The sequence below is a fragment of the Salmo salar genome, chromosome 01 (genome assembly GCF_965601325.2).
Source record: "Salmo salar chromosome 01, fSalSal1, whole genome shotgun sequence".
NCBI lineage: Eukaryota > Metazoa > Chordata > Actinopteri > Salmoniformes > Salmonidae > Salmo > Salmo salar.
The window spans coordinates 14,433,730-14,577,908 of record NC_138291.1 but is presented as its reverse complement, the minus strand read 5'-3'; the positions used below and the strand labels follow the sequence as shown (position 1 = coordinate 14,577,908).

Sequence of the window (144,179 nt, the reverse complement as noted above, 5' to 3'; positions counted from 1 at the left end):
ATGGGCATGTATATGTGCTTTCTTGAGCAGGGGGACCTTGCGGGCGCTGCAGGATTTCAGTCCTTCACGGCGTAGTGTGTTACCAATTGTTTTCTTGGTGACTATGGTCCCAGCCGCCTTGAGATCATTGACAAGATCCTCCCGTGTAGTTCTGGGCTGATTCCTCACCGTTCTCATGATCATTGCAACTCCACGAGGTGAGATCTTGCATGGAGCCCCAGGCTGAGGGACATTGACAGTTCTTTTGCGTTTCTTCCATTTGCGAATAATCGCACCAACTGTTGTCACCTTCTCACCAAGCTGCTTGGCGATGGTCTTGTAGCCCATTCCAGCCTTGTGTAAGTCTACAATCTTGTCCCTGACATCATTGGAGAGCTCTTTGGTCTTGGCCATGGTGGAGAGTTTGGAATCTGATTGATTGCTTCTGTGGACAGGTGTCTTTTATACAGGTAACTAACTGAGATTAGGAGCACTCCCTTTAAGAGTGTGCTCCTAATCTCAGCTCGTTACCTGTATAAAGACACCTGGGAGCCAGAAATCTTTCTGATTGAGAGGGGGTCAAATAATGATTTCCCTCATTAAAATGCAAATCAATTTGTAACATTTTTGACATACGTTTTTCGGGATTTTTTCGTTTTTATTCTGTCTCTCACTGTTCAAATAAACCTAACATTAAAATTATAGACTGATCATTTCCTTGTCAGTGGGCAAACGTAAAAAATCAGCAGGGGACCAAATACTTTTTTCCCTCACTGTATGTGGGAACTCCTTCAAGACTGTTGGAAAAGCATTCCAAGTGAAGCTGGTTGAGAGAATGCCAAGAATGTACAAACCTGTCATTAAGGCAAAGGGTGGCTATTTGAAGAGTCTAATATTTAAAATATATTTTGATTTGTTTAACACTTTTTTTTATTACTGTATGTTTCCAAATGTGTTATTTCATAGTTTTAATGTCTTCACTATTATTCTACAATGTAGAAAATAGTAAAAAATTAAGAAACACCCTTGAATGAGTTCGTGTGTCCAAACTTTTGACTGGTACTGTAGAAACTCAGCAAAAATAGAAACGTCCCTTTTTCAGGACCCTGTCTTTCAAAGATAATTTGTAAAAATCCAAAGAACTTCATAGATATTCATTGTAAAGGGTTTAAACACTGTTTCCCATGCTTGTTCAATGAACCATAAACAATTAATGAACATGCACCTGTGGAACGGTCATTAAGACACTAACAGCTTACAGACGGTAGGCAATTAAGGTCACAGTTATGAAATCTTAGGCCACTAAAGAGGCCTTTCTATTGACTGAAAACACCAAAAGAAAGATGCCCAGGGTCACTGCTCATCTGCGTGAACGTGCCTTAGGCATGCTGCAAGGAGGCATGAGGACTGCAGATGTGGCCAGGGCAATAAATTGCAATGTCCGTACTGTGAGACACCTAAGACAGCGCTACAGGGAGACAGGGCGAACAGCTGATCGTCCTCGCAGTGGCAGAACACGTGTAACAACACCTGCACAGGATCGGTACATCTGAACATCACACCTGTGGGACAGGTACAGGATGGCAACTGCCCGAGTTACACCAGGAACGCACAATCCCTCCATCAGTGCTCAGACTGTCCGCAATAGGCTGAGAGAGGCTGGACTGAGGGCTTGTAGACATGTTGTAATGCAGGTCCTCACCAGACATTACCGGCAAAAACGTTGCCTATGGGCACAAACCCACCGTCGCTGGACCAGACAGGACTGGCAAAAAGTGCTCTTCACTGATGAGACCCGGTTTTGTCTCAGGGGTCGGATTTCAGGGGTGATGGTCGGATTCGTGTTTATCGTCGAAAGAATGAGCGTTACACCGAGGCCTGTACTCTGGAGCGGGATTGATTTGTAGGTGGAGGGTCCGTCATGGTCTGGGGCGGTGTGTCACAGCATAATCGTGTATTGTTAGATATTACTGCACTGTTGAAGCTAGGAACACAAGCATTTCTCTACACCCACAATAACATCTGCTGAATATTTGTATGCGACCAATAAAATTTGATTTGATATGAAAATAACAGAACATTTTAAACAGCATCACAAACAAAAGCTACTGAGGGAAGAGACCTTGTTTGCTGATTATTTTATCTTTATTTAACTAGGCAAGTCAGTTAAGAACAAATTCTTACTTTCAATGACAGCCTAGGAATAGTTAACTGCCTTGTTCAGGGGCAGAACGACACATTTTTACCTTGTCAGCTCAGAGATTCAATCTTGCAACCTTTCGATTACTAGTCCAACACTCTAATCACTAGGCTACCTGCCGCCCAAACATATACCCAAGTTGGAGACCTGGTATTCTTTACAGAGCATACTGCTGCTTGGTATTCTGCTGAATGTAGTGACTTTGGCCATGTCAGAAAGAGAGGAATCACTAATGGTCGACAGATCTTGGTATTTGATGAACAGGAGCCTGATAATGGACTCTTCACCATTAACACCTACAACAACGGCACCGTAATGATTCAAGGCCCAGAAGCTGCACTTATCCTCTATATACAGTACATGAGTTTACATCACTGAAAGAGCTAGCAGACACCTTGAAAGACAATGGCACCCTAACTGCTCCACTTCAATCAGAGGACAGACCTGATGACTAATCAGTTCATTCCAAAAGTCATCATACATAACCAAGCCACCCTAGCAGACATGGAGAGTGTCAACCTGGCCCAGCTGTCCTAGGCCTTTGGGAGTATCTCCCTACTGGAGGTAGAGGTGAAGGAGCTTGGTGGTGAGGTGACAGTTCTGAGGCAGGATAAGGAGGAGCTGAGAGAGAAACTGGCAGCGGTCACAGTGAACCTCAGGAACTCACACAGACTCAGCACAAGAGGTCAGTAACCAGACCCAGTACAACTCCTCCCACACCAGCACATTCCCCTCATCAGATAGGGCTGACCAGACCACCCCAAGATCCTCACATCCCAGCCCAAGAGCACCAGCGCCAGCAGAGCCATGCTGGGACCCTCAGGAGACAGGAAGTGCACTTACAATATGTTAATCAGTAAAACATCTAATTAGATACATTTCTAGAGGTATGTTAGAGTTGTCAAAGAAGAGTTGCAGTTGTACTTTATCAATTGAGGTTTATTTTTTGCCCGGACAAAAATTTCAAACAAACATTAATTAAAAACCTCTTAAGGATCGAACACTTTTTTTCCATGTTCGCCTAAAACTACATACCCAAATCTAACCGCCTGTAGCTCAGGACCTGAAGCAAGGATATGCATATGCTTGAAACCATTTGAAAGGAAACACTTTGAAGTCTGTGGAAATTTGAAATTAATGTAGGAGAATATAACACATTAGATCTGGTAAAAGGTAATACAAACAAAAAAACATGCGTTTTCTATTTTTTTTTAATCGTCTTTGAAAATGAAGGGAAAGGCCAGAATATAATATTGCAGTTCATGTTTATTTTAGATTTTGGCCACTAGACGACAGCAGTGTGTGTGTGCAAAGTTTCAGATTGATCCAGTGAAGCATTGCAATACTGGACAATATTTTGTGTCAAGTCTGCCCAAATGTACCGAATTGGTCAACATTTAAGTTTACACACTCCCAGGAATGTCATACATGATGGATAATTAGCTTATACACTAACTTTCACACATCTAGTGGGTGTGGAGCCAGAGACAGCAGGGGTTCAAACTGTTGAACCCAGTTCCTACATTTGAATATAAAAATGTATTTTATCAAACAAAACTATGCTACATTTTATCTCTGGGACCCTCAGGACGACAAATCAGAGAAAGCTTACTGAATGTAAGTACATTATTTACCTTCAGAGGTGAATGTATCAAACCAGTTGCCGTGATAAAGGTTTTTTGCTGATGTGCACTCTCCTCAAACAATAGCATGGTATTTTCTCACTGTAATAGCTACTGTAAATTGGACAGTGCAGTTAGATTGACAGAATGTCAACTTTCTGCCCATATAAGACATATCTATGTCCTGGAAAGTTTGCTGTTACTTACAACGTCCTGCTAATCACATTAGCGCATGTTAGCTCAACCGTCCCGGTATAGGGACACCGATCCCATAAGATATCAGCCATTTCTGAGATTCACTTAGACAGCACATTCGATAATACAGCAGTAGGAATACAAGGATATAACATACATAGAAAATACAGGAATGTGTTGCTGAATATATTCAGAGCAGTGGAGGCTCTTCAGAGGAGGAGGGGAGGACCATACTCCTCAGTGAATTTCATAATAATACAAATAGTGAAGCATAAAAAAAGTTATATTTTTTAGATAAAACTGTACTAAATATATAAATATATAGCACCATGGTGTAGCCGGAGGACAGATAGTTTCCAACCTAGGAGGATCATGGTTCTCACCCCCTTCCATAGAAGCTACACTTTCAAACAAAGTCAACAACGCAGCCACTGCTAGCTAGCCTACTTCACCAGCCAGCAGTACTGTATCATCTTAGTCTTTTTAGTCAATAAGATTTTTGCAACGTAAGCTTAACTTTCTGAACATTTGAGACGTGTAGTCCACTTGTCATTCCAATCTCCTTTGCATTAGCGTAGCCTCTTCTGTAGCTTGTCAACTATGTGTCTGTCTATCCCTGTTCTCTCCCCTCTGCACAGGCCATACAAACGCTTCACACCGCGTGGCCGCTGCCACTCTAACCTGGTGGTCCCAGCGCGCACGACCCACGTGGAGTTCCAGGTCTCCGGCAGCCTCTGGAACTGCCGGTCTGCGGCCAACAAGGCAGAGTTCATCTCAGCCTATGCTACCCTCCAGTCCCTCGACTTCTTGGCGCTGACGGAAACATGGATTACCACAGATAACACTGCTACTCCTACTGCTCTCTCCTCGTCTGCCCACGTGTTCTCGCATATCCCGAGAGCATCTGGCCAGCAGGGTGGTGGCACTGGAATCCTCATCTCTCCCAACTGGACATTCTCTCTTTCTCCCCTGACCCATCTGTCTATCGCCTCCTTTGAATTCCATGCTGTCACAGTTACCAGCCCTTTCAAGCTTAACATCCTTATCATTTATCGCCCTCCAGGTTCCCTTGGAGAGTTCATCAATGAGCTTGACGCCTTGATAAGTTCCTTTCCTGAGGATGGCTCACCTCTCACAGTTCTGGGTGACTTTAACCTCCCCACGTCTACCTTTGACTCATTCCTCTCTGCCTCCTTCTTTCCACTCCTCTCCTCTTTTGACCTCACCCTCTCACCTTCCCCCCCTACTCACAAGGCAGGCAATACGCTTGACCTCATCTTTACTAGATGCTGTTCTTCCACTAATCTCATTGCAACTCCCCTCCAAGTCTCCGACCACTACCTTGTATCCTTTTCCCTCTCGCTCTCCTCCAACACTTCTCACTCTGCCCCTACTCGGATGGTATTGCGCCGTCGCAACCTTCGCTCTCTCTCTCCCGCTACTCTCTCCTCTTCCATCCTATCATCTCTTCCCTCTGCTCAAAACTTCTCCAACCTATCTCCTGATTCTGCCTCCTCAACCCTCCTCTCCTCCCTTTCTGCATCCTTTGACTCTCTATGTCCCCTATCCTCCAGGCCGGCTCGGTCCTCCCCTCCTGCTCCGTGGCTCGACGACTCATTGCGAGCTCACAGAACAGGGCTCCGGGCAGCTGAGCGGAAATGGAGGAAAACTGGCCTCCCTGCGGACCTGGCATCCTTTCACTCCCTCCTCTCTACATTTTCCTCTTCTGTTTCTGCTGCTAAAGCCACTTTCTACCACTCTAAATTCCAAGCATCTGCCTCTAACCCTAGGAAGCTCTTTGCCACCTTCTCCTCCCTCCTGAATCCTCCTCCCCCTGGTCCTGCTCACACTGCCCTACCCTGTGCTTTGACCTCTTTCTCCCCCCTCTCTCCAGATGAAATCTCGCGTCTTGTGACGGCCGGCCGCCCAACAACCTGCCCGCTTGACCCTATCCCCTCCTCTCTTCTCCAGACCATTTCCGGAGACCTTCTCCCTTACCACACCTCGCTCATCAACTCATCCTTGACCGCTGGCTACGTACCTTCCGTCTTCAAGAGAGCGAGAGTTGCACCCCTCTGAAAAAACCTACACTCGATCCCTCTGATGTCAACAACTACAGACCAGTATCCCTGCTTTCTTTTCTCTCCAAAACTCTTGAACGTGCCGTCCTTGGCCAGCTCTCTTGCTATCTCTCTCAGAATGACCTTCTTGATCCAAATCAGTCAGGTTTCAAGACTGGTCATTCAACTGAGACTGCTCTTCTCTGTGTCACGGAGGCTCTCCGCACTGCTAAAGCTAACTCTCTCTCCTCTGCTCTCATCCTTCTAGACCTATCTGCTGCCTTTGATACTGTGAACCACCAGATCCTCCTCTCCACCCTCTCCAAGTTGGGCATCTCCGGCGCGGCCCACGCTTGGATTGCGTCCTACCTGACAGGTCGCTCCTACCAGGTGGCGTGGCGAGAATCTGTCTCCGCACCACGTGCTCTCACCACTGGTGTCCCCCAGGGCTCTGTTCTAGGCCCTCTCCTATTCTCGCTATACACCAAGTCACTTGGCTCTGTCATATCCTCACATGGTCTCTCCTATCATTGCTATGCAGACGACACACAATTAATCTTCTCCTTTCCCCCTTCTGATAACCAGGTGGCGAATCGCATCTCTGCATGTCTGGCAGACATATCAGTGTGGATGACGGATCACCACCTCAAGCTGAACCTCGGCAAGACGGAGCTGCTTTTCCTCCCGGGGAAGGACTGCCCGTTCCATGATCTCGTCATCACGGTTGACAACTCCATTGTGTCCTCCTCCCAGAGTGCTAAGAACCCTGGCGTGACCCTGGACAACACCCTGTCGTTCTCCACTAACATCAAGGCGGTGACCCGATCCTGTAGGTTCATGCTCTACAACATTCGCAGAGTACGACCCTGCCTCACACAGGAAGCAGCGCAGGTCCTAATCCAGGCACTTGTCATCTCCCGTCTGGATTACTGCAACTTGCTGTTGGCTGGGCTCCCTGCCTGTGCCATTAAACCCCTACAACTCATCCAGAACGCCGCAGCCTGTCTGGTGTTCAACCTTCCCAAGTTCTCTCACGTCACCCCGCTCCTCCGCTCTCTCCACTGGCTTCCAGTTGAAGCTCGCATCCGCTACAAGACCATGGTGCTTGCCTACGGAGCCGTGAGGGGAACGGCACCTCTGTACCTTCAGGCTCTGATCAGTCCTTACACCCAAACGAGGGCACTGCGCTCATCCACCTCTGGCCTGCTGGCCCGCCTACCTCTGAGGAAGCACAGTTCCCGCTCAGCCCAGTCAAAACTGTTCGCTGCTCTGGCACCCCTATGGTGGAACAAGCTCCCTCACGACGCCAGGACAGCGGAGTCAGTCACCACCTTCCGGAGACACCTGGAACCCCACCTCTTCAAGGAATACCTAGGATAGGATAAAGTAATCCTTCTAACCCCCCCAAAAAAATATTTAGATGCACTATTGTAAAGTGGTTGTTCCACTGGATATCATAAGGTGAATGCACCAATTTGTAAGTTGCTCTGGATAAGAGCGTCTGCTAAATGACTTAAATGTTAAATGTTAAAAAAATGTAACTATGACAACTTCCGGAGAACGTCCTCCAACCTATCAGAGCTCTTGTAGCATGAACTGACATGTTGTCCACTCAATCAAAGGATCAGATAATTAATCTAATACTGAAAGTATAAGCTACAGCTAGCTAACACTCCAGTGCATAAAATATGGTGAGTAGTTGACTCAAAGAGAGAGAAAGACAATAGTTGAACAGTTTTGAACAAATGCATTTATTTAAAACCTCTTAGTGTGGAGATCCCGCTAGCGGGATCAAATTCAACAACATCTGGTGAAATCGGAGCACGCCAAATTCAAAATACAAAATCGTAATATTAAACATTCATGAAAATACAAGTGTCATACATGATTCTTTAGCTTAGAATCTTGGCAATCGAACTGCGTTGTCAGATTTCAAAAAGGCAGATTTCAAAAAAGCATAGCATTCGATTGTCTGAGGACAGCGCCTCACATTAGCATATTTTCCAAACTAGCACAGGCGTCACGAAATAACAAATAGCGATAAAATAAATCACTTACTTTTGAAGATCTTCCTCTGTTTGCAATCCCAAGGGTCCCAGCAACACAATGAATGATCGTTTTGTTCGATAAAGTCCTTCTTTATATCCCAAAAACGCCGTTTAGTTGGCGCCATTGAATTCAATAATCCAGTCCTACAATATGCATTCAAAGGATTCCAAAAAGTTACCAGCAAAGTTCATCCAAACGAGTCAAACAATGGTTTTTATTCATCCTCAGGTTGTCTAATATCTAAAGAAATGATCCTATTTCAGACGGAGATTACTATGTTCAATAGCAAAGGAAAAGAACGAAGAGCGCGCCCACGTTCACGCGCGTAAAAAGACTACTTTTGCACTGGCGCTCAACTTGGAAAGACTACAAATACTTTTTCATTTTTCAGAAAAAACAAGCCTAAAACCTTGTATAAAGACTGTTGACATCTACTGGAAGCCATAGGAACTGCAATCTGGGAGGCGGAAATTAGATCTTTCAATAGCATTGCATTGGAAGTCATTCGGAGCTAAAAAAAAAAAAAATCCGGATCGATTTTCCTGGGATTTTGCCTGCTATATCAGTTCTGTTATACTCACAGACATTAGTTTAACAGTTTTAGAAACGTCAGAGTGTTTTCTATCCAATTCTACCAATTGTATGCATATCCTAGCTTCTGGGCCTAAGTAACAGGCAGTTTACATTGGGCACGCCAGACAGGCAGAAATTCAGGAAACTAGCCTTACTCGCAGAGAGGTTAAAAATGAAGGCAACGCAAGAGAAAGAGAGAGAGAGAGAGAGATAGTGAAAGTTCGTTGTATTTTTTTTCACTTTCACTTAGCTATCAAATGCAGCTAGCTAGTTTAGTCTACTAAACACCAGGCTCAAACAGAGAGGGATGCTACATTAGCTAGCTGTATATGGCTATCCAACATTGGAACTCTTCCAAGTGAATGTAAGCTTTTGGCTTTATTCATTTATTGCCATCGGGGCCCGCCGGTGTAACTGCTAAACTGCTTGCTGACTGTATACTGTGTTGTGTGATTGTAGTGGGTTTACTAACGCGTTACTTTTTGTAGCTATGTTGACTATCACATTAGCTTAAATGATCGTGCCCCAGGTTATATGCAAAAACACATTGATATTGTCACACCCTGATCTGTTTCACCTGTCTTTCTGATTGTCTCCACCCCCCTCTAGGTGTCGCCCATCTTCCCCATTATCCCCTGTGTATTTATACCTGTGTTCTCTGTTTGTCTGTTTCCAGTTCGTCTTGTTTATCAAGCCAACCGGCATTTTTGTGTCAGCTCCTGCTTTTCCCCAGTCTCTCTTTTCTCATCCTCATGGTTTTTGACCCTTGCCTGTCTTGACCCTGTACCCACCCGCCTGACTACTCTGCCTGCCCTTGATCCTGAGCCTGCGTGCCATCCTCTACCTGACCTGACCCTGAGCCTGCCTGCCGTCCTATACCTTTGCCCCTGTTGCTGTAATAAACATTGTTACTTCGACATGGTCTGCATCGGGGTCTTACCTTGATACCTGATAGTACGAACTGGCCATGACTGATCCAACAGACCTGGGCCAGCTGCGCAACGCCATCTCCACCCAGGGAGCCACCATCATTATGCACTAGGAATTGCTTCGTGGCCTTGTGGAGGGGGTCAAACGTTGGCTGAAAGCCATGACCGGGCGGTGGACAGTTTGCTGGAGCAATTCCACGGGTTGTCTGGGAGGCCGCCTACCACGGTGGTAACCCCACAGCTCCTCAGCGACTCAGCTACTAGCAGCGCAGTCTCATCGGTCACTCCACCTTCTCGGGAGCTCCGCTTACCTCCTACGGAACACTTCAATGGAGAGCCGAGCACCTGTCGGGAATTCCTAGCTCAGTGTGCCCTCGTCTTCGAGCTTCAGCACTACTCCTTCCCCTCGGATCGCTCCAAGATAGCCTACCTCATCATGCTGCTGTCCGGGAGGGCTCTCACCTAGGCTGCTGCCGTGTGGGAACAACAGCCGGCAATATGAGCTAGTCTGGATGGGTTCGAGGGAGAAGTGAGGAAGGTCTTTGATGCCCCGTTCTCCGGGCGAGAGGCCGCCCGGAAACTAATCCAGCTTCTGCAGGACTCCCGCGGTGTAGCTGATTATTCGGTGGATTTCCACACGTTGGCAGCGGAGAGTAATTGGAATCAAGAGGCACTGTTTAATATGTTCCTGTACAACATCTCAGAGGAGGTCAAGGACGAGCTTGCAGCCCGGGAGTTACCTACGGAACTCGATTCCCTCATCGCTTTGACCATGCATATCAATGGCCGATTATGGGAACGGCGGAGGGAGAGGAATTTGGATTTCACTCGCACGCCCAGGTATCCCACCTTGCCTCCGAGTCATCCCGGAAGCTCCCGACAGTCTCGCTGCCGAGAGAACCCCAAAGCTTCCCGACCAGTCCCGAAGGCTGCCGAAGATGGCCCGAGTCACCGCTTCCTGAGCCTATGCCACTAGGCAGAGCTGGGCTGTCGCCAGTGGAACGGCAATACAGGATTGACACGCGAAGAGTTGTCTGTACTGCAGGACTCTTGGTCATTTCGTGTCCTCTTGTCCTTTAAAGAAACCAGGCTCACCGGTAGGGGCAAGGACTCTGGTGGGCCATATGGAGAACGTTCCTGCTTCCCCTGCTCGCACCCCTTTTCATGCCATTCTGCTGTGGAGAGACCAGTCCAAATCTCTCCGGGTTCTCATTTACTCTGGAGCCAATGAGAGCTTTTGAACGCTACCCTGGCGTCCGAGCTGAATATCCCCACAACGAACCAGCTGCCTCTAATTGGAGATCATCCAAAATTCAACCTAGAAATAGAAAAACAAGAACAAAACATAGAAACAGAAAACATAGACTGCCCAACAATATCACACCCTGACCTAACTAACCAGAGAAAAAACAGCTCTCATAGCTCAGAGCGTGACACAGGCAGGAAAATGGTTCAACATTCCTAGTCATCCCATCTGCCTCTGACCTGGCGGATTCACTAAACACACATGCTTTGTTTGTAAATTATGTCTGAGTGTTGGAGTGTGCCTCTGGCTATCCGTAAATTAAAAAAATAACAAAACGGTGCCATCTGACTAATGTCCGTTCACGGAGACTAATGTCCGTGAAAACACGTTTAATAGGCACAATCCACAACTGCCAAAAACAGGTGAGGCAGGGCAACAATACAAATAACGTAACGAGCCCGAAAACAGTAGGGGCGCAGCCCAAAACTCGCAGCATTACAACACACAAAGGCACAGGGAAAAAACACCTAACCCCAGCCTAACAAACCAGACGAAAAACAATCACGCACAAACCCAAACCTAAACAGAAAGACTAAATAACCCCCCCACTAATGAACTAACACAATACAGGTGCAAACCTAAACCAGACCTAACCAAAAGAAAATGAACAGAGGATCGGTGGCAGCTAGTAGGCCGGCGACAACGAACACCGAGCACCGCCCGAACGAGGAGAGGCGCCACCTTCAGTCGACGTTGTGACAGATGAAATGCCTATGTATGTTATGTTGTGAATTTGAACATGAATTATGTGCCTATTTAAGATTACTGTGATGTTTTTCGTACGATATTCCCAATGATTAATGAAAACTTGCTATGTCCTCATTGTGGTTTTACAGACGTGTTTATTAATACGTCTTATTTATACACTTCTGTAATATTTATGAAATGCATACTGTTATATTTGGTAGCACTTATTTGTTTTTCCTTTGCCTCCAACCCCTTTCGATGTGTGGAACGGAAGTGGGGGGGGTGGCTAGGTCTACATAAGGGTGCTAATTTCCAAAAATTCACAAAAGCTCTGACGAAGGCTGTGAGGCCGATACATAAGCTTATTAAATATCAGTGATACTATCAAGAGCAGTGTGCGGTTTCCTTTTTCCTTCATCTTGTTCAAATGTTGCCATGCACCTGCAAAAAGATTGCTCAGATGTGCGAGTGCCTTTTGAATTTAGCTTTTTCAAACAGAAATTTGCATCCTGCAGCACTAATTCCAAAAAGTTTTGGGACACTGTAAAGTCCATGGAGAATAAGAGCACCTCCTCCCAGTTGCCCACTGCTCTGAGGCTAGGAAACACTGTCACCACAGATAAATCCACGATTATTGAGAATTTCAATAAGATTTTCTCTACGGCTGGCTTTCCACCTGGCTACCCCAACTCCGGCCAACAGCTCTGCACCCCCCACAGCAACTGGCCCAACTGGTACTGTGCAGCCGTCTTCATTGACCCTGCCCAGGCTTTCGACTCTGTCAATCACCATATTCTTATCGGCAGACTCAACAGCCTTGGTTTCTCTAATGACTGCCTCGCATGGTTCACTAACTACTTCTCAGATAGACTTCAGTGTGTCAAATCGGAGGGGCCTGTTGTCCGACCTCTGGCAGTCTCTATGGGGGTGCCACAGGGTTCAATTCTCGGGCCGACTCTTTTCTCTGTATATATCAATGATGTCGCTCTTGTGCGGGTGATTCTTTGATCCTCCTCTACGCAGACGACACCCTTCTGTATACATCTGGCCCTTCTTTGGACACTGTGTTAACAAACCTCCAAACGAGCTTCAGTGCCATACACTGTGCCTCCAACTGCTCTTAAATGCTAGTAAAACCAAATGCATGCTCTTCAACCGATCGCTGCGAGCAAGCATCACTAATCTAGACAGTTCTGACCTAGAATATGTGGACAACTATAAATATCTAGGTGTTTGGCTAGAAAGTAAACTCTCCTTCCAGAGATATTAAGCATCTCCAATCCAAAATTAAATCTAGAATCGGCTTCCTATTTCACAACAAAGCCTCCTTCACTCATGCTGCCAAACATACCCTCGCAAAACTGACCATCCTACCGATCCTTGACTTCTGCAATGTCATTTACAAAATTGCCTCTAACACTCTACTCAGCAAATTGGATGCAGTCTTTCACAGTGTCATCTGTTTTTGTCACCAAAGCCTGCAACACACACCCGTAGCACGCACTCCAGTAGGTATATTTCACTGATCATCCCCAAAGCCAACTCCTCCTTTGGCCGCCTTTCCTTCAAGTTCTCTGCTGCCAATGATCCGGAACGAATTGCAAAAATCACTGAAGTTGGGGACATATCTCCCTCAGTAACTTTAAGCATCAGCTGTCGGAGCAGCTTACCGATCGCTGCAGCTGTACACAGCCTATCTGTAAATAGCCCATCTAATTACCTACCTCATCCCCGTATTTGTTTTAGTTTTTCTGCTCTTTTGCACACCAGTATTTCTAGTTGAACATCCTCATCTGCACATCTATCACTCCAGTGTTAATTGATAAATTGTAATTACTTTGCCACTATGGCCTATTTATTGCCTTTACTCCTTATTTCATTTGCACACACTGTATACAGATTTTTCTATTGTGTTACTGACTGTACGTTTGTTTATCTCATGTGTAACTCTGTGTTGTTGTTTTGGTCACACTGCTTTGCTTTATCTTGGCCAGGTCACAGTTGTTCTCAACTGGCCTACCTGGTTAAATAAAGGTGAAATAAAATAAAATCAAAAAGCCTTTTTTGTGTGTTTACCTTGTGTGTTTACCTAGTTGGAAAGTAGGCCTTACGGAGAGTGACCCACTTCAGCTGCTGCACTGAACAGAGTAGAATCCCCATGATTTCAGCTATCTGGGCTCACTAAATACATTAGAGCACCGCAGAGGCAGAGCCGTAGCATCCAATCTCAGGCAGGCCATACATTTTTTTTAAACATTTTAAGCAGGCAATAATGTATCCAACATCAAACTCGTGATATCAGTCCCCATACAAACTGAGTGTAAGTGGACTAATGATAATTATTATTTTTATTGGGGATATTACATCTTTATGGGCATGGATTGCTGTATATATTTGCATAATATCGTTGAAAATATATTACTTTCATTTTGTCACTCACATCTCCAGGCAGGGTTTTATATTTGGGATTACTTTTTTTGTTTTGTTACTGACTCACGCACTTATTGGTTCGCACCGAATAAGGAAAAACACACATTCAGACCCCTGGATGTGTGGATATGAGACACCCCTTGGAATACTCGCTGTGGGGAATGGTTTATTCCAACCCCAGTTCATGATGTGAAACACGGAAGATTGGCAAAGCTGAGATGGGTCAGTAATGCCTGGCGTCACGCTACATGGATAACACAATAAACAGGATGCACACAGTTCAGGAAGACAGTGAGAAAGTGGGCTCTATAGCTGACTGGAACTCATTATGGAACTCTGTTTCACCTATGCAGTGTTGACCATGATACCGTGAATGGGCTAAAGAGGAAAGACTGCATGTCATTTCAAGTTCGAACAATCATCTGCTCGTCAAATACTGAACTTGAAGGCATGCAGTATCCAAAAACATTGCAGAGGATCAAATGTAGGCCACACGCTGAGCTTCAGATCCATGTGACTATGATTGAAGTCTCAGTTGTAGGATGACATATGGTGCTGGTTATTCCAGTCAGATCCTTCTCCAAAGCCTCCTGTTAAAAATGTGACAGGAGGGAGAAGGGGACTATTTTCAACTGGTCCCTTTTGAAGTTTCCCAAAACTAATGAAATGACTGGGGAGTTGAAGCTGCCCAGTTTGTCTGCTCTGTCGTTTTATGCAAATCTACATGGTAGGCTAGTACGGTGGCCCTGAGGAGCAAAGTAACTTCTAAGATTTTAAGAGTTCTACTAGCCAGTGTCTGAAGTTCATTTGCACAGCATACAGAGGAAAAGGAAAGAGGACTCCTATTACAGAAGCTCTCCAGGGTAGATTACTCATAATGCCTTACCCAGAATGCATTGGGGGACCATTTACTAAGTGCACTTTCGTGAGCAGTGTTTTATTTCCTGGAATGGAAGGTGTCACAGGAAATGAGATGATGATTGATGATTGGCTGGTATTTATGCAGGGAGGTCATGATGATAATGGTGGTTGAAGTGTCCATTTAGGAGGTGAATGAATGGCGGGTAACTTCCTCGCCACAAAACATCAATGTGCCTCCCTCACTCCATCAGTACTCATTAAGTGTCAGAAGTGGAACTGTTCCACACTTTGTTGAGGATAAAGTGCATGATGATGTATCAAGACATGGGGGTTTACTCTGTTTGGATAATGTGATGATGCCCCAGAGCAGGGGTATCAAACGTATTCCATGGAGGGCCTAGTGTCTGCTGGTTTCTCCCTGTCTTTTCTAGCTCCCTTTTGCCCTTAACTAAGATAAATGCCAACTGACAATGAAAGGAGTTTTTAATGTGATGCCATTATCTGTCTTTTTGAAGCACACACACATTCCCATATTTGATCTGACTTACAGAGAGGTCATGATTTCCTTTCTAATCAAACTAAGATACTCACTGTGATAATGTAGAGACCACAGAGTCTGTCCACTCAGGAGAGGTTATGTTGAGGGTAATATCAAATACATGATAGTCAGTGGGAGGTTAACATATACTAATCTGACCCATATGGAGTGAACCTATAAACTTGCAATACATAACTTTTTGGGCGACCCGACAAAATTCACATAGACAATCACATGGAAAGCAAGTCTAGGAAGCGGTAGATCTGTTCTATGTGTGCTATTTCTATGCTTCACGTTTTTAGGTTTAGTTTTTCCGTCTTTTGCTTTCAGTTTTGTTCACCAGCTTCAAACAGCTGAAAATACAATATTTTTGGTTATGGAAACGATATTTCACAGCGGTCTAGATGCTACAATCATTCTCTACACTATACTTTCTTGTTTTGACACATAAACTGAAATTAGGCAAACTATTAGAATTTTTGCAATCAGGAAATGGCAGAGCAATTTTTGCACAGTGCATCTTTAAGTGTCTTTTAACGGGATAGTCTACTTGACATTAAAAGTTGGCATACCGATATACCAACTTACCAATAGCAACAACAAAGAATTCTGGAACCTATTTCCACGCTATTTGTTTTGTAGATGGTGCCAATCCTTCCCATTTAATCAGATTTTCTTATCAAATCAGCATTGATTTCCATTTGTGTATGAAAGGCTGTGAAGAATTTGTAGTCAATCATATTAATAAATAGTGTCTCATCATTAGAGATCTGTAGCTCCGCACATATTCTAATTCCTCATTCTATAGTTCCAGCCATCCTGTTTTCCCTATTAAGTAGCATTCTTGATGTTTTTATGCTTGTGGACGCAATGAACTACGATAATATCATATGTATTTGTTATGGTAATTAGCTAGGAATTTTTTACCATGAGCAACCGCGCTAGCTAGCAAATGTAGCTAAGCTTGCTAGCTCCATTTCTCCTGTCATTTGATTTAGCTGTAATGCATTAGTGGATACCACAGGTGGCTGCTGAGGGGAGAACAGCACATAATAATGGCCGAAACGGAGCAAATGGAATGGCATCAAACACCTGGAAACCATGTGTTGGATGTATTTGATACCATTCCAGCAATTCCTCTCCAGTCATTACCGCAAGCCTGTCCTACCCAATTAAGGTGCCACCAATCTCTTGTGGTGGATACTCAGATACTCTGCTGGTTTTGACTAGCAGAAGTGACTTTTCGTGGCAGGTTAGGAGAACTTACATAGCAGGTTAGAAGAACTTACGCAGCAGGTTATGAGTATTAACGTGGCAGGTTAGGAGAATTAGGTTAAGGTTACGAAAAGGGTTAAGGTTAGCTAAAGTGCTAAAATTGTCCCCGACGCGCCTCAAACATATCTAGTGTAACCGATGTGAAATGGCTAGTTAGTTAGCGGTGGTGCGCGCTAATAGCGTTTCAATCAGTGACGTCACTCGCTCTGAGACCTGAAGTGGTTGTTCCCCTTGCGTTGCAAGGGCCGCGGCTTTTGTAGCGCGATGGGTAACGATGCTTCGTGGGTGTCAGTTGTTGATGTGTGCAAGGGTCCCTGGTTCGAGCCCAGGTTGGGGCGAAGAGAGGGACGGAACCTACACTGTTACACTAGCTACAACCAGGCCTGCCCTGAGAACAGTCTTGGTTTCATTTCGGACATGTAGGATAGGAATTGTATAGTACAATGTCCTCCAGTGCCTTGTTATATTTCCTGTAATTACATAGCTAGGTAACTTCTGTATAGTTTATGTGGGTATCTTATTGTGAATTGTTTCAGGCAGTTGCGTGAGGATGATGGTGCGGCGGCTAACCAGCACCTGGGAGCGAACACATAAAGGAAAGCCTAAGAATTTACATTTTAGTCATTTAGCAGACACTCTTATCCAGAGCGACTTACAGTAGTGAATGTATACATTTCATAAATGTTTGTTTTTTTCCGTACTGGTCCCCCTTGGGAATCGAACCCACAACCCTGGCGTTGCAAACACCATGCTCTACCAACTGAGCCACACGGGACGACCAAATTCTTCATTACAGTTTGACAGTTATGGCTTCGGGGTCGTTTTCCCACTTTGGGACTGTGCACACCTTTGTAAGGCAATAATAAGCTTTGTTAGGCACTACAAACAAAAAAGTAAAGGAAGTCATTTTATTGAAATCCCTCTGAGTTGAGACTGATTCCAGTGATCTCATTATAGAGAAGTTCTCTGTTTATCTCTGTCAGCTCCTCTGTTGTATTGCAGTGGAAGCTTTGAGTGTTTGGAGTGTTACGTGTCACCACCTGCTGTGCAGTCTTCACATCACATTTCCGCGTCACTTCTAATGAGCCACGGCATCTATAAAGTGATGACAGATGTCATATACAGTATATTTCTGAAACTCTGATGATAAGGATGTGACTGTGTTTAAAGGCAATCCAACTTTATAAGCAATGGCATCAGTTCGGATGGTCCATTTTTAGTGTCTGTATCTATCAGTTGTGATCACAAGGAAAGCCTTGAAAATGTTACTGATGGTACCATTTGAAGTCTGCTATGAAGGACTTGATGAATAAACTGGTAGTGTGCCATCATTCCTTTGGGATCCCCAACTAACCCCAGAGACCAAATAAATAAAAAAATATGTCCCTTATCTCTCAGGATGTGAACTCTGGAGATGCCAATATTACGTCCAGTTAATTTTGTGGTGATCAATGAGAGCGGCACAGACTTTGATATGACTTTAATAACTCTTCAAACGTTCATGTTGAGCCCATCACATTTGTTTGAAACCTACCAGTGAGACATTCCTATTAATTTGTCATTTATTTTGGTCCAATTAATTATATCCAAGATGGCGTAGCAGTCAGACGTCTTTGTCTTTGTCCTGTCGTGTCCCTTATATATATCTTTTTAAAATATTTTCCTAAACCTCAACTTCTAAATACTCTCCTGCAACCCGCCTCACCCAATGTGGCGTGAATCTGTTTTTTTTGTAAAGTATTTCTATTTACTTCGGATCTGGAATCCCTCAACTGAACTATCTACCAGCTATCAGTCAGCAAACCATTGCTAGCGGTCATCAGCTAACCTTTTGCTCGGAAAGCTCTCGCAAGTTCGAACAGCGTGACTCAAACCAGAGCATAACGGACCAATTATTATTTTTTATTTTTTTTAATTACCGCAAATTCTGAACATTTTCATCTGGATCTTCGCAACTAGCTAACCGCAATCTCGGGTGACTACTCCTGGCTAGCGTTTCCATTCCGGAGCAAGCACCAATTAGCCTGAAGCTAGCCCGGCCAGGGCTCCTGTGCTACCACCGAAGCCCACTGCTGGGCTACAATATCCGGACCCCTTCTACTGCCGGTACGGGGCACGGAACCCCGCGGATCCTCTACGACTGGAATACTGACATAATCTGCCCGAGGATTCCAACAGGCTGCTGAAGGCCCATTCTGCTAACCGCGGCCTACTAGCTACCTAGAGCTACTTGGAACCCTACTAATTCCACGACTGGTCTATCGACATCACCGCACGAAGAGGCAAAAACAGACTCACCCCCATCGCTAACTGTCCCCCAAATGCTAACTTGCTAGCACCGGTCTGTTAACTACTAGCTTGCTGGCCCCGGTCAGCTAACTGATAGCTTGCCTGCCCCGGTCTGCTAACTGCTAGCCCCAGTCTGCCAACTGCTTGCTTGCTAACCCAGTCTGCTAACTGCTAGCTTGCCAGCCCGGTCTGCTAACTGCTAGCTTGTTTAGCCCCGGCCTACTAACTTTTTTGCTTGTTAGCATCGGCCTGCTAACTGTCTGAATCGCCGTGTACCCAGTCAGCCCAACCACTCACTGGACCCATATGTTCACTTGGCTACTCATGCCTCTCTCTAATATCAATATGCCTCGTCCATTACTGTCCTGGTTAGTGATTACTGTCTTATTTCACTGTAGAGCCTCTAGCCCTGCTCAATATGCCTTAACCAACCATGTTGTTCCACCTCCTACATATGCGATGACATCACCTGGTTTAAACGTCTCTAGAGACTGCATCTCTCTCATCATTACTCAAAGCCTAGGTTTACCTCCAATGTACTCACATCCTACCTTACCTTTGTCTGTACACTATGCCTTGAATCTATGCTATCGTGCCCAGAAACCTGCTCCTTTTACTCTCTGTTCTGAACGTGCTAGACGGCCAGTTCGTATAGCCTTTAGCCGTACCCTTATCCTACTTCTCCTCTGTTCCTCTGGTGATGTGGATGTTAATCCAGGTCCTGCAGTGCCTAGCTCCACTCCCCAGGTGCTCTCATTTGTTAACGTCTGTAACCGTAAAAGCCTTGGTTTCATGCATGTTAACATTAGAAGCCTACTCCCTACGTTTGTTTTACTCACTGCTTTAGTACACTCTGCCAACCCGGATGTCTTAGCCGTGTCTGAATTCTGGCTTAGGAAAACCACCAAAAACCCTGAAATCTCCATCGCTAACTATAAAATTTTCCGCCAAGATAGAACTGCCAAAGGGGGCGGTGTTGCAATCTACTGCAAGGAGAGCCTGCAGAGTTCTCTATTACTATCCAAGTCTGTACCCAAACAATTTGAGCTTCTACTTCTAAAAATTCACCTTTCCAGAAACAAGTCTCTCACTGTTGCCGCTTGCTATAGACCTCCCTCTGCCCCCAGCTGTGCCCTCGATACCATATGTGAATTGATTGCCCCCATCTATCTTCTGAGCTCGTGCTACTAGGTGACCTAAACTGGGACATGCTTAACACCCCGGCCATCCTACAATCTAAGCTTGATGCCCTCAATCTCACACAAATTATCAATGAACCTACCAGGTACAACCCCAAATCTGTAAACACGGGCACCCTCATAGATGTCATCCTAACTAACTCACCCTCCAAATACACCTCTGCTGTTTTCAATCAAGATCTCAGCAATCACTCCCTCATTGCCTGCATCCATAATGGGTCTGCGACCAAACGACCACCCCTCATCACTGTCAAATGCTCCCTAAAACACTTCTGCGAGCAGGCCTTTCTAATCAACCTGGCCGGGGTATCCTGGAATGACATTGACCTCATCCCGTCAGTAGATGATGCCTGGCTATTCTTTAAAAGTGCCTTCCTCACCATCTTAAATAAGCATGCCCCACTCAAAAAATGTAGAACTAGGAATAGATATAGTCCTTGGTTCACTCCAGACCTGGGACACTGTAAAGTCCATGGAGAATAAGAGCACCTCCTCCCAGCTGCCCACTGCTCTGAGGCTAGGAAACACTGTTACCACCGATAAATCCACTATAATTGAGAATTTCAATAAGCATTTCTCTACGGCTGGCCATGCTTTCCACCTGGCTACCCCAACCCCGGGCAACTGCCCGGCACCCTCCACAGCAACCCACCAATGCCCCCACCATTTCTCCTTCACCCAAATCCAGATAGCTGATGTTCTGAAAGAGCTGCAAAATCTGGACCCATACAAATCAGCCGGGCTAGACAATGTGGACCCTCTCTTTCTAAAATGGTCTGCCGAAATTGTTGCAACCCCTATTACTAGCCTGTTCAACCTCTCTTTCGTATCATCTTAGATTCCCATAGATTGGAAAGCTGCCGCGGTCATCCCCCTCTTCAAAGTGGGTGACCCTCTAGACCCAAACCGCTACAGACCTATATCTATCTTACCCTGTCTTTCTAAGGTCTTCGAAAGCCAAGTTAACAAACAGATTACCGACCATTTCGAATCCCACCGTACCTTCTCCGCTATGCAATCTGGTTTCAGAGCTGGTCATGGGTGCACCTCAGCCATGCTCAAGGTCCTAAACGACATCATAACCGCCATCGATAAGAGACATTACTGTGCAGCCGTATTCATCGACCTGGCCAAGGCTTTCGACTCTGTCAATCACCACATTCTCATTGGCAGACTCGACAGCCTTGGTTTCTCAAATGATTGCCTCGCCTGGTTTACCAACTACTTCTCTGATAGAGTTCAGTGTGTTAAATCGGAGGGCCTGTTGTCCGGACCTCTGGCAGTCTCTATGGGTGTGCCACAGGGTTCAATTCTCGGGCTGACTCTCTTCTCTGTATACATCAATGATGTTGCTCTTGCTGCTGGTGATTATCTGATCCACCTCTAAGCATACAACACCATTCTGTATACTTCTGGCCCCTCTTTGGATACTGTGTTAACTAACCTCCAGACGAGCTTCAATGCCATACAACTCTCCTTCCGTGGCCTCCAACTGCTCTTAAACGCAAGTAAAACTCAATGCATGCTATTCAATCGATCACTGCCCGCACCTGCTCGCCTGTCCAGCATCACTACTCTGGACGGCTCTGACTTAGAATACGTGGACAACTACAAATACCTGGGTGTCTGGGTAGACTGTAAACTCTCCTTCCAGACTCACATTAAGCATCTCCAATCCAAAATTAAATCTAGAATCGTCTTCCTATATCGCAACAAAGCATCCTTCACTCATGCTGCCAAACATACCCTCGTAAAACTGACCATCCTACCGATCCTCGACTTCGGTGATGTCATCTATAAAATAGCCTCCAACACTCTACTCAACAAACTGGATGCAGTCTATCACAGTGCCATCCGTTTTGTCACCAAAGCCCCATACACTACCCACCATTGCGACCTGTACGCTCTCGTTGGTCGGCCCTCGCTTCATACTCATCGCCAAACCCACTGGCTACAGGTTATCTACAAGTCTCTGCTAGGTAAAGCCCCGCCTTATCTCAGCTCACTGGTCACCATAGCAGCACCCACTTGTAGCACGCGCTCCAGCAGGTATATCTCACTGGTCACCCCCAAAGCCAATTCCTCCTTCGGTCATCTTTCCTTCCAGTTCTCTGCTGCCAGTGACTGGAACAAACTGCAAAAATCTCTGAAGCTGGAGACTCATATCTCCCTCACTAGCTTTAAGCACCAGCTGTCAGAGCAGCTCACAGATCACTGCACCTGTACATAGCCCATCTGTAAACAGCCCATCTATCTACCTACCTCATCCCCGTACTATATTTATTTATTTATCTTGCTCCTTTGCACCCCATTATCTCTACTTGCACATTCATCTTCTGCACATCTACCATTCCAGTGTTTAATTGCTATATTGTAATTACTTTGCCACCATGGCCTATTTATTGCCTTAACTTACCTCATTTGCCTACTCACTGTATATAGACTTTTTGTTTTCTTTTGTTCTACTGTATTATTGACTGTATGTTTTCTTAATTCCATGTGTAACTCTGTGTTGTTGTATGTGTCGAATTGCTATGCTTTATCTTGGCCAGGTCGCAGTTGCAAATGAGAACTTGTTCTCAACTAGCCTACCTGGTTAAATAAAGGTGAAATAAATAAAAAATAAAAAAAATTATCTTTTGCTCTTCTTGAAAGTTATTTTTCTACCTTTTGTTTTATGCATTGATCTTGCCACCCCTTGATAAACTTGCAATAGCTTAATGTTGATGTTTTTTACTCTTTAATCAAATGTTCATTTAACTAATTAATCGTAAATGTGCAGGTTTCCCATTGAAGTATCACAGCGTTGTTGTGACACATCACACACACAAGGATATAAATCAAAGGCAAAAAAAAAATGTTGCTGCAGGCAACATGATAGCCAGAAATCCTCAAAAATAGAGTCCATAACAAGAGCCTCCCTAAAGAGATTAAAGGGAACTGAAAATTGCATTGAAATTGATGACGTGAATCAAGATTTCACTGAAAAACATATTTGAAAGGGAGCTGTACTTCATGAAAGGCTTCGGTGGGCTTCAGTTTATCTCCAATATTCACTAGAGGGTACTGTTACATAGTGTTCTTAGTCGGGGAAGTAAATTGAGCCTAGCAGGTTCAATCAAGCAAGGGTAGAATAGAGGTATCTATCTGGTCTGAAGTTCATGTGGTCTGTCACTTTTACAGCCTCACAAATAGAGTGACACATCACCTTTGTAGTACTTTCCTATAACAAATGACAGCAACCCTATTTTCAGAACACCTCCAAGAGTTCCAGGACACCCCCAAGAGTTTCATGACACCCCCAAGAGTCCATGTATTTTGGACCTTGCTACTGGGCAGCATTTCTCATGATGGTGATGTTTACCCTATGACACTGATATGCTGGATCATAGCATACACTGCCGTTCAAAAGTTTGGGGGTCACTTAGAAATGTCCTTTTTTTTTTAAGAAAAGCACATTTTTTGTCCATTAAAATAACATCAAATTGATCAGAAATACAGTGTAGACAATGTTAATGTTGTAAATGACTATTGTAGCTGGAAATGGCAGATTTTCTATGGAATATCTACATAGGCATACAGAGGCCCATTATCAGCAACCATCACTCCTGTGTTCCAATGGCACGTCGTGTTAGCTAATCCAAGTTTATCATTTTAAAAGGCTAATTTAACATTAGGAAACCCTTATGCAATTATGTTAGCACAGCTGAAAACTGTTGTTCTGATTAAAGAAGCAATAAAACTGGCCTTCTTTAGACTAGTTGAGTATCTGGAGCATCAGCATTTGTGGGTTCGATTATGGGCTCAAAATGGCCAGAAACAAAGACCTTTCTTCTGAAACTCGTCAGTCTATTCTTGTTCTGAGAAATGAAGGCTATTCCATGGGAGAAATTGCCAAGAAACTGAAGATCTCGTACAACGCTGTGTACTACTCCCTTCACAGAACAGCGCAAACTGGCTGTAACCAGAATAGAAAGAGGAATGGGAGGCCCCCGTGCACAACTGAGCAAGAGGACAAGTACATTAGAGTGTCTAGTTTGAGAAACAGACGCTTCACAAGTCCTCAACTGGCAGCTTCATTAAATAGTACCTGCAAAACACCAGTCTCAACGTCAACAGTGAAGAGGCAACTCCGGGATGCTGGCCTTCTAGGCAGAGTTGCAAAGAAAAAGCCATATCTCAGACTGGCCAATAAAAAGAAAAGATTAAGATGGGCATAATAACACAGACACTGGACAGAGAAACTCTGCCTAGAAGGCCAGCATCCCGGAGTCGCCTCTTCACTGTTGACGTTGAGACTGGTGTAATGTACATTTTACTTGACACTGAAAACAGAATGCATTGAAGATGTTGCCAATGAAACTGAATAAAGGTTTGCAAATATTCAGCCATATAAATCCAGCGTAGCCACATGGTATTATAGTGAGGCACTGCGTGGAAAACATGAATGGGTATTCATGTGGTCTTAGCTCCTCAACTAAACCTACTATTGTTCTTTGTGGAGAAAATTATAGGGACAGACGACAACGGCAACAACATCCGAGGAGCCAAGTATTTAAACATGTGTTAACACTTAACTACCCAAGTACACGCCTACTAAATTAGTTTAATTTGGAACTGGAGTCTAGGCACAGAGCCTATTGCACAGTACGCGCTTTGACGTGAGTGAAATGGATGTGTGGAGGACTCTGCCTCCGTGCATGCGTTTGGCTTTGCTCTTTTTCTTCATGCATTTTGAAAGTGTGTCAACTTTCGAGCTTACATTGCTACACACCAACGATGCTCACGCTCGGATTGAGGAGAATAGTAGAGAGTCGGGTAAATGTAGTCCAGGTAGTCCTTGTTTCGGTGGAGTGGCCAGGAGGTTCACAAAAATAGCAGACATCCGGAGCAAAGAACGGAATGTGTTATTGCTGGATGCTGGCGATCAGTTTCAGGGTACTGTCTGGTTCAACTACTACAAAGGGGAGGAAGCTGCGTATTTCATGAACAAGCTTGGATATGATGCGATGGTAAGCCATTTCCATCAAACTTGATGAAATTGTGAATTAGGTATAGTACATTTTATCACACTTTATCTTTCTCAGTATCTCTCACACACACGCACACACACACGCGCACACACACGCACGCACGCACACACACACACAGAGAGACAAAGAGCATGATCTGATATAATAATTCACATAATCATGTAGTGAGACAGGTAACAGTTATCTTTCCCTGGCTTTCAGGCATTTGGAAACCATGAGTTTGACAATGGAGTGGAGGGCCTGCTCCGCCCTTTTCTGCAGAAGGTGAACTTCACTGTTCTCAGTGCCAACATCAAGGCAGATGCAACACTCGCCCCAACTATCAATGGTTACTATCAACCCTACACAACATTCACGATGGACTCTGAAATAGTGGCTGTGGTAGGTTACACCTCAGCGGAAACTCCAGTCTTATCCTTACCAGGTAAAATAGATGGTTTGATTGATGGATCATTTGATGGGTGGCTCGCTTAATCACTAGCTTATTCGAGGAATTTCAGGTCAAGTCACTCAGTTGTGTGACTCACGTTAAACTTTTCTATTGTGTACAATCCAGGTCCACACCTGATCTTTGAGGATGAGATCAAAGCCTTGCAGGTCCAGGTGGATAAACTGATCACTCTTGGTTACAATAAGATCATCGCCCTTGGTCACTCTGGATTTGACGTGGATATAGACATCGCCAAGCGAGTGAAAGGTGTGGACCTGGTCATTGGAGGACACACCAACACTTTCCTCTACACAGGTGCCCAATTATTCAGTTGTTACATTGTCATAGCTCTGTGATTACAGCTCTAGATCATAAAAGAAAGTTGAACTATGTGTATGTGTAAACAGGGTCAATGTCCACCATGTCAGCCTTTCACAAGTACCCTCTTGGGTTTTATCATATCAGTCACATTTTGGGAGTTTCTTGTTCAGCAAGGAAATACACTACCGTTCAAAAGTTTGGGGTCACTTAGAAATGTCCTTGTTTTTGAAAGAAATGTACATTTTGGTGGTTGCTGATAATGGGCCTCTGTACACCTATGTAGATCTTCCAATAAAAATTTGCCGTTTCCAGCTACAACAGTCATTTTGTCACAGCTGTCGTGGAAGATAGAATGGGACCAAGGCGCAGCGGGTTGCGTGCTCCACATCTTTATTATAAATATGAGAACACCACGAAAAAACAATAAACAAACTAACGACAGGAACAGCGTAGCAGGCTCAACAAAAGCAGTGCTAACAATAACTACCCACAAGTGACAAACAAAACACACACCTACTTATAGGACTCCCAATCAGACAACTAGAAACACCTGCCTCCAATTGAGAGTCCAGCACCCAACCTACACATAGAAAAACTAACCTAGAACATACCCATAGAAATACAAACATAAACCAGTGACCAACAAACCCCGTAATACATAAATCAACTACCCTCTGCCACGTCCTGACCAAACTACAATAACAAAATATCCGCTATACTGGTCAGAACGTGACACATTTACAACATTAACAATGTCTACGCTGTATTTCTGATCAATTTGATGTCATTTTAATGGACAAAAAATTTGCTTTTCTTTCAAAAACAAGGACATTTCTAAGTGACCCCAAACCTTTGAATGGTAGTGTATGTTACAAACCAAATTGAGATATTGGCATAATTTGATTGAAGCACACACTGTCAAGTGTCAATGTAGCCTGTCAATGTTAAGACACAATGATAAAGTAAAAATGTGAAATAGTCAAGTGGGAGGAAGATAGATAACAGGCCTGTTTGTCATTGTAGGGAGTGTCCCATCTTCAGAGGTGCCGACGGGTCCCTACCCCTTCACGGTGAGGTCTGAGGACGGGAGAGATGTCCCTGTGGTACAGGCTTTTGCCTTTGGGAAGTACCTGGGATACCTCAAGTTGGTCTTCGATAAAGCTGGGAATGTGGTGAAGGCGAATGGAAACCCCATCCTGCTGGACAGCAGCATAGCCCAGGGTAAACTACTGGAAGAGTTGTGACTGACTATCTGGATCTGACTGATAACAATAGACATCAATATGCACTAGCCAACACAGTGGTTGTTTTGGCGGTGTCTGAGGTGGAAATGCGTTATAGCTGTCAAACCAGAAGCAGATCATTGTGTTAACTTATCGCAGACACTGCTATTGGATGCAACAAAACCACATGCGACTTTATATCAGGCAAATCCTATGCAGCCGCATTACAAGTTCGAACACTCGAATGCGTGATGTACTATTGTCTACACATCGATTTGACATATTTATATCATCGCTTGAGCCTACACCTTCTATTGACGTTTTGAACTTTTAACACAGTAGAGATAGTAGGAAGGGAGTATTTTTTGACACTCCCTTCCTATCAGCTCATATTTTTTGACACTCCCTTCCTATCAGCTCCAACACCGCCAAAACATCCACTATGCGGATGTCGGACAACGCAGGCTAACGCTCGATCTGATTGAATCGAGGCCTAACTGCAGTCATTGCTTTCCTCTTACTTTTGTTGAACATTCATTCAAAGCCATGTTTTTACACAAAATAACATGACTCCTGTCTCTGTCTCTCAGATCCAGGTATCCTTGCTGATGTTGACGAGTGGAAGAAGAACTTGGCCCAGTACTCGTCTCAGTACGTGGGGAAAACCCTGGTGTATCTCAATGGAACCTTTAATGAGTGCCGGTTCCGAGAGTGCAACCTGGGGAACCTCATCTGTGACGCAATGGTGAGTACGTGGCAGACGCTTTCACCATGCGGAATATCATTCTCAGCCCAGGTGGAAGTATCTCAGACTTCTGTCCATTACAGGTGGACTTGCCCCAGATTGAGGGCTTTCCCCTATACTGAAGTGTGTGACCATTGTGTTTCCACTGACTCTTCTAGATTCATCACAATATCAAGTATGCAGATGAGATCCAGTGGAATCACGTCAGTTTATGCATCCTGAACAGTGGAGGCATAAGGACAGGAATAGATGAAAGTCACAAAAATGGTGTGTCATAACTCATAATGGGTTCATAAAGTGTTTGAAAGTTCTGCCAACTAATTTAAGAATCCTTATATTACTAACTAAACAGTCATTTTAAAGTGGAAAAAGTAGCCACTTTACAGTGATGCCATACATGACTTCAGAAGTGAAGGTCCTCACTTCTACAGTGTGAGGCTGTCCTAATAAACTTCTACAGTGTGAGGCTGTCCTAATAAACTTCTACAGTGTGAGGCTGTCCTAATAAACTTCTACAGTGTGAGGCTGTCCTAATAAATTTCTACAGTGTGAGGCTGTCCTAATAAACTTCTTCAGTGTGATGCTGTCCTAATAAACTTCTACAGAGTAAGGCTGTCCATATTATGGACACCATACATTTATTCTACATTGCTTTCTCAAGGCACCATCACCATGGAGGAAGTTATAGCAGTCTTACCATTTGGTGGCACTTTTGATCTGGTGCAGTTGAAGGGATCAACCTTGAAAAAGGCATTTGAAAACTCTGTCCGAAGATACGGAAGCAGCAGAGGGGAATTTCTTCAAGTTTCAGGTACCAGTCAATAAGTGATTATTTTGGGCACTGTGGTTGAAAAATATAATTGTAGGATATACTGTACATTATATTTATATTTTACATTCCTTTGAATGAAACACCACTCCTGTAATACACTCACTGTGGTCTTTATAGATTTTACTTAATTCCTTTCTGTACTTTTTGTATACAGTGTATTGACCAATACATTTTATTTTTGGATCCCACTGCTTCCACCAAATGTAAAGATTGATACTGAAACCCTTTCTGGCTGCTTCAACTTCCCAGGAATCCATGTTGAATATGACCTGTCACGGTCGGTGGGGGACCGTGTGACGTCCTTGAGCCTCCGCTGCTCTCGGTGCCGTGTGCCCAGATACGAATCCCTGGATCCAGACAGGCTGTACAAGCTGGTCCTACCATCCTACATCGCAGACGGAGGAGATGGTTTTACCATGATCAAGGAGGAGAAACTGAAACATGACACTGGTGAGCCCATTGGGCAGGGTGAGATGGTTTGAACAGAACAGGGGCCTGTTCAGGAAGGTGCAAAGATACAGAACTTTCACATTGAAATGACCGTCTGTCATGGAGGATAGGGAATTATAAAACAGTTTGTTTGGATCCTAGATGCTGACTCTACAAGCAGTGTTTCAAACTATGCTGTATTGGTGGTCACAGGCACACTATGGCCTCTAACAGTTCCATCTGAAAATGATCACTGCGCCTCATAAGAATATTATGCCCATGTTGCTGTCGCAACATCTCTTGTATTTATCTCAACTTGCACATTATTTCCCTTTGCTTCCAGCCTAGCATTTATTTTGGCACGGCAGTACCAGTACCAGATCAATGTGGAGCTTTATACAGGTATTTACCAGTACCAGATCAATGTGGAGCTATATACAGGTATTACCAGTACCAGATCAATGTGGATCTAGTATATAGTCTAGTGAGTGTAGATATGGTGTGTATAAAGTCTAGTGAGTGTGTATATGGTGTGTATATATAGTCTAGTGAGTGTGTATATGGTGTGTGTATATAGTCTAGTGAGTGTGTATATGGTGTGTGTATATATAGTCTAGTGAATGTGTGTACAGTCAGTGCAAGATAGAGTCAGTGCAGATAGTTTAGGTATTATTACTTGACTATTTAGCAGTCTTATAAGCTGTTTTGGAGCCTGTTGGTCCTAGAGCTGATGCTCCATTTCCGTTTTCCCGAACTGTAGCAGAGTGAACAGTCTATGGCTTGACACGGCCTGATATAGAGGTCCAGGATGAAGGGGAGCTCGGCTCCAGTGATGTACTGGGCTGTCCGCACCACCCTTTTGTAGCGCTTTGCGATCAAGGGCGGTGCAATTGCCATACCAAGCGGTGATGCAGCCAGTCAAGATGCTCTTGATGGTAAAGCTGTAAAACGTTTTGAGAATCTAAGGGCCCATGCCAAATCTTTTCAGCCTCCTGAGGGGGAAGAGGCGCTGCCGTGCCCTCTTCATGACTGTGCGGGTGTGTGTGGACCATGTTAAGTCCTTAGTGATGTGGATGCCAAGGAACTTAAAGCTCTCCACCCGCTCGACAACAACCCCGTCGATGTGGATTGGTTAGGATACGTGATGAAGCCTGTGGCTGTTGTGCTAAACTCCTCAATTTAATTATGGGGCAACATGTCCAAAAGAACTAACAACCAGATTTTTATCCGGACTATATCTTCCTGTGGAACCCTAACAACGCCATTTACCTGTGACTGTATTCATGGTACAGCACTTCCTGGTGTGCCTTATTGCTTAAATTATGTGAGCTCTAATCATTACATTACACCTCACTGAATATACTCGAGAAACAAAATTGTATAAAGTGCATTTGGAAAGTATTCAGACCCCTTGACATCTTCCACATTTTGTTATGTTACAGCCTTACTCTAAAATGGATTCAATAATTTTTTTCTCATTAATCTACACACAACACCCCATAATGACAAAGCACAAAAAGGTTTTAGAAAACCTTGCAAAAAACTAAAATAGAAATACCTTATTTACATAAGTATTCAGACCGTTTGCTGTGAGACTTGAAATTGAGCTCAGATGCATCCTGTTTCCATTGATCATCCTTGAGATGTTTCGACAACTTGATTGGAGTCCACCTGTGGTAAATTCAATTGATTGGACATGATTTGGAAAGGCACATACCTGTCTATATAAGGTCCCACAGTTGACAGTGCACGTCAGAGCAAAAACCAAGCCATGAGGTCGAAGGAATTGTCTGTAGAGCTCCGAGACAGGATTGTGTCGAGGCACAGATCTGGGGAAGGGTACCAAAATATTTCTGCAGCATTGAAGGTCCCCAAGAACCAATTGGCCTCCATCATTCTTAAATTGAAGAAGTTTGGAACCACCAATACTCTTCCTAGAGCTGGCCGCCTGGCCAAACTGAGCAATCGGGGGAGAATGGCCTTGGCCAAGGAGGTGACCAAGAACCTGATGGTCACTCTGACAGAGCTACAGAGTCCCTCTGTGGAGATGGGAGAACCTTCCAGAAGGACAACCATCTCTGCAGCACTCCACCAATCAGGCCTTTTTGGTAGAGTGGCCAGACAGAAGCCACTCCTCAGTAAAAGGCTCATGACAGCTTGCTTGGAGTTTGCCAAAATGCACTTAAATGACTCTCAGACCATGAGAAACAAAATTCTCTGGTCTGATGAAACCAAGATTTAGCTCTTTGGCCTGAATGCCAAGCGTCACGTCTGGAGGAAACCTGGCACCATCCTTACGGTGAAGCATGGTGGTGGCAATATCATGCTGTGGCGATGTTTTTCAGCAGCAGGGACTGGGAAACTAGTCAGGATCGAGGGAAAGATGAATGGAGCAGAGTACAGAGAGATCCTTGATGAAAACCTGCTCCAGAGCACTCAGGACCTCAGACTGGGGCAAAGGTTCACCTTCCAACAGGACAACGACCCTTAGAACACAGCCAAGACAACACAGGATCAGCTTTGGGACAATGTCCTTGAGTGGCCCAGCCAGAGCTCGGACTTGAACCCAATCAAACATTTCTGGAGAGACCTGAAAATAGCTGTTCAGCGACACTCCACATCCAATCTGACAGAGTTTGAGAGGATCTACAGAGAATAATGGGAGAAAGTCCCCATATACAGGTGTGCCAAGCTTGTAGCTCATACCCAAGAAGACTCGAGGCTGTAATCGCTGCCAAAGGTGCTTCAACAAAGTACTGAGTAAAGGGTCTGAATACTTACGTAAATGTGATATTTCAGTTTTTCTTTTTCAGAAATGTGCAAAAATTCCTAAAAAACTGTTTTTGCTTTGTCATTATGGGGTATTGTGTGTAGATTGATGAGGGGGGAAAAACAAGTTAATCCATTTTAGAAAAAGGCTGTATCGTAACAAAATGTGGAAAAAGTCAAGGGGTCTGAATATTTGCCGAATGCACTGTATGTACTGAAGCCCTGTTGGTAGTGAAATTGAATGAAAAATAGGAATAAATAACCCCTGTGCCTCATTATAAATTACAAATAGGCTCATGTAGTAACTATTTTGGAGGACAAATATCCAACTGAAAAGTCTCAAATGAGAAATCAATGTTCTCTGTTTTCTGAAAATGCCTTTGAGTTGTAGTAACCTCAGTTTAATCGGCTGTTGGACGTGGCTGTCTTATCTGGTGAGCATCTGTGTCAAGGTTATGACAAAACACTAGTTTAGGAGACCATGGTGTCATCCTCCTCGATTTGACTAGCAACATCCCAATGAGCAAAAGATGTTGATTTAGTTGAAAATACATATTTTCAACATCTTGTGCTCACTGGGATACAGCTAAGTAAGTCGTTTTCCTTATGAACAACAAGCAACCTTTAAAGTTAGATTCAGTGTTACATTAGAATTGGTTGCCATTCAGTGTTACATTATAATTGGTTGCCATTCAGTGTTACATTAGAATTGGTTGCCATTCAGTGTTACATTAGAATTGATTGCCATTCAGTGTTACATTAGAATTGATTGCCATTCAGTGTTACATTATAATTGGTTGCCATTCAGTGTTACATTAGAATTGGTTGCCATTCAGTGTTACATTAGAAAATGTTCACATACAGGGTCTGGTGTATGTCCGACCAGTGAGTGTCACTCAAGAGTAATAGCAGGTGTTACCATGAATTAGCATTGTGTGAACTCTGGGCCTGTTAAACACTTCAGAGTTGTTTCCCAGACCCAAAGCAAATCTTTGACAGAAGCATATTACTGTACGTACAATCTAAACAACCTTTCCTTAAACATTTTTCATACATGAAAAAATACTTCTGTATTTGTCCTCTAAAAGCTAAAACACTGCACAGATGAAGGCATTGGCTCTGCTGATGTAAGACTGCAATACTGTATATGACATTACATTACAGAGAAGATTAAATAAAAGGCCTTCAACTTCCAGAAAATATCTGTGAAAAAAGTATCCTAGTTATACGAACGCATAAGCACTTGAAGAGACCCATTACTACTTCACGAGTACAGGCTTAAAATACTTGTTGACTTTGCTTATGCATGTCATACAGGCTTAAGAAATATGCCATTACGATGCAGTAAACATCTCACAGCGGGTTCAAATGATCTTGTTAATCAACATGGTTTTAGCTAATATTGGTTGTGGCAACCTTGATGCCTTACCTCAAGCCATACAGTGAGTGAATACCGTAGTGCATGTAAAAACCCTGCTATAGCAACAAAGGATTCAACTAATATTTTCTATACTTTCGCCTATAGGTGATCTGGACATCTCGGTTTTCGCCAACTACATCAAGGAGATGAAGAGGGTGTACCCAACTGTGGAGGGCCGCATCAAGTTCAGAAACTCATCCGTGGCGGCTGGGGCCAACTGTCTGACTTTGTTACTGCTAGGCCTGCTGTGGGCCCTGTCCACAAGCCTATGAGAGATTCTTTCCAGAAGATCACAATATGGCAGGTTTCTGTGGTGATGTGTCACATATTTAAATGTTTCTAAAACGGCTGCTGTTTACGAGAAAGAGTATTATACTATTTCAAGAAATAATGTATTTATATTTGCATTACTACAGTATATGCAGGTACATACAGGCAAGTGGCACAAAAACTGCCAATCACTTTGTTTTGTGACTTTTATAGAGTCATGTATATTTGCATTTTATTGTTGCAATTTAGTCGTATTGATTGAATTGATTGACATGTTTGTGAAAGTTAATGAAAGCTAAATATCTTAGGTTAAAACCTTTTAATACTCTCAGACCCCTCAAAGATTTAGTAGATGAAGTCATGATGTCAAATTTGTATTTTGCATGCAGGATATACAGCAGAGTGCCTTCAGAAAGTATTCATACCCCTTGACTTCTTCCACATTTTGTTGCATTCCAGCCTGAATTTAAAATGAATTAAATAGATTAAGTCAAGGGGTATGAATACTTTCTGAATGCACTGTACAGTAAATCTGACTGTCCTGTGTGTTCGGGGGAGCTGTTGTGTTTCCACTGAAGTGATGACAGTCCGATGAAGGAATCTAAATAATTGTCACCATTTAGCTCTAAGGCAAGCCAAATCAGATTTGGAAAAACCCATGGTATTAAAACATCACTATTTCCAAGTCTTTCCGGGAAGGCAGGACTGCAAGCTGCCAATGACAGCGGCAGAGTGCAGACTAAAATGAGTCATGGCTCTGAACATGTGCATGTTTACTTCATGATAATTATAGGCCTATAAGGGCACAAGGCGAGACCTAAATGCAGACACAGGAGGCAGATGGTAGTGCTCCGATATTTATTAACAAAGGGAGTAGGCAAAGGCAGGTCGGGGACAGGCGAGAGTTCATAAACCGGGTCAGAGTCCAAACAGTACCAGGCGATAGGCAGTCTCAAGGTCAGGCCAGGCAGGGGTCAGAAACCAGATCCGAGTCCAAAACAGTACAAGGGGATAGGAAGGCTGTTGTTCAGAACAGGCAGAGTGGTCAGGCAGGCGGGTTCGGAGTCAGTACAAGCAAGGGTCGAAACCAGGAGGACTAGAAACAAACAGAGAAAAATAAGAGCAAGGAAAACCGCTGGTTGATTTGGCAAACAAGACGAACTGGCACAGAGAGACAGGAAACACAGGGATATATACACCGGGGATAATAAGCGACACTTGGAAGGGGTGGAGACAATAACAAGGACAGGTGAACCAGATCAGGGTGTGACAAGGCCAGACAAGAAACGATGTGGGGAGGTTTACAAAAGCAGCGACCAAGTTTGATTAATCAGTCTTCAGATATTTTTCTTTTATTATCACAATCATGTTCAGTCACATCCCCTTTTTTCAGTATTATTGTTTTCTGAATCAGTAAAAATGATCACAAGTGCAGCGGTATGAGTGGTTTAAGTGCTGTATATACAGTTCCAACAACATGCAGCAGATGAAGCCGAGACTAAAGCCAGACAATCCTCTTGCCAAGTCCATGGAGCCACGTTAGTAGCAGTCTGCTGCTGGTTGAAAAAAAAACATCAAATCCACATGTTCAATGTATGTATAAACACTGAAGGCTGTAAAGCCCAAACATCTCTATATGCTGATGCAGTGAAAATAATTAAAAACGTTGAATAATGAAGTAAGCTTTATGTGACATATTTTTCAGTGTGGACCCATTACACATTTTTGATTGTATTAACAATGATTACTGCTGGAATGATTATATGATGAATGTTCTGCTTTATCAGCCGGTAGTTCCATACATCAGCATTTCAATAAAGTGAATTAAACATTTAAAAGTATTGTCTGGAAAAGTCGTGTGAATCAAATTACATGTTCCAACACACCTACTAGAGACTCCTAGCAGACATGCAGGTGCCACACTTTCAATAAGTTACATTGAAATAATCATAACATAACTCATCAATTTACCTTGTTCAGTTTAGGAAACAGTTCTAAAAGAACCAGGTCCAGTCAACTGAGGAAAATAGATGCAAATGAATACAAACTCTGACACATCCTAATCTGGTCTTTTCATCACTAAACTTAAATGTGTTTACTTCTGTTTAAATCATACAGTACAGTCAAACAGCCCTTAAAAGTTGTTGGTGAATTGTGGTAAACTATGTTGTGCACTGCACTGAATACCCTGGGTGCCATACTTACGAACATTAGAACAAGTTTAAGTCCAAGGTTAAGTTTAAGCATCAGCCAATTAAAATCGTTGACATACATTGTAGCTGGTACCAGCAGATAACCTGGCACACATTAGCCCTATGCTAACCTCACCAGATGGCAGTGATTATTTCCTGTAACAAATTCCTCATCAGTCCCAAAGACCCTCTAGTCCAGGGGTAGGCAACCCTCGTTCTGGGCACTCCATGTTTTTGGTTTAACTGACCTGGAAGACCAGGTGTGTTGAATTTTAGCAATCACTGATCAATTAGCTCAGTTGGTTAGATGTGGTGCCTAGTTGGAACAAAATCCCTGCAGTACCTGCGGCACTCCAGGAACAGGGTTGCCTACCCCTGCTATAGTCCATTGGCATAGCCCTGGAGGACCGATACCGTTTGTTCCATTGTCAATAAGTCCATGAATTCCCTTAACCAAATGTCCATGCTGAAGCACTGCGGTTACGCACTTTGCAATTTATAAGTATTGTACATTTGACTGATAGGAAGGCCAATGCAGTGATGCTTTGTGTATTTCCATATTGCATCCCACTGTGCTGCAGTGTTAGACACACCCAAGTCTTGTTGAAATGTTGCTGTTTGGGAAGGAGGTCAACCAGCTTGTATAAGGTGTAAACCGTTCCTTTTCCATTAGCAGCACCCCTCAGTTTGTTGTCCATCACACACCCTTTGAAGAAATACATTTTTTTTTTAAATCTTTGAGCTGCAAATACAGTAAAAATGTCATATCATTCAGGCCAGACTCTGCTATCAACTCTTTAAATGGAATGATATCTTCGTCCCCACCTGACTGATGTTTTGAAGTTACCTGGTATCATTAGCCAGTGTCTTGCCACCTGCAGTAAACAAGGGGTTGTTCCTTATTGGACAAGAAGGGATGGATGCTCCATTGATAGATAACCTTTTATGCCGTCTGGTTAATGATGAGTGAGAAAGTTAGACGCACAAATATCATACCCCCAAAACATGCTAACCTCTCACCATTACAATAACAGGGGAGGTTAGTATTTTTTTAGGGGGGGTATGATATTGTGCATCTAACTTTTCACATACTGTACATAAAGTAGACCCCTTCCACAGTGATCATCTCCATGAAGTAGTTCTGGGCGTGTTTCTTCTCTGCTCTCTCAGTTCGGTTGGCGTTGTTCTTGAACAGGTCATTGAAGAGCTAGGGAGTTCAAAACAAACATCACTTTAGTGCAGTGGAGAACATTACAACATGAAAGAACACTTCCAGCAATGGCATTATATTTCTAGGCTCGTTTCCCATTTGGCTGAGCGATCAAATGGCTCTAACTAAAAACACTTGTCAGCTGAGGTAGGCAGTTCTCTGCTGCCAATGACTGGGACGAATTGCAAAAAAAAAAAAGAATCACTGAAGCCTGAGACTCATATCTCCCTCACTAACTTTAAGCATCAGCTGTCAGAGCAGCTCACAGATCACTGCACCTGTACATAGCCCATCTGTAAATAGCCCATCCTACTACCTCATCCCCATATTATTGTTATTTATTTGGTCCTTTGCACCCCAGTATCTCTACTTGCACATTCATCTTCTGAACATCTATCACTCCAGTGTTTAATTGCAATTACTTCGCCACTACGACTTATTTATTGCCTTACCTCCATAATCTTACCGCATTTGCACACACTGTATATAGATTTTTTCCTATTGTGTTATTGACTGTATGTTTGTTTATTCCATGTGTAACTCTGTTGTTGTTTGTGTCGCACTGCTTTGCTTTATCTTGACCAGGTCGCAGTTGTAAATGAGAACTTGTTCTCAACTGGCCTACCTGGTTAAATAAAGGTGAAATAAAAATACATTTAAAAAAGGTGTGTGGGAGTCTGTGTGCCAGATACAGGTCGGAAAAGTATTCGTTTCCCTTTCAAATATTTCATGTGAATTTGATTTAACTTCCCCAGTTTAATGGAACCAATGGAAAAGTGCAAAGTCAAAACTTCCAGCCGGGGGGCACAACCTAAAAAAACTGAAAGTAAACAAGTACTATTTAGATCCAGGTGCGGTGTGTGTGACCACCTTCCTGTCATTCTCTGACATGGGACTGAGGATGGTCAGCTCTGGCAGGCTGGGTTTGGGGCTTGGGTAATTCACAAAGGACTGGCGGAATGGCTCCAAATACTGCCCTTTCTGAGATGGTAAAAACACAGAGGAGATTCGTTATATGTCACCAGCCAGTTTATTAGGTTCACCCATCTAGTACCGGGTCGGACCCCCCTTGCCTCCAGAACAGCCTGAATTCTTTGGAGCATTCTACAAGATGTCGGAAACGTTCCACAGGGATGTTGGTCCATGCTGATGTGGTGGCATCACGCAGTTGCTGCAGATTGGACAACGTTACATTCATGCTGCGAAAAGCCCGTTCCATCTCATCCCAAAAATGTTCTATTGGATTGAGGTCTGGGGACTGCGCAGGCCGCTCAAACTGAACTCGCTGTCATGTGTTGGTCGTCTGCTGCAATAGCCCATCTATGACAGAGATTGATGAGTTGTACGTTCCGAAATGCTGTTCTGCACACCACTTTTGTACTGCGCTGTTAATTGTCTGTTTGTGGCCCGCCTGTTAGCTTGCACAATTCTTGCCATTCTCCTTCGACCTCTCTCATCAACAAGCTGTTTTCACGCACAGGACTGCCGTTGACTGGATGTTTTTGTCGCATCATTTTCGGTAAACCCTAGACACTGTCGTGCGTGTCTGTAGGAGCCATCCATTTTTGTGAACGGGGTGGTGTAGCTCATGAACTGAGAAAGTTTGATCTAAAACAGTTACATTTGTTATGTTACATTGGAGACATTGGATCCCTGCTCTTCCTATTCATTTCAACTGGCGAACTATAATAACATAGCTGACATGAGTTATAGGTGAATTCCACAGGCATGTTGGGCTTACATTCTTAAAGGACTATCCCGGAATTTACAGGAGGCTGCTGAGGGGAGGACGGCTCATAATAATGGCTGGAATGGAATCGAACGCATTGAAGCCATTTGTTTGATAACATTCCATTTCTTCCGTTCCAGCCATTACTATGAGCCCGTCCTCCCCAATTAAGGTGCCACCAGCCGCCTGTGCTGGGAATTGTTTTACCATGATGCCCCCACAACATTCTTTCCCCACCAAAGTCGAAAAAGCATGATGTACTTCTTTTATCAGTTTGCTGGGCACTGAGTTGATGATCAAATGAGTTCAACAGGAGAGCAGGTTGTGAGAGATATTATTGACATAGAACCGCACAAGACCGCACAAACAGATCTGGGACCAGGCTACTTGGCCAGTGTTGCATACCTAGATTGACATCAGGCAGCATCTTGTACATAAACTGAGTCTAGACTGAGGCGATGGGAAGGCTGCCAGCAACTGACTGTTGCTCAGCTCTGGGTTCTGGAGCAGTTTCTGGAAGATTGTAAACAAAGTGAATATTGTTGGCTGATTCATAGAGGGCTGACAGAATAGCACTTTGTTATTAATTTAGAACAATGTAACTTGAGAGACTGGAAACAGTGCAGGGTAAACCACAGTAAGCCTATATTTGGGGTTCAGTGGTAGATTTTGACCCCACCAGCCCTGGGATTTGAGCCATCAACCCTTTGGTTTCTAATCCACCTCTCTAACCTCTACACTTACTGCAGCCACTACATAAGCTGGTAGGTATTCATATGGTGACAGACCAGAAAGCTATTTCTGAAGCATGACCTCTGTTGTTTTATTGGTGCAGTGTGAACTTGCCTCTAGAAGCTGATAATTTTCCTTACTAATGGTTAAGGTTATGATTGGGGAGGGGAAGCTGATCCTAGATCTGTACCTAAGGGACACTTCACCCCAGAGCTTGTTTACTCCATAATGACTACCTGGATGTACTCCTGGAACTTCTTCCGCTTGGAGGTCAGGAGCTCAGTTCTTGGTACCAGAACGCATTAAAAAACAATGCTATAATAAGGCATTGCATGCTTTGTATTCACAAAGGATCTCTGAGTAGGAGTGCTGATCTAGGATCAGGTTCCCCCTCTCCATTTAATCTCAATCATTACAATCTGATCCTATATCAGCACGCCTACTCCAACACTATTGTGAATATAGGCCCAGGCTTGTGTGGAACGGCACAGAACTGCAGCAAGGTAAAAGGGGAAATACATTGCAAAGGACCACTGTGATTGAGTGACATATACAGGAAGTACTGTAATAAACTAGTATAGGATCTAAAATAGGATATGTATTCACTGACAGCAGCTCTAGTAGGGGTAAAATACAGCTAGAATGGGAAGTATCTAGTGCGTCAGCTACGGAAGACTCTGGGAGAAGAATAATAAGAGCAACATACTGAGGTTCAAGTCCGCTGAGCAATGCTGTGGGAATGATGAGGATGAAATAGTCAGAGGAAGCAGGGCAGTGGTCTCTGCCAGTGAACCACACATTTGATCACACAACATTACATATTTTCTTAGCAGATACCCTTAAATGATAATCCTGCTTGAAATTAATAACAGCAAACCCAGTAACTTTGACAACTTTGTAAGTTCACTAATGATTTTGAAAGGAGTTAGTCTCAGGGCTCCTTAGAATGGATATTTCTTAATATTTTCCCCATTCACCTTTGTACAAAGAAAGAAACAAATCATGATATTGAATAAGCAAATGCATAGGCCAGTAAATCAACATACATTGTAGAGAACAGATCTTGAATCACTAAATGTACTGTGTGCCTTCCTAACTAATCCTGGATCCACACTGCCACCCAGGGGCCACACACTGTACAACCTACCATGTCGTCCTCTGCCTCCACCAGGCCATAGGAGTGCAACATGGCTCCCTCCATGGTGGTGGGCTAAAACAGGCCGCATATTTTAGTTTTTGCCGTAGCACTACACAGCTGATTCAAATAACCAACTCCTCATCAAGTTTTGATTATTTGAATTAGCTGTCTAGTGCTAGGGTGTGTGTCCTGACCTCGTCGTTGTGGCAGAACATGGGGGTGAAGACGTTGTCCAGCAGGAACAGGAAGTGCTCGTAGGCCTCGAACAGGCAGTGTACGGTCTGCAGCTTCACCACCTGCCTGTTTGGCCCTGTCCGGGGGTATTGTCGGATGGGGCCACAGTGTCTCCCGACCCCTCCTGTCTCAGCCTCCAGCATTTATGCTGCAGTTGTTTATGTGTCGGGGGGCTAGGGACAGTCTGTTATATCTGGAGTATTTCTCCTGTCTTATCTGATGTCCTGTGTGAATTTAAGTATGCTCTCTAATTCTCTCTTCTCTCTCGGAGGACCTGAGCCCTAGGACCATGCCTCAGGACTACCTGGCCCGATGACTCCTTGCTGTCCCCAGTCCACCTGGCCGTGCTGCTGCTCCAGTTTCAACTGTTCTGCCTGCGGCTATGGAACCCTGACCTGTTCACCGGACGTGCTACCTGTCCCAGACCTGCTGTTTTCAACTCTCTAGAGACAGCAGGAGCGGTAGAGATACTCTGAATGATCGGCTATGAAAAGCCAACTGACATTTACTCCTGAGGTGCTGACCTGTTGCACCCTCGACAACCACTGTGATTATTATTATTTGACCCTGCTGGTCATCTATGAACGTTTGAACATCTTGGCCATGTTCTGTTATAATCTCCACCCGGCACAGCCAGGAGAGAACTGGCCACCCCTCATAGCCTGGTTCCTCTCTAGGTTTCTTCTTAGGTTCTGGCCTTTCTAGGGAGTTTTTCCTAGCCAGCGTGCTTCTACACCTGCATTGCTTGCTGTTTGTGGTTTTAGGCTGGGTTTCTGTACAGCACTTTGTGACATCAGCTGATGTAACAAGGGCTTTATAAATACATTTGATTGATTGACCACCCCGGCATGAGGACCTCAGCAAATGGAGAGAGAAACGCATGACTTAACAAACCTGCTGTTTGTAAAAAATGAATATTCTGCTTAGAAAACTGTTGATATGGGGCTCCCGGGTGGCACAGTGGTTTAAGGCACTGCATCTGTGCTAGAGGTGTCACTACAGACCATGGTTCGATTCCAGACTGTATCACAACCAGCCGTGATTGGGAGTCCCATAGGGCGGTGCACAATTGGCCCAGCGTCATCCGGGCTAAGGTTTGGCCAGGGTAGGCCTTCATTGTAAATAAGAATTTGTTCTTAACTGACTTGCCTAGTGAAATAAAGGTTCAATAAAATATAAAATAAATAAACAGGAAGGGATTACCTGTGCTTCAAAACCCCTTCTTTTTTTTGCCGTTGCATAACAGTTTACAATAACATGACCCCAGGCCTTACCTAGCAGACTTGTTGCACCATGTAAACCCTTCAACTTCGCAGACATGTGCTCTCAGTGCCACTTGACACCAATTGACATTTTCATAAGTGTCACTTGGTGATAAGTCACCACAGACAGAGGAAGACAAGAGTGGTGAATGAGAGGGAGGAACTACAACCAGTGCTATAGCTAATTAAGGAATTTGTATACAGTGTGAAATAAATACATCTTTAATTAGCCTATTAGAGGGCTAGGTGAACTCTGTCCCTTATTTCCTGTGTAATGAAGGGCAGAAGGGAGGGGAATCAAGACCTGGACCTGGTCCAGAAACAACCCTTCCCCCTTCGGTAAACAACCCCTTCCCCTTCGGTGATTGCAGATCTTAAGCCTTCCATTTTGACTGGAGAGTTTCTGCCATATTGCTTTCACTTATCCATTTCCTTCAGATTTCTAAACACTGAAAGAATAGAGGCTAGGGGGGTTGTTTCTGGGCCAGGACATAGTTGTCAGTCTATTGTATCTCTATCTGGGATATAGGTGAGTGGCCAAAGCCTACTTACCCACAGTGAGGCAGAACTGGAGCATGTGCACTGCCCCCTCCAGCGTGAGGAAGTTCATGAAGCAGAAGAGCAGGTCCTGCTGCTCCCTGATCTTCTTCAGCTCTAGCTTCAGCACTTGAGAGAGAGAGACTTGCTTTGGTAATGTAAACATATGTTTCCCATGACAATAAAGCCCTTTCAATTCAAATGAATTGAGAGAGGGTTATCAGGCCTAGGAGGAAATGAGTTGTAGGAAGGGCAGTATTTGGGAGAAGAGGGGAAAGAGGGAGGTGTTACTAGGCTACTTACAGAGGGCTTCTTGTTGCAAACGTCACAGTACTTGTGCAGGAAGGGAACCAAGGTTGAGCTAGGCTCTATGGCGGCCTCGGGCAGAGAGTTGTCTATGAATATGAGAAGCAAATGGTTCACAGTGTCCTAAAATGGGAATGAGCATTGATTTACAATTGTCCATTTTGGCTTATTTATGTCCTGGGAGAGACAGCAAATCAAGCCTGAAAACAACATTTTTCTATGTGAATCAGAATATAAATAATATTTGATGTGTCAATGAAACAAGTTACATGTTAAATATTATTAAGGTAAAAAAAAATCTGATTACTAGAATAGTCTAAAGCCTGTTTTATCTTTTGAGTTCGGTGTACAAGCACAGCAGCAATGAAATGCAGTCTCTCAGCTCATCCTCAAACGCCTCATCTGAAATATCCCTTCACTGGTGAAAACCAGGTCATATATCTATGCATACATATGTCAGAACATATATTTAATGCAACATGAAGCACTACTTGCGAAGAATACAGTAACACACCTGAGGTGTGTTCAACAAGGTAAATAGTTATCTAACATATTCCATTTGTTTTGTGTTAGCCGTTAACAGTCTGAAGGGCATAGAAGATAGTGTGCGGCAAACAATGGTGTTATTCATAAATTCACTCTGGATTGTCAGATTAAGCTCAGAGTGTGCTCTGGGCGTTTGTAAATTCACTGCGTTGTCAGATTGTCTGTTCATAAATTCAAAGGTTTTGGCTCTTGGAGTGTTTTCCGAACGCGCACTGGACCCTCTAGCCGAGGAGTAGGGTTGATCCGAGCATTCTGACCTCACAACGGCAGTCAAGCACCCAATATAACCGGCTAAAGTTAACTAGCTTGCTAGCTACTTCCAGACAGAAGAGAGAACACCTCACTCTGGCCATTTTTCTCACCGTAGCAAAGCTGGTTAGGCTGTTTTCATGTTATCTAAAGCGTTGGTGACTGTAACTGTGCTGCTGCAAACGGAAGCCTTGTTTAACTCACCAGTGATCCTCTGTACCAGGGATACACAACTTTTTGTAGAACCAGTTCCAGAACCTTGAAACAGAGCAAAGAAATATCACATCTTAGAACAGAACCACTTTTAAGAATGAAAAAAATCTCCTTATTTAGTGCAATGTCCCATACCTCTGAAAGAGAGGCATCAACTTGAGGGAACTTTCAAGTCCAGCCATGGTTGATAGTTCTCTAGTAGGTTGGCCTGTCAATATATTATTATTAAGATAAATAATGCCAATTAACTCTGCTTTCTGTTTTTTTAAAGTCTGTTAAATATTGATAAAACCATTAGTCCATCCTTTTGTCACATATTGCCAAATTAATAAAAGTGCTCAAGTGGGACCCTTTCAATTCCATGATGTGCACCAGTATATTATTTGGCCATTGGGAGGCAGTAAAACATAAGACTGGTGGTACTTTATTTATTACTGTATTGCGAGAAGCTAATAAAATGAACCGTAAACTCAGAGGCCTAACAGTAGGAACAGTACATTCTTCATTCTCAAACTCACAGAAATACAATACCACCAACATCCTAATAGACATTCAGTCACACACATCTTTTGTAGCAGTGGTCTCACCTGTGTCTTTTATATCTTATTTTCTCTCAGACTGCACAGCTATGACCCAAGGGAAACAACTCCTGCTGGTTCTGCTGTAAAGACAAACAGAAAACCACACTCAATCAACCTGGACTATAAGCATATACAGTTGAAGTCGGAAGTTTACATACACTTAGGTTGGAGTCATTAAAACTCGTTTTTTAACCACTCCACAAATTTCTTGTTAACAAACTATAGTTTTGGCAAGACGGTTAGGACATCTACTTTGTGCATGACACAAGTACATTTTCCAACAATTGTTTACAGAAATATTATTTCACTTATAATTCAGTGTATCACAATTCCAGTGGGTCAGAAGTTTACATACACTAAGTTGACTGTGCCTTTAAAAAGCTTGGAAAATTCCAGAAAACGATGTCATGGCTTTAGAAGCTTCTGATAGGCTAATTGACATCATTTGAGTCAACTGAAGGTGTACCTGTGGATGTATTTCAAGGCCTACCTTCAAACTCAGTGCCTCTTTGCTTGACATCATGGGAAAATCAAAAGAAATCAGCCAAGACCTCAGAAAAGAAATTGTAGAACTCCACAAGTCTGGTTCATCCTTGGGAGCAATATCCAAATGCCTGAAGGTACCACGTTCATCTGTACAAACAATAGTACGCAAGTATAAACACCATGGGACCAGGCAGCCGTCATACCACTCAAGATGGAGACGCGTTCTGTCTCCTAGAGATGAACGTACTTTTGTGCGAAATGTGTAAATCAATCCCAGAACAGCAAAGGACCTTGTGAAGATGCTGGAGGAAACAGGTACAAAAGTATCTATATCCACAGTAAAACGAGTCCTATATCGACATAAGCTGAAAGGCCGCTCAGCAAGGAAGAAGCCACTGCTCCAAAACCGCCATAAAAAAAGCCAGACTACACTTTGCAACTGCACATGGGGACAAAGATCATACTTTTTGGAGAAAAGTCCTATCGTTTGATGAAACAAAAATAGAACTGTTTGGCCACAATGACCATTATTATATTTGGAGGAAAAAGGGGGACGCTTGCAAGCCGAAGAACACCATCCCAACCGTGAAGAACAGGGGTGGCAGCATCATGTTGTGGGGGTGCTTTGCTGCAGGAGGGACTGGTGCACTTCACAAAATAGATGGCATCATGTGGTAGGAAAATGATGTGGATATATTGAAGTAACATCAGTCAGGAAGTTAAAGCTTGGTCGCAAATGGGTCTTCCAAATGGACAATGACCCCAAGCATACTTCCAAAGTTGTGGCAAAATGGCTTAAGGACAACAAAGTCAAGGTATTGGAGTGGCCATCACAAAGCCCTGACCTCAATCCCATAGAAAATGTGTGGGCAGAACTGAAAAAGCGTGTGCGAGCAAGGAGGCCTACAAACCTGACCCAGTTACACCAGCTCTGTCAGGAGGAATGGGCCAAAATTCCCCCAACTTATTGTGGGAAGCTTGTGGAAGGCTACCCAAAACGTTTGACCCAAGTTAAACAATTTAAAGGCAATGCTACCAAATACTAATTAAGTGTATATAAACTTCTGACCCACTGGGAATGTGATGAAAGAAATAAAACCTCTTTACTATTATTCTGACATTTCACATTCTTAAAATATAGTGGTGATCCTAACTGACCTAATACAGGACATTTTTACTAGGATTAAATGTCAGGGATTTTGAAAAACTGAGTTTAAATGTATTTGGCTAAGGTGTATGTAAACCTCCGACTTCAACTGTAGCTACACTAAAGGTCTTTGGCTTTAACTTCTTTGGGATAGGGGGCAGTATTTTCAAGGCCGTATAAAAAACGTACCCGATTTAATCTGGTTACTACTCCTGCCCAGAAACGAGAATATGCATATAATTAGTAGATTTGGATGGAAAACCCTCTAAAGTTTCTAAAACTGTTTGAATGGTGTCTGTGAGTATAACAGAACTCATATGGCAGGCCAAAACCTGAGAAGAGTCCATACAGGAAGTGCCCTGTCTGACAATTTGTTGTCCTTCTGTTGCATCTCTATCAAAAACACAGCATCTGTGATGTAACATGACATTTTCTAAGGCTTCCATTGGCTCTCTAAAGCCGCCAGAAAGTGGAATGGGGTGTCTGCTGTCTCTGGGCAAAGAACAGCAGCAGAATTTGTTAGTGGTCAGCCTGGGGACAGTGAGATGCGCGTTCACGAGACTACTCGTTTCCCGGTTGGAATATTATCACTATTTTACGAGAAAAATCGCATAAAAATTGATTTTAAACAGCGTTTGACATGCTTCGAAGTACGGAAATGGAATATTTTGAAAAAATTTTGTCACGAAATGTGCTTGCGCGTCACCCTTCGGGTAGTGACCTGAACACACGAACAAAACGGAGCTATTTGAATATAATTATGGATTATTTGGAACCAAAACAACATTTGTTGTTGAAGTAGAAGTCCTGGGAGTGCATTCTGACGAAGAACAGCAAACGTAATCCAATTTTTCTTATAGTAATTCTGAGTTTAGGTTGTCCCAAACTTGGTGGGTGTCAAATTAGCTAGCCGTGATGGCCGAGCTATGTACTCAGAATATTGCAAAATGTGCTTTCGCCGAAAAGCTATTTTAAAATCAGACACCACGATTGCATAAAGGAGTTCTGTATCTATAATTCTTAAAATAATTGTTATGTATTTTGTGATCGTTTATCGTGAGTAATTTAGTAAATTCACCGGAAGTTTTCGGTGGGTATGCTAGTTCTGAACGTCACATGCTAATGTAAAAAGCTGTTTTTTGATATAAATATGAACTTGATTGAACAAAACATGCATGTATTGTATAACATAATGTCCTAGGAGTGTCATCTGATGAAGATCATCAAAGGTTAGTGCTGCATTTAGCTGTGATTTTGGTTTTTGTGACATTATATGTTAGCTTGAAAAATGGGTGTGTGATTATTTCTGGCTGGGTACTCTCCTGACATAATCTAATGTTTTGCTTTTGTTGTAGAGCCTTTTTGAAATCAGACAATGTGGTTAGATAAAGGAGAGTCTTGTCTTTAAAATGGTGTAAAAGAGTCATATGTTTGAAAAATGGAAGTTTTGGGATTTCTGAGGTGTTTGTATTTCGCGCCACGCCCTATCATTGGATATTGGAGCGGTGTTCTGCTAGCGGAACATCTAGATGTAAGAGGTTAAATTTGGCGCTCTGATTTGTCACTGGCTTTTGAATAGTGTGGAACGATTTCGTCCCACCTCCCCTAGAGAGGTTAAAGACTGTTTCTTTACTGAGTTTCTGTGCCTAAATAGTAGTAGGAAGTAACAACTCCTGCCAGGAACAACCAGAAAACCTTAATCATGTGCAGATATCTGTGGATTCAATAAAAATGGGACATGTCAAGATATACGCTTACATTGTGTAACAATATATGTCCCATATGTCCCAACCCCCCAATCATTACAGAACAAGTCCTGGTGTCAAGACTATGATGGCCAGTCTTCAAACAAAGAGCATAAGGACAGACTTGGGCAGGAGTCAGAAGAGCGCCACGGGAAACATGCAACATCCATCCTTCACGGAGCTAAAGACAACCCGAAGAGTGGATCTGCTGCCTCAGCATTCAACAGTTCGACTGCCGGCAAGAAGAAAGGCAAGGTGAAGCCATAGTGTCCTTATTGCAACAACCCTGAGCACTATCTCAACCAGTGCTCACAGCCATCCAGAAGCTCACCAAGGAGCCAGTGGCACAGTGGATCAAGACCAACAAGAAGTGTTGGCATTGTGGAAGGAACCATCAGGCGTCCCAGTGCACCCTCAAGAAACCCTGCGGTCTCTGCAAGGGAACGCATCTACAAGTCCTTCGTGAGGTCAATGCCAGAACCCTCAAAGATATACCAAAAGAGGAGAGCTGCCTGATAAGCACAGCCACAGAGGTGCTTTACCCAGAATGACCAGCTGACTGTAATCGCGTCCTGCTGAAGATGATCAGGTTGCTCCTACACTATGGAGACTGTACCCTCGACACCTATGCTATTCTGGACGATGGGTCCGAGCGCACCATGCTCCTTCCAGATGCTGCACAGAAGCTTGGGATACAAGCGACCCCAGAACAAATAGGCCTCAGAATCATTTGGCTGGACATTCAGACCCTCCGTGATGCATCAGTGACCTTCTGCATCTCTCCTGCCTCGCAACCCAAGACCAGCTTCCAGATCAAAGGGGCCTTCACCACAACTCGCCTTGGACTAGCAGACCATTCATATCCAGTGACCAGCCTTCAGAAAAGCTACAAGCACTTGGTTGGTCTCTCCCTACGGCCATTCATCAACGCCAAGCCTCTAGTCCTCATTGGTGCAGATCATCCTCATTTGATCACCCCCATCGAACCATTGAAGTTGGGTCCTCCGGGCAGGCCAGCAGCCGTCCAGACCAGACTTGGATGGATGCTTCAGGGTCCGGCAAGGTTGGTGGAGCAACACCTCCGGCCACAGCACTGTTTAGTGACATCCATCATCCCCCCCAACGTATGAGTTGTTCAGGAACATTGAGAAGCTCAGGTATGTTGACACCCTATCGTTCAGAAATGAGAAAGAGGTGACCCGGTCGAGGCAGGACCAGGAAGTCGTTGACCTGCTCGAGGCATAGAGGTAGACAGCGTGTTTTACTACACCACCCCACTGCTGCGCAAGAGAGACACTCCCCACTTCCAAGCCCCTAAGGAAGCGGTAATGCAAAGCCTTAGAAGCACGTAGAGACAGCTTGCTAAGGATCCAAAGAGAACTGCAGCCTACAGTGCTGAGATACAGAAGCTGATGCAGGCAGGCTCAGTTAAGAAGTTAACCTCCGACATGCTCACTCAAGAAGGAGAAACATGGTACATCACCCACCACATGGTGAGTCACAACGGCAAGAATCACATCGTATTCAACTGCTCCTACCAGTTGCAGGGTCTCAACCTGAATGAGTCCCTGCTGCCAGGACCTAACTTGGGTGAGTCACACCTGGGAGCATATGCTGCTCAATCTTTGCCCTCCAGAGGCATGTCACAGAAAACAGCAAGCCTGGCGAAGATATTTTGGTCTCCGTAGAGAGGTGCTTCTAAGTTGACAACTTCCTCCGGAGCGTGTCAACACCAGCAGAAGCCAGACAGCTAGTGGACAAGCTACGAGAGCTCCTGGCATCTGGCGGGTTCTAGCTACGCCAGTGGGCTAGCAACATGCCAAGAATCAATCCCCCTACCGAAGGAGGCCAGATCAACAACCTCGAGCATTGGTTTGCCCAAGAGAAAGAAGGTTCACCTAAGACTACCCTAGGCCTCAGCTGGCACTGCCAGTCGGACGGATACCTTGGGTTAAAAGCATCGAGCCGTGGACTATGGAGTGCTGACCATGCAGAATGTGTACAAGGTTCTTGTCAGCCAGTATGACCCCACTTGGTTCTTTCTACCATACACCACCCAAGCCAAAGTGTTGGTCCAGCAGATCTGGGATTAACATGGGGACTGGGATGACCCTCTTCTCCCTCAAGATATACTCCAGGCTTGGAACAATTTGGAAGGAGAGCTACAGATCTGCCACGCATCACCCTGCCTAGGTGCTACGTACCTGCAGATGTCTACCAGTCGAGTGTCACCAGAGAGATCTATGTGTTCTGCGACACGTCAGAGAAGGCATACAGGTCTGTTGCATACCTGGAGACAGTCACAACAAGACATACCTGTCATTCCTGAAGGCCAGGTCCAGAGTTGCTCCTAAGCGACTACATTCCATGCCAAGACTGGAGCTATGTGTAGCCGTCACTGGAGCCCAGCTTGCTAAGCTGCGAGAGAAAGAGCTGACCTTGAAGATTGATCAGACCACCCTGTGGACAACCGTGCTGTTGTGGCTGCGATTCGAATCCTGCTGCTTCAAAAATGTTGTAGGCACCCAGGTGGCAGAGAGTCAAGATCTTACAGACCTCCGTGCATATGTAGAGTCGGCAATGACATCACGAAAGGCAAGACCCTGAAAGACCTTGCGGTACCCAACAGATTGAGCCAAGGACCATCGTTTCTCCTTCAAATTCCAGACGAGTGGCTAGCTTAGCCAAACACTCATCCTGAATAGTACACATCTTAGCTCCAGAAGCCCACCTTCTACGGTGTCACTCCACTTGCTGGTCTCCAAGATCCAGATGTGAGCCAGTGTACCACCTGGACGGAGCTTCTAGTAGTCACTACGCAAGTGCAACACGGGGCGGCAGGTCAGAGTGGTGAACCTACTGCCAAAGACTACCAGAAAGCATTGATCTTCATCTACAAGAGAGCCCAGTAAGAGAGTTTTGCAGATGAGCTCCGTCTCCTGAAAGCTGATAAGCCTGTCCCGTCCAGCAGTAGCCTACTTACTTTGTCACCTAAGCTTGACGAGTCTAGAGAACTCATCCAAGTTGGTGGTAGACTACATTGTGCAGAAGATCTAGAACATGCTACAGTTCATCCCATCATCCTCCATCCTGGTCATCCACCCACTAGACTTCTGATCCAAGATTACGACAGCCGTCTGTGCCATCCCGGCCCTGAAAGGGTGTTTGCAGAGATCTGCCTCACCATGAAGGGTGTATACTTGGACCTCCTGACCAACATCGATGCCGATTCCTTTCTGATGGCCCTTAGAAGATTCATTGCCCGCCGAGGGATGCCGGATGAGCTGTTCTCTGACCAGGGAACAAACTTCCGGGGAGGCGAGAAGGAGCTGCGCGAGACCTTTGCTGCTTTGTCTCCCAACCTGCAAGAGCAGCTTGCAAAACAGAAGATTGCCTTCCACTTCAACCCCCCTGCAGCACCACACTTCGGAGGAGTTTAGTAGAGAGAGAGATTCGCTCTGTTTAGACCACCCTCTGCACTACAGCGGGTGCCCAGTCAGTGAATGAAGAAGTGCTCAGAACTGTCCTAATTGAAGTGGAGGGTATCCTGAATTCAAAGCCCTTGGGCTACGTGTTCTCCAGTATCGCAGACCTGGACCCCGTGACCCTTAACCTCCTGTTGATGGGGCAGCCAGGCGGATCCCTGCCGCAAGTGGTGTACCCGGAGATGGAGCTCCTCAGCAGACGTCGATGGAGACACTGCCAGATCCTGACGGATCACTTCTGGTCCGGCTACATGAGGCACTATCTACCCAGCCTGCAATCCAGCCAGAAGCGGCATGCCATCCCTGCCGACCTCAAAAGGGATATGGTGGTTATGTTGGTGGACACCCAGCTTCCGAGAGACCTCTGGCTCATCAGATGTGTCATTAAAGTTCACCCAAGCGCAGATGGTCATGTGAGGTCTGCCGATGTCAAGATCAAGGACAGAACATACACCCGTCGTGTTGCCCGGTTGGTGGTCCTCCCAGCTCTCCCAGACAGAGAAGATGACGACAGTACGCCTGCCGTAACCCCTCCCAAAAGCCCTTAGCCTTTCTCAGGAGAAAATTGATGTCACAATTGGAGGCAGCTGTACAAAAGACTATTGAGAGTAAATATTAGTTCATCAGAAGAGAGCTGTAGCTCCGCCCAACATGATGTGGAGCAGAGCATGCTGGGCGATCTTTAACTGAGGAGAAGGAAGTAACTAGAGAAGGTACACAAGCCAAGTGATAAATTCCAGCCATCACCTGTGATTACCTTTAGTTAGATTTTTTTGTGTTAGGCAAGGCCAGTGTGTGTCCTACAGAAATGTTCATATTTCTTACTATTCATGTGTTTTGGACGCACTCTTTTGTTGAGCTAATTAGTGTTTTACCGCGAGCTAGCAACTGTAAGCTTGCTAACCCTGTTGTTTCTGTCATCTCATTTCAGACATTTAGCATTTCAATGTCTAGTCTTATATGCCCTGTAGTTTTATGGATCTATACTGTTTAGATTGTGGGTATTTTGTTAGCAATGAGCCTTGTGGATGTAGATTCAAGTTCATGCAGTTGTGTGAGGATGCTGCTCAGTAGTGCTGTGTAGTTGCACTTTTCTGATCATTCATTAGTGAAGTCACAGCCCTGTTGTTAGATTGTATTGCCCTGTGCAGCAGATAACCTATTGTAGACATTTTATTTATAGTTTATGTAATTGGAGGTTGCATTAAGCTTATACCTGCCATTTACTATTGTATTTAATTTCCCCCTTTTCAGAACCACACCCACTCTTGATTAACACAATTGTCAAGCCATACGTTGTGCTGTGCTGCGCCGTTACTGCTCTATGTGAATCAACGTCATTAAACTACCTCAACTGGAATCCTACCAGTCTGTCATCTGTGCCCTTACAAGCACCTGGAAGAAAACACATAGTGCTAAGAAAATATACAGTCCAACAGGTCCTCTACTACACAACTACTTAGCATGTTAGCTAACACTTCCCCTAACCCTACCCTAACCCCTAACCTTAACCCTAACCCTTAACCCCTTAGCCTTGCTAATGTTAGCCACCTAGCTAGAATTCGTAACATATCATACATTTTTCTAATTCGTAACATACAGTTGAAGTTGGATGTTTACATACACCTTAGCCAAATACATTTAAACTCAGTTTTTCACAATTTCTGACATGTAATCCTAATAAAAATTCCCTGTCTTAGGTCAGTTAGGATCACCACTATATTTTAAGAATGTTAAATGTCAGAATAATAGTAAAGAGAATGATTTATTTCAGGATTTATTTATTATTTATTTATTTATTATACACTCAATTAGTATTTGGTAGCATTGCCTTTAAATTGTTTAACTTGAGTCAAACATTTTGGGTAGCCTTCCACAAGCTTCCCACAATAAGTTGGGTGAATTTTGACCAACTCCTCCTGACAGAGCTGGTGTAACTGAGTCAGGTTTGTAGGCTTCCTTGCTCGCACACGCTTTTTCAGTTCTGCCCACACATTTTCTATGGGATTGAGGTCAGGGCTTTGTGATGGCCACTCCAATACCTTGACATCGTTGTCCTTAAGCCATTTTGCCACAACTTTAGAAGTATGCTTGGGGTCATTGTCCATTTGGAAGACCCATTTGCGACCAAGCTTTAACTTCCTGACTGATGTCTTGAGATATTGCTTCAATATATCCACATAATTTTCCAACCTCATGATGCCATCTATTTTATGAAATGCACCAGTCCCTCCTGCACCAATGCACCCCCACAACATGATGCTGCTACTCCCTGGCTTCACGGTTTGGATGGAGTTCTTCAGCTTGCAAGCATCCCCCTTTTTCCTCCAAACATAACGATGGTCATTACGGCCAAACAGTTCTATTTTCGTTTCATCAGACCAGAGGACATTTCTCCAAAAAGTCCAATCTTTGTCCCCATGTGCAGCTGCAAACCGTAGTCTGGATTTTTTATGGCGGTTTTGGAGCAGTGGCTTCTTCCTTGCTGAGCGGCCTTTCAGGTTATGTCGATATAGGTCTTGTTTTACTGTGGATATAGATACCTTTGTACCTGATTCCTCCAGCATCTTCACAAGGTCCTTTGCTGTTGTTCTGGGATTGATTTGCACATTTCGCACCAAAGTACGTTCATCTCTAGGAGACAAAACACGTCTCCATCTTGAGCGGTATAACGGCTGCGTGGTCCCATGGTGTTTATACTTGCGTACTATTGTTTGTACAGATAAATGTGGTACCTTCAGGCTTTGGTTTAGGTAGTACCTTCAGGCGTTGGAAATTGTAGACTTTGTGGAGGTCAACAATTTTTTTCTGAGGTCTTGGTTGATTTCTTTTGGTTTATCTTGGCAAAGACATGCTTACTAGTAGGGATGTAAACAAATGTGTGCACAACATTTTACAGAAATAAGCTTTTTGTGCATATGGAACATTTCTGAGATCGTTTATTTCAGCACATGAAATATGGGACCAACACTTTACATGTTTTGTTTATGTTTTTGTTCAGTATACAATTACATAGATATTACAAAGAGGAAAAAATGCTCAACCTCCAGATGAGTATGAGGTTGGAGTTTAAGTACTATTCTTACAAGCTTGTTTGTCTGTTAGCTTATTCTTTAGATGTTTGGGGCTGCTGTGCAGGCATAATCAAAGTGACACTGGACTAGCGCACTTGCCAGAGTCTTTAGGGTGTCTAAGTTCCCATCCAATTGACGACAGATTTTCATGTGAATATTCTGAAACTATATATCATTTCAGTTTCTTTAAGAAAAATTTGGCACCGGACATGACAAGGAAGATTTTAATTTACCAGACATTTAAGAAATTTTACAGACATCCATACGCATTCAGAGCCAACCTGGCACAGCCAGCACCATCAATAAACACAGGATGTTGGCCAAATGAGCCACATTTACGTGTCCTTAAAAACAGCATATAACAACTTACAAAAATACTCACTGTTCCTTGTGTTTCAGTGTAGCATATGTAAAACTTTATAACCTATTTGGGGGGGGGGGGCTTTAGGCTACTTTTCTAATGACCTATAGGCTTAGGTGTCCACTGTATGATTGTCACAAACTGGCTCGTAGTCTGTAACAAAAAGGGAGACAACGCAGAGATCAAGGAATAACAAAAATATATTTATTAACTAAAGTAAACAATATACAATTAACAATGGTGTGTGTAGTCAGTAATCAGTAGGGTAGATGAGTGGTTGTGTGCATAGTGATAATGAGGGGTGTTGAGAGGGACCAAAACAAACAAGCCACAACCAAAAATGCAGTGTGTCTGCATGGATAGTCTCCTCAATGAATGGGGGAAAGGTGTATTTATCCCCGGGACACACCCGAGCCCAGGTATCCCATTTCGCTGACGACCCTCCTGGCTCCGCCCACTGACATCCTATTAAGGAAAAGAGCGAAGAGAAAGAATTCAGCAGACAGAGTGGGAGGGTTGTCACCCCCCCACATAAAATCGGGGACCACCAAGGACCCTACACCAACCAAACATAAACACAAACAAAATACTGCCCTGGTTAACACTACCCCATGGCCCAGCCAACCTCGTCCTCCCCAGACTTCAGCAACCTTTGCGCACAGGAAGCAACCTTTTAATTAAGAGGAAAGAAGAAAACAAGGAAAGCAGCAAATAGAAAGCAGGAGCTATAGGACAAAACAAAATAAACAGTGGCCAGTCACGTGACTCTTCTAAGGGATGTCACCGTTGTGCATTGATTAGATCGGAGCGGGGCACAGATAACGGGATCACAGGAAAAATTCTGACAGATTTCTTTGTAACATCGTTAGCCGGTGCAGCGGCCAGGTCGCCACAGCTCATGGAACGCGTCACCGCGCATGCAGAGAACACCTCTGGGAAACTGCGCGCGCTCATCTGTTCAAATGACAGCTAAGCGGAAACCACTAGATGTGGAGACAATAGGCCAAGTTATTCCCCGATTCAGTCTCAGCAGAGAAGGGTAACACAGACTAACACAAATGACTCAGAGGTACCTGTGTCCCTCAGGATCGTCACTTCTTAACAGAGACAGAAAACCCTCTGTAACGAAAGGTAAACGATCTGGGTCAATTGGGACTTTCACTGCTGGTGAAACGGAGCGATAGGAGTGAACGGATGTGGGACCGGTGCTGCTAATGCTGTAGGCTTAGGTTTAACGTTAGCGCAAGTACTGAATTTACCCTTAGCCCTGAGAACAGGACATTTGTTTTTCCAATGACCTGAACAATGACAGTAGTGACACTTGACTGAAGTAAGCTTTACCACAGGAGCCAGGCTCAACCCTAGATGAATGAAGCTCTGCCCGTAAACCAGAGGGTCTCAGTGGGCCAGGCCCAAATCTCTGAACGTCCCCACTCACTCCGAATACAGGGCTCTACAAAGCCACTTGTTTGTCAAAACATGCTCATCCGCCAAAACCGCAGCTTCAGAGACAGTCAACATTTTTCGATCTTTAATGTACGTGGCTATACGATCAGGGATTGTGACCTTAAATTGCTCTAGCGTAATCAGATCACACAGCCACTGGAAAGTCATAACCGCAGAGGTGGAACACCAGCATTTAAACTGAAGATAACTCTCCCGCAAACTCAACATGTCTGTTTATCAGACTTTTTTATAGTTCTAAATCGTTGACGTAAGCCTCAGGAACCAATTCATAAATCTGTTACAGCCATTTTAACCTTATCATAGCTGACACTGTCAGATATCAAGGAATAACAAAAATATATTTATAAACTAAAGTAAACTATATACATAGTTTGCATAGATGGTGCCAAAACAAACAAACCACAAAATTCCACAAACAAATATACAATGTCTGCATGGAACGTCCTCAAAGAATGGGGGAAATGTGTATTTATCCCCGGGACACGCACGGGCCCAGGTGTGTCCCATTTCGCTGACGACCCTCCCGGCTCCGCCCACCGACATCCTATTAAGAAAAACAAGAGCAAAGAGAAATAATTAGGCAGACAGAGTGGTAGGGTCGTCACAATGATATTATTTTAATTTATATATATAAGGAAGATAAACTTAAGCCTAACCCCAGACAGAAAGATGCCGGTGGCATGCTATGACACCGAGATGCATTTCTTGTCAGATGGCTACTGCGTCTGCTATACAGACAGACTTACAGGAGGGTAATTCGTTAACTTTCAATCAAAATATTTGTACAGGAGTAACTCTGTCAGGTCTGAAAGAGTCTTCCTCACCTCAGGTTCAACTGTCGGAGTCAGTTGGAGAGCCAGGGCGCACTGCCTTCCTATCATAGGCCTGCAGTAACTAAAGCTTAATAGCCACACCATACCAAACCTTCACAAAAGTTTTAAAATGTATTATGGTAATATCAAAAGTCAAGCTATTTTTTATAGGTAAAGTATGAGCAGAAGAGTGAATTTAAACCAGAGAAAAAAAACACTACCCTCCCCTGTGCTGCCCCCAAAAAAGACAACCCTCCCCAAAGCAAAAATAAATAAACAAGACACAACCCACCCCTATTTTGGAACACCCATCCCCCTTCATTAAATTTCGAGCTGTCCCTTAGCGGAAGACTTGCTTGTGTCAACAATGGCTTCCCCATGCAGTCACTGTCTTTATATTTATGAATATCAATCATACACCCAACATGTGTTTTCGTCATTAGAATAACAGCAGTCATCTTTGCTTGTCACCTCCGGTTCATTATGGGATCACGCTACATTGTTGGCCGTTATTTTTTATAGCCTATATGTAGATATCACCTGCTATCATAACGATGAAGATACACTATTCTAAAAGCAAAGCATATTTTAATCTCTACAACGCTCATTTCATGTTGCAGTAGGCTGACGACAAAACCGATGTGAGTCACTGCCAAGTACTGATGAATGTAATGATTCTATTGAAATCACAGGACAGTACACATGTGCCTCTGGTTGAAGAATCCCTGGGATTGAGAAAGTAGTGCTTACTTTGTGGTGTGAATCAGAAAGGATATGTTACAATTCTATGCTATAATCAGTGCATAACTTTGAGATGGTTCAACAGGAAGTCATAAGACACAGATAGAAATCAAAAACTTTATTACAAAAATAAGTTACACTCACCTCCATTTTACAGTATAAAACAATTTATTTGCAGGAATGCAAAAAACGTTGTTGGCCACCAACAATGGTTTAAAACTGCTAACATCTTTTCAAAAGGTGGTTGTAATGATTTTATTGAGAGGGAGTTAACTGTGTACAAAACCGGATGAATAGCTCGGTATCCTTTTTGCTATACATGGAATACAAATCATAGCTGCAGTATCCCTTTGACCACTATGACAACGATCCCCCACCCCCCTGAAAAAGCTACAGGCACACATGCTCACTTTCAGGGCATTATGGAAATTCATTTCAATCAAGTGGCTTGACTAAATAGTAGCTGGCTTAGAGTTAGAGGGGGACCGTTCAAGATTTCACATGATTGGGACATTTCTTTTACACTAAATGGGGGTGGGGGGGTACTGAACATAATTATGTTCTATTGTTTTTTATCCATTGGAGTGGCAAAGGGACACTGCAGGGCTTTTTCAAAGGCAGTTGATGCCTTTGTTGATGTTCAAGCCTTTACAAAAGTAACATTTTCCAAACTATACAACCAGTAACTACAATAATCTGAATAAGCAAGGCAGCTAATTCAGTTGAAAATAGGATAAAAGCAGGGCTTGTTCAGGCTCATCATATGCAATTATTTTGCATGGCCAGTTTGACTGCTTGCAGTGTCAGAACTGCAACAAATTTACTATATTACATTAAGTACTTTCAGTTGTTCTGCTGCTCTTGTGCATATTTTGTAGGAAACAAGCCCTGCTTTCATCAATATAGTTTCCCTATTTACAGTACAGGCAGGGTAGTTTAATCCTCTGTACTGAGGTAGTTAACCAACCCATTAAAAGACAAGTTCTGAAAAGAACCACTTTCCTGGAATGCCTGACTTATCCATGCCTGGTGGTTACACCCAAAACCTGCAGATGTTCTCTTCAAACATCCAAATCAAACGATTAAGATTAACATGGATATTCCGACAATAAAAATTCCGATTAGCACAAAAATATACAATAGCATCAAGCTCCTTTGAGCCACTTCAAACTAAAACTTAAAAAGTGCAAATTCTTCAATAATTATCTAAAATGGCATTGGGGGGGGGGGGGGGGGGTGTGTGTGTGTATCTAAATAATCTGGTGATTGTTTAGGTGGCAGTTTGGGGGAGATGCTTCTGTAAGGCTGGAATATTGGACCATTTTGCTGACTTATCCATCCGTATCCGTTGCCGCTTCTGGTGTAACCCAACACAGTAGGTCAGTCTTCATAGTGACAGGTCAGGATCGGCCTCGAGCCCTTTTCCCTGTTGGCCAAGCAACAGAGACAGAATATAAACATCACTAATGACATTCAATCATCTAACATGATATAATACTAGTTTAGGGTAATCCTAATATATATATGCGGATCTAAATCAACATATATGCTAATCTAAATATGCAGAAGAACAGACCTTTCAGAGTTGGTGCTCTGAAAGGTGCCATCAGTCAAGGCAGTTGCCTTCAAATGTTGAGAATAAGCATACTTGCCCATCAATGGACACAAATCTGAGGAAGTCTTCTAGTCATGTATATAATAACCTAAAATGTCCAAAGTGTCCAATCAGATCTTAGCGGTAAACTATCAGCGTAACCAGAGTTACTCCAGGATAGAATATAAGTATTTCATCATTTGGACATAAAGCTAAATACATTTGCATACATAACATTTTTCCAATTTAATTTGAGGGACATCTAGCCCAGCTTTCAAAAGTAAAAATTAGTCCATCTGTATGACTGATTCCTTACTTTCTATATATAAAAAAGGATGCAGGACTGGGTCAATTTATGCCAAATAAGGAAGACAAATGCAGGTAAAAAAAAATATATATTTGTTTAAAAAGGTAATTCAAGTCCTGTCCAAATAGTATGTTTGCATTTAACGTATAGCTGATAGCAAAGATTTGCTTTGACCATTAACACAGCTAGTCCCCATTTACCCAGTGCCCCTTTGGTCCCCTGCACACCTCTGCTTGATCCAGGGCCGCTTCCTCCTCGCTGGGAGAAACCCCCTAGTCTGCCCCTGGGCGTGACGGCTCCACGGCCCCGGGAGGATAGGGCACCACCACCACGGGCTCCGCCTCGGGATCGTCCTCGGCCGGGAGATTGGAAGTCCTCATAGCCGTAGTAGGGGTCTTCATAGCCGCCCCGGTAGTTGTGGTAGTCGTAGCCATAGTAATCGTAATAATCGTCATAGCCGTAGTAGTCAGGGGGGTAGGAATAGCCACCACGGCCGCCGCCTCGTCCTCTGCCTCTTGTGGGAGGTGGCATCTGGGGTGGGCCGTAGTAATAGTAATCGTCATACCTGTGAAGAATGGGTAGGCGAGAGGATATGCACTTGTTTAGTAACCATACAGGACACAAGATAATTTTATCTAGTTAGATCATGTTTTAAACTTCTCTGTTCAATCACTCAAGAGAACTCAATGATGAAAGGCCACCCAACAATGTAACTATAATGAAGGTCTCGAATAACTGCAAATCAATGGTTTGCTTACATTTGTGTTTTAGCCGCTTGCCTTTGGGCTTTGCGTTCTTTCCTCTTCTGATCAGGTGGCTTGGCGAAGACTATTTCAATGTGCTCTCCCTCCAGGTCTTTCCCATTCAGGTCGGCCAAGGCCTGTCAAGATGCAAGTTTAATAACTATTCAAAATGTGCAATTTTTACCACAATTTCGTGATACTCGTCGTTAGAGAAATATAAAGACTCCAGCCTGTACCTTGACTGCTCCGTCTCTCTCCTCAAAGTGGATAAAGGCATAGTCTTTCAGCTTCTTCACCCGCTCTAACTTGCCAAACTGACTGAAGGCCTTTTCAAGTATTTCCTCCGTTACAGTACTCGCAAGGTTCCGGACAAACAGCACTTTCACCTGGGAGGGGAAAAGTAGTGGCGGGTTATCAATCCCGTAAATCTGTTTCTGGCTCTCTCAGACACGGGTGGTTACCTCTATTCTTACTCCTTGGTCAACAGCCTCCAACACAAATCAGTGTTATTCTACAAGTTTATCGATAGACAGAACAAAGAACAAATCACAATTTATTCACAGGCAAAATCAGCCATGTTATCTTTGCTCCCCATACCTTGGCCATGACTTCAGGATCAGGGTCTTCTATGGGGTCGGCCCACTCCACAGTCACCACATTCCCCCACACCTTGACCTTGCCACTCATCAGCCTGCGGCGGGCCTGAGCGGCAGTTTTGTGGTCTTCGTATTCCAAGAAGCAAAAGCCTCTGTTCTTTTTCTTGTCATCTGGCTGATGGTACAGTATGACATCATTAAGACCCTCTGTTGAAAGAGGGGCAGAAGGGGAAAGGCATAAAGGGTATCCTATCTGAACAGTGACCAGTTCACCAGACAGCTCGCTCTAGCTCCATATGCAATGCCAAGTACTCTGAGTACCTTACTGAAATACATACAACAGTTGGCACCAGAACAGAATATTTCACATTCAAGACTTTATGCAATCAAGGAATGTTCCCTTCGGTTTACTCAAAACATTTAGTGTCTCCTTTATTTGACACAGCTGTTCTCTTTGGACATCAGTCTCGAGAGACCGTTGATTTGTGCCCAGTTAAGTGTCCAGTCAGATCTTAGCGGTAAACTATCAGCGTAACCAGAGTTACTCCAGGGTAGAATATATGCATTTCATCATTTGGACACAGAACCATCACATTGGGAATTAACTATTAAATGACCAAATATAGCCCAGCTTTACATAGCATACCTCACAACCCTCAACAGACAAAATTCAATCTAACACACTACAGCAGGCATGGCAATCCTGGAGGGCCAAAGCACTGTTTTTCATCCTCTTCTAATCAGGGACAGATTCAGACCTGGAACACCAGGGGAGTGCAATTAACTGCCAGGTAGAAACAAAAAACAGAGGTGTTTTGGCCCTCCAGGACCAGGATTAGGCAGCCCTGCTCTAGTGCATTCAGTAATCGTAAGGCAACGTCTACAGACGGTTGTCAAAGTTACTGCCAAGGAAACGATCACTTTTGCAAAGACAACATGACGGGCCCATCAAAATGTCCAGAGGATCATTCAACCTTACCTGTGACTTTAGCAAACTCTTCCACAATCTGATCTTTTGTTTTACTCTTGGGGATGGAACCAACGAACAGTCTATTATTGGCCACGGAGATGCACACGCCAATATGTTTGCCGGGTCGAATTTCATTGTTGTTACACTGTGGGGAAAGGGTAAGAGAGTTCATGACATGTCATGGTTAGGCGGGCTTAAATTCTCCATTCCTACTGTTCTGTTAGGAGAGAAGTTTACCACAAGTGTTTCATACCAGCTTGACAGCCTCCTGCGCCGCCTCTTTAGTGCAGAAAGTGACAAAGGCGTAACCTCTGTTGAGGCCACTGAGTGGATCCATCATCAGACGCAGGTCCCAAATGGGCCCGGCTTTCTCAAACAGAGGTACCAGCTCATCCTCAAATAGATCTCTGGGGATCTTGCCAACAAAAATCTGAGATGAAAGCAAATTGGAGGTTATCTTGGTGTGAAAGGATCATTGTTAAAATAAATCTCCAAAATACAGAATTAATGTGTGTCCAGTCAGATCTTAGCGGTAAACCATCAGTGCAACCAAAGTCACTCCAGGAAAAAGTACATGATTTCATCATTTGGACAAAGAATGCGGAAACACCATCCACACTAACGACAATTATTACACACTAATCAAACACTATTTAATTATTGTAGAGACATACCTCTGTACCGATCGTGGGCTGTGCCCCTGAGTGATCCGACTCCGGAGGGGGGCCTCCATACTTCCGCTGACCTGTTGTCACGTCAAGAGTGTAGCCAGTTCTCTCCAGCAAGGCCTGTTCATTTAAATAACATAATTCAGGTCAAACACCTTTCAGAGAACAACTGCACATCATAAAACAATGGTAACTTTATAAAATCTCTATGATCGCTTATATCAAGAATGTTTGTTAAAACCGTACTTTGATTTTGGCCTCATCTGGTCCTTTGCTGGAGTCTGAGACTTTGGTCCCCTGTTTCTCCCTCTGTCTGTATGTCTTCATAACTCCACAAAGAAAGGCACTTTTGTTCTGTTGGGTACATTTTTTAAAAATAATAATCAATACATATACTTAATAGCAGTGTTGCCCAACCCTGGTCCTCAAGTACCCACAACAGTACACATTTTCATTGTAGCCCCGGACAAACACACCTCATTTAGCTCATTCAGGGCTTGATGATTCGTTGAGAAGTTGAATCAGGTGTGCTACTTCAGGGTTACAATAAAAATGTGTACTGTTGGGGGTACTCAAGGACCAGGGTTGGGAAACACTGCTTTAGAAGGTGAAATGGTAGCATTTAATTTAAAGACGCACAGTGCAGTCTAATCATTTACATTTGAGTCATTTAGCAGACGATCTTATCCAGAGCGACACAGTAGTGAGCATATATCTTCATACTAATCATGCAGCTGACCTAACTTCTACTACGCCGTCCCCCTCCATACATACCTGGACATGTGAGAGGTCGCTGTCCTTGAACTGCAACAGAACTTGCAGAGCACCTTCTTCGTTGAACTCTTTCAGAGCCTCGATCGCTCTATCATCTAAGTCACTGTGAGATACTAAACCTGAGGAGAAACACCAGAAAACATCCGTTACTAGCAGGAACAGAACTACGGGATATCTTCTCAAAACGGATCTAGCCACAACGCATGTTTGGAGGTATCAAAGTTCTTATTTTTGTGGCAATACCTTCGTTGGGGATCTCTTAAATTTCAATAATGCAGTCATACTTCAGATATTGTCCGAATTTTTTTTGACAAAGTGCATCGAGTAACAGCGCCTTCAACCTTTGCAGAACTAATCACAACAGATGTGATATAACAGTCCTCTGCACTGTGCGCTCCTAATGAGCTTGTCCACATTCTGCTCTTGGAAGACCCATCACCTGTCCCAGCCACCGACAGCTGCTGCCATTGTTCCTGCATGCGCCCATCTGGCTGAATTCTCTGCCTGAGACTGTACAGAGAGACCTCCGCCGAACAGTGGCCTAACTCGCCGCTCATCTGTGCTGATATACTTGAATTCTTAAACACAACACTGGCCGTGTCGCCAGTGGTCTCTGCCCAGATGCACCTCTAAGACAATGGAAATGTAGACATGACATTTATTTCACACCGATATTGGTGGTGTCTAAATTCTCTTTTTTCATAACACTGCAGTACCCATTTTGGTAGGAAACCACAAAAAGTTGCTTGAGGATCCCAATTCCCACATTCAAAATGTAATGTAATACATGACAGCACATGCAATAGCAAAAATAAAAATTATGTATACAAATATGCTGGGTATTCAATGTGCCTTACCTGCTATGTAAATTTCATCTAGTTTTTCAGCAACTTTCTGTGGTAAACCAGCTTCTAATAAAGTCTGGAAGTGTTCAGAATGGGTAACTGCAGCAGTGGTATCCATTGGTTCTTCTGGACCATTTCCATTAATATGTTCTGTGGCCATGTCTCCAGAAATCTGTGCAAATGTAATGAGCCAAATTAATGCTGGGTCAAGTGCAAGGCTGTTGAGAGCTTTTGGGGGATGTCATGTGCAACAGGCACACGTGGGTCCATGTGGTCCCTTACAGTGTAATCAGGTCACATTTTAATTACAATATTTGATTTTGCATGTCTATCAAATTTGATAATGCTGACACTTAAAAATCATTGGTATTTATAACTGAATACGTTAATTTAATTTCCATTTGTGAGGACAGCTAGGCTACATGGTCAAATGTGTGTACACGCAATTACATATTTCCCGCCTTTGACTGGGTTTGAAGAACACATTTGCACAACACGCTAGCTAACATTTACAAGGGCTTGGCCTGATTGCTAAATAAGAAATTAGTCTGATTGCTGACTTCAGCACTAGCTAACTAACGTTATAGTTGATACACGTGTTCCTTCCGCAGAGAGTAACTACCACCAGTTTCCGGTAGCTAGCAAGCCGGTCAACAAGCATGTGTACAGGAGTATACTACGTGGTCGACTAACTATTAACAATGGTTATAACAAATGTTTGATACGTTGTCTCAAGCCACTGACACTGTATTAACTAGTAAGCAAACTTAGCGAGCGTAAATGTAAGTCAAATTGAACTCCCGTTATTTCAGTTCATGCCAAGTCTTCATTGCAGCCAATATCTAACTAATCCATTTAGCTGGGTTGCTAAGTAGTTACCTATATCAACCAATAACGCATAGCTAGCATTGTGGCCTAACGGTATCCAAATACTGTATATAGCCCAACAACTTAACGTTAGCTAGCCAACCAACGTTAGCTAAATAATAGCATGCGGTACTAGCTAGCTAATGATAGTCCTCACGCTGTCAACTCGCAATAACACACCTTAGTAGCTATGCATGCCAGTTTGCTACGTTGGCGGGATGATATGAAATGTTTTATTAGCCAACATTGGTTAGTTAAAGAACTAGCTCACGAGTTGCATGAAAACTATGGCAGAAGGCAATCCTCTTGAAGTTTGCACGCTCACGCGTTGCTGATAGCTCCTTGGCTGGCTGGGTTAGCTAACTAGCCCGTGACAATGAACATGTGTCATTCCTGATCTGTCAGAATTAGCTCACTTGGCTAAATTCGCTATCTAGCAACATTAAAACCATGATAGTTTATATGTAACTTGCTGGTTGACATAATTTGCCTCGAATTTCATAGGTTGATGTTACCAGCATATTTGGTTTAACAGAGGCCTTCTTGTAGTATGCTAGCTAGCTTCGTGGTTTGTCAACGTGCCGCCACATAGGGAGAGTCCATTTTCAAAAAGCCGGTCTGTAAAACCCGTCCCAACCACCAGTTTCCACATTGTTTGAAACACCACAAGCCCACAGACTTTAGCTATACATTGTACTATGATCACGTGACCAGTTAGTAGTATTCATCATACCTGCCGATGGATCACCAACTTGTATGGTGTTGATTGTTTCGGAAGGAAAATGTGAGAATTAAAAGAGGAAAAAGTGTTAAACTCCCGGCACTGGTCCGGCTCCACTCATTCACTCTTGAGGATGTAAAATGGCTGCCACGTTCACGCGGTTTCCACTAGTTACCACAGCCACAAAGTAAAAAAAAAAAGGCTTTCGTAAACATGAATTAAAACAAAAAAATATTTTTGGCTTTAATTTAAGGTTAGGGTTAGACATCCGGTTAGCACTGGGTTTAGGTTCAAGATAACATGTTAAGAAGATAAATTATAGAACAAGGCGGGGTTTACGACTTTGTGGCAGTGGTAACTAGTGACGACCCGTTCACGCCGCGAGTTGTCTCATCGATGGGGTTTCTTAGACACCCATGCACGGGCTTGCCTAGTGGAGTGGCAGATGATCAAGGTTTTATATGGAAGGCCATTCCCGCCACGATTTTTTATAACATCGATAGCTACTGTCTAAACATTGACATACTAACTAAAAATGTCGAGATAGTTTCTTCATTTGTAGCATTATGTGGCCATTTCCATCTATCAACACAGCAGGGCTGCCAGCAAACGAGCTGGCATATGCCCCAACACTTTGGATTCAGTTTAATACAAAATATTGACAAACGTTGATTAAAGGGACAAACGACTGTTGAGACTGATTTGCCACATGATTTGTCAACTCGTGCACAATTAATCTGTGTTTCAGTCAACTAGCCTACTGAGAACAATCAAAGCTGCAGGTAGGCATGAAAAGCCTTGGCGCTCCGATAGCCTCTGCCCAGGGTAAACAAAGCGGTAACATATTTACAGCCTGAAATCGGCCCATTTATTTGTGTTAAGAGAAAATGTGAATGTGATGAAATTTGGTTTTGTATTCAAATGTAACAATCCGGGGCCTAGTGTTTAGAGCCTTGGGCCAGTAACCGAAAGGTTGCTGGATCGAATCCCTAAGCTGACAAGGTAAAAATCTGTCGTTCTGCCCCTGAACAAGGCAGTTAACCCACTGTTCCCCGATAGGCCGTCATTGTAAATAAGAATTTTTCTTAACTGACTTGCCTAGTTAAAAGGTTCAATATTTTTTATTTTTTTTTAAATGATTGGAATTAAATAAACACAATAGTGATGACATACTGTGTGAGCAACTTACAGCAACAAAGGCCTACAGGACTGTAACCTGCATAAAGCAAACTCGGCCATGTTAGTTTATTTTCCAATCAGTTGTTGCCAAAAATGTTTTAAACAATATGATCTGGTCAGAAATAATCTGGTCCCATCATAGCCCATATAAAACTGTTTTACAGCTGATTTATTAGGTCACACCCTCCAACTAGGGTCCAGAGTTTTACCTGGTAAACTCCCAGACTCCCAGACGTTTCACAATTTTGTGTTAGATGTTCACCCGATTCACCTAATCAAGGGTTAGCTGACAAGTTGAATCAGGTATGCTAGTTCTGGAATAGATAAAATACATGAACTGGCTGAGGATGCCTGAGGAGAGGTTTGAGAACCACTGTGTTAGCCTACCAGATCAGGAAAAACTCTGGACCCCAGGACCCCCCTGTCTGCACAACACATATTGAAGGAACTATAAAATGTGAGATGACTGTTTATTGAAATACCCCCCTCCCCCACCACATCTTGGACCTGTGGTGCCACCTCTGAAATCACACAATGTTACAAATGAAGAAACATATCCTATAACTATGCTCTACCACCCTCAAATTCAACTCTGGACCTTGAAACCAGTTGTACCCCACTAATTAGGGACTGATTTAGACCTGGGACAACAGGTGGGTGCAATTAATTATCAGGTAAAATAGAAAACCTGCAGGCTCCGGCCCTGGTAGGGTAAGAGTTGAATACCCCTGCTCTACTCTTCCATAGTTCTGTCTAAAAGGGATGCAGCTTTTGTCAAAATTTACTTTTCGTAGCAGGTTTAGGAGAATTTACACAGCAGGTTAGGAGAATTAACGTAGCAGATTTGGTTAGGTAAAGTGTTAGGGTTAGCTAAAAGCCCCCAAAAATCTATTTACGATGTCAATTTGACAACATCTGTACCCCAAATCAAATCCAAATAAAATGTTATTTGTCACATGGTGTAGACAAAAAGTGAAATGCTTACTTACAATTCCTTTTCCAACAATGCAGAGTTAAAGATAAATATAGAAAAAAGTTGAAATAGTGAGACTAGGAATAAATACACAGTAAATAACAAATAACAATAATGAGTAAAAATAACATGGCTACCGAGTCGATGTGCAGGGGGTACGAGGTAATTGAGGTAACTATGTACGTATAGATATGGGTAAAGTGACTTGGCAACAGGATAGATAATACACAGTAGCAGCAGCATATATAGTGTGTGTGTGTGTGTGTGTGTGTGTGTGTGTGTGTGTGTGTGTGTGTGTGTGTGTGTGTGTGTGTGTGTGTGTGTGTGTGTGTGTGTGTGTGTGTGAGTCATCGAGACATGATCGATTATCAACAGTAAATTGACCAATCCCATTACTGAAATGCATGAATTTAAATTGAATTAACCTCAATCCTTTTCAATATCTTTTCAAAACTAGTTGGCTGTGTTTGATACTATTGGGGATGTGCTATTTTCAACTCAATTACAATTTTTTAGACATAGTAACTAGTGTGTGTCAGTCAGGTTTTTAAGCTACACAGTTCAGATCCTATTGAATTTCACTCAATATTTTTTTTTGAAGAATAATCAGACACACTGATTTCTGCAAACCTCTGAGGTGTAGAGGCCGATATTGTTGTCTCAGTCTAACTGTCCTTGTAATGCAGGGTTGTATTCACTAGTGCAAAACTTTTCTAAATGTTTCGCAACAGAAAATAAAAACAATTGATTCTTATTGGACAAGTTCAGGTAGATACCTCCTGGTTTTAGTCTGTTTTCATCTGTTTGGTGCCTAATGAATTACGATCCTGCTTCTAGGGAGGAGTTGAAATCATCCTTGGTTGACAGGAGAGAGAACCGTAGTAAAACACCCTTAAAAATTCCCTTTTCCACCAAAGCATGTCACCCTCTTCATTGGCTTGTTCTCACAAACATCCGATGTAAACAAAGAATTTTAACCAAACAAGCGATCAGGCAAACAGTGTTCATTCCAGAGACTGCCACTCTTATCACGAAATCCTGTATAGTTTGACTGTTTAATTCGATTTGTTGATAAATAACTGTGATAGTCGTTGGCCCTAAAAAAGTTGGAAACAAAAGTTGCTATTCTTCTGACAACAGTCAATCAAGACAACTCGTGGTTTGGTTTTTTAAAGATTGTGCTGCTAAACCGGCACTTGTGAGCACACGTATGTTTTTAAATCCTCTGACTGAGACCTTTTCTCAGTAGGCTAATGGCTGGCTGTATCACATTTTTATCATAGCCCCTATATACTGTCATGATCACATGACATCCTCCACCACAAGCTGATCACAAACCACGATGAGTTTACTTGAATGCCCAGAGAGTTCCATATTTTGCCAGAGCCATTTGAGCATGCCCTTTGCTTATTCATAAGGTGTGGAGCCTGAGCAAAGGGCATGACCAATGTCATTGTGCAGGGCCCTTGTCATTTATGAGCTCTAGGCTCACCATAAGACGGGACCCTAAGAATGATGGGTTTGTAACTAATTAATTCACTTGGCAGACGGAAGCCGGACATGCTGCATTAGTTAAGCAAGCCATCTTTGTAAAATATGGTATTCTTTCTGCATATGTCACCCATGGATGACTCATAATCAATTTGAAGGGGTGGTTGGAAGAAGTTTCTGAACTTCCTAAATATACACATATGGCCACTGTATGTCTCCACATCTCAGTGGTAGATTTATATGCAGGTAAAGCTGACCTTGATAGTGACCTGACTCTACAATCTCCCATTCAAGGGTCTGATTTCCACTGTCCCTCGGGAATAGGGATCCTTGCACGAATGGAGCTAAACATATGTTTGTACTACTTTAGCTATAATGTTTTATACTCTAGTTATTACAAAGTATTGGTACCTATGACCTAGTCATTTGTGTAGAGAAAGTGAGAGATTAACTATTTTAAAGTATTGTAGGATAAGTAGATTTGATTAATATGTTTCCCTCCAAAAATCATGATATTCTGTGTTATTAACTAGCTAGATCATTACTGTCCTTAACTTACAGTTTAGGCTGTGCATTTGTAATTTAAATTAAGATTTGGAAGAAGGGCCCTAGCTAGTTCTTTTGGTTTCTTCTCAAATGCCCTTCGATCTTTTACATTACATTCAAAAACATAGTAGCCTGAAAGTCAAAGAGCTCAGCTCTATTACATTGAATGAATGTGTTAGCTCTGATCAGTGGTGGAAAAAGTGTCCAAACCTCATACTTGAATAAAGGTAAATATACCTTAATTGAAAATGACTCAAGTAAAAGTGAAAGTCGCCCAGTAAAATACTAGTTGAGTAAAAGTCTAAAAGTATTTGGTTTTAAATATACTTAAGCATCAAAAGTTAAAATATAAATAATTAGAAATTGCTTATATTTAGCCAACCAGACGGCACAATTTTTATTTATTTTTTATTTACAGATAGCCAGGGCCACACTCCAACACTCAGACATAATTAACAAACTAAACATTTGTGTTTAGTGAGTCCGCGAGATAAGAGGCAGTAGGGAAGACCAGGGATATTCTCTTGATAAGTGTGTTAATTGGACCATTTTCTTGTATGTAATGTCAAGGTAATCCACAGAAATTGTATCCATGTGCATATTACTCAAAAAAGCTGTCTCCTGCAGAGAGGAACAATGATGTTGGCGATCGGGAGCTCCTGGCGGTGAAGTTGGCATTAGAGTGGAGACACTGGCTGGAGGGTGCCCAGGACCCATTTCCCAACCTCAATGACCATCGGAACTGGAGTACATACGGACAGCAAGGTGAATGAACCCGCGCCAAGTCAGGTGGGCCCTTTTCTTCACCAGATTCGATTTCACACTGACATATCACTCAGGTTAAAAAAAAAACATAAAAACCGATGCCCTGTCCCGTCTCTACAATTCGGGAGAGATTCCTGTCTTGAGTGCACCCATAATCCCGCCCTCTCGAGTTGTAGCCCCCGTGCTCTGGGATGTAGATATCGACATTCGCCAGGCCCTGGAGAGGGAATCCGCCCCTGCCACTTGTCCTCCTGAGCGCACCTATGTTCCCACAGGGATAAGGGATCGGCCATTGACCTGGGCGCACACAGCTGTCATCGCTGGACATCCAGGTATTACCCTCACCATTCAGTCCATGTCTGGAAAGTACCGGTGGCCCACCTTGGTGCAGGACATCACTTGATATGTCAACTCCTGTTCTGTTCTCCCAATCTCCCCGGAACGCTCCAGCAGGGAAACTCCTTCCCCTTCCTGTGCCTCAGCATCCCTGGTCTCATCTGTCCATTGACTTTGTCACTGATCTCCCCTCTTCCAATGGTTTTACCACCATTTTGGTGATAGTGGACAGATTCTCTAAATCATTTTGTTTCATCCTTCTCTCTGGTCTCCCTACTGCTCTCCAGGTCGCTGAGGCACTGTTCCAGCAGGTCTTCCGGCACTATGGCCTTCCTGAGGATATCGTCTCTGATCGTGGCCCCCAATTCACATCACATGTATGGAAGGCTTTCATGGAGAAGCTGAGGGTCATGGTCAGCCTCACTTCTGGGCACCGGCCCCAGTTTAACGGGCAGGTGGAGAGGATGAACCAGGAGCTGGGGAGGTTCCTGAGGAGCCACTGCCAGGACCGGCAGGGGGACTGGGCCCGATTCCTTCCTTGGGCTGAATACGCCCAGAATTCATTGTAACACTCCTCCACCGGGCTGACTCCCGTGCAGTGTTTTCTGGGTTACCAGCCAGCCCTGACTATGTGGACTCCGAGCCAAACTGAAGCTCCTGCGGTGGATGATTGGTTCAGGCTCACAGAAGAGGTATGGAATGATACCCATGCGAGACTCCAGCGCGCCGTCCGCCGTCAGAAAGAGCAGGTGGATTGCCACTGCAGTGAGGCTCCCGTGTTTCATCCTGGTGATTGCATCTGGCTCTCCACCAGGAACCTCCCTCTCCGCCTGCCTTGTAAGAAGCTGAGTCCCCGGTTTGTGGGGCCGTTCAAAGTCCTCCGGAGGGTCAGTGAGGTAATTTACAGATTACAACTCCCCACTAACTACCGGATCTTTCATGTTTCCCTCCTCAGGCCGGTGGTTCCTCATCCCCGACGACACCCCCTCACCTCCCTTGGACATCAAGGGGATCCCCACCTATGCCATCAGATCACACCTGGACTCCCAACGTTGTGGGGGTTGGCTCCAGTACCTGGTGGAATGGGAGGGGTACGGTCCAGAGGAGCGGTGTTGGGTTCTGGTGGACAACATTCTAGATCCCAACATCATCCAAGATTTCCACCTTTGCCGCTCCTCGCTCTCGGGCCCGTCCTCCTAGCCAGTGTTGTCCTGCGCCTGGAGCCGCGTGTCTGGGGGGGTGATGTGACGCACACCTGCGTCACATCATCAGTCACACCTGGTCTTCATTATTCCCTTGTTTACCTACCCTTTATATAGCACTCTTTTGGTATCAATCATCACCTAGTATTGTTTGTTTCCATGTCAGATGCAATAGGCCAATATTGAGAAGTTAAAAGCCTGGCTGATAAAACATAATTGAGTCATGAGTTAATTTGGCCAGGGAAGGGGAACCCATTTTGGGAGTGTAAGATTATAATATGGAATATATTTGGAATAGAAATTGATCAACCAGTCGAAGAAAAAAATTATGTCTGGAGCAAAATAATAATCACATGCAATTATGGGGAGAGTGCATCTAGGATTTTGCATAATGACAACATAGCCACGGGTGGACTGGCCATCTAGCATTTCGGGCAAATGCTAGATGGGCTGGTCCATTTTAAGCCGAGTGAGCCTGTCTAACTTGGGTTTTTGAGCCAAATTATAATGGTGGTCTCAAGGAAATAAATGGGCTGTGTGGGGGCCTCAAGGGAAAAAAATTGCCAGTGTAGGGCCAATTTTTTGTCAGTTCACCCCTGAACATAGCCCATTGAATGTGTTTTGGACCAGATACAAAGCAGTTGTATGAATCACCAACCCCAGCAGGATTTATCTAAGGTTAAAGAACCCTGGATCATGGTCAATGATGCAAAGAACACCTCTTAAAAGAAGAGCTCTAACAGCGATCGAAGACATCAGGGTTTAGTTCCAGCAATTCCAAAAGCTCTGCCTACTGCTGGGCATTTTAAGTTGAGGGATGACAGAGCCTGTCCTGCTTCATACTGGCAGTACCTCACTGATCAAAGAAAGTCTTTGGAAGTCTGGGAGCCAGAGGCAGTGCTGTTGTCTCCATGTCAGGACCAGACATTTACCCTTGCTGATGGCCAGTCCCAGGGGGGGCACTTGTGTAATCACAGGTGACCTTTGAATTTCTTCCCAGGTGACCTTCGAATCAAAGCTCCTGGTACTTTGATGTCGATGTAATGGCCAACTGCCGTCCACTATTAAATGGCACCTGGCTTTACAGGTACGAACACAACTCAAACTAGATTTCATCAGGAACAGGCTGTTCCTGGCAAGGGAAGCGTATTCTCTTCTTTATCTAAAGAGGCTCTCCATGTGCTGGCAGAATGATAGGCCACTTCATAACTCTATACTGTGTCTCCTCCACCAGTACTCAGACATACTGGATAACATTTTGGATGTAGGGACCCATGTATTCAACAGAACGAAGCCAAACCAGATCTATTCATCTAGCATTACTTTCACACCTCTGATATCCCTGTGAGTTGGGCTGTCTTTGTATCCTTCTCCAAGCACAACATTAGCAAGCAACAAAGTTGAAGCATACCTTGTTTAGGCGATGAAAGCCTTTTTAAGATACAAGATGCGTGGTCGCGCTAACGTCCACTTCACAGTTATAGGATATAGAGAATTTGTTTTTTCCATGACTTTCGCAAAAATACCAATAATCCATACATGTAATTACTAATTTCATTCAGACCCAATGAGGTGAAACATGAGTAGACACTATCATTGAGCTTAGTGAAAGCTGTGATGTAGGGGAAAAAAGCTTCCCTTAATTGAATTAATCACAACTCTACTTATCATCTAAAAGGACGTGTATGGAATTTGAGGCAAAGGTTGTTGAAACAGTTTGATGAATGAGATTTCGCATTTGAGTCCTCCACTTTCTGGCTGGAGGTGATGTAAAATTAGAGAGGGTAGCTATTTTCCCCTTACACTGACAGCCTCAATCAAGCATGGACAAGTACATGGACACGCTATGCAGCCAAAGCCTTGGAGACCTACAGATGTAGGATCTTCATTTGATTACTATTTTGTTTCTGAGAATTTTCCTCTACAGCAGGAAATGGAGACCTGTAGTGTATATGAGCTTTAAAACATTTTCTAAAGTTTGTCATTTCCACTTTGAAATTTCAAACTTGATTTGAAATTGAATTGAAAAATGTATCAACCCCTACAAAAATGTCCGTTAATTATAATCCACATAATCATTCAAATTTCCTGTTGCTGCAGGATTATTTTCCTACTGTCACAAAATATCTCAAATTAAGATCCTACATATAAAGCCAATGAATGAGGCCTTGGGAGAAGATCTTCGGGAGGGGCAGGAGTAACCACAACATGATGATGCAGAGAGACAGGGTTTTGTAATGTTCATCATCACAATTAACCTCATAGTAGGTGTTTATGACATGAAAGCAGACAGCTTTGAAAGTTCTCTATTTAGTCTGTTTGTTGATACTATTTATTTTCATTGAGAGGTTTATAGAACTGGGTCATTCTACAAATAGAGTACATTTTTGGTAGCCTAGTGTAAAAAATCGACATCATAATACCGTAAGCCTCTCAGCTGCGGCAGGATCGATTTTCTTCATTTTAGGTTCAAAAGAAGCGCGTCGTCCTCTCACATGGTACTGGCAACTTTACATTCCACTGTGTTTTGTATAATTTTTTGTTTTTTGTGTTTTGGAATGTTCGGTATCCTTGGGATACCATGCTGTCACAAAGTAACTGATGTAAAACACATCTGTAGAATGACTTCATTACACCCATAATGCTCATTGACTGGACCTTCCAAGTAACCTTAGGAATTATGCATCACAATCAGTGGAGGCTGCTGAGGGGAGGATGGCTCACAATAATGGCTGGAACAGAGCAAATGGATTAGCATCAAACACATGGAAACCATGTGTTTGTTGTATTTTATACCATTCCACCTATTCTACTCCAATCAATCAAATTTCAATCAAATGTATTTATGAAGCCCTATTTACATCAGCTAATGTCACAAAGTGCTATACAGAAACCCAGCCTAAAACCCCAAACAGCAAGCAATGCAGATGTGGACTGCATGGCCAAACACACCTCCAACACCATCATTAAGTTTGCTGACGACACAACAGTGGTAGGCCTGATCACCGACAACGATGAGACGGCCTATAGGGAGGAGGTCAGAGAACTGACAGTGTGGTGCCAGGACAACAGCCTCTCCCTCAATGTGAGCAAGACAAAAGAGCTTATTGTAGACTACAGGAAAAGGCGGGCCGAACAGGCCCCTATTAACATTAACGGGGCTGTAGTGGAGCGGGTCGAGAGTTTCAAGTTTCTTGGTGTCCACATCACCAACGAACTATCATGGTCGGAACATACCAAGACAGTCGGTATGAGGGCACAACAAAATCTTTTCCCCCTCATGAGACTGAAAAGATTAGGCATGGGTCCCCAGCTCCTCAAAAGGTTCTACAGCTGCACCATCGAGAGCATCCTGACCGGTTGTATTACCGCCTGGTATGGCAACTGCTCGGCATCTGACCGTAAGGCGCTACAGAGAGTAGTGCGAACAGCCCAGTACATCACTGGGGCCAAGCTTCCTGCCATCCAGGACTTATATAATAGGCAGTGTCAGAGGAAAGCCCATAAAATTGTCAGAGACTCCAGTCACCCAAGTTATAGACAGTTTTCTCTGCTACCGCACGGCAAGCGGTACCGGAGCACCAAGTCTAGGACCAAAAGGCTCCTCAACAGCTTCTACCCCCAAGCCATGAGACTGCTGAACAACAACATAAAATCGCCACCGGACAATTTACTTTGACCCCCCCCCCTTTGTACACTGCTGCTACTCGCTGTTTGTTTGTTACCTATGCGTAGTCACTTCGCCCCCACCTACATGTACAGATTACCTCAACTAGCCTGTACCCCCGCACACTGACTCAGTACCAGTGCCCCCTGTATATAGCCTCATTATTGTTATACTTATTGTGTTACTTTTTATTATTACTTTTTATTTGAGTAAATATTTTCTTCTTGTATTGCACTGTTGGTTAAGGGCTTGTAAGTAAGCATTTCATGGTAAAGTCTACACTTGTTGTATTCGGCGCAAGTGACAAATAAAGTTTGATTTGATTTGATGTAGAAGCACGGTGGCTAGGAAAAACTCCCTAGAAAGGCAGGAACCTAGGAAGAAACCTAGAGAGGAACCAGGCTCTGAGGGGTGGCCAGTCCTCTTCTGCCTGTGCCGGGTGGAGATTATAACAGTACATGGCCAAGATGTTCAAACGTTCATAGATGACCAGCAGGGTCAAATAATAATAATCCCTCCAGCCATTACCACAAACCCATCCTCCCCAATTAAGGTGTCACCAACCTCCTGTGATCACAATATATAAAATTGCAACATGCAGCAATCCACGGTATCCAAGGCACAGTCATAGAAATATAATGATTATATTTCTATGGGCAGAGTAATATCCTCTCATCTGCCTTATAGCAGCCTATAGGCAGATCTCACGATCCGCTGCCGTGTTAACCCCAACTCTTAAACTAACCCTTACATCCTTTCAAATAATGCTCTCTGCATCACAGTAGTAATTATATTTCTATTGTAGGCTACTTTTTTATTTATTTGTTATAGATATGGAAAACATGGGTTCATGGTAGGTCTATCAAAATATGTGCCACCAATACAGGCTGCAGCAAGTGGGCATATCGCACATATCGATTAAGTTCTGGGTCCATATATGTTAAGAGAAGAGATCAGAACCGGAACGAAGAGCTCCACTCTCTCTCTTTGCAAGTTACGGGCAAGTCTATGGGTCAAATGTCTCCTCCCCTTTTGAAATATGCTAACACCTGCGAAATTGTGATTTGTCCAATGCACCAGAACTAATGCTGCTTGTTATTTCACGCATCCTGATATATCATGACAGATCTATGGTACCATTTATGTTTATGTAGTCTGTCCATGAGATATTACACATCTCGCTAACCTTAGTAACAGTCCAGAAACTCCCATGATCCCATAGGAAATATGGCATTTTTTTAAATGCTGCAGAGTTTAAGTTAAGAACGTTGGTAGCCTATCCAGAGACCAGAAAGCTGAACAGATAAACACATATTTGATTCGCAGGAGGGGGGGAATTACATTTAATCAAATAATACATTTCCAATGATTTACCACACGTAAGGGCGAGGTGCCGCTAATAATTATTTATTTCACTTAATTAACATTCTGTCATAAAGAGCACATGTTCAACATAACAACAAACATATTTCCCCATCTCAAGTGGTTAAATTACAAAAAATGACTATAAAAGTGACAATAAAGTGACAGGGTTGACCGTAAAAGGGTTGACTGTAACAGGGTTGATGATTCATCTTATATCAGCCGTTACTCCCCTTGTGACAAGGGGACTGGAAGCTTGTTGTGTGCAACAGGTAGGGGAAATTGAATGCAAGCTTAACAACAATATTTGAACCATATTAAAATGAGAGTTCAGTTCCGGTAACAGTGTTGACCTTAAACCTGAGGGGACAAATGTAAATAAATCACTGATCACATTAAACCAATATGAATCTTCAGAAAAAAACTTTTTCAAAGCAACAACATTTCTAGGGCTTTACAATGATGGTGAAAACTTAAACTAGGTTAAGTGTGGGTTAAAATCATCCAATAAGTTTACATGTCAAAATGGGGATCTTCTGAGAAAACAACTCATTTATTTGAAGTAAAACACATTACTTTTGGAATTGTATCATGGTTTAGTAAGATCGTAGATGTATGTGATCTAACTGTTAAATGTAACGTTTTATCAAAATGTACACCCAATGTCAGAGGGACATGATTGTCACTCTATTTCTGGAACAACCCAACTGTAGGCTTACAACAGGATTTTCACTGACAATCAAATCAAATCTTATTTGTTACATGCGCCGAATACAACAAGTGTAGACCTTACAGTGTAATGCTTACTTACAAGCCCTTAACCAACAATGCAGTTTTAACTTGTTTTTCTTAAGTAAAAAATAGATAACAAAAAAATTGAAAAGAAAAGTAACAAATAATTCAACAGCAGCAGTAAAATAAGGTAATTGTGGTAATATGTACATGTAGGTAGAGTTAAAGTGACTATGCAAAGATAATAAACAGAGAGTAGCAGCAGTATAAAAGAGGGGCCTGGATAGCTCTTTGATTACCTGATCAGGAGTCTTATGGGTTGAGGGTAGAAGCTGTTAAGCCTTTTGGACCTAGACTTGGCGGTCTGGTACTGCTTGCCATGTGGTAGCTGAGAGAACAGTCTATGACACCGCCCGGTATAGAGGTCCAGGATGCCAGGAAGCTTGGCCCCAGTGGTGTACTGGGCTGTACGCACTACCCTCTGTAGTGCAGTGATGCAACCAGTCAGGATGCTCTTGATGGTGCAGCTGTAGAACCTTTTGACGATCCGAGGACCGATGCCAAATCTTTTCCGTCTCCTGAGGGGGAATAGGCTTTGTCGTGCCCTCTTCACGACTGTCTTAGTGTGTTTGGACCATGATAGTTTGTTGGTGATGTGAACACCAAGGAACTTGAAGCTCTCAACCTGCTCCACTACTGCCCTGTCAATGAGACCATATGTACCAAAGTGTGAAAGACTGGGAGCTGTAGACTGGCACAGTAAACAAGTACATTTTAGTACAATAGTTGGGTTGTTCCACCAATTAGGTCCCTTTTGAGTAGGGGGAAAACAACATTTTAACATTCTGCGCATGTTCAATTTAATAAAAAATTTATAAAATAAAAACTTTTTCCACATCTCAAGAGGTTAAATAAAAAAATTACTATAGTAAGTGCCTATTAAGTGCCAAATAAAGTAACAGAGTTGACCCTAACACTTTATCTTAAATCAGCCATAAATCCTCTCATGACAGAGGGAATGGAAGCTGGTCATGTGCAAGAGGGAGGGACAATTGAATGCTAGCTTCATAAACAATGTTTTATTGTTAAAACAATTCTAGCCTGTCGATCTATAGGTAATAGGGTTGACGTGTTATGCTCAACCTGCTCAGTTTTCCACAACAAAACACCAGAAAATTGCCAAAAAGTGTAGAACAGGCTCACCTAAGCATTTCTCTATGACTGGCCATGCCTTCCTCCTGGCTACTCCAACCCCACTAACAGCTCCGCCCCCCCTGCAGCTACTCACCCGAGCATCCTCAGCTTCTCCTTCACCCAAATCCAGATAGCAGATGTTCTGATAGAGCTGCAAAACCCGGACCCGTACCAATCACCTGGGCTAGACAATCTGGACCCTCTCTTTCTAAAACTATCCGCCGCCATTGTTGCAACCCCTATTACCAGCCTGTTCAACCTCTCTTTCGTATCGTCTGAGATCCCTAAAGATTGGAAAGCTGCGGCGTTCAAAGGGGGTGACATTCTAGACCCAAACTGCTATAGACCTATATCTATCCTGCCCTGCCTCTCTAAAGTCTTCGAAAGCCAAGTTAATAAACAGATCACTGACCATTTCGAATCCCACTGTACCTTCACCGCTGTGCAATCCGGTTTCCGAGCCGGTCACGGGTGCACCTCAGCCACGCTCAAGGTATTAAACAATATCACAACCCCCATTGATAAAAGACAGTACTGTGCAACCGTCTTCATCGACCTTGCCAAGGCTTTCAACTCTGTCAATCACCGTATTCTTATCGGCAGACTCAATAGCATTGGTTTCTCTAATGACTGCCTCGCCTGGTTCACCAACTACTTTGCAGACAGAGTTCAGTGTGTCAAATCGGAGGGCCTGTTGTCCGGACCTCTGGCAGTCTCTATGGGGGTACCACGGGGTTAAATTCTCGGGCTGACTCTTTTGTCTGTATATATCAATGATGTCGCTCTTGCTGCGGGTGATTCCCTGATCCACCTCTAAGCAGACGGCACCAATTCTGTATACTTCTGGCCCTTCCTTGGACACTGTGCTAACTAACCTCCAAACGAGCTTCAATGCCATACAACACTCCTTCCGTGGCCTCCAACTGCTCTTAAATGCTAGTAAAACCAAATGCATGCTTTTCAACCGATCGATGCCCGCCTTCGCCTGTCCGACTATCATCACCACCCTGGACGGTTCTGACCTAGAATATGTGGACAACTAATAATACCTAGGTGTCTGGCTAGATTGTAAACTCTCCTTCCAGACTCATATTAAGCATCTTCAATCCAAAATCAAATCTAGAATCGGCTTTCTATTTCGCAACAAAGCCTCCTTCACTCATGCCGCCAAACTTACCCTAGTAAAACTGACTATTCTACCGATCCTCGACTTAGGTGATGTCATCTACAAAATAGCTTCCAATACTCTACTCAGCAAACTGGATGCAGTCTATCACAGTGCCATCCGTTTTGTTACCAAATCACCTTATACCACCCACCACTGCGACCTGTATGCTCTAGTCAGCTGGCCTTCGCTACATATTCGTCGCCAGACCCACTGGCTCCAGGTCATCGATAAGTCTATGCTAGGTAAAGTTCCGCCTTATCTCAGCTCACTGGTCACGATAACAACACCCACCCGTAGCACATGTTCCAGCAGGTATATCTCACTGATCATCCTCAAAGCCAACACCTCATTTGGTCGCCTTTCCTTCCAGTTCTCTGCTGCCAGTGACTGGAACGAATTGCAAAAATCGCTGAAGCTGGAGACTATATTTCCCTCACAAACTTTAAACATCGTGTCACGTCCTGACCAGTAAAGGGGTCATTTTGTTATTGTAGTTGGTCAGGACGTGGCAGGGTGTGTTTGTTTTGTGTTGTTGGGTTTTTGGGGTACTGTTCTATGTCATCTATTTCTATGTGGTTATCTAGTTGTTCTATTTCTATGTTCAGGGTTTTGGTTTGGCCTTCAATTGGAGGCAGCTGTTCTTCGTTGTCTCTAATTGGAGGCCATATTTAAGTAGGGGTTTTCAGCTTGTGTTTTGTGGGTGGTTGTCTCCGTGTATAGTCAGTGTACCTTACAGGACTGTTTTCGGCGGTCTTTTGTTCAGTGTTCATTTTCTTTCAATAAAACAAGAAGATGATTCACATACCCGCTGCAGTTTGGTTCACTCCATACGACGAATGTGACGCATCGACTGTCTGAGCAGCTAACCAATCGCTGCAGCTGTACATAGTCCATCTGTAAATAGCCCACCCAATCTACCTACCACATCTCCATACTGTTTTTATTTACTTTTCTGCTCTTTTGCACACCAGTATCTCTACTTGCACATTATCATCTGCTCATTTATCACTCCAGTGTTAATCTGCTAAATTGTAATTCTTCGCTACTATGGCCTACTTATTGCATACAGTGGGGCAAAAAAGTATTTAGTCAGACACCAATTGTGCAAGTTCCCCCACTTAAAAAGATGAGAGAGGCCTGTAATTTTCATCATAGGTACACTTCAACTATGACAGACAACATGGGAGAAAAAAAATCCAGAAAATCACATTGTAGGATTTTTTATGAATTTATTTGCAAATTATGAAAAAGAACATAGAAAAAGAACATAGAACGCCCACCCAATGTAACACCCTGGCCTAACCAAAATAAAGAACAAAAAACCCCTCTCTCTGGCCAGGGCGTTACAGTACCCCCCCCCCCCCCCCAAGGTGCGGACTCTGGCCGCAAAACCTGACACTGAAGGGGAGGGTCTGGGTGGGCCTTCTTACGGCGGCGGCTCAGGTGCGGGATGTGGCCTCTGCCCCACCCTTGGCGTCGCCCTCTTAGGTGGTGCACCTGGCCGCGCCGAAGGTCTGGTGGGCGACCCTGACTTCGCCCGGCTGGCGGGCGGTGATGGCAGATCCGGACAGGCGGGCCACTCTGGCAGATCCGGACCAGCGGGCCACTCTGGCAGCTCCGGACCGGCGGGCCACTCTGGCAGCTCCGGACAGGCGGGCCACTCTGGCAGCTCCGGACAGGCGGGCCACTCTGGCAGCTCCGGATAGGCGGGCCACTCTGGCAGCTCCGGACAGGCGGGCCACTCTGGCAGCTCCGGACAGGCGGGCCACTCCGGACAGGCGGCCACTCCGGACAGGCGGGCCACTCTGGCAGCTCCGGACAGGCGGGCCACTCTGGAGGCCTAGTCCTGGGAGGTGGCACAGGACGGACCAGGATGGGGAGACCCACTGGAGGCCTGGTCCGAAGAGGAGGCACAGGCTTAACCAGGATGGGGAGACCCACTGGAGGCCTGGTCCGTGGAGCAGGCACAGGACAGACCAGGATGGGGAGACCCACTGGAGGCCTGGTCCGAGGAGGAGGCATAGGCTTAACCAGGATGGGGAGACCCACTGGAGGCCTGGTCCGTGGAGCAGGCACAGGACAGACCAGGATGGGGAGACCCACTGGTGGCCTGGTCCTAGGAGGAGGCACAGGACTGACCAGGATGGGAAGACTTGCAGGAGGCCTGGTTCTGGGCGTAGGCACAGGACGTGCAGGGCTGGGAAGACATGCGGGAGGCCTGTTTCTGGGCGTAGGCACAGGACATGCAGGGCTGGGAAGACATGCAGGAGGCCTGTTTCTGGGCGCAGGCACAGTCTTCAACAGACGGCCAGCACGCACCTCAGGACGAGTATGGAGAACTGACTCAGGTGACATCAATTCACTGACACGCTCCGTAGGGCGAATGCCGTGCCTTATGCACCAAACCAGCAGGTCTCTCATCTCTCTCTCCTCCAATCTCCCCATCAACTCCTTCACTGTCTCTGCTTTCCACCCTTCGCTCACCTCCAACGTAAACCCGACTGGCTCTGGTTCCGACCTCGGCACCGCCGACTGTCCCGTGTGCCCCCCCCAAAAAAAATATTGGGGCTGCCTCTCGTGCCTGTTGCGCTCTCTCTCCTCATACCATCGCTTCTCCGCTCTCGCCGCTTCGATCTCCCACTGCGGGAGGCGATACTCCCCAGCCTGAGTCCATGGTCCCTCTCCGTCCAGTATTTGTTCCCACGTCCATGAGTCCATCATTCTGCTCTCCTGGTGCTGCTCCTTCCTCCGCTGATTGGTCCTTTTGTGGTGGGTAATTCTGTAACGACTGTCATGAGAGAGAGTGGACCAAAACGCAGCGGAGTTAGTGTTCATCATATTTAATTAAGCAAGAACACTATACAAAAACAAAACAAGGAAACTGACAGCCAAACAGTCCTGTCAGGTGAAACACAGTGACAGAAACAATTACCCACAAAACCCCAACGGAAAAACATGCACTTATGTGTGACAACAACGAACTTCAGCTGTGCCTGATTGGGAGCCACACATGGCCCAAAACAAAGAAATACAAAAACATAGAAAAATAACATAGAACGCCCACCCAATGTAACACCCTGGCCTAACCAAAATAAAGAACAAAAAACCCCTCTCTATGGCCAGGGCGTTACACAATGTCACAATGAAATTAAATGCCATTCTTGCAAGCTCTAACCCCAACAATGACAGAATGTTAAAACGTTGTTTTCAATAACAGTGTAATACTAAAAATAACAAGGTAGAACAAAAACACACAAGATATAAAAATAATAAATAAGAAGAACACGATAAAGTAAGTAAGCATACTATATACAGGGTCAGTCAGTTTCAGTACCATATTTACAATGTTCAGGAATACTAGAGTGATAAAGATAGATACACTATATATACAAAAGTATGTGGACACCCCTTCAAATGAGTGGATTCGGCTATTTTAGCCACACCCGTTGCTGACAGGTGTATAAAATCGAGCAATGACATTCTAGACGATTCTGTGCTTCCAACTTTGTGGCAACAGTTTTGTGAAGGCCCTTTCCTGTTTTAACATGGCAATGCCACCGTGCACAAAGCGAGGTCCATACAGAAATGGTTTGTCGAGATCGGTGTGGAAGAACTTGACTGGCCTGCACAGAGCCCTGACCTCAACCCCATCAAATACCTTTGGCATGAATTGGAACGCCAACTGCAAGCCAAGCCTAATCACCCAACATCAGTGCCAGACCTCCCTAATGCTCGTGGCTTAATGGGGGACCAACCGACGAGCAGGTGTCCACATACATTTGGTCATGAAGTGTATGTCACTTTATATTTTATGATGACTTTTTTGGGTGGCGGTACCCCCTAAACCCACTGGGCGCTGTACAGGGCACAAAACAACCACTCAGAGTTTAACAGGTTAAGAAGAGATGCTGGACTGTTCTGGAGTGGCCATCGAAGAGTCTAGGTCTGAATCACATCCATAACCTATGGCGAGATCTGAAAACAGCATTTGGGGTAGGGAACCCCTAAAATATTGAAGAGCAGTTTGTGGCTGAAAAGTGGGTCAAATTGTCAGTAGAAAGATGCAGCAAGGTCATTGGTGGCTGTTTGTCTGCAGGTCTCTTGGCTAAAGGCTGTGCAACCAAGTACTAGCTCTGGGGTGCCAATAATTTTGTCCATGCAATTTGTCTTAAAAATGTAAACTCAGTTTAGACATTTTTTATTGGTTCTGAATTTTTTTTTCTTTTTCTAATTATTTAAGAAGAAATGGGGAAACTTTATTCATCAAATATCCTCAGAAAACCCACATAGCAAAGAATCCCACACAAGTAGGCTACTCATCCAGGGACAATTTATATCTCATTAGTGGTCGCCATATTCATTTATACAGTAGGATCACTTACTGAGGCAATTCAGACTAAGTACCTTAGCTCAAGGATACCATCTGGGAATGGAACCGCTATATCCTCTTCAACACTCCGATGTTCTGCTAAGGTGGAAATGTTTTGGAAACGGACTTTCCAGTGATAATGTATCCAATCATGTCTCCGAGCTATTGGGGAACATTAAGCATCCAGGAAGAGTGATAGCACGCATGAATTTGATGGCAAGCATGAATTCAGTGATGGCAGTTATGTCATACAGAGGCAGAGGTCAAAAAAGCAAAATGTTTTGTTGCTTACTGGACTCAGATATAGCGACCTCACACAGCAACATTATTTGGGGCATTGCAAAAGTACGATAATGTAGGCACTCACTATGGTAAGTGGCTCTGGATAAGATCATCTGCTAAATTACAAGAATGTAAAAATGTAAATGACGGTGACCTGAAGGGAGAAGTGTGCAATTGTGGCACGCAATTCGGGGTGCTCCTGCATGTGGGCATTACTGCATATGCAGGAACCCCTTTTTATACTTCGTCCCTGCCTGTTTGGCACTGTTAAGGACGGCAAGGGCAGGTGTTCATGAAAGAACCAATGGGATGTTCGAGGGGGGGGGGGGGGGGGGGGGAATAAGTATTTGGATACTTTCAAAAGATGAGACGAAATGTGTTGTGATGGATAAATGATGATTGAACCATTCAGAAGGTGTGTGCCCACATTTATAGCCTGATATATGTTGGTTGCCCTTTCATTATTTTTGGTAGCATACCATAGGCTATAACCTATTTTTATGTGTTTTTTTAAGGATAGTTTCATTTTATCATACCGAGGCTATGATAGGCTGTCATATTATCAAATAACATGTTGGTCATTAATAGGGACCAGCTTCCATTTTAATGCTTTTGTTTTGCTTCTTCATCTTCTTCATCTAATCTTTGAATGCATTATGGCATTGCAAGAGGAACATTTTAAATAATAACCTCTACAAAAGTAGCTTCTTGAGTTTAATGAGAGATATCAGGACACCAGGTACAGGTGCTGCAGGTGTTGCAAAGTCTATAATTGAAAAACAAGGGATGCATGCCCCAAACATAAACTTTAAGACTATAACAAGTCAAAACAACAGTATGTTCAATATGTGCAAATGAAAAATAGTTGAGGAAAGGTCAAATAACACCCAGCACAAAGATTTCATATTTATCAATGGGAGTGAGTGAGCAGTAGAATAACGGACAACAGGATGAAGGGTGATGGCCTTGTATGACTGATCCCTTTAGCACAGGAATGGCTGAGTCACATGCCAGTCACTTATGGACACAATGCTCCACAGAGTATGTGGCACAATATTACCATTATTGTTATCCCACAGACAGGTTTTGATTGATTTCCAAACTGAAACTATTTTGGTGTATAACTCAGCTCAGCCGCTACCTTGACAAAGCGATAGTTTAAGCCACAGTATGTGATGACAGCACAGGTAGGCTATTTCTAGTCAGCTGGGTGGTTAAACTTGAAGAGCCAGTAGTTGAAATGACAAAGTTATAGAAAGACACCATTAAATTATTTGAAGAACCACTGATTGCATGTGACGGATATAAATACTTAATTTGAAAAGGAAATTGCTGAACATGAAACTATTTGAATATTGTTCATATTAGGCTTCCTTCTCTCAATGGAAGCACACACATCAGGCTAGACATTAACATTAGAGATATTTACATTTAGAAATGCTTATAATTGCCTTTCCAATGAAAAACTGTGACAGAGCCGTCCCTGTGTTGTGGTTTGAGCAGGGATGCCCATGGAAGTAATGAAAAGAATGCTTTTTGTATTTCATCCCATATACATTGTATGTCTATTGTTCAAGCATGACAAAGCCATAATACCATTTGCATAAGTAATGTGATCTGCAGCCATTTAAATAAGCCAGACTCTAGATATGTTTGTCAATTGAATTTTCTTTTCATCATTTTTTTTGTATCAACAGCTGTTTGGAAGTGTCACAGACTGAAATCGGTCCTTTTTATCATGGCCTCAATGAAACCCCAATTTGCCTCCGTATGCAAAACATCCAGCTACTCCCTAGTAGGCAATAATAAAGTCTTGAATGTTCCCTATGCCCCTAAATTGAATTTAGGGGCAAAAGGATTACATTTAGAGCTTCATTGACTTGACATTGATGTCATGGGGCTGCAATGACACAGTTAGAATACTATGCTGAGCATAACAGCCTCCAATATGACCGTGAATCACTGATTCCCTGATCACTTCTGCCACCATGTGGAGAAGTGATCTACTCTTCGAGAAAATTTGTAATTTTGAATACAAATAACGAAAACCTGTATCATGTTATAATATACTCTAATCCATTTTTTGTCACACAAAAATAATAAACCAAAAATTATGTTTTTTTCCCCCTTCGCAGTGTCCCCAAATATAAGGGAAAGCACAGTAGGGAAAGCATGGTAGGGAAAGTATGGAAGGGAAAGCATGGTAGTAAGAGAGAGAAAAGGATCTGGATTAGGGACACAGACAACCGTAATGGAGAACGAGGAGTATGGTAGATAGTTTTGGAGCCTAAGAGTTGAAATCAACTGCATGTCAGGATCAGAAGGCTCCTTCAAAATGGAACCAGAGACTGATATGGTGTTGGTAGTGATCTTTCTCAGCATTGTCACCCTGATCACTGCCTTAATGAACAGTGCAGTCATATTGACAATCATTAACACAAAAAAACTCCACCTGCCGCCAACTACCTGATTTGCTCTCTGGCTGTCACTGATTTCCTGGTGGCCATCTTGGTGATGCCCATAGCGTCCTCTACATCGCCACAAAGAAGTGGCTGCTGGGATGTGTCATCTGTGAGGCATGGCTGAGCGTGGACATGACCTGCTGCACCGGCTCCATCCTGCATCTGTGTGCCATCGCACTGGACCGCCACTGGGCCATCACCAACGCCCAGGAGTACGCCTGCAAGAGAACCCCGCGCCACGTCGCCATCATGGTTACCATCGCGTGGACCATCTCTGTCCTCATTTCAGTGCCGCCTCTGTTACGGAGGCACAGCAGGGATGACAACTTCGGCAATTATACCAAGTGTCTCATCGACAATGACCACATCGGCTACACCATCTACTCCACCTTCGGGGCCTTCTACATCCCAATGGCCATCATCCTCATCCTCTACTACCGGATCTTCATCGCAGCCCGGACCTTGTACCACAAACGGAGCTCCTCGGGAGCCCAATGTAAGAGGAGAGCCAGCAGCCACAACTGCCTCAGTAGCTGCCGTGTCACACCAACGTCTCTCTGTGTGTCTGAGCAGTCTGCCTCGGACCCCGTGCTAAACACAGAGCTAAATATACTCAACGGCCCCAACCTGCATAAGTCAGACAGTGGGGGACTGGGGGGGACCTGTGATGAGAGGACCCAGATCTGTGCCTCCAGAGAGAGGAAGGCTGCCCATACACTGGGCCTCATCCCGTGGGCTTTTATCCTATGCTGGCTGGCTTTCTTTGTTAAGGAGTTACTGGTGGGCCTCCGGGTGTTTCATGCCTCAGCACAGGTATCAGACTTTCTCACGTGGCTGGGATATGTTAACTCACTCATCAACCCCCTGCTCTACACCAGCTTCAATGAGGACTTCAAGCAGGCCTTTAAGAAATGTATGTAACGAGTGCAAATAGGACTGCTTTCTTGGATATGTCTGGGTTGATTGTTGATTGGCTGTAAACAATATATTAAAGAAGCCATATGTTTTAATACATGAAGAATACACTTTCTTTTGGAATAAAAGCTGGTTTCATTCTAACTGAGACAATTGTATTGTTCCTTCATCCAGAAGAGTTCTAAACAGATAATTTACAATAAGTACATACAGTGCATTTAGTTGACAATATGTTAATAAAAACATAAGTAATAAAATACTAAAAGCAATTAGTCTTAATGCTTTACAGTAGCTTATAGAATTAACATTTTGAATCCAAGAATACAATTACTGAGTGGAGTAAAGTTATGAGTCATGACATTGTTGCTGAGCTAAAAAGAGCCTTTAATGCTCAGAGATTTCATGTGCCATCCTCCATGCTTATTGAGTTACATCTGCCAGGGCCTAGTGTCCAACGCAACCAAGGCCGGGAGACTTAAAAACACAGGTAAATGGAAAGATGAAGCGATACTACCGCAACTTAAAGGGGCAATCTGCAATTTAAACACTAACAAAGCCACACCCCACCACTGTTTCGGTAAACAGCTAAAGGATAGTGCTGGAGAAATGTAACAACTCAAATTCATAAACAGCAACAGATGCAAGGACTGACCATACATGATCAACATTATAGTTTTATCTATGTTTTTAGGCCATAAAGTGTTAACAAACAATGGAGTATAACAAGCTTATATTTCGGGTTCTGAGGGGGTACGACAGTTGAGCTAAGCTCATGAGGCATGTATAAGTTATAGTCTTCAAGAATCAATGGGTATATATAATTAATTTAAAAGTCTACAATTATTTTAGCAATCACAGATTGCTCCTTTGATATACATCCTTGATATTTCCAACTTTCAGAGGTGGATAGATTGATATATTCCTGATTATTCTTCAAGCATTCATGCATTGTCATTACCTATTGTAATTACAGTTGAAGTTGGAAGTTTACATACACTTAGGTTGGAGGCATTAAAACCCGTTTTTCAACCACTCCACAAATTTCTTGTTAACAAACTATTGCTTTGGCAAGTCGGTTAGGACATCTACTTTGTGCATGAAACAAGTCATTTTTCCAACAATTGTTTACAGACAGATTATTTCACTTATAATTCACTGTATCACAATTCCAGTTGGTCAGAAGTTTACATACACTAAGTTGACTGTGCCTTTAAACAGCTTGGAAAATTCCAGAAAATTATGTCATGGCTTTAGAAGATTCTGATAGGATAATTGACATCATTTGAGTCCATTGGAGGTGTACCTGTTGATGTATTTCAAGGCCTACCTTCAAACTGAGTGCCTCTTTGCTTGGCATCATGGGAAAATCAAAAGAAATCAGCCAATACTTCAGAAAAAAAAATGTAGACCTCCACAAGTCTGGTTCATCCTTGGGAGCAATTTCCAAACACCTGAAAGTACCACGTTCATCTGTACAAACAATAGTACGCAAGTATAAACAACATGGGACCACGCAGCCGTCATACCACTCAGGAAGGAGACACGTTCTGTCTCCTAGAGATGAACGTACTTTTGTGCGAAAAGTGCAAATCAATCCCAGAACAACAGCAAAGGACCTTGTGAAGATGCTGGAGGAAACAGGTACAAAAGTATCTATATCCACAGTAAAAAAAAGTCCAAATCGACATAAGCTGAAAGGCCGCTCAGCAAGGAAGATGCCACTGCTCCAAAACCGCCATAAAATATCCAGACTATGGTTTGCAACTGCACATGGGGACAAAGATCGTACTTTTTGGAGAAATATCCTTTGGTCTGATTAAACAAAAATAGAACTGTTTGGCCATAATGACCATTGTTATGTTTGGAGGAAAAGGGGGAGGCTTGCAAGCCGAAGAACACCTTCCCAACTGTGAAGCACGGGAGTGGCAGCATCATGTTGTGGGGGTGCTTTGCTGCAGGAGGGGCTGGTGCACTTCACAACATAGATGGCATCATGAGGAAGAAAAATGATGTGGATATATTGAAGCAACATCTCAAGACAACAGTCAAGAAGTTAAAGCTTGGTCGCAAATGGGTCTTCCAAATGGACAATGACCCCAAGCATACTTCCAAAGTTGTGGCAAAATGTCTTAAGGTCAACAAAGTCAAGGTATTGGAGTGGCCATCACAAAGCCCTGACCTCAGTCCTATAGAACATTTGTGGGCAGAACTGAAAAAGCATGTGCGAGCAAGGCCTTACAAACCTGACTCAGTTACACCAGCTCTGTCAGGAGGAATGGGCCAAAATTCACCCAACTTATTGTGGGAAGCTTGTGGAAAGCTACCTGAAATGTTTGACCCAAGTTAAACAATTTAAAGGCAATGCCACCAAATACTAATTGAGGGTATGTAAACTTCTGACTCACTGGGAATGTGATGAAAGAAATAAAAGCTGAAATAAATCATTCTCTCTATATTATTCTGACATTTCACATACTTAAAATAAAATGGTGATCCTAACTGACCTAAAACAATTTTTACTAGGATTAAATGTCAGGAATTGTGAAAAACTTTGTTTAAATGTATTTGGCTAAGGCGTATGTAAACTTCCGACTTCAACTGTACCTATTTGAAGGAAATTAAAGGTTAGTTATTGACAAGTCAACCTGGGACAATTTGGAAGAATTACATGCATTTTGCTTTGCTTTACGTTGCCTTGAATTCAATTCATAGAAATTTCTAAGCAGTAACCACAATATAACCTTAATGTAGAGCACAGATGCATTAGCATACATCTAATTTAATTGAGGATACACTGACTCAGAGCCATAGATATATGATTCTTCACTGAATCATTAATGTAATTACATGAACATAAGCATGTAACAATAAACTGCGTCTCTGATGTAAATATCTATTTGGCTCTCTGGGAGGGTAACATTATTTCACATACAGTATTCATTGCTTGCACACATGTTTGCACTGCCGCAGAGGATTATAGATCAGGGCCAGGGTCTAGCCCTCATGGTTTATTTTAGAAACACTGTTTATTTCATGAGAAATCTTTCACTTTTGTGTGTAAATATTTACACATTTTTGGGGTTATAATCCAGCATCGACAGTTTCATCAAATATTCAAAGTATTAAAAATGACCTTAGATGTAATGATTTACAAAGCAAAAGACCATGAACATAAGGTATACTAATGAACCAATGATCCCGCCTCGCCCCCAGTTGCATAAGAACAGTTACCTAGTAACATCCCATCTGTTTAAGGGATTAGAAGCTCCCATCCATAGTCAGGATGGAAGTTTGTTTTGTCTTGTCTTTCGACGGCAGTGCAGTTCCTTTTTTCATTTCAAGGATTATGAGGCATGTAGCTAAGTGGCCAATGACTCGCACACAGAGATCACTGATAAGGTTGGAGGGGTTTACCTAATCCCGGTTGAGCACATGGGCAGAGGGACAGCAGTATAAAAGTTCATGGTGGGAGCAGTAGGCTCTCCACTGAGTACTGAACAGGCTTCCACCAAGAGAAACACACAACAGGTAATGCTTTTTCCATTCAGTATGTTGTGTTTCCAATGTATTTTTTACAGTTTTTTTTGTTGTGTTTATCAGTTATTAACTTCTGATATTAATATGTTGCTTTTGAATGATTTGTTAATTTTTCTTGTCAGATTATTGCCACCCGCCACTATGATGTGCTTGTTGAAATCAATTGGAGTATCCCTCATCCTGTCCATACTTCTGTACATGGCAGACTCTTATCCAAACAGTGACATGACAAACGGTAAACTTTGCGTTACATTACTGTGAAAGTACTGTTTTTGTCCAAATGACCAGTGAGTTGTTCTTGGAGATGGCCTACTGTTGTCATTAGAGAATATAGATTGGTACATGACCTCCTTATTGCCAAAGTGTGTGCTTACAAGGATGAGAGACACACACTGGCGGTACAAGGTGCATAAAGTTTACAGATCAGATTGTTCATTTGATTTTCAATTAATTTATGTCTTCACTATCTTCACAGTGGGCTGTGAGGAATGCAAACTAAAGGAGAACAAAGTATTCTCAAACCCGGGCGCCCCTGTCTACCAGTGTACAGGCTGCTGCTTTTCCAGAGCTTATCCAACCCCACTGCATTCTAAGAAAACCATGTTGGTCCCAAAGAACATCACCTCTGAAGCCACATGCTGCGTTGCGAAAGAAGGGAAAAGGGTAAGACAATATATTTAGCTAATTAAGTGTAGGAGTTGGGATTGTTATCCTCAGCTACACAAAGTTTGATCATCTGACATGATGACATTCCTAGTGTCATGCACATAACATGTAAATGTAACATTTAACAAGAACTAGAATGAACCCGAAACCATCTCTCTTTCTCTTGATTCTTCTTCTTCTCCTTCTCCTCCTCTCTCAGGTGGTGGTGGACAACATCAAGCTGACGAACCACACAGAGTGTTGGTGCAACACCTGTTATCACCATAAGTCCTAATCTGTCTGTGAGGCCAGAAATATCCTTATCGCAGAAGTAAAAGCTTGGCAACAGATACTAGGCATTTTGCACAACATATTCCTGAAGTGTTTTAAGAGAAATCACATATTAAGAGATTATTGGCTGCGTTTAAACAAGCAGCCCAATTCTGATATTTTTTCCAGTAATTCGTCTTTTGACCAAACACGTCAGCTCTTTTCACATCAGATATTTTTCCATTGTTAATCTGATTAATCAAAAGACCAATTAGTGAAAAAAATATCAGAATAGGGCTGCCTGCGTAAACCCAGCCAATGTCATCCACAAAAGGTGATAGTCTGCTGAGAATATTTATAGTGCTCTTAATATATTACTGTCACAATTATGAAGTTGTATTCCTGTAGCCTACTGTGTTGATCAAATGTAGACTTTACTATATGAATTGAATACTGATTCAAATGTTTTTCAGTATTTTACTACATGTTGTGTCCTCTGCTTCTTTTTATGAGCAACTGATGCCTTGAAGTAAAACCAATGTTTATGGGTTTACGAAAAAATATATAAAATGTTTCTCTCCCAAGCCACACCACACTCAATAGCCTATGGATCAAAACTCAGGATTTTATCTTCACACAGCTGCCTCAGGTAGGCTTAGAAGGCTGTGTTACACAGGCAGCCCAATTCTGATATTATTTCCACTAATTTGTCTTTTGATCAATCAGATCAGCCCTAAAAAGATATGATGTGAAAAGATCTGATGTGATTGGTCAAAAGATAAATTAGTGGGGGGAAAAAATAACAGAATTCAACTTTAACTGCTGTCTGTTCTTCTTCCATGGCTTAACCCAACAAGAGAAGGTCACAAGTGTTTCCCTAAAAGCTGTCTGGGTTTAAATACCTTCTATTGTACAGAAAGTGAATAGCTTAATCAATTGATAGTGACAGAATTAGATTACTCCCAAGCAAAGTCAAGTTTTTGTCTCCTCAGCTATGAAAGGTTGTAGCTCAGCTTCTGAATGGCAAAGAAACTTAACAATGATATCCTTGTGTCTAGCATAAAGCATAGTGGATCAAAGTGCTGTTATAGGTCCCTTTATATAATCAGATCCGTTTACTTTTCTTCAAAATCTTAAGCTAACGAGGGGTAAGTCTGTGTTTTCTGCCATTTTCTTTAATAAAATGTAGGCCAATGGCATACCATCTCATACCCCCTCAATTCGAGTCTTGGTTTTAATTTAACAGCCCTGACACAGGTAGGCTATTTAAAGAGGGCATGGTGGGTGGGGGAATTGACCGCCAAATCTATGGATATAACAGCCTATAGCCTAATTTTGTCTGTCAAACATGTAGGCCTACCTCTTATTTCTTAAATAGGAAGAGAATGGCTCCAACACAAAGACCTCTTGTTGTTAGTAAAAACTAATTAAAATAAAGATGGTTGAAATGAATAATGCCTACTGGAATTTGACAAGTTTCAGAACCATGAACTGCCCATTTCTGATTGATTTTACTGCGGCTCTTGCTTCAAGATTGACCACCACCAGTGGCAGACCGTCATTCACCTGTTTTGAGCCCCACATTTTTAGCAATTGTTTTTACAATTTCTTTTTTTTAAATGTAAAAACAAAAGGGGGGGGGGGGGGGGGGGGCTCTGGCCCACCTTCCCTGAATGACAGTCTGCCACTGGTGGTCGTCAATCTTGAAGCAGGAGCCGCAGCAAAATCAATCAGAAATGGGCAGTTGATGGTGCTGAAACTTGCCTCTTTTGCATGTTATTTTTGACATGAATAAGTGCCATATATCAGTTGTTTGGCCACAGATAAAATGACGTCAAATCACGTTCATCTTCAGTAGCTTTCAAAATCTTAGCTAGCAGTCATCATTATGAATCAAGTCGACAATCTCCTGGCAAATCCCTTTTAATCCTTGTCATATGAAGAGAAATAATGAAGAGAAATTATAGATGAAATGTATGCTCATCAGCCATTGGACATAAATATTACACAACAAGTTGGAAATCTCAAATTAAACAATGAGTGGTTTGGAAGGAATCAGTGGCTAACTGCAAGCATTGCAAAGCAATCATTAGCCTGCTATTCAGTGGAGTGGCTGTGTGGTCCCAAGTCTTCAATTAAGGATCTGTTTTCCTAGTTTAAAATTATAAACATTCAACATTGGCCATGCAGTCACTGAAGCATGATTTGTGCTGTGCTCAAAACAACTGTTAACTCGGAACTGCAAAATCTGACTTTAGTGAGTTCAAGACATCTGGGAACTTAGGAAAAACGAGCTACGACTGGGAAAATAGGTTTTGAACTTTCATCCAACTCAGAATTGTAAATCGGGAACTCGGGCCTCTTTCTCGAGCTACGACCTGAAGATCACTGACGTCATCATGATCCAACCTTTTTTTCCCCTGAGTTCCCAGTTGTCTTGAAAGCACCATAAATCCAGAGAATGACAGACTTTGATGACAAAATTTGCCCACAAAGGACCGCTACGCCACCTTCCTGTTCACAACGTAATATGCATACTGTAGCTAAGAAAGTAATATTAAGTGTAGTAAAGCTGTTAGCAGCCCATGTGCCTCACCCTAATAACTGGGTCTATTTTCACCTCTTAATTTCACCTAGTGTTCTGACTTTTATTTAACTAGGCAAGTCTGTTAAGAACAAATTATTATTTATAATGACAGCCTACCAGGGACAGTAGGTTAACTGCCTTGTTCAGAACAACATACTTTTATCTTGACAGCTCAGGGATTCGATCCAGCAACCTTTCATTTACTGGCCCAACACGCTAACCACTAGGCTACCTGCTGCCACAAACTTGGTGGTGCACATGTAGCCTATAACCTGCTTTTGAGAAACGTAATCATTGAATATTGTAAGAGCTTTCATTGTCTGCTTATATGCCCCCCTTTTTTTATCCCACGTCTGTCCTAGCTTGCTCATTAATGTCTTCATAGAAATTACTGATTGCCTCTTATCCGCTTGTCGTCCCCTTATGCCAGGCCTGGGCAATTATTTTCCATGGAAGGCCACATTAGAATATATATTTGCCTTCGCGGGCCAGAATCATACATGTGTATGACTGTGTTGACAGATATATCTACTGTAAATCACATCCAGATATGCTCCTTATTTAACTTTTTTAACATGGCAAGAAATGAACCACATCCATATTCTCCTTTTGGTAGGTATTTTCATAATTAAACATGGCAATGAACTACACTGAGGGAAAAGTACACTGTGCATTCAGCCCCATGGACAGAACTCTTGTTAACGGGTATGCACAAAAACCCAAGAAAGAGAGAGAGCTCAACATCACATTTAATCTACGCAATCAGTGTGAGGAGTGAAGTCAGGTATAGTTTCTGATGTCGCTATGCGCAGGATTTCTGAGAGGTGAGAGTCAGTAAGAGATGATCTGTGCCTTGACTTTTTATATTTCATCACTGAAAATGTCTGTTCATATACATAGGTTGATCCAAACAGCACAAACATCTTCTGAGCATGATTCCTAATATTTGAAAGTTTTGTTTATCGAGAGATGCATAGAACGTCATCAGTGGCATTGTTTTGAATAGTTCTCCAATCACTGCATCAGACTGAAGATCGATAAGCTCAAGTTGCAGGTCAGTGGGAGCGTTATCCACATTGAAGGTGAAAGGAGAGGAAACCAACAGCATGTAATTTTCCAACACTTTGAAATCCTCAAAATGACGAGAAAACTCACCGTTCAAAGCACGCAGCAGCGATGTATACTTCTCCCACTGGTCATCTGATAGGGAACAGACGAGTAGTGTTCGGATGTTGGGTGAGATTGGCTTCTACTTGGCGGGTCAGGAGGAGTCATTTTGCCTTGAAGGCTTTGACAAGGCTGTACATCTGATGTGCAAAAAGGCCCTTCCCTTGTAGTTTGGAATTCAGTTCATTCATGAGGGCCATGATGTCCACGGTGAAGGCAAAATCAGCCAATCATTCTTTATCTTGCAGTTGAGGGAAATCCACATATTTTCCTTTCATTTGTAAAAACTGAGCAATCTCCGACTTCAGATCCCACACCCTTTTAAGTACCTTCCCCAAACTCAGCCATCTCACCATATTTGTGTGGTAGGGGAGATCAGCATGACCAGACTCTGTCTCTTCCAACAGTGAGACAAACTGCCTGTGGTTTAAAGATTTTGCTCTTATGAAGTTTACCACTTTAGTGACTGTATCCACAATATGGCTCATTTTCAGAACACATTTACAGAGCTCCTCCTGATGAATAATGCAATGCAGGAAAATAATTTTCTGATCTGGGTTCAGCTAAGCTACTTGATCTTGTTTCCTTTTCAAAAGGCCAACGTTTTTTCCTGTCAAGTTTGGGCACCCATCAGTGGTCACACTGGATAACATTTCAAAACTCAGTACCAGCTTTACCACACACGTACTAACCTCCTCCAATAAATCTTTCCCTGTGGTTGTGCTCTTCTTTGACTGCACTGAAGCTCCTCTGTAATTTCAAAGTCTGGGGTTATGTCTAGAGGTCGACTGATTATGATTTTTCAGCGCCGATACCAATGCCGATTATTGGGGGCCCAAAAAAGCCGTTACCGATTAATCGGCCAATTGTTTTATTTATTTATTTGTAATAATGACAATTACAACAATACTGAATGAACACTTATTTAACTTAATATAATAATATAATACATAAATACTATCAATTTAGCCTCAAATAAATAATGAAACATGTTCAATTTGGTTTAAATAATGCAAAAACAAAGTGTTGGAGAAGAAAGTAAAAGTGCAATATGTGCCATGTAAAAAAGCTGACGTTTAAGTTCCTTGCTCAGAACATGAGAACATATGAAAGCTGGTGGTTCCTTTTAACATGAGTCTTCAATATTCCCAGGTAAGAAGTTTTAGGTTGTAGTTATTATAGAAATTATAGGACTATTTCTCTCTATACGATTTGTATTTCATATACCTTTGACTATTGGATGTTCTTATAGTATTGCCAGTGTAACAGTATAGCTACCGGCCCTCTCCTCGCTCCTACCTGGGCTCGAACCAGGAACACAAGGACAACAGCCACCCTTGAAGCAGCGTTACCCATGTAGAGCAAGGGGAACAACCACTCCCAAGTCTCAGAGCGAGTGACGTTTGAAAAGCTATTAGCGCGCACCCCGCTAACTAGCTAGCCATTTCACATCGGTTACACCAGCCTAATCTCGGGGGTTGAAGTCATAAACAGCGCAATGCTTGAAGAATTGCGAAGAGCTGCTGGCAAACGCACGAAGGTGCTGTTTGAATGAATGCTTACGAGCCTGCTACTGCCTACCATCGCTCAGTCAGACTGCTCTATCAAATATCAAATCATAGACTTAATTATAACATAATAACACACAGAAATACGAGCCTTTGGTCATTAATATGTGTAACAGTTTAGCTTCCGTCCCTCTCCTCGCCCCAACCTGGGCTTGAACCAGGGACCCTCTGCACACATCAACAACATTTTCAAACAGCTCTTTCTTGTCAGGGTAAAGTATTGCTGCATAGTCAATTAAACATTATTTAATGAATTCGCCCTCTCAGTGAATGGCTTGCAATGTTTAGCAATTTTGTAGGACAGTACATAGCTAGCTCTCTCAATTCCGTTGTTTGCTGAATGCAGTTTTGTGAAATGTCCTTGCTGCTTTTGCAACTGAGAAAGCAACTCTTTCGATGCACTTGCCCTCTGCTCAGAAGACATATTCCTCTATTTCTCTGCATGCTTCGTCTGGAAATGTCAGGACAAGTTGTAATCTTTCAAGACAGCGATGCTCTCTTTGCACACTAAGCACACAGCTTTCCCTGATACCTTAATAAATACATATTTCGATGTCCACTCTTGCTGGAACATTCTTTCATTGTCTACTTTCCTTTTCTTTAAAATCTTTGAAAAACATTTTTTTTGGCGAAATTTCGAGCTAGCTACTCTTTATAACTGTGACTGTGTCAGTCAAATCAAATCAAATTTATATAGCCCTTCGTACATCAGCTGATATCTCAAAGTGCTGTACAGAAACCCAGCCTAAAACCCCAAACAGCAAGCAAAGCATGTGAAAGAAGCACGGTGGCTAGGAAAAACTCCCTAGGAAAAACTCCCTAGAAAGGCCAAAAACCTAGGAAGAAACCTAGAGAGGAACCAGGCTATGAGGGGTGGCCAGTCCTCTTCTGGCTGTGCAGGGTGGATATTATAACAGAACATGGTCAAGATGTTAAAATGTTCATAAATGACCAGCATGGTCAAATAATAATAATCATAGTAGTTGTCAAGGGTGCAACAAGCACGTCCGGTGAACAGGTCAGGGTTCCATAGCCGCAGGCAGAACAGTTGAAACTGGAGCAGCAGCACGGCCAGGTGGACTGGGGACAGCAAGGAATCATCATACCAGGTAGTCCTGAGGCATGGTCCTAGGGCTCAGGTCCTCCGAGAGAAAGACAGAAAGAGAGAATTAGAGAGAGCATATTTAAATTCACACAGGACACCGGATAAGACAAGAGAAATACTCCAGATGTAACAGACTGACCCTAGCCCCCCGACACATAAACTACTGCAGCATAAATACTGGAGGCTGTCCTGTGCAGTTGTTATTTATACGTGTTATTTATACGTGCCTTCAAAATAAATGTCCCCCAGGCGGCGGGAGTTAAATCATTACACAAAGGCGTGTATTCATTGGGCTTTTAATTTGGATAACAAATACAGTTTTCAAAACTTTTCAATCTCAAATTCTTTATGTGATCTGAGCATAATTCCACAGCCCGGTATTGAATCAAGTCGCGGACCGCATATTGGCCCCGGGCCGGCCTTTGCCCAGGCCTGCCTTGTGCCATAGTTTGTACATCTCAATTGTCAGTAGAAACCACATTTGTTTAAGCAAGTCAGCCATCTCAGCTATGTTTTTTTCAAAGGTAGTAAATGAGGCTGAATGAACTGTTTCGCTGCCAGACAAGGCTCCGCTGATAGCCAGGTGTAGCAGTGGTAAGGTGTTGGGACTCTGCTGTTGGGACAGCTTTATGTAGGCCCTAACAGTTTGTGGGCACCATTTGTCACCGTTATAGTGCAATTAATGTATTGTTTAGTGTTGTGTGTAGTGGTTTTGCTGACATGCATCTAACATATTTTTTTTTTTGCCTCACCAAGATTTACATGCTAAAATTGCCACTGACCACCACAATGACAGTTACTTGAATCTGGCTTATTGTGAGGTCAATAACTCTGATAAATACATCATAGGCAATAAACATATTGTTTTTAATAAAATAAATTATAGTAGTAGCAAGCTATCAACGTTGACATCCAGTCTTCAGCAGCATACCACCCTGCATCTCACTGCTAGCTTGCTTCTAAAGCTAAGTAGAGTTGGTCCTGGTCAGTCCCTGGATGGGAGACCAGGTGGTGTTGGAGGAATGGTAAGAGGCACTCTTTCATCTAGACTAAAAACATATCCCAACACCCTAGGGCTGTGATTGGGGACATTGCCCTGTGTAGGCAGCCATCTTTTGGATGGGATGATAAACGGGTGTCCTGACTCTCTGTGGTCACTAAAGATCCCATGGCATTTATCGTAAGAGTTAACCCCAGTGTCCTGGCTAAATTCCCAGTCTGGCCTTCATGGCCACCTACCCATCCCCAGTTAACAAGTAGCTCATTCATCCTCCTTTAACTATTCCCCAGGTTGTTGCTGTAAATGAGAATGTGTTCAGTCAATTTACCTGGTAAAATAAGGGTTAAATAAAAAATAGCTTCATGCTCTCCTTCTCTAATTGAACAGAATATAGGCTAGTCCATGTGCAAAATAATGCATTTTTGGGATTAGGCCTAATCAACAACAAACAATTCTGAAGAAGCATTTGAACTGCCACCGTAGACTACACAGCCAATGGTTAGGCAGAATACAAAAACGTTTTGGATAAGCAAGAGCAGAGCAGGCAGGGGCTCAGGGTTGGAACATCCATTGCAGTGTGTAATGCAGCCTAGTTGTATTTACCAGCCTCTACTTGGAAATATAACTTTGCACTGTGCTTCTCCAAGCATGCTCTTCGTAGCTTTTGGCTATGAATCATTTGATAGAGACCACACAAATCAATAGCCTATAGGCGCAATTGATATTGCGGCCCAGTGCAGAATCAGAGGGGCAGTACCAGGCACACATCCATTGATAGCCTAATAAGCAACTCATTGTAAAACGCTGAGAAAAATCGACATTTCATCAATTACAAATTACATGACCCTCCCTTGGACTAGATTTAAAAAATAATAATACTAAACCCTCCCCTTGACTGAAAAGGAAAAAGCATGACCCTCCCCCATTTTCCTAACGGTAACCATTCGGTAAATTTCGATCCATCTCTTAGGGTTGGCGAAAAGTCACTTCGAAGTGGCGTGTTTTTAGGCAGTCCCTCGTCTCTCCCTTCCCCCCTTTGCGTGTGCGTGTGCGATTCTGGCAGCGTAACATCTGTGCGTACGCGGTCGTGATTGTGTTGTGAAGATGGCGGAGGGAGAGACAGAGAAGGAATATGCCACAAGAAAAGCTATCGAGCTGCTCCGAGAACGGTTCCAGGAATTGACTACAACACTTAAAGAAAGCCCGGAATCACCGTCGGACGCCTCTTTGCGTTTCTGCCAGGAATTCTGCCAGGTCCGCATGTTTTTCCAACTACCCATCCTAGCTAGTTTGCAGCCTTCCATCCAGCTTCCTGGCTGATGATGCGCGTGTACGTTAGCTACAACAATGTAGCTAGCTAGCTAGCTCGCGCTAGCCACATCAGAATAGATAAATAAACACACACCATTACTCCTTGTTTTACCGTTTGATTATTGTAGTTAGTAAAATATATACATTCGTTTTTCCCGATATGTAGTTTAATCTCTTACTTTGGCATGATATCTGATCATCACTCATTTTTCCCTACTAGCTGCTAGATGAATGTTGGCTAGTTAGCTAGTTGATCAGGCTCCTTCATGCTGAGAAGAGCTAGCTTGGTTTTTGTGGGGATTTGCATTCAAATGCACCGGTGTTTTAGGTTTGCACGACACGAAACGTCTTTCATCCATGTAAATGTGCATATTTTAACTAGAAATTAAGGCAAATTAACGTTTTTCCATTCGTTCCTTGTGTTAGTGGATCAATATTGAGTGTGCCTGTAAAAGTCTAATGTATAGGCCTGGCCTACCAAATAGCTAGGTCGTATTTATTTTCATGGAACTCAAAGGTTAACTACGTGTGTATGGTTTTAATTGTTTGAAAAGCAATATTAACTCATCAGCCTGTCAGTGGGTAGGTTTATTCGGTTCTGTGTATTGTATGACAAACCTGCTGGGCCTTGTTTGAAACCCCTCCTTTGCGAAGTGATGAATTTATTGATTTAGTTTACCAGGTAAGTTGACTGAGAACTCATTCTTATTTACAGCAACGACCTGGGGGATGAATGAGCCAATTGGAAGCTGGGGATGATTATGTTAGTGATGATGCATGGAGGCCCATCTCATACTATCAGGTCAAATTTGGAGATTAAACTGCAATGGTGATTAATCATCTGACACAGATTAGTAAGAATATACACATAAGATAGCCTTGTACCATATGTTTTCTTAATAAGAAATGGTATTTAGACAGTTGCAGAGAAAATACTTAGTCACTTCAAGATTGTGTGTTATCAAGTGTTTATTTTTTTTTTTTACATGTGTTGTGCAATGCATTGAAATACCATGTTAAGTTACATTTAGCCTACATTTAGCAATAGCCACACTTTGAAGGCCTAGCTACAATTTGAAAGGGCGGTTATATGTGAATGCTTCCATACAGCTGTTAAGCAGGGTTTCCCAAACTCGGTCCAGGGTTCTCACCTGGGAGCACGTTTTTATTTTTTTACCCTATCACTACACAGCTGATTTGAAATAACCAACTCATTGTCAAGCTTTGATTATTTTAATCAGCTGCATAGTGCTAGAGTGAAAACTAAAACGTGCAGGACCGAGTTGGTGAAACCCTGATGTAAAGCATAGTACAGAGAATTTTGGACCAACCTTGGCGAACCTTTCTCAATTCCCGACATGGAAGACAATACATCTACTAAAGTTCTATATTTAGTTGCAGGGGTTTTGTTTTAAATTTAGAAAATTATTAGATTAAATGGATTTTTTTGGTCCATGAAGTAATCCAACAGCAATGTGTACACCACCATTGTGTCTATTTCAAATCTTCTCACATTGATTGAGACAGGTGGGTGTCTACCCCGAAGTGCTTCATGACATGATTCCATTCGTCTGTCTCGATCAATGAGAAGATTTTAAATAGACAATATGGCGGCGTACACATTGTTGGATTACTTCATGGAGCAAAACATTTATTTTATTTAATAACAGAGCCTCTTCTAAATTCAAATTAACCCACTGCAACTAGACATGGATGTTTAGAAGACGTGTTGTCTTCCAAGTCAGGAAGTTAGAAAGTATCGCCACGCAAAGGTTGGTCAAACTCTCTGTGCTATGCTTTACACTATCTACCTTATAACAACTGTATGGAAGCGTTCACATATCGCCACCCTTTCAAAGTGTAGCTATAGAAGAGCCACACTCATTTGCGCAGAGATTAGGCTTCTCCTTGACTGGGAGAAGGGACGACGGACAAGGAAAAGATTGTCAGTACTTGTAGTATTCAAGCTTGTCTCACTCAACTAAATATTAGGCCTGCATCCTACATGGGTAGCCTACTCACTACTCGGTGTGGTTTAGCCTATTATAGGCTACTGCATGGCTTCTAATTGGCCCTCACTATAGCCTTGATTCAGCAGCCCGACTTACAGAATTTAAAGCAGCGTCCCGTATACTGCTCGTCAAGCAGTGGTGGAAAAAGTACCCAATTGTCATACTTGAGTAAAAGTAAAGAAACCTTTAATAGAAAATGACTCAAGTAAAGGTCACCCAGTAAAGTTTTACTTGAGTAAAAGTATTTGGTTTTAAATATACTTAAGTATCAAAAGTAAAATTATAAATCATTTCATATTCTTTCTATTAAGCAAACTAGACTGCACCATTTTCAAGTTTTTTTTAATTTATGGATAGCCAGGGGCACACTCCAACATTCAGACATCATTTACAAACAAAGCATGTGTGTTTAGTGAGTCTGCCAGATCAGAGGCAGTAGGGATGACTAGGGATGTTCTCTGTTTAGTGAGTCCACCAGATCAGAGGCACTAGGGATGACCAGGGATGTTCTCTGTTTAGTGAGTCTGCCAGATCAGAGGCAGTAGGGATGACCAGGGATGTTCTGTTGCTAAGTGTGTGAATTGGACCATTTTCCTGTCCTGCTAAGCATTCAAAATGTAACGAGTACTTTTGGGTGTCAAGGAAAACGTATGGAGTAAAAAGTACAATATTTTCTTAATGAATGTTGTAAATATAAATAGTAAACTACAGATACCCCAAAAAATTACTTAAGTAGTACTTTAAAGTATTGTGTACTTAAGTACTTTACACAAGTGTCTTCTAGCTATGTTGGTTCATCTTACTTTTTTTATTTTTTTAAATCCCAGATATAAAGAGGTTGTTAACAGTCCAACAGTCTTCATTACACTGGTGATTGACATAAATATTCCTACCAGGAGACTGCACTAGGATTCGTATTATTAGCTGTTCTCAATTTTAGATTTTAATGGAATGTAGCGTAATTTACCTAGGACTAATAATTAATGCAATTGTGCAATTACACTATTTGTATGGTAATTGTTAAGGAGTTAGCTAGTTGAAAAAATACATTAATTTAATAGCAGGCACTAATCAGCTTGCCATGCTTTTGTTTGCAGATCCTTGTGGAACATGCAGGTCGATGGAAGGCTGAGGAGGAGCCACTGCCTTTACTGGAGGTGTACACAGTGGCAATACTCAGTTATGCAAAGGCCATCACCTGTCTCTCCTCCGAATGTGAAAATGTGCCACTCGTACTTGAAAACCTAGGACTGTGAGTACTCAAAGATAAAACGTCAATATGTGATTTATATGCATGAATGCTTCATGGAACCAGCTGTGTAGTTTTTCAGATGGTACTAGGCCTATGTTATTAAATGACAGTGAGCATTCCAGTTTGATTAGCGCTAGTGACCAATACAACTGTACCTTGCCCCACTAATTTGACAAGATAAATAAATTAGGCTTCCCGTATATGAGCTGCGGCAGAAGGGGGTAGTGCTTCTTTAATTTTAGTAATCTGCACACAACTGTAGCATCATTAGCATGAACCAAAACAAACTCATTGAATGACCCTGTTTTACTTGCAGGAGCTGTGTGGAGCTCCTGCTCTCATTGCCTGAGAGTGTCCCTGGTGCCTTATGGGAGGAGTTCCAATCCTGTGTCAAGGTTAGTCTCCAGTGCTGCTCTATTTTTCTTTTGCTCATAGAACAGCAATGTTTGTAATGAGCCTATTATGCCAATTATCTTTTGAAAAATTATGACTAGGTGACCCAATCAAAGTAAAAATGTGATATGTGCATGCATTGAAACATGCACATATCACAAACCCTGTTTGACATAATTAGTTAATCTAGGCCTATGTTCCGAAAAGTTGTTTTTTTGTTTTGTATAGCTCTAAAGTATTAAGTTATATGCTCTCCTTTACAGTCGGCACACAGCCTTCTGCAAGAACATGGGAACACACAGCTTCACATGCTATCAGCTATGGCACAGGAGCCTGGCGTGTGGACCAACACCACTCTGTGCAGCATTCTGTCTAATGAGATACCTGAAATTGACAGAGGTTAGTTTTAGCCTACCTGTGTAGTCTTTTGTTGCAGGAACTTTGTACACATGAGGTGACTGATTTTTAAATGTTGTGGTGACTGCTCAGTAGTGTTATCTGTAATCGTGTTCCCTTTTTCTACTCCCCAGTTCATGAGTTCCTGCAAATGGAAGGTCCCACACTCCTTAATATGCGAATAAAGCACCTTATCAAACAGAATCGAGCAGAGAAAGCAGCTGTCTTAGCGAAGATGTGCTCAGAGTATCCAGAGTACGAAGGAAAGGGGAACTTCAAGCAGACCTACCTTGTTTGCCTGTGTATGACAAAAACACAAGAACAACTCATGCAAGAGGTGAGTGGATAGCATTTACATCAAGTCGATTAACAGACTCGTGCCTTCAAACAAGGGTTTTGAACAAAGGCTTGTCTTTTATAAAAAAATTTAACATTTGAATCATTTAGCAGACGCTCTTATCCAGAGCGACTTACAGTAGTGAGTGCATACATTTTCGTGCTGGTCCCCAGTGGGAATCGAACCCAGAACCCTGGTGTTGCGAGCACCATGCTCTACCAACTGAGCCAAACTGATGGAGATTTGATGAAGAAATGAAACGACAAACTCCAATTGGATAATGATGAATGAAAATAACCCTGATGGAAAATCATCAACTGTGGGTGACCGTAGAATACCATAATTATGACACATGTTATCTCTGGGCCAGATCATGCAGGTAGACTGTAAGGATGGATTAGAGATGATTTGTAACCTGGAGTCGGATGGGGATGAAAAAGGAGCCCTTTGTTTGTGCTCTGCATTCCTCGAGCGGCAGCTTCTCCAGGGAGATGTGTATTGTGCCTGGTGAGTACTGCCCTCTAATTTCCATTTTCCACTTGCTCTGTTTAATGTGCATGTGACGTAATTTGTATTTATTTAGTTATGTTATCTCTTGTAAAGCCCTTCATGTGTGACAGACCAATGATGATATACTTTTCTTTTTACAGGGAGCTCACACTATTCTGGAGCAAGCTTTTAATGCGGTCAGAGTCTTCAGCTGATGCATTTCTTGGTCAATGCAGAAAGTTGGTCCTGCTTTCCAGGAGTGTCTGTCATATCCTCTTCCTCATCAAGGTTATCCAATCGGAGGTGAAATTCTTGAATGTAAAATTGTATAGGTTACTGCTTGGATATACCATGTAGCGATTTATATTCTCATGACTGACTTTGGCTTTATTTTTTTCTCAGGTTGGAGAAGTGGGACTGCCGGTTTGCATTGAAATGTGCATTCAAGCTCTACAAATGGCATCCAGTGACAACACGGACAGCAGGACCACCATCTGCAAAACTATTTCCTGCCTTTTGCCCACTGATTTTGAGGTGAAACGGGCATGCCAACTAACAGAGTTCCTCTTTCAGCCAACTGTGGACTCATATTATGCTGTTGAAGCACTCTATAATGAACCTGATGAAAAGCTTGAGGACGAGAATCTTCCAGTACCCAACTCACTACGCTGTGAGTTACTGTTGGCCTTGAAGACACAGTGGCCTTTTGATCCAGAGTTCTGGGACTGGAGAACCTTGAAGCGCAATTGTTTGGCATTGATGGGTGAGGAGGGATCCATTGTGTCATCTATCGACACTCTCAATGACACAGATGAGGGACTTGAGGATGATGCAGCAGAAAAAGGTCCAGAATTCAAAGACCTTGAGGACTTTATTTTGAATACTACAAATGAATTGAATGAAATTGCAGATGAAAAAGAGAAAAATAGGGAAGCTAAGAAATTAAGGGAGAAAGGGTTTGTATCTGCAAGATTTAGGAATTGGAGAGCCTATATGCAGTATTGTGTTCTATGTGATAAAGAGTTCCTTGGCCACAGGATAGTCCGCCATGCACAGAAGCATTTTAAAGATGGGGTCTACACCTGTCCAATTTGTGCTGACAGCTTTGACACTAAGGAGATTCTTGAGCCACATGTAGCATCCCACGTGAAGCAGTCTTGCAAAGAGCGACTTGCTGCTATGAAAGCAACAAGGAAATTGCCCAAGCCAACGCAATCTACCAGTAGTCATTGTAATAATTTTAAAGACGGAGCTGTGGTGAAGCTTGAGGCAGAGACCATTGTCAGTCCAAATGATGCTTATTCTCTGGATGGAAATTGCAACAGTGCTGAAACGGTCAAAGTCAGTCCTCCAAAGCCTGTACAAACTAAGGTCAGTCCTCAAAAGCCTGTACCAACTAGATATGAAGCAGAATTTACTGAGGATTGTGTCTGTCCTGTTACATACTGTCAGAAGGTATTCAAGTTTTTTCGGAGTCTTGTAACGCATGTAAAAGCCCACAAAAATGATGAGGAAGCAACACGTTTTCTGGAGATACAACGACAGAAGGTTGTGTGTCAGTATTGCCGTCGGCAGTTTGTGAATGCCAGACATCTCAATGATCATTTGCAAATGCACTGTGGCGCTAAGCCATACTATTGCATACAGCTGAATTGCACAGCCAGCTTTCACTGCAATTCGGAACTTCTCATGCACAAAAAACAACACACTGACTTTAAGTCACAGTGTATGTTTCCTAATTGTGGAAGGATTTTCAACGAGGCCTACCTGTTGTATGATCATGAGGCACAACATTACCTTACATTCACTTGCAAAATAGCTAATTGTGGGAATATTTTCTATTCACAGTCCCAGCTAAATTTGCATCAGCAGAACCATGACACTAATGAAATGCCCATCACAAGTGAGAACAATCCTATACCTGAAATAGAACCTTCCACCCAGTGCTCCGCTAGGCAAGAGGAAACCTGCTCTGCCTCTGTCAATCTAGATCAGAAGACGGCACAGGATTATGTGACGGAAGAAGTGGCTAAATCAGGATCATCAACAGTTCCTGAGAACCCAAAAGGCCCAATGAAAATAAAACATTCAGTCGAGAGCATGTTGAGCAGTTCTGTTGTCAATCCCAGAAAGGAGTTTCGGAAGTGTTATGTTCCACTGATCAAAACTAAGCTGGGATTGGAGAATGCAAAACTAGCTACTGTTGTCCCACGCCAAGAAATGATAGCAAATCATGTGGATCCCCAATATCACTGTGGAACAAATCCTTTGAAAGTGTGCCCGAAAGAGGAGCAGAATAACAGACCAATTGAAGCTGTTCAGAAAGTGTTACCACAGGCCTTTTCTCCACCAGAAATTAAGAGTGAACCCCCATTTATTCTACATCCATATCAAAACACTCCTGCAATAACTGGTAGAGATGAGGATGAGTATAGTTGTCCACTTGAAGCATGTGACCGCAAATACAGTACCTCCAAAAGTCTCTCCCGACATGTAAAGAAAAACCATCCAGACATTTTTGAAGACTGGAAACTGGCTAAGAAGTACAAGAAAGTTGTCAAAATAACTTCGAGAAAGGTTCCATCAGTGAACAAGACTTCACAGGACCCAGAGGACAAAACTTTACTTCATCAAGCACCACTATGCAGAAATAGTGGATTACAGCAGTTTGAATATCCGGTGGCATGTTCAAATTTACCTGCAATTTGCCCCGTTTGGGAAACCCCCCCAAACCAGACTGGACTAATGCAGTCCGAGATGGGTGACTCATGGACATCTACATTGAACGATTGCTATGCAGAGGTCTTCCATCTGAATGAATACCCCAATAAGAGCGTAACTCCTTGGCAATCAGAACCGTATCAACTGTTAGAAAGGGGCAGAGAACATACACCAGCAAATATGCATGATAGTGCCATCCAACCTATTAAATCAGAGTCAAGTCTGATGAATCAGATGTCGGAATATGTGTCAAGCTCTCTTATGCTGGATAATGGAGGACAACACTATGGGATAACTAATTCTGGGGATAATGTTGATATTTCCCTAATGGGAAAAAACTATTCCAGTATGTCTGCCCAAGAAAGTAACAATTTGTCAGCTGGAGGTTCCCATGCTTCATATGTCCCAAATGAATATGTCCTTAATTCAAGGGCATCAATAGACATTCCAAGCAATGCAGTGAGCCAAGATGGCCAAGTAGCACCAAGAAACACAGTGGAGATGACCAACATGGAGGACGTAACCCATCTTACATCACCCAATTATGAGAATCAGATGAGCAGCTCTGTAGATGAAATGCTTCTTAGTCCGCATGCTTCTATCCAAAAAGATTTCTCGTACAGTGAGGACACTCATGCAGAATCTGAAGCTATCCCTGCAGACGAGAAGATTGCTGATCATGAGACACAGAAAGTAAAACGCTGCAGACTCAGCAAGAGAACGAAATGGCCTGCTATCATAAAGGATGGCAAAGTCATCTGCCGAAGATGCTTTAGAGAATTCTCAAGCACAAAGTCTCTCGGAGGTCATCTTTCAAAACGCTCCCAGTGCAAGCCATTAGTTGAAATGGACTTAACTGCTGATTTGCCTACGTCATTTCTCGACTTTCTCAATGACCCAAATGTTCCTGAAACCGGATCAATATACAACGTACTAAATGGTGAATTCCCACAGGAAGTTGTTGGTAATCTCTCCACACCAAATCCTTCCAATTTGTCACAAAAGGAAACCCAAAAACCACTGGATTCTCAATCATCAAACACCTTTCCTTCAGTTTCGGCCGGTAGACAATCCAAACTCGGCCCAAATAAAACAGTGTGGATAGAATTGAAAGAGTCAAAGAATTATGCTGGCAGTCCGCAGGATGGGGAGTCAAAAGGCAGTCTTGCTGAAAAAAGGTCAAGTGCAACTTCCTTTGCGGCATGTCAAGATGACAAGGTTATAGAAATTCAAAATGCCCTACAAATGTTGGATTTAGTTGAAGCTGCACATGAGAAAAGTTTGCAGGAAAATTGTTCCTCAAAGTACAGTGGCAGCCAAAGCAATGCAATCTCAAGTTATAATGTCATGCAAAAAGATAGTGTTCAAAGCATGACAACAAAAACGATTGTCAAGAAGGAAGACCAGAATCGTGACAATGGCCCCAAGCCGTTCAAGTGTGAAATGGATTATTGTGAATATGGGTTCATGACAAAAGAGGCATTATTCAGACATCTTGGTAGAGTTCATGATTACACCATTGAGATGATTGAGGAACTCAAGAAAACCCCAGTCAAATTCTCTCCATATCCTTGTTACATTTGCCCAAAAACATTTACCAGAACCACAGGCCTAAGAATTCACTATGAAAAAGTCCACCACCTGACGCAGGCAGAGATGAACAAGTTAAAGGTCGGAAATCGTAAAAAAAGGTCAAGCAACCCCAATATTGAAACAGAGGTAGAGAGTAGTCATGGAACTGAATCTTCAGTTGTGTCAACTTTCATCAAACAAGAGCCACTTGATATTGACACTGGCTGTCCAATTCAAAGCACAAATCAAGACGGTCATGCACAATCCTCTGAGATCATTACAGCAGGAGATGCAGTTCAAGAGGATTCCATGCATCAATTAACAGTTGAGAGAGTGCAATCACCACAAGATCGCTTGGATGACTTTGACAAGTCATTTTACAAATTAGAATCACCATCAAAGACCAGATATACCAAGAATGAGACATTAATGACAGCCCCACAAATTAACCACACTCCAGTGTTGAAGCAAAATTTAGGTCAAGGTGACACTGCGGAAGGGCCAGAAGCACGTTCCGACGCTAGATCTTATAGCCATGCAACAGAGGCGGCATCCAGCCAGGCTGTGAAACCCTCACCAGAAAAAGCAAGTTGTTCAAAAAACACAATATCCAAAGATGAGGTTCATTTCCAAAGGAAAGAAAAGGTTCAGAAAAGGTTGGGGCTTCAACTGTGTGACGCTGACAATTCTTTCAGCCCATATAGGCCCTACCGTTGTGTTCATGAAGGATGCGCTGCAGCCTTTACCATCCAGCAAAATCTGATCCTTCACTCTAGGGCTATGCATCAGTCATCCCTTCCCCTGTCTTCAGGAGACCTTGGTACTGAAAAGGCTGTCACTGGTGAACAAGCTGCTGAAGTCGAGAATAATGAAATCCGATGTCAAGTGAAAGACTGTTCAAGGATATTTCCAGGGATTACAACCTTGGTGCAGCATTACCTCTTGCTTCATAAATTCACTCGAGATAAAACCACTGCTATGATGTCAAGCCTCAATATAGGGACATTCCAGTGTGACCGGTCAGAATGTACACTCTCCTTCACTTCTGTGGAGAAATACATTGACCACATCAAAAACTTTCACAAGGAAATAAACATCTCTGAGAGAGGCAGTGTGGATCAGACTTTTAAGTGTGGGTATGATGGCTGTGACCGGGTCTATACTACAAAGTCAAACCTTCTTCGTCATGAGATGAAAAAGCATGATTTAATTTATATTCCCAGAACACAGCAACAGAGGACAACATGTGTCAAGCCCAACAATGGCAAAGAGAACATTGAAAACTCAGTCAAATTGAACAAGAAAAATACTAAGAAAGATGACGGATCGCTCGACCACTGGACTAACTTTGGAAAACCCTCTCTGAAATCTATGGATGAGGCATCTACCATCTGCACCCAAAAATTATCTTTGCAATATCCATGCATGATAAAAGGCTGCGACATAGTTGAACGGACTGAACGGAATATATTCAAACATTACACCACACATGGCCTCGCCGAGAAATATATAGAGGATCAGAGAAGCCAGTTTATATTCTGTAAAAAGTACCCACGCTCAAGAGTCAACGATGCAAACAAATCCGAGGGTATGTCAACAGACACCTCTGAGGAGACGGACCCTGACGAGGGTGAGCCTGAGACTTCAGAGACCAACTGTCAGAGGCAAGAAGTGTTGGATGGTGATATTCAAGCAGAGGCTAAACTTTCAACTGATGAGATTTCTGAATCCCAGTATTTTACTTCAGAAGTCAAAAAGAGGGGTTGCCCCCGAAAATCAGAGCGGAGAGTATTAGCTTGTCCGGACAGAAGGTTGACTCTGAGAAATCGTCCGGCAGACAAAGTTCACCAGTTGACAGAGGCTTCGGACCAGGGCTCCACTGCTTCTCAAGAGGAAGAAAGTAAGGGTGGTGTTGCACTGGACAGTTTCCTGAAGTTCCTGGATACTTCACCATCGACCCACACTCCCAAAAGAAAAATGAGTGGAGGTTCAAGGACTGAGTTGCCATTAAAACGGCAGCGTACCCTTAAGCAGAAGACTGCTAATATTATGTCCGCAACACCTGATGAAGTTATTGGAGCCTGTCAAAACCTTGTAGACTTCAGAAATCCTCAAAATCTTCAATCTGTGAACAATGTGAAGATTGTAATGGACAAAACCTTTTCCGATGGTGCTGATCTTCTGCTAAAGCAACTTCAAGATATGCGACCTATGGTTATAATACAAAAGTGGCTTTATAGTTGATGGATTGCTCACAGCCTGATGCTTTTATTTTCGACTAACTCAGGATTAGAAAAGTAACATGCTGCAAACAGATCTGTTAATATTGTATCAGATATCCAATGGTAAACAGTTTTGACCATTAGACAATTGAAGATGGAGTATTTTGTACTTATGACATGTTATTGTTGATTTTAAGTTTGGATAATGTATGTTACTCATATAAGAACCAGGTAATCTGTAGGGAATATAGACTTTAGAACATGTTTGTATTTATTAGGCTTCTAGTACTAAAATTGTTTTTTGCTAAATTGATAATTTTAAGGAAAAACAAAAGTTTTTATATATCCCTATGGGATTTTATTTTTTGTTTGTATTTATTTTATTTTTAAACACTATCTGTAATATTTACATGTCTTCCACAGTGTTCAATAAAATGTAACTGTTTGCTTTTATAAAAGTTGATGTACAGAACTTTGTTTTGCAAGTTATTTATTTATGTAACCGATATGAAATGGCTAGTTAGTTAGCGGTGGTGCGCGCTAATAGCGTTTCAATCAGTGACGTCACTCGCTCTGAGACTTGAAGTAGGGTTTCCCCTTGCGTTGCAAGGGCCGTGGATTTTGTGGCGCGATGGGTAACGATGCTTCGTGTGTGCAAGGGTCCCTGGTTCGAGCCCAGGTTGGGGCGAAGAGAGGGACGTTACATTCATTCATTATTATAAAGCAACTGTGTGGAGAGCCTATTTAGTGTCAAATGTAGCAGATGGTTTTAACACACAAGTTAAACACAGCCATAACCCTTACTGAATCCATAAGAGTTGACTTTTAATTTTTCATTGATGTATTTATTCAGCCACACGTGTATTAGTTTGAACCCTGATACATGTTGGTGTTATTTTACTATCCCCTCTTGTCTCATAAACTAGCAGCCTCTACATGGTTTTCAGCGTGTTATTGTTATAAGTTGTGGGCCAAATTGGGCGATCGTCTCCCCCTATCGGTCTCCTTGCAACCTGTTCAAGTGCCGCAATATATTGCAACTCACTGTTGGAAAATTGTGAGCAGCATATCCCAACCGGCCGGCGGGTGGCGTTATTATTCATTTTACGTCTTAACGATGTAAAATGAATAACAGCGCCATCTGCCGGCCGGTTGGGATATGTTGCTCACAATTTACGCAGCTCATTTGTTTGGTTTTTAATACAAAATAACTCTTAGACAGTACACCCTTGTTTGTTGGCTTGTTTTACCGATGTCCGTTAACATGAATATTTAAACACTCAGCCAACAATAAAATGACAATTGAATGAACTCACGGTCTGTACACAAATTCATACACGTCACAACGGCGGGAAAATAGAGGAAGTGTGGAATGGTTACATCCGGCTAACAAAGTTTTTGTTGGTTTCTGTCAATCATTTGGTCAAAGAAGAAATATATTTTACGGAAGAAAGTCTGTATGGGATTGTCACATTTCTGCTGGAAATGACTTCATCGGTGTCAAAGGTAGGCTAACGACTGTAAATTGTTTAAATGCGATTTCCTTAGCGTATTTGAAGTGAGTGCCCCATTTATAATTTTACCACGATGGAAGCTAGCTGGGGAGGGGCGTTCCAAGGATCCCTAATAGCAAATAACATAATTTAAGTCATTGCTGGCATGTTAATGTAAGTGTTCCAATGATCGCGTCATCATAATCTGTATATCCCCCTTTTAGGGTTGCTTTGTGTTCAAGCCCAGTGCCAAAAAGAGAAGGAAGACTCCAACAGTGGGTGAGTGATCTTACAGATGACTAGTTGGGTCGCTGGTCATATTTAAACAGTAACTTAATCATATCTATACTCTATTTCTTGAAACTGAATATTCAAAGTATCGGGTAACATTGACTATCAGAATCGTGTGTGTGTGTTCTCCAGAGGATTATTTCACTCATGGCAGTGAGGACACAGAGAACAGCAAACTACGTTTCAGAAACTATCAGATATTATGGGAGAAAATGAAGGCAGACACCGAGGTGAGAGTTTATCTGCACCCAGTTCATAATCCTCCCAATTTTGGGCATTGCCATCATTGTGCTCATGCCAGGATGCTACGGAATGTTCAGACAGACAATCATATCGGTTTAATATAATTCTGTCTGTCATGCAGAATAGGGGATTGTGCTAGCTTTTACTTGCAACATTTCTCTCTGTAACGTTGTGAACATTTCACTTCACCGAATACACCCCAGATCAAAGTTACGAGCTTTTGTCAGGCATGACAATTTACTTTGTTTACTTTTTACAGCTTCTGCAGGATGAGCTGAACAGGAAAATCTTAGACAGCCTCTTGGCGTTTATCAGAAAGAGTGTCTCCACTTTTCAGCGTGGCACGGATGACTGGGCGTCGCGTATGAGAGCCCACGAGATTCCGACAGCTGCCCTAGTGCTTGGTATGTGGCTCAAAAGACAATGCACATGCAAAAATATTTTGGTATGACCTGGGCCCATGATATAGGTCTAAATGAGTGTATTTTGATAAATGCCACAGTACAGACAGAGAGGGCACTAGTATAGAGCGTTTTGACTGGAGGAAAAAATGGATGTAAGGCATATTTGTAACATTCTCTTTTTTTATTTAACTAGGCAAGTCAGTTAAGAACAAATTGTTATTTACAATGACGGCCTTAACTAAGTAACTCTGCCCGTGTAGGAGTGAATGTGCCAGATCATGATATGACCTTCCAGTGCCTCTCTGACCAGTTGCAGCAGTCGGTGACTCCCTTTGTGGTCTCTGTACAAGCCACAGAGTGTGCAGGTCAGTCCTGTGTGTGTGTGGTACTTGAGAAGTTTCCCTAATTTCTATTATCCTTTTTGTGTTATGACACGTGGATACCTAACTTGAATCATAATATTTTAATTTGTTCTGTTCTCAGCCCTGAACAACATGATGCAGAGGGTTCTAGAGAGACTGATGGGTACTAGTGTGTCTGTGGGTAATGAGGAAGAGCCTGAGCAGCGCAGTACCAATGTCAACCAGAAGAGGGTGCACTGCTCCCTCATCACACTCTGTAACTGGTACAAGGCTGTGACAAAGGTATGTAGCTACTGCAGAGAATTAAGGACTATTATGATGCTTTTATGTACAACTGTCAGATGTATAGATGTTGACCTTACAACTTCTACATTCTGTAAATGCTTATTACAAATCTTGAATCCCGTGTAAAAATAATTTGTTCCTCTCAGAAAGCTGCCTCCGGCACACCAAGCAAAAAGCGTACTTCCGTTGGCAAAGACATGCAACAGCATCCTCCTATTGTAGTGATCTTCAAAGACCTAGAGGCTTTCAACTCTAGAGTGCTGCAAGATTTCATCCTCATCTGCAGGTAAGAGTTCTGACCTCCATCTCTGTTAGGGGCGGTAGGTAGCCTAGTAGTTAGTGTTGGGCCAGTAACTGAAAGGTTGCTGGATTGAATCCCTGAGCTGACAAGGTCAAATTCTGTCTTTCTGCCCCTGAACAAGGCAGTTGACCCACTGTTCCCTGGTAGGCTGTCATAGTTAAGAACAAATTCTTGTTTACAGACTTGCCTAGTTAAATAAAAAAAATATTGATTGAATATATACATCTGAAAGTACACTTGTAGTTGTGTGATGGCACCTCTCACATGAAAACTGTTCATGCGTTACATGCTGCGTAATCTCCCCGTTCTCTTCCACAGTCGGTACGTTGAACAGCTTCCGCTGATGTTCGTCTTTGGCATTGCCACGTCTCCCAGCACCATTCAACACATGCTGCCCCACTCCGTGTCCTCTCTGCTGTGCATCGAGCTCTTCCAGTCCCTGTCCTGCACCCAGCACCTGGCTTCTGTCATAGACAAGGTAGGTACTTAAAAACGAGTCTGTAGCCACCATGGATCCATCCATTCACTTTGAATGTAATTGTATTGGACACATAGTGAGCATGCTTGTCTGTGCCCTTTTCCTAAAACCCAAGAGGGTTCTGAAGTTGCAACTTGAGATCAATGGACATTTTCCCTCAAGACTCCCATTGATGATGACATGTCTTGAGTTACTCATGTTTATTTCAAGTTAGGATTCAGACTTTAGACTTTAGAGTATTGCTTTCCCTGTCTTTCTCCAGGTGATCCTAACTTCCCAGTTTCCCTTCAAGCCCAGTGGCAAGGTGCTGCAAGTGCTGGTCAGCATCTTCCTCTACCATGACTTCTCTGTACGCAACTTCATCAAAGGCCTGCAGGTGAGGACTGCCCTCTGATTGTTGGGGTGACTGTTTCAAATGTGTTAAAGGGCATTCTCCTTTAACTGATGTTTGGTTGTGCTCTGTACCTGCTTTCAAAGACGAACTTTGAGATACGCTTGCTGGATATATTATGTTGAACTGTGTATTCCTGTGAATTTGTGTGTTGATCTTGGTGGGCCCCCCTCAGTTGGCTCTGCTGGAGCACTTCCACAGCCAGCCTCTGAGCGTGCTGTGTTGTAAGAAGGAGGCGGCCCTTGTCCACGCCACAGAGCTCAGCCACAGGGATGTAGAGCGGCTCCAACAGCTGCCCTCCTTCATGAGGTGACCGTCACTCACACTCTTCTACCCATAGGTTGGAGAATGTTATTCGAATGTTGTGTGATTTGTCTGTATAAAAACTTGTTGTTTGGTGTTTACCTCACCTTTCACCCAGGTACGTAGAGGAGCAGGGTCCCCAGGAGCAAGTGGAGCTGTTGACCAGTGATGACCATGTGAAGGTAAATATTGAGTGCTGTCGAGAGGTTCTGAACAGTATATTGACATGAATTATGTGCTTACCAAAAATTGTCTTGAGTGATTGCGTGTCCTGCCCATCATTTTAGGAAGTGTGTCAGAAACTACTGAATGATCTTCACAAATACCACAAGAACTACTACCCCATTCTGAGGTGTCTCCACATTCTGACGTCTTCTCTACCCAAATACCCTCTGGGAAAACAGGTTGGAACATTTTGTTTGTCAAGGTTGCCATTGAAATAATGCATCATACGTTAGGAATGGAATTGTAGAGCATGGCACGGACTGTCTCACCTGTTCCACATATGCCTCTATTTTTAGATAAGAGAGCTGCACATATCCTGTCTGGAGAAGAATGTGTGGGAGAATGAAGAGTATGCGTCTGCCATGCAGCTTCTGAGGTGATAAAGGAGATTATGAATTTATTAAGCCCAAAATCGTTGATAAAAAGGATCAACATTGCTTAGCAAAACAATGTTTTATATTCAAGCTGTCATACTCTTTTACCTGCTAAAAAAGTTGTCAACACAACTTTTCCCTCCAGGATGATGGCTAAAGACGAGCTCACCTCAGCGCTGAAAATGTGTGCTGAGATCCTGAAACCTGGCAAGACAACAAAAATGAGGGCTGCACTGCTACAACTGGACAATTTACTCGCCAAATTTGACCAGCCAGACGGTAAGTAGCGATGATGGCTGAAACAGTTTCCCATTTCCCCAAATGCTTTTCTGACCCATTGAAATGTGCTTCTCTTGCTTCTGTCCAATCAGATCTTGCGGCTGCTGAGAATGCAGCAGGGGAGGACCTCACTTCTCGAGGGAAAGGCCTCCAGAAGAAAACAGACTTGTTCCAACTGCAAAAGGTAACAACTTTCTGCTATAACGGATAGTTATTTTTGCTCAAACGGTTTCATACACTTCTGATGTATAATGGATCTACGCCTCTCTAAGAAAAATATATGTACTGCTTGTGATATGAAGGGCCTCAGCATTTACTGTCCTCTCTGTTTAGACTCTACTGGAGATGAAGAAATCTCGAAGAACCAAGAAAATGAGCCAGTTTGAGATACTCCGAGACCAAGCCCTGGAGTTCATTGACAGCCTTGTGAGGTGAGAGGTGAAGTAGTATACAGTAATGATACAACCCAATCAATTGACTGACTCAACAGTGGCTGGATAGGTTATGTTCATTCTTTTAGATGAGCTCAGTGTAAATGGATGGCACAGTATTTGACGGTGCTGCTCACCTTTGTGTTCTCAGGTCCCACCTGGCCCCACCCGAATCCCAACCACTGTACGAGGTATGCTACTACAGCTCCTCTGCTGTCCTGAGACGCCACCTCAACGCCACGCCACGCACTTCCATCCAGACCGCCCTCAGCAACCCCTACCACTACCTGAAAGTAAATAGCTACCACTGAGAGGCTGTCTCAATAGTGTCTAGTGAACGCTGTTCTTTGTATCCTAATCTGCACCAATCTGGAAAGATTTGATGGGTGTAAGCAATATGGTGGACTGCCATTATTGGCTTTTTACCTGTTCACAATTGTTTCAGATCAGTGCAGACGAAAGAAAGGGAATGCGATAAGCCTGTCTTTAGACAACACAGCCAAAGTTTATAGTGTTAAACAGTAGCTGATACTGATGCTAATCTGTGGTTCAGAATGAAAATCTGCTGGCTGAGGACGGGACAGTCTCCAATGCTGCTCCTGACATTTGCATTGTGTACAAGCTACATCTGGAGTGTGGGAGACTCATCAACCTGTATGACTGGCTGGAGGTAGGTTTAAGAAAGAATGAAGTGAAATACTATTATTGGTATCATATTCACTGCGTGTACAAAACATTATGAACACACCTGCTATTTCCATGAGACTGACCAGGTGAAAGCTATGATCCTGTATTGATGTCACTTGTTAAATTATCTTCAATCACTGTGGATGAAGGAAAAGACAGGTTAAAGAAGTATTTTTAAGCCTTGATACAATTGAGACATGGATTGTGCATGTGTGCCATTGAGGGTGAATGGCAAGGCAAAATATTTGTCTTTGAACGAGGTAAGGTGCACCTACTACCAAGGCTGCTGGGTTCATGTTCAACAGTTTCTCGTGTGTGCCAAGAATGGTCCACCACCCAAAGGACACCCAGTCAACTTGACACAACTGTGGGAAGCATTGGAGTCAACATGGGCCAGCATCCCTGTGGAAGGCTTTCGACACCTTGTAGAGTCCATGCCCCGACAAATTGAGGCTGTTCTGAGGGCAAAAGGGGGTGTAACTCAATATTAGGAAGGTGTTCCTAATGTTTTGAACACTCAGTTTATATACAGTTGAAGTCGGACGTTTACATACACCTTAGCCAAATACATTTAATCTCAATTTTTCACAATTCCTGACATTTAATCCTAGTAAAAATTCCCTGTCTTAGGTCAGTTAGGATCACCACTTTATTTTAAGAATGTGAAATGTCAGAATAATAGTAGTGATTTATTTCAGCTTTTATTTCTTTCATCACATTCCAAGTGGGTCAGAAGTTTACATGCTACCAAATACTAATTGAGTGTATTGCCTTTTAAATTGGGTCAAATGTTTTGGGTAGCCTTCCACAAGCTTCCCCCACAGTAAGTTGGCTGAATTTTGTCCCATTCCTCCTGACAGAGCTGGTGTAACTGAGTAAGGTTTGTAGGCCTCCTTGCTCGCACACGCTTTTTCAGTTCTGCCCACAAATGTTCTATAGGATTGAGGTCAGGGCTTTGTGATGGCCACTCCAATACCTTGACTTTGTTGTCCTTAAGCCATTTTGCAGCAAGTTTAGAAGTATGCTTGGGGTCATTCCATTTGGAAGACCCATTTGCAACCAAGCTTTAACTTCTTGACTGCTGTCTTGAGATGTTGCTTCAGTACATCCACAATTCTTCTACCTCATGATGCCATCTATTTTGTGAAGTGCACCAGTCCCTCTTGCAGCAAAGCACCCCCACAACATGATGCTGCCACCCCTGTGCGTCACGGTTGGGATGGTATTCTTTGGCTTGCAAGCCTCTCCCTTTTTACTTCAAATATAACGATGGACATTATGGCCAAATAGTTCTATTTTTGTTTCATCAGACCAGAGGACATTTCTCCAAAAAGCACGATCTTTGTCCCCATGTGCAGTTGCAAACGGTAGTCTGGCTTTTTATTGGCGGTTTTGGAGCAGTGGCTTCTTCCTTCCTGAGCAGCCTTTCAGGTTATGTCGATATAGGACTCGTTTTACTGTGGATATAGATACTTTTGTACCTGTTTCCTCCAGCATCTTCACAAGGTCCTTTTGCTGTTCTGGGATTGATATGCACTTTTTTCACAAGTACGTTCATCTCTAGGAGACAGAACGCGTCTCCATCCTGAGCGGTATGACGGCTGCGTGGTCCCATGGTGTTTATACTTGCGTACTATTGTTTGTACAGATGAATGTAGTACCTTCAGGCATTTGGAAATTGCTCCCAAGGATGAACCAGACTTGTGGATGTCTACCATTTTTGTTCTGGGGTCTTGGCTCATTTCTTTTGATTTTTTTTCTCCCATGATGTCAAGCAAAGATGCACTGAGTATGAAGGTAGGCCATGAAATACATCCACAGGTACACCTCCAATTGACTCAAATGACGTCAATTAGCCTATCAGAAGCTTCTAAAGCCATGACATAATTTTCTAGAATTTTCCAAGCTGTTTAAAGGCACAGTCAACTTAGTGTATGTAAACCTCTGACCCACTGATACAGTGAAATAATATTTCTGTAAACAATTTTTGGAAGATGTACTTGTGTCATGCACAAAGTAGATGTCCTAACCGACTTGCCAAAACTATAGTTTGTTAACAAGAAATTTGTGGAGCGGTTGAATAACTAGTTTTAATGACTCCAACCTAAGTGTATGTAAACTTCCGACATCAACTTTATCTCTTATACCTCTAGAAATATATATGCCTTGCCTGCTGGTATATTGAATTACAAACGGAGTGAATGAGTTTTCATGCATTTGCAGGCTTATGCTACTGTGGTCTCGGCGGCAGAGGGCATGGATCCTGACTCTGCGGACTTTGGCAAAGTGGACGAACTCAAACAGTATCCTTTAATTGTTGGATGTCTTAAAATGCTTCATGGTGACTACTTTTGAAAATGTGGTAAGATGTTTAATAAACAAGCACTGCAGAAAAAAATCTGATTTTGCTCTTGAGCCTGGCACTTAACCCTAATTGGATAAGAGCATCTGCTAAATGACTAATGTAAAATACTCTGAATAGACAAGTATCCTATCATAAGCACTTTCAGTTTAACTGGTATGCAACTTAATATTAGGAAGATGTTAATGTTTTGTACAGTGTATTCTCACACATCGGACTATTCTCAATTTAATCTTATATTAGTAAAGACATGCAATTGTATTTAGAATGTACCATTATCAAATGGGCAGGAACAGTGGCAGGGGAAAAAATACATGTCCTCCATATGCACCTGAATGGAGGCTGCGCCTTCCCGGTTCCTTTTTCAATCATGCCGGGTATGCTACTCCGCTTTTACAGTGGAGCAATGTGCTTAATTCACAGGATGGTTGAGCTAATGTAGGCTAATGCGATTAGCATAAGGTTGTAAGTAACAAGAACATCTCCCAGGACATAGACATATCTGATATTGGCAGAAAGCTTAAATTCTTGTTAATCTAACTGCACTGTCCAATTTACAGTAGCTATTACAGTGAAATAATACCATGCTATTGAGTGCCGTTTTTGAATTTGAAATGTTATTAATTAATAAAACTTTTGGGCAGTCTTGATATAAAATTCTGAACAGAAATACAATGGATCAGTCTAAAATGTTGCACATACACTGCTGTCATCTAGTGGCCAAATTCTAAATTGCACCTGGGCTGGAATAATACATTATGACCTTTCCTCTTGCATTTCAAAGATAGAAAACCTTTTTTTTTTTCTTTGTATTATCTTTTACCAGATCTGTGTTATTTTCCTACATTCCTTTCACATTTCCACAAATGTGTTTCCTTTCAAATGGTATCAAGAATATGCATATCCTTGCTTGAGGGCCTGAGCTACAGGCAGTTAGATTTGGGTATGTCATTTTAGGTGAAAATTGAGAAAAAAAAGGGGTGGATCATTTTAGTAGCGGCTGAGAAATTAATGTAGTAGCAACTGGGATCCTCATTTTTAGTGGCAACCATCAAAACTCTACTTTCACAAGTGATTGCATTTTGAAATGTCTGGGCTTATAAGAACCCTTATTTCACTCCATGCATTAACCACTGTTTGAGCAGCAGCCAGCCTCTCGCTGTGCGACAGGTGATATTCTGTATGCCATGGGCTCTCCAACCCTTTTCCTGCAGCTTCCCAATGATTCGTTTTGGAAAACAAGTGAAATCTGTTCGAGAACATTGATAGTAACATGTTTTTACAACAAATTGTATTACTGTTGACAGCCCTTCTGTGTGCTCGAGAAAGGAATAGAAATATGTGTATGTATGTTTTGATAAATGATGCTTTTTGATATTGTTCCTCAACTCCTACAAGTGCTCGTTTTATCCAGGCGGTATCTGAGCTGGAGTTCCTGGGATTCATCAAATCCACCAAGCAGAAGACGGACCATGTGTCACGACTGACCTGGGGAGGCTGCTGATTCACTGTCTGGGAGCTGGTGTTGTATAGTACATGTGTCAATTGATTTTGAATAAAATGTGATTTCAATTGAGTCCCATGACTTGCTCATTGTGCTCTTAAAAGGTGTGGGAAATGCACGCATGTTTACAGCTTACTCCAGTAACAAACACTCTCAAAGAAGTGTATACAATATTATATGAAACACCATCAGTCTTATCAAGTAGCCAGGGGTGCATTCATTTGTAAAGATGCAGTGGGAACAGATGGGTCCTCATGGGTGACAACTGCTGCGATGAGATCATTCCACCACTTCAGGGCTAAATCAAAGATGAAGTGTTAACTGGGACTTGGTAACTCCATAGTGCTGGCAGGGAGCCAAGTTGTGGTGCAATGCCAGAAATTACTTGAGTTGATATCATAGGTATTTTATCTACTTGATTACTCATAATAGCTTTTTAACATCAAATCAAACTTTATTTGCCACATGCGCTGAATACAAGTGTAGACTACTGTAAAATACTTACAAGCCCTTACCCAACAGTGCAGTTCAAGAAGAAAATATTTACCAAGTAGGCTAAAATAAAAAGTAACACAGCAATATTCAGGGGGCACTGGTACCGAGTCAGTGTGCAGGGGTACAGGCTAGTTGAGGTAATCTGTACATGTAGGTGGGGGCGAAGTGACTATGCATAGATAACAAACAGTGAGTAGCAGCAGTGTACAAGAGGAGGGTCAATGTAAATTGTCCAGTGGCGATTTTTATGAATTGTTCAGCAGTCATGGTTTGGGGGTAGAAGCTGTTGAGGAGCCTTTTGGTCCTAGACTTGGTGCGCCGGTACCGCTTGCCGTGCGGTAGCAGAGAAAACCGTCTTTAACTTGGGAGACTGGAGTCTCTGACAATTTTGTGGGCTTTCCTCTGACACCACCGATTATAAAGATCCTGGATGGCAGGAAGCTTGGCCCCAGTGATGTACTGGGACGTTCGCACTACCTTCTGTAGCAGTTGCCATACCAGACAGTGATGCAACCGATCAGGATGCTCTCGATGGTGCAGCAGTAGAACCTTTTGAGGATCTGGGGGCCCGTGCCAAGTCTTTTCAGTCTCCTGAGGGGGAAAAGGTTTTGTTTTACCCTCTTCGACTGTCTTGGTATGTTTGGACCATGATAGTTTGTTGGTGATGTGGACACCAAGGAACTTGAAGCTCTCAACCTGCTCCACTACAGCCCAGTCGATGAGAATGGGTGCCTGTTCCTTTAGTCCAACATCAGCTCCTTTGTCTTGCTCACATTGAGGGAGAGGTTGTTGTCCTGGCACCACACTGCCAGTTTTCTGACCTCCTCCTTATAGGCCGTATCATCGTTGTCGGTGAACAGGCCTAACACGGTTGTGTCGTCTGCAAACTTAATGATGGTGTTGGAGTCGTGTTTGGCCATGCAGTCGTGGGTGAACAAGGAATACAGGAGGGGACTAAGTACACACCCCCGAGGGGCCCCAGTGTTAAGGATCAGCGTGGCAGACATGTTGTTGCCTACTCTTACCACCTGGGGGCGGCCCGTCAGGAAGTCCAGGATCCAGTTGCAGAGGGAGGTGTTTAGTCCCAGAGTCCTGAGCTTCGTGGGCACTATGGTGTTGACGGCTGAGCTGTAGTCGATGAACAGCATTCTCACATAGGTGTTCATTTTGTCCAGGTGAGAAAGGGCGGTGTGGAGTGCGATTGAGATTGCGTCATCTGTGGATCTGTTGGGGCGGTATGTGAATTGGAGTGGGTCTAGGGTGTCTGGGAGGATGCTGTTGATGTGAGCCATGACCAGCCTTTCAAAACACTTAATGGATACTGACGTGAGTGCTACAGGGTGGTAATCATTTAGGCAGGTTACCTTCGCTTCTTTGGGCACAGGGACTATGGTGTTCTGCTTGAAACATGTTGGTATTACAGACTCGGTCAGGGAGAGAAGCCGACAACATCCGGTGAAATTGGTTGGCGCGCAATTCAAATAAATAATTGTAATATTAAACATTCATGAACATACAAGTATCTTATATAATTTAAAAGCTTAAATTCTTGATACTCTAACTGCGTTGTCCGATTTACAATAGGCTTTACGGCGAAAGCATACAATGCAATTGTCTGAGGACGGCGCCCCACATCAACATATTATTTTCAAGCAGCACAGGCTTCATAAAATCACAAATAGCGATTAAATAAATCACTTACTTTTGAAGATCTTCCTCTGTTTGCAATCCCATGGTTCCCAGCTACAACATGAATGGTCATTTTGTTAGATAAAATCCTTCTTTATATCTCAAAATGTCAGTTTAGTTGGCACCATCGATTTCAGTAATCCACTCGTTCAACATGCAGACAAAGGAGTCCAAAATGCTACCGCTAAAATTGCGTCCAAACAAGTCAAACAACGTTTCTACTTAATCCTCAGGTAGTCTAAAATATAATATTTCATACGGAAAGTAGTATGTTCAATAGGAAAGCAAAATTAGTAAGCGTGCACACTCTCCCTCACGCGCCGAAAGACTGATATTGTTCCGGTGCTCTTCTCACCAAAACTCCAAATTCTTGCTTGTTTTTCAAAAAACAAGCCTGAAACCTTGAATAAAGACTGTTGACATCTAGTGGCAGCCATAGGAATTGCAATCTGGGAGATGGATTTACATAGTAACAATAGGTTTCCATTATAAGAGCCTGGGACCTCAAAGAAACATTATTCCGTTTGGTTTTTCTTGGGATTTCTGCCTGCCATATCAATTCTGTTATAGTCTCAGGCATTATTTTAACAGTTTTAGAAACTTCAAATAGTTTCTATCCAAAGCTACCAATTATATGCATATCCTGGCTTCTGGGCCTGAGTAACAGGCAGTTTACTTTGGGCACGTCAGGCGGAAATTCAGGAAACTAGTCCCTATCGCTAAGAAGTTTTAACAGTTGGTCCACCATGCTTTGTGTACACGTCCTGGTAATCTGTCTGGCCCAGCGGCTTTGTGAATGTTGACCTGTTTAAAGGTTTTATTCACATCGGCTACCGAGAGCGTTATCACACAGTCATCCAGAACAGCTAGTGCTCTCGTGCATGCTTCAGTGTTGCTTGCCTCGAAGCGAGCATAAAAGGCATTTAGCTCGTCTGGTAGGCTCGCGTCACTGGGCAGCTCGCGTCTGGGTTTCCCTTTGTAGTCCTTAATAGTTTTCAAGCCCTGCCACATCCGACAAGTGTCAGAGCCGGTGTAGTAGGATTCAATCTTAATCCTGTATTGACACTTTGCTTGTTTGATGGTTCATTTGAGGGCATAGCGGGATTTCTTATAAACGTCCGCATTAGTCTCCCGCTCCTTGAAAGCGGCAGCTCTATCCTTTAGCTCGATGCGGATGTTGCCTGTAATCCATGGCTTCTGGCTGGGATATGTATGTACAGTCACTGTGGGGACGACGTCATCGATGCACTTATTGAAGAAGCCAATGACTGAGGTGGTGTATTCCTCAATGTCATTGGATGAATCCCAGAACATATTCCAGTCTGTACTAGCAAAACAGTCCTGTAGTGTAGCATCCGCGTCTTCTGACCACTTCCGTATTGAGCTAGTCACTGGTACTTCCTGCTTTAGTTTTTGCTTGTAAACAGGAATCAGAAGGATAGAATTGTGGTCAGATTTGCCAAATGGAGGGCGGGGGAGAGCTTTGTATGCATCTGGAGTAAAGGTGGTCTAGGATTTTTTTCCACCTGGTTGCACATATGACATATTAGTTAGTCAGTGTTTCCCCTAGGTGGCAAAGTTTATTGCAGTTTCAAAGCTCATTTCCTGAAATTCTACACATTTTGCCATGGGGTAGAGAGAAAATATGCAGTTTTAAAGCAAATTTCCTGTAATTATACACATTTTGCCTTGTTCTTATGCTATATTAGTGACTCAAACATAACAATCAATGGGGGCCCCATGCCATTTTTTGGTGATTGTCAGTTCTCAAAAATGTTGTTCTATTTAAAAATAATTCCTCCATTATCTGTTCTACATATTTTATCTGGTTTTAGTCATTTAAGTTTACACTGAAAACGTTTTACCATCCCAAAAATGTTTTCTACAATTACATTTTGTATTTCTTTGTCCTCTAATTCTTTAAAGAGCCACTGCACATGCCGATTGGCGTGTTTTTCTGTTGCTCATAAGAAAAAACCGAGATGTCAGTCTTGAAGTTGTGTTTCCTGACCGATTCCATGTTTGGTTAATGAGGTTTCAACTCAAATGTTATATGTCACATACACATTTTTAGCAGGTGTTATTGCGGGTGTAGTAAAATGCTTGTGTTCCTAGCTATAACAGTGCAGTAGTATCTAACAATTCAGAACAATACATACATCTAAAAGTAAAATAATGGAACTAAGAAATAATACGGTACCAGTCAAAAGTTTGGACACACCTACTCATTCAAGGGTTTTTCTTAATTTTTTTACTATTTTCTACATTGTAGAAGAAGACATCAACACTATGAAATAACACATGGAATCATGTAGTAAACAAAAAGGTGTTTAACAAATCAAAATATTTGATATTTGATATTCTTAAAAGTAGCCACCCTTTTCCTTGATGACAGCTTTGCACACTCTTGGCATTCTCTCAACCAGCTTCATGAGGTAGTCACCTGGAATGCTTTTCCAACAGTCTTCGAGTTCCACATATGCTGAGCACTTGTTGGCTGCTTTTCCTTCACTCTGCGGTCCAACTCATCCCAAACCATCTCAATTGGGTTGAGGTTTGGTGATTGTGGATGCCAGGTCATCTGATGCAGCGTTCCATCACTCTCCTTCTTGGTCAAATAGCACTTACACAGCCCGAAGGTGTGTAAGGGCAATGTCCTGTTGAAAAACAAATGATAGTCCCACTAAGCGCAAACCAGATGGGGTGGCGTATTGCTGCAGAATACAGTGGTAGCCATGCTGATTAACTGTGCCTTGAATTCTAAATAAATCACAAGCAGTGTCACCAACAAAGCACCATCACGCCTCCATGCTTCACGGTGGGAGCCACACATGCAGAGATCATCTGTTCACCTACTCTGCGTCTCACAAAGACACGGCCGTTGAACCAGAAATCTTACATTTGGACTCATCAGACCAAAGGACAGATTTCCACCGGTCTAATGTCCATTGCTCATGTTTCTTATTGGTGTTCTTTAGTAGTGGTTTCTGTGCAGAAATTCGACCATGAAGGCTTGATTCACGCAGTCTCCTCTGAACAGTTGATGTTGAGATGTGTCTGTTACTTGAACTCTGAAGCGTTTATTTGGGCTGCAATCTGAGGTGCAGTTAATTGCTGATTTCGGAGGCTGTTAACTGTAATGAACTTATCCTCTGCAGCAGAGGTAACTCTGGGTCTTCCTTTCCTGTGGCGGTCCTCATGAGAGCCAGTTTCATCATAGTGCTTGATGGTTTTTGCGACTGCACATGAAGTTCTTGACATTTTCCAGATTGACTGACCTTCATGTCTTAAAGTAATGGTGGACTGTCGTTTCTATTTGCTTATTTGAGCTGTTCTTGCCATAATATGGACTTGGTCTTTTACTAAATAGGGCTATCTTCTGTATACCACCCCTACCATGTCACAACACAACTGATTGGCTCAAACACATTAAGGAAAGAAATTCCACAAATTAACCACAGTGAGGGAAAAAAGTATTTGATCCCCTGCTGATTTTGTACGTTTGCCCACTGACAAAGAAATGATCAGTCTATAATTTTAATGGTAGGTTTATTTGAACAGTGAGAGACAGAATAACAAAAAAAATACAGAAAAACGCATGTCAAAAATTGGATTTTGTCCCACTCCTCTTTGCAGATCTTCTCCAAGTCATTAAGGTTTTGAGGCTGACGCTTGGCAACTCGAACCTTCAGCTCCCTCCACAGATTTTCTATGGGATTAAGGTCTGGAGACTGGCTAGGCCACTCCAGGACCTTAATGTGCTTCTTCTTGAGCCACTCATTTGTTGCCTTGGCTGTGTGTTTTGGGTCATTGTCATGCTGGAATACCCATCCACGACCCATTTTCAAGGCAACAAATGAGTGGCTCAACAAGAAGCACATTAAGGTCCTGGAGTGGCCTAGCCAGTCTCCAGACCTTAGTCCCATAGACAATCTGTGGAGGGAGCTGAAGGTTCGAAGGAGGTTCTCACCCAAGATTTGACGGTACATGGCCCCGTCCATCGTCCCTTTGATGCGGTGAAGTTGTCCTGTCCCTTAGCAGAAAAACACCCCCAAAGCATAATGTTTCCACCTCCATGTTTGACGGTGGGGATGGTGTTCTTGGGGTCATAGGCAGCATTCCTCCTCCTCCAAACACAGGGAGTTGAGTTGATGCCAAAGAGCTCCATTTTGGTCTCATCTGACCACAACACTTTCACCCAGTTGTCCTCTGAATCATTCAGATGTTGATTGGCAAAGTTCAGACGGGCATGTATATGTGCTTTCTTGAGCAGGGGGACCTTGTGGGCGCTGCAGGATTTCAGTCCTTCACGGCGTAGCGTGTTACCAATTGTTTTCTTGGTGACTATGGTCCCAGCCGCCTTGAGATCATTGACAAGATCCTCCCGTGTAGTTCTGGGCTGATTCCTCATCGTTCTCATGATCATTACAACTCCACAAGGTGAGATCTTGCATGGAGCCCCAGGCCGAGGGAAATTGACAGTTCTTTTGTGTTTCTTCCATTTGCGAATAATCGCACCAACTGTTGTCACCTTCTCACCAAGCTGCTTGGCAATGGTCTTGTAGCCCATTCCAGCCTTGTGTAGTTCTACAATCTTGTCCCTGACATCCTTGGAGAGCTCTTTGGTCTTGGCCATGGTGGAGAGTTTGGAATCTGATTGATTGATTGCTTCTGTGGACAGGTGTCTTTTATACAGGTATCAAGCTGAGATTAGGAGCGCTCCCTTTAAGAGTGTGCTCCTAATCTCAGCTCGTTACCTGTATAAAAGACACCTGGGAGCTAGAACTGTTTCTGATTGAGAGGGGGTCAAATTCTTATTTCCCTCATTAAAATGCAAATCAATTTATAACATTTTTGACATGCGTTTTTCTGGATTTTTGTTGTTGTTATTCTGTCTCTCACTGTTCAAATAAACCTACCATTAAAATTATAGACTAATCATTTCTTTGTCAGTGGGCAAACGTACAAAATCAGCCGGGGATCAAATACTTTTTTCCCTCACTGTATTAACAAGGCAAACCTGTTAATTGGAATGCATTCCAGGTGACTACCTCATGAAGCTGGTTGAGAGAATGCCAAGAGTGTGCAAAGCTGACATCAAGGCAAAGGGTGGCTACATTGAATAATCTCAAATATAAAATATATTTTGATTTGTTTAACACTTTTTGGTTAACTACATGATTCCATATGTGTTATTTCATAGTTTTGATGTCTTCACTATTATTCTACAATGTAGAAAATAGTACAAATAAAGACAAACCCTTGAATGAGTAGGTGTGTCCAAACTTTTGACCGGTACTGTATATATTAGGACAAGCAATGTTGGAGTGGCATTGACTAAAATACAGTAGAATAGAATACAGTATGTACATATGAGATGAGTAAAGTAGTATGTAAACATTATTAAAATGACTAGTGTTACATTATTAAAGTGGCCAGTGATTCCATGTCTATGTATATAGAGCAACAGCCTCTAAGGTGCAGGGGATGAGTGACCGGGTGGTAGCTGGCTAGTGTTGGCTATTTAAGTGTCTGATGACCTTGAGATATGAGCTGTTTTTCAGTCTCTCGGTCCCAGCTTTGATGCACCTGTACTGACTTTGCCTTCTGGATAATGGCGGGGTGAACAGGCTGTGGCTCGGGTGAGGGATGTCCTTGATGATCTTTTTGGCCTTCCTGTGACATTGGGTTCTGTAGGTGTCCTGGAGGGAAGACAGTGTGCCACCGGTGATGCGTTGGGCAGACCGCACCACCCTCTGGAGAGCCCTGCAGTTACGGGAAGTGCAGTTGCCCTACCAGTCGGTGATACAGCCTGACAGGATGCTCTCAATTGTGCATCTGTTAAAGTTCGTGAGGGTCTTAGGGGCCAAGACAAATTTCTTCAGCCTCCTGAGATTGAAGAGCCGCTATTGCGCCTTCTTCACCACACTGTCTGTGTGGGTGGACCATTTCAGATGGTCAGTGATGCGTACGCCGAGGAACTTCAAGCTTTCCACATTCTCCACTGCAGTCCCGTCGATGTGGATAGGGGCGTGCTCCCTCTGCTGTTTAATGAAGTCAATGATCAGCTCCTTCATTTTGGTGACTTTGAGTGAGAGGTTATTTTCCTGTTACCACTCCGCCAGGACCCTCACCTCCTCCCTGTAGGCTGTCTCGTCATTGTTGGTAATCAGGTGTACTACTGTTGTGTTGTCTGCACTTGATGATTGAGTTGGAGGCGTGCGTGGCCAAGCAGTCTTGGGTGAACAGGGAGTACAGGAGGGGGATCAGCATGTACCCTTGTGGGTTCCCTGTGTTGAGGATCAGCGAAGTGGGTGGTGTTGTTTTCTACCTTCACCACCTGGGGGTGGCCCATCAGGAAGTCCAGGACCCAGTTGCACAGGGCGGGGTTCAGACCCATTGCCCCGAGTTTGATGGGTACTATGGTGTTGAAGACTGAGCTATATTAAATTAACTGCATTCTTACATAGGTATTCCTCTTGTCCAGATGGGTTAGGGCAGTGTGATTGCATCGTCTGTGGATCTATTGGGGCGGTAAGCAAATTGCAGTGGGTCTAGGGTGTCAGGTAACGTTGAGGTGATATGATCCTTACTAGCCTCTTAAAGCACTTCATGGTGACAGAAGTGAGTGCTACAGGGCAATAGTCATTTAGTTCAGTTACCTTTGCTTTCTTGGGTACAGGGACAATGGTGGACATCTTGAAGCAAGTGGGGACAGCAGACTGGGATAGGGAGCGATTGAATATGTCTGTTTAACACTCCAGCCAGATGGTCTGCGCATGCTCTGAGGACGCTGCTAGGGATGCCATCTGCCTTGCGAGGGTTAACACGCTTAAAATGTCTTCCGTCAGAATGAATTTAAGAGAACTCAAAAAATCTGTAATTAATTTTGACATTTTAGTAGCACAATTTTACATTAACTAAGGTGTTTGGTGCAGTATTTCTCAAGTAAAAAAAAGTGTGCGACGTGTTGACTTATGTAAACAGTTGGAGCTGCTGTGCAGGTCTTTCATACTGTCTATGCTATTGGATAGAGAGCCATTAACACAACTGTTCACCCCATGTTAGTGGGCAAATAGACATCGTCAAATCAAAACCCAACCTTCATTTACCCGGTGTGGCACACAGTTGTTCCAAACTCCCGTTTTAGACGAGACTTTATGACCAAATGATCCTATTTACACGTAGTCTTTGGATCTAGAATAACGGTTTCTGATTCATATTGAGGCCACGTTTGCCGTTTTCAAAGGCATTCATGGTTTTAAAGACAGTTGCGTCACAATTTAGCAGCGGTGGTGTGCCGTATAGGGAAAACACTGGTAGTACCCTGTTGTGACAGCATGAAACCTTGAAATCATAAGTCTTAAAACAGTTTATTGTTTGGTTTTCCACTAAGTACATAGGTTTGAAAGTAATACCAGGAAAAAAAAAATCTAATTTACACTTTGTAAAGTCCCATACAAAAAAGTAACTGGCGCATCCGCAAATTCTCTTCTCCAAACTGTACTAACCTGCATCGTCCACTTGCTCATAGATTGACCAGCAAACCGTACATGGATTTCTACATTGCTTTCTCTCATATATATACACACACACATACATATGTGTGTGTGTGTATATGGTTATATATACATACACACATATATAATATATATACACACACACACACACGCATCTACATACATACATACGTAACAAAGAAATAAAACAATGAATAAAGTTTGGAATTCCTTGTAAAAGGTGAGGCCTTATCAATACAAGTACAGCAGGAGAAACGTAGGCCACTGGTAGAGAGGGCCTATACATTTACATTCGGAAGCACCTAGCTGCTTGCGAGAGAGAGTGATAACCACTGACAACGGCTTATAAACCTTTGTCCAAAGGAGAAATATGGCACAGAAAGAAAAGTTTCAATAAACCAAATAAATCTCTTGCGGTGATTTCCCAAGATTTAAACTCGATAGCTTGCAGCAACAGGTCACCTGGCAGTCTGGGACGCTTTCAGGAAACATCTGGTAAAGAAGGGATAAAAATAGATAAAAACAGAAAACCAGCCATGTTACCATAACCTTTAGAGGTTTTCCATTCAGGTGTAACGGTAGCCTTCTTGCATTCAACAATGGGATGGTACATGCACTGAGAATCTTGTATTAAAAAGGGGAGAAAACTAAACTCACAGCTTGCAGGTTGCTCTCCAAATCGTCGCATCAACTGGTCATGTGTAAACTTCACAAAAGTGTCATATTGTTCTGTAATAGAAACGTGGGAGGAAAGGAAGGGAGGGGTTTAATAAGTCTAACTGTAAAAATCACATACCACCTTATGTTGCACTTTCTGAATCGTGTATTTTGACAGTCCACACCTGCCAACTTAGAAGTCATGGTCTCCTCATATTCCTCCCGAACTTTATCTTCACGCTCCTTCAGTAGACGTTCACAAATCATTCCAACTTGTCTAAGAGTAAATAAGGGCTGTTCTTTCCTTGATGGAGAAGAACCTCCAGCCGAAGTGCCTGCAGAGGACACGAGGAGAGATGTTAGGTCATTTGCATGTTGGGGGAGAGGGTCTAGTTCATCCTGCACTTTGGATCTCCCCTACTCACCAGGGTTTAGGGTCTGAGCTGTTCAATTCCGGTCCTGGAGGGCAGAAACACTTCTGTTTTTCGTTTCTACCTGGTAGTTAATTGCACTCACCTGATGTCCCAGGTCTGAATTAGTCACTCAGAAGCAGAAGATAAAAACAAGAAGTGTTTTTGGCCCTCAAGGACCGACATTGAACCTGGCTAGGCTAACAGTACACTACAACAAACCTGGCATACTGGATCCACCAAGAGGGGGTGGAGACTCTGGGGAGTAGCAACCCTCTGTCTGTTGGTAAACTCCATCGATGTGTTTTCTCTTCTGAATGCGCTTGTACTCCTGCTTGATGTTGTTCAGAATTTGCTCTTGAATGAGATAGTAAACAGCATGAGTCAAAATCATTCAGGGAGGAAGTTAGTCAAACAACTTGTCACATCTAATGGAGGCCTCACGTTATAGTGCAATCCTCATAGCTCCTCTTATGCTGTGTAACACAGAAAGAGCCAAGAGGACACCATGGGAAGATATCAATTGCACACCTCGCTTCCTCTCTCCTCAAAACCCATTGGATGAGAAAGTCTGCGTTTCAGAGGTTGCAAGAAGTATGCAATTGAGATCTTCCCAATGTCAACATGCAATGTCGACATCATGTTATCTTTTCAAGATAGTTACTCATGTTATTGCAGTATATCTACCTAACTATTGGCTAACATCTAGTATGGTCTTGGAAAATAGTATGCTAAGTTGAGGGTTAGCTGGCCATGCAGAAAGCTAACACACTGGCCTGGGTAGTTAACGTTAGATTTATGATACCAAATTGGGTTTATCCGGTAAATTAGTTAACTAACGTTACTTACCAGCTGATAGTCTTGACGACACCTCTCCAAATGGTGACGGCTCCATGCGAAGGTATTTCCGTGGGGATGAGGAGGATGATGGGGAAACCGGGATACACCTTCTCCTTTTAGGCGACGTCGGACTCATCAATGGATCAAACTCCATGGTTCTTTTCAGGGTCGCTCCACACGCCATGATTTTAATTTAAGGAGGGTCCAGCTACAAAGAACGAACGAGGAACAGTGTATAGTAGCTAATGCGAAACACAAAAGAAAATGGCTTTCTAGATAGGAAGGAGCGTATTATCTTAATTATGGCTTTTCAGCTAGCTGGCTAGTTACCTAGCTTTGCAAGTTCGACAAGTCCAGGAAGGAGTCTTGAGACTGTTGTTGGCTAACGTACAGTAACGTTATTAGGTTAAGCTAGCGTTAGCCAACCAAATCAAATGAAAACAAATTCCCACCTTTCCGGGGAAAAGTTGTCCTCCGTTCCTATCCAACGCTCGTGTATCTTTGACGTTTGTTTCACTTATTTCTTACCTATCTTATGTCTATTTGAATGTCCTTAGCTACGTTATAAATTCAGACGAAGCTATAACAACCTGCCTACTAGCTTGAAAGCCAGCTAGCTTCTTGTTTTTGATCTCCGAGCCGTCTGCTTCTAGGGTTGAAGACGTCAAAAATTGGAGCTCATGCCGGTGGGCGTGCGCTGATGATGGTGGGATTTGTAGTGCAGTCAAGACCGAGTTGGTAGTTTGTGTGGTTCGGAATCACATTTAATCATTTTCGCTGCTATAATTTTTTGGTGCTGCTATGATTTTGCGCTGCTATATCTATATACATCAGCAGTATGCCTGTTCTTCATACACATTATTGTTACATTCTTGGAAATTAATGTATTTTGTTAGCCTTTGCCACTTTATTTCGTTCTGCAAATGCATGGGCCCATAATGTAAAATTGATTGTTACACTTATACGTTTTTTTCCTTTTCTATTACAGTTTTTTGACTTGGGGTAAAAACGTTGTGGTTTTACCTTTCCAACCAGCCCCATCATACTATACTCTGATTCCACAAGAGGGCAGTACAGTACCTCACACCACACGGCACATCGTCCGATGTGCCACTGCCACCTCTTTCTCCTCCTCCAGAGACTTAAAAACCTACCACCAAAGCCCATATTTGATATAAGGGAAAGGTCAATTGTACAACTAAATGCCTTCAAATGAAATGTGTCTTCCACATTTAACCCAACCCCTCTGAATCAGAGAGGTGCGGGGGTTGCCTTAATTGACATCCACGTCTTCGGCGCCCGGAGAACAGTGGGTTAACTGCCTTGCTCATGGGCAGAACGACAGATTTTTACCTTGTCAGCTCGTGGATATCGTACATGCCTTATGAGTATTGTGCAAATTTGACTTTATTCAGAAGCTTGGAAACCAAACCACACACAGGTGTTTGAATGGGGAAACCACAATACTTTTGAATATAAATTATACATGCAATATTTGCTCATTTTTATCTTAGCAGAGACAACTGAAAAATTCTAATTCCTCTGGTTCTATACTTAGAGATCTTCTGTTGATTTGACAGTTCTTGGTTGGTGAAACACTATATATACAAAAGTATGTGGACACCCCTTCAAATTAGTGGATTCGGCTATTTCAGCCACACCAGTTGCTGACAGGTGTATACAATCAAAGAGCTCAGTGACTTTCAACGTGGCACCATCATAGGATGCCACCTTTCCAACAAGTCAGTTTGTCAACATTTTGCCCTGCTAGAGCTGCCCTGATCAAGTCTAGGAGAAACAACGAGAAGTGGTAGGCCACACAAGCTCACAGAACAGGACCACCAAGTGCTGAAGCGTGTAGCGCGTAAAAATCACCTGTCCTCTGTAAATCATCTGTCCTCGGTTGGATCAGAAGCAACATCAGCACAATAACTGTTTGTCGGGAGTTTCATGAAATGGGTTTCCATGGCCGAGCAGCCGCACACAAGCCTAAGATCACCATGCGCAAAGCGTTGGCTGGAGTGGTGTAACGCTCACCGCCATTGGACTCTGGAGCAGTGGAAACCCGTTCTCGTTCTCTGGAGTGATGAATCATGCTTCACCATCTGGCAGTTCAAAGGATGTATCTGGGTTTGGCAGATGCCAGGAGAACGCTACCTGCTCGAATGCATAGTGTCAGCTGTAGATTTTGGTGGAAGAGGAATAAAGGTCTGGGGCTGTTTTTCATGGTTCGGGCTAGGTCCCATAGTTCCAGTGATGGGAAATCTTTATACTTTCAATAAAATTCTAGACGATTCTGTGCTTCCAACTTTGTGGCATCAGTTTGGGGAAGGCTCTTTCCTGTTTCAGCATGACAATGCCCCCATGCACAAATCGAGGTCCATACAGAAATGGTTTGTCGAGATCGGTGTGGAAGAGCTTGACTGGCCTGCACAGAGCCCTGACCTCAACCACATCGAACACCTTTGGGACAAATTGTAACACCGACTGCAAGCCATGCCTAATCGCCCAACATCAGTGCCGACCTCACTAATGCTCTTATGGCTGAATGGAAGCAAGTCCCCTCAGGAATGTTCCAACATCTAGTGGAGGCTGTTATAGCAGCAGAGGGGGGGACCAACTAAATATTAATACCCATGATTTTGGAATGAGATGTTCGATGAGCAGTTGTCCACATACTTTTGGTAATGTAGTGTAGATGATGACATTTTTGCTGTAAGTACAGCTGCAATAGAAGACAATGGCTATTGTTTTTCTATTGATGTGTTCAGATGACAGCATTTGTGTACATGATATACATACATTGCTTATTACTAAATTAGTCTGGTCTTAAATAAGATGAGTAACTACACAAATACAATATGTTTTTTCTCTCTCTGGAGTTTCATGAGATAAGTTCACAAGGTGCTTTCCTGAATATTTTTATTTAATGAAAACAGAAATTAAGATGTTCATTCACAGAAAAATACTTATCATATATGAAGAGATGGAGGGGGGGACGTATTTAATACATTACATGTCTTTATGGTTGTGGTTCTTCTTTGGGGAAATCTGTCTCCCCGTTAGTTGAAATAATGTGAATCATTGAAAAGATGTACATTATCTACTCTTGTATGGAATAACATGACCCTCAATTATACATCATTCAAAAAATAAGGCAATCAAAACAGTTTCACAAAACATACTTTATGACAAGAACTACAAACCATCACAATGTATTAATTTACAGTATAATTTACAGTGGAAAGGGAAGCCAATTTCACCTAGAAGCATTTTAACGGCTCAAACCATAGTCAGGGCAGATCAGCATGACACTAAATACACAACTGTACAGTTTAACAATGCTTATTGTCACTATTTCCCTATGAAAATAAATTAATGAAGTGGTTCTGAAAACATTGAATTACGCTGAACAAAAATATAAATACAACATACAACAATTTCAAAGATTTTACTAAGTTACAGGTCATATAAGTAAATCAGTCAATTGAAATAAATAAATTAGGCCCTAATCTATGGACTTCACATGACTGGGAATACAGATATGCATCTGTTGGTCACAGATGCTTTAAAAAAAAGGTAGGGGTGTGGATCAGAAAACCAGTCAGTATCTGCTGTGACCACCATTTGCCTCATGTAGAGCGACACATCTCCTTCGCGTAGAGTTTATCAGGCTGTTGATTGTGTCCTGTGGAATGTTGTCACGGTATCTCTGTGCATTGAAATTGCCTTCGATAAAATGCCATTGTGTTCGTTATGCCCATACCATAACCCCACCGCCACCATGGGGCACTCTGTTCACAACGTTGACATCAGCAAACCGCTCTCCCACACAACGCCATGCATGCTGTCTGCCATCTGCCTGGTAAAGTTGAAACCGGGATTCATCCACGAAGAGCACACTTCTCCAGCGTGCCAGTGGCCATCAAAGAAACCAGATGTGGAGATCCTGGGCTTGCGTGGTTACACGTGGTCTGCGGTTGTGAGGCTGTTGGAAGTACTGCCAAATTCTCTAAAACAATGTTGGAGGCAGCTTACTCGCAACAGCTCTGATGGACATTCCTGCAGTCAGAATACCAATTGCACGCTTCCTCAAAACTTGAGACATCTGTGGCATTGTGTTGTGTGACAAAACTGCACATTTTAGAGTGGCCTTTTATGATCATGCTGTTTAATCAGCGTCTTGATATGCCACACCTGTCAGGTGGATGGATTATCTTGGCAATGGTGAAATGCTTACTAACAAGGATGTAAACAAATTTGTGCACAGAATTTGAGAGAAATAAGGTGTTTGTGTATGGAAAATGTCAGGTATTTTTTATTTCAGCTCATGAAACATGGGGCCAACACTTTACATGTTGCATTTATATTTTTGTTCAGTATAATAATCCACATTATCTTATGCTACAGCTACATAGACTTCAAAGCTCAATTTAAAGTTCATGGTTGGCAAACTTTCTGGGCAGCGCTAATTGGGGTAGTGTCTATTCTAGATTCATTCTTCACAGTCGATACCTTCACAGTCACATGATGGCAGACAGGTTCTCAGACCATCTCTGCAGAGACCGACAGGGTGACTTTGGCCACTTTTGCAGTGGTGTTTGCACAGCTAGCTGTGGATTTGTAGGCCGTGCCTTTGATGCTCCTGCTAAGGCAATCGGACTCAGCGCTGTTGTCCAGTGGTTGAGAAGTTCCCCTGCACGTCCGGCAGATGTTAAGGAAGGCCCGGCGCAGGTCCTTACTCCTCAGTGCATAGATGACGGGGTTGACGGTGGAGTTGAGCAGGCAGAGCATGCTGCAGAAGGCAAAGACTGTCTTGATAAAGTTGTTCATCTTCCAGAAGAGGTCGTAGACCATGATGGCTAGCACAGGGCCCCAGCAGATGATGAGGACCACCAGGATCAGCACCAAGGTCTTGGCCAGGCGGATGTCCATGCGGGTCTGCTCGGGTCGCATGGTCTGTGCCTTGGTGCCGTCTGCTGTGTAGACAATGATGCTCTTCTGGGAGCTGCGGCTCATCATGCGCACAGTGTGGTGGTGGGCCTTCCACAGGATGAACATGTAGGCGTAGATGATGAACAGAAGCAGCACACTGGTCATCCCTATCCAGAACATCAGGTACTTCTCGTCGATGAGCGGGAAAATGTCTGAGCACGCCGAGTTCAGTTGCTTACAGTTCCAGCCCAGTAGGGGGAGAATCGCAATGACGATGGAGATAGTCCACATCATGCAGAAGGCAATGACAGCCTTGTTCTTGGTGACGATCCGCTTGTAAGCCATCGGCCTGTGGATAGAAATATAGCGGTCGATGGCCGTGAGAAAGAGACTTCCCACAGAGGCAGTGAAAGAGGCGATGACTCCACTGAGTTTAAATAGAAACACATTGGGGCTGTCCTTCCGGTGCAGCACATGGAAGTCCAAGAAACTGTACACAAATATGACACTGCCCAGAAGGTCGGCCACAGCCAGGCTTCCTATGAAGTGGTATGAGGGCCGACAGCGCAGGATGTGGGAGTGGAGGATCACACACAATACGATAAGGTTCTCCAGCACTGTGAAGGTTCCCAGGGTGAGTGCCATAACCGCTACTACTAACTGCTGGCTGGGGGTCAGAATCATGAAGCACTCCATGTCCACAATGTTCTCCCCGCATTGGAGAGAACCCCCGCCCTCCCATCGGGTCCCATTGCCAAGCATTTCAGAGAAGTTGGTCGGGTAAATGGAGTTGCCATTATAGATGAGCTCCTTGTCCCCAGGTACTTGTACAGGGAAGGAGTTACTAAGTGGGGCAGAGTGAGTCTTCTGTAAGTGGAATCCAGTCTTGGTGAAGCCAGAATCAATGGACGGGTCATCATAGCTCACATCGTTGGAGCCAAGATAGTGCAAACCAGTAGTCATTGTTCGGAAAGTGGTGTCAGCTATTCCATCCAGAGCAGACTTCATGGCTACTCAGCTGACTGGTAAATGATGTAGCATTAGATGCGTGTCTAGACAGAAAAGAGAGTTCAAGAACATTTTGAAATCGTTAATACTTTCTATTATTTGGTCAGTTTAATTGTGACAAATGTGGGGGTAGGCAAATGTGTATGTATTTAACTGTGGGGGATTTTAACTGTGGGTGATACGGGAATGTTCTTGGGTGATATTATTGGCATCCCTGTATCAGCCAGCTGACTCTACAGCAGATGTGTCTCAGACAATAGTGAGAGAATTAACAGTCAATGACAAATGAGACCCATATCTAACCTCTGTGCTGCCCCCAGGACAAAAACATTGCATTAAGTAGCCAATGTAGGTCAATCTTTCCTATTAATTAAGGGGTAATACAGGATTAGGTTAAAAAAAATTATGATTAAATGAATGATGCATCAAAGGAGGTAGATATATTCTCTCAAGAGAAGAGTGCATTGATTTTGTAGAATCAATCTATAGATTTTTACATGACTATTTTTCTCTCTCAGACTCTTATTATATGGCTCAGTTTATACACTGCCCCCCATCCCCAATACAAGAGTAAATATTGGACTATAACTTGTGCCATCCTGTAGTCTATTATACGTATGCTAAAATGTTTATCCTATTCTACTGAGCTATTTACTTTTGTTCGTATTCTTATCTTTTATTATTTATTATTGTTTTTGCATTGTCGAAAGGGAACCTGCAAGTAAGCATTTCGTTGGACGATGTATTCCATGTGCATCCCGTCCATACGACTAACGAAACGTAAAACACATAGATAAGCGGCACATAACCCTGCCATTTGATCATGAATAGGACTAGATCTGTATATTTCGTTAAGAAAAATTACAATAACCTACATATGTTTTTCATTAATAAAAACAAGTAGACTAATGAGAATATTTGATAAAACATTGTCATGCAGATGTTTATAGATAAGCAAAACATTTACTGGTAGTGATGTAGGCTATACAACAATGTGACGATGCCCCTTGTCCCATTTATGAATTAATAAAACAGACCAACAACAAGGAAGGTTATGGAGAGGCTGCAAGCAAGTAATTAGACTCGATAAACTCTCACTAAGGTTACAGCAAAATCAACAAAGAAATAGATTTTGCATTAATGGAACATTTGCATTCCATTTGAGTAAAAAGAAAAAGTTCTTACCTTCATATTCTTTGCACAAAGAATTTGCGTTGGTCCATATGCCAGATTTAATTTATGACATAAAGACAAGAGGAAGTGTGTCCACTAATCCAATCTCAGGAATTGTATTCTATTGATGTCAACAGTTGCTTTTATCAAAGTATATCAAGTAGTTTTTAATTATTTTTAGCAGAGTGAATTTGTCATAATGAGCCTCGCATCCCTGTATAGTAACAGCGATGTGTCTGTCTGTCTGAGGATTCGCTTTGTGCGCTTCTGTGTCACGTGCTCCGAGGTGCCACAGCGCCTTGGACCAGTGTAGTGCGCTCGCGTCGCATCCTACATTCACGCTCACTCAGTAACGAGACTCTCCATCATTTTGAACCCACACCCCATCATCATCGACCAGCGTGATTCAGGAAAACGAAACTATTATTCTATTCAGTGTTAAAACACTATAATTGATTTTGTAAACGTATTTTAATTACTATTGTAGTTTAGACTCTCACTTCAACCCTATAAGCAATTATGACCTCCTCCCAGCTTCCCAGGGTTAGGCTGTGTGTGTATGTATGATGTACGTATGTTATTGTATGAATGCAAATGTCACTGATGTGAGAGAATACCATTTTTTTTGAGTGGCAGAAATGCATGATGTCTAATAGCCTGGAAGGAAAGGTAACCATTAATGGTTAAACAATATCCAGCCAATGTTTATACATTGAACCACATGTAGCATAGGATGAAATGCCTTGTATATCTTGCCAGTGTATAGAAATAGCAGGAGCTGCAGAGGTGTCAAATGAAGGTGGGTGAGGTGTGTCGTGGGACAATAGCAGAGAATAGGCTATGTCTCTGGTAAGTGGGTTATTAGGGTCAGCTGCCCATCATCATGTGCCCAATTCCAATTTAGGAAATTATGCCTTTCCTTATTCACTCCTTTCCTACAGACTTCTCAGTAGTTGGTATTCAGACTTACAGTACCCTATGAAGGTGCATAAAGGGCTTTCCAGGCGTGGTTCCCTTGGCGCTCTGAATCAATTTAATTCAACTGCTGAAAACCCTCCCACATGCTGGTCAACATATTTATCCTTCAATGTGGTTTTTAGTACATTTATCTTAAGCCATTCTTTTAAAAATGGTGTACTTTTTAGTTTGAATTTTGAAGACAGACTGAATAGAATATATCAATAAAACAGGTTCAGAATATTAGGTAGGGATCAATGAAAGAACGACATATCTGTCTCCTTTTCAGCACCAATTTGTAGGTTTTAAAATACTCTGTTATCTTGTAGATTATTAAGGGTTAGGAAAGTATTTATGAATCATAAAAACTGGTTTGGAGAGCCTTTACGGTGGTTTGATTCACTTAGATTCACTTGTCACATTCAGTTATTTAACCCCCCATGGTAATGTTGGAAGATTAGTGTACATATAATTATAATAGACAGAATAGTGTAGGCTATACCCTCATCTATTTCCTGCACTAACCATGGAACTGTGTGATGACACAGCCAAGTATTGTATTATGTGTCGGGTTGCGGCTTGGTCTGTGCTAGGCTCCATAACGATTTATTAATTAGCCTACATGTCTTTTTTTATATTATCAACTGTTACTAATGATCCTCAGCAACAACCACATGGCCGTGACTGCGTTTACAGAGGAAGCATATTCAGGTTAAAGAAACAATGGAATTAAATGGAATGATAATGTTGGCCATTCCAAGTGAAGTTGAACTAACAGTAAATTGGCCGTTGAAAATGTGTTGTTATTAGGCCTACTGATGGTCGATGCTGACAGTGGCTAAAATGAATCATGATAGAA

The 144,179-nt window shown here is 43.0% G+C and overlaps 7 protein-coding genes and 1 pseudogene across 12 annotated transcripts; 5 read left to right on the top strand and 3 right to left on the bottom strand.

The window, feature by feature from the left end:
- The first annotated feature begins 24,823 nt into the window (after positions 1-24,823).
- LOC106565054 (5'-nucleotidase) lies at positions 24,824-35,502 on the top strand. Of its 2 annotated transcripts, none has more exons than XM_082967330.1 (9): positions 24,824-25,204; positions 25,427-25,649; positions 25,782-25,970; positions 27,000-27,197; positions 27,790-27,944; positions 28,103-28,211; positions 28,606-28,755; positions 29,026-29,226; positions 29,549-32,074. In XM_082967330.1, exons 1-9 carry the CDS (start codon positions 24,863-24,865, stop codon positions 29,551-29,553), a joined length of 1,572 nt encoding a protein of 523 aa, XP_082823456.1. In that variant the 5' UTR covers positions 24,824-24,862; the 3' UTR covers positions 29,554-32,074. The 2 variants fall into 2 exon arrangements, with proteins under 2 accessions (XP_082823456.1, XP_013987183.2); XM_014131708.3 differs by lacking the exon at positions 29,549-32,074 and adding an exon at positions 33,500-35,502 and having other exon boundaries at positions 24,825-25,204.
- A 22,512-nt stretch (positions 35,503-58,014) lies between these two features.
- Positions 58,015-66,280, bottom strand: LOC106564860 (heterogeneous nuclear ribonucleoprotein Q). Of its 3 annotated transcripts, none has more exons than XM_014131370.3 (12): positions 66,009-66,280; positions 64,421-64,580; positions 63,564-63,682; positions 63,036-63,143; positions 62,796-62,909; positions 62,375-62,551; positions 62,131-62,266; positions 61,153-61,358; positions 60,792-60,941; positions 60,571-60,692; positions 60,013-60,377; positions 58,015-59,337 (listed from the first exon to the last, which is right to left on the bottom strand). In XM_014131370.3, exons 2-12 carry the CDS (start codon positions 64,566-64,568, stop codon positions 59,312-59,314), a joined length of 1,671 nt encoding a protein of 556 aa, XP_013986845.1. In that variant the 5' UTR covers positions 64,569-64,580; positions 66,009-66,280; the 3' UTR covers positions 58,015-59,311. The 3 variants fall into 3 exon arrangements, with proteins under 3 accessions (XP_013986845.1, XP_013986924.1, XP_013987065.1); XM_014131449.3 differs by having other exon boundaries at positions 60,040-60,377; XM_014131590.3 differs by lacking the exon at positions 64,421-64,580 and having other exon boundaries at positions 66,009-66,212.
- A 21,317-nt stretch (positions 66,281-87,597) lies between these two features.
- On the top strand, positions 87,598-88,645 carry LOC106561660 (5-hydroxytryptamine receptor 1E-like; annotated as a pseudogene).
- A 3,475-nt stretch (positions 88,646-92,120) lies between these two features.
- glha1 (Glycoprotein hormones alpha chain 1) lies at positions 92,121-93,570 on the top strand. The gene is given in 4 exon segments (NM_001146456.1): positions 92,121-92,167; positions 92,299-92,411; positions 92,652-92,839; positions 93,042-93,570. Coding segments are annotated over 3 exon segments (357 nt in total). The 5' UTR covers positions 92,121-92,167; positions 92,299-92,317; the 3' UTR covers positions 93,117-93,570.
- Positions 93,571-101,508: 7,938 nt separating this feature from the next.
- On the top strand, positions 101,509-113,695 carry LOC106564756 (zinc finger protein 292-like). Its single transcript, XM_014131119.3, has 8 exons — positions 101,509-101,772; positions 104,939-105,093; positions 105,410-105,488; positions 105,750-105,885; positions 106,017-106,219; positions 106,590-106,726; positions 106,870-107,011; positions 107,111-113,695. The coding sequence occupies exons 1-8, from the start codon at positions 101,623-101,625 to the stop codon at positions 113,243-113,245; spliced, it is 7,137 nt and encodes a 2,378-aa protein (XP_013986594.2). The 5' UTR covers positions 101,509-101,622; the 3' UTR covers positions 113,246-113,695.
- An 878-nt stretch (positions 113,696-114,573) lies between these two features.
- On the top strand, positions 114,574-123,709 carry orc3 (origin recognition complex, subunit 3). Its single transcript, XM_014131243.3, has 20 exons — positions 114,574-114,729; positions 114,941-114,995; positions 115,140-115,237; positions 115,510-115,654; positions 115,915-116,019; positions 116,138-116,298; positions 116,448-116,587; positions 116,921-117,080; positions 117,343-117,456; positions 117,647-117,780; positions 117,893-117,956; positions 118,062-118,178; positions 118,296-118,375; positions 118,519-118,652; positions 118,745-118,836; positions 118,986-119,083; positions 119,235-119,376; positions 119,637-119,753; positions 121,994-122,073; positions 123,531-123,709. The coding sequence occupies exons 1-20, from the start codon at positions 114,709-114,711 to the stop codon at positions 123,634-123,636; spliced, it is 2,163 nt and encodes a 720-aa protein (XP_013986718.2). The 5' UTR covers positions 114,574-114,708; the 3' UTR covers positions 123,637-123,709.
- A 9,468-nt stretch (positions 123,710-133,177) lies between these two features.
- LOC100379104 (akirin 2(2b)) lies at positions 133,178-135,927 on the bottom strand. Of its 3 annotated transcripts, none has more exons than XM_014125191.3 (6): positions 135,700-135,927; positions 135,257-135,455; positions 134,630-134,764; positions 134,183-134,332; positions 133,998-134,069; positions 133,178-133,832 (listed from the first exon to the last, which is right to left on the bottom strand). In XM_014125191.3, the coding sequence occupies exons 2-6, from the start codon at positions 135,429-135,431 to the stop codon at positions 133,822-133,824; spliced, it is 543 nt and encodes a 180-aa protein (XP_013980666.1). In that variant the 5' UTR covers positions 135,432-135,455; positions 135,700-135,927; the 3' UTR covers positions 133,178-133,821.
- Positions 135,928-138,414: 2,487 nt separating this feature from the next.
- LOC106564706 (cannabinoid receptor type 1A) lies at positions 138,415-142,632 on the bottom strand. The gene is made up of 2 exons (XM_014131009.3): positions 142,376-142,632; positions 138,415-141,234 (listed from the first exon to the last, which is right to left on the bottom strand). Exon 2 carries the CDS (start codon positions 141,188-141,190, stop codon positions 139,793-139,795), a length of 1,398 nt encoding a protein of 465 aa, XP_013986484.1. The 5' UTR covers positions 141,191-141,234; positions 142,376-142,632; the 3' UTR covers positions 138,415-139,792.
- Between the last annotated feature and the right edge of the window lie 1,547 nt (positions 142,633-144,179).

Bases quoted from the DNA above. Each gene is read 5' to 3' on its own strand.
- LOC100379104 (XM_014125191.3), bottom strand. From the start codon at position 135,431: ATGGCGTGTGGAGCGACCCTGAAAAGAACCATGGAGTTTGATCCATTG. The intron at 134,765-135,256 runs GTAAGTAACGTT...ATCTCATTCAAG, and splicing joins GTCGTCAAGACTATCAGCTG to AGCAAATTCTGAACAACATC. The intron at 134,333-134,629 runs GTTTGTTGTAGT...TGTCCTCTGCAG, and splicing joins TGGTGGATCCAGTATGCCAG to GCACTTCGGCTGGAGGTTCT.
- LOC106564706 (XM_014131009.3), bottom strand. From the start codon at position 141,190: ATGAAGTCTGCTCTGGATGGAATAGCTGACACCACTTTCCGAACAATG.
- orc3 (XM_014131243.3), top strand. From the start codon at position 114,709: ATGACTTCATCGGTGTCAAAG. The intron at 119,377-119,636 runs GTAAATAGCTAC...TCTGTGGTTCAG, and splicing joins ACCCCTACCACTACCTGAAA to AATGAAAATCTGCTGGCTGA. The intron at 119,754-121,993 runs GTAGGTTTAAGA...ATGCATTTGCAG, and splicing joins ACCTGTATGACTGGCTGGAG to GCTTATGCTACTGTGGTCTC.
- LOC106564756 (XM_014131119.3), top strand. From the start codon at position 101,623: ATGGCGGAGGGAGAGACAGAGAAGGAATATGCCACAAGAAAAGCTATC. The intron at 101,773-104,938 runs GTCCGCATGTTT...TTTTGTTTGCAG, and splicing joins TCTGCCAGGAATTCTGCCAG to ATCCTTGTGGAACATGCAGG. The intron at 107,012-107,110 runs GTGAAATTCTTG...TTTTTTTCTCAG, and splicing joins TCAAGGTTATCCAATCGGAG to GTTGGAGAAGTGGGACTGCC.
- LOC106564860 (XM_014131370.3), bottom strand. From the start codon at position 64,568: ATGGCCACAGAACATATTAATGGAAATGGTCCAGAAGAACCAATGGAT. The intron at 63,144-63,563 runs GTATGTATGGAG...TGTACCCAACAG, and splicing joins GCGACCTCTCACATGTCCAG to AACAAAAGTGCCTTTCTTTG. The intron at 60,942-61,152 runs GTATGGGGAGCA...TTCCCCTCCCAG, and splicing joins ATCCTGAAGTCATGGCCAAG to GTGAAAGTGCTGTTTGTCCG.
- LOC106565054 (XM_014131708.3), top strand. From the start codon at position 24,863: ATGGATGTGTGGAGGACTCTGCCTCCGTGCATGCGTTTGGCTTTGCTC. The intron at 25,205-25,426 runs GTAAGCCATTTC...CCTGGCTTTCAG, and splicing joins AGCTTGGATATGATGCGATG to GCATTTGGAAACCATGAGTT. The intron at 25,971-26,999 runs GTGCCCAATTAT...TTGTCATTGTAG, and splicing joins CAACACTTTCCTCTACACAG to GGAGTGTCCCATCTTCAGAG.